Source organism: Phalacrocorax aristotelis, chromosome 1 (assembly GCF_949628215.1).
Source record: "Phalacrocorax aristotelis chromosome 1, bGulAri2.1, whole genome shotgun sequence".
NCBI classification, from domain to species: domain Eukaryota; kingdom Metazoa; phylum Chordata; class Aves; order Suliformes; family Phalacrocoracidae; genus Phalacrocorax; species Phalacrocorax aristotelis.
Window position 1 is genome coordinate 215,126,261 of NC_134276.1, and position 113,762 is coordinate 215,240,022.

At 42.8% G+C, this 113,762-nt stretch overlaps 1 protein-coding gene across 4 annotated transcripts; it reads left to right on the top strand.

The window, feature by feature from the left end:
* The first annotated feature begins 5,445 nt into the window (after positions 1-5,445).
* Positions 5,446-105,037, top strand: MKLN1 (muskelin 1). Of its 4 annotated transcripts, XM_075081675.1 has the most exons (18): positions 5,446-5,582; positions 20,019-20,088; positions 27,876-28,018; positions 29,402-29,490; positions 36,160-36,269; positions 40,462-40,654; positions 48,186-48,263; positions 49,504-49,569; positions 58,103-58,215; positions 73,554-73,766; positions 75,606-75,827; positions 77,843-77,972; positions 86,999-87,146; positions 88,246-88,360; positions 90,954-91,093; positions 93,710-93,812; positions 102,922-102,976; positions 104,723-105,037. In XM_075081675.1, exons 1-18 carry the CDS (start codon positions 5,491-5,493, stop codon positions 104,842-104,844), a joined length of 2,202 nt encoding a protein of 733 aa, XP_074937776.1. In that variant the 5' UTR covers positions 5,446-5,490; the 3' UTR covers positions 104,845-105,037. The 4 variants fall into 4 exon arrangements, with proteins under 4 accessions (XP_074937776.1, XP_074937778.1, XP_074937777.1 ...); XM_075081677.1 differs by lacking the exon at positions 29,402-29,490 and having other exon boundaries at positions 5,455-5,582; XM_075081676.1 differs by lacking the exon at positions 20,019-20,088 and having other exon boundaries at positions 5,461-5,582.
* The last annotated feature ends 8,725 nt before the right edge of the window (positions 105,038-113,762 follow it).

Genomic DNA, 113,762 nt, shown 5'->3' on the forward strand with positions numbered 1-113,762 from the left:
GTCTCTTCCAAACCACAGACAGCAGTGTTTCCAGGATCAACGTTCACGAGCTCCTGGGTCCTGGGAAATATTTTGCTGGCATCATTTAAGCCAACTTTGATGTGCAACTTGGAGCACCGTGACAAAAAGGGGGCTGCGAGCTTCATCCTTCCTCCTATCCATTTGGCGACCAGTGCTCCATTGCAACCACAAACTGGGACTACCTTTGGAGGGAGCAAACGCGGAAATAAACTACCTTTAATGCAGAGAGAAAGCGTTCAGCAGAAAGGTCTTCAAAATAAAGCAACAGAAAGAGTCCAAACCTAATAACAAGAGCTCTAGCCATTGTGACTAAGTTCTCCTAAAATGTGTAATTATGGCACTATAGCAGCTATTGAATTCCAAGGCACAATTTGCAGCTGAAACACAGGACAGAGCATCCTCTTTGGGTGATTCAGAGAAATAATCACAACACCCAAGTGCTCCACGTAGAAAAGGGAGAAGGGCTGAGCTGCGGTGTGCGATGAGCAGCGTGCACCTGGCGTGCGAGCACCATCCCGGTGGGAGCAGTTCTGCAGTCCTGCCCAGGATGAGCGCACCTGCCTGCGGGGAAGAGACGAGCGAATATTTTTAGCCGGCAGCACAGCTGCGAGCATCTCATCTGCTTCCTGCGAGCGCTCGCTGAATCAGGGAGTGGAGCTGAGTGCGGCAGCGCATCACACTGGTGGGCACGGAGAGGATGGCACGGGGGTGACATCAGGAGAGCGCATTTTACCGAAGCACAGAGGGTGCAAGTACCATTTGTGTCACCTTTCTCATCTCACCAGCTTTTCCTGCCCTCGGGTGCCCCATTTCGTTTCAGATGGGGCCAAGCACGCAAGGGTACCAAGGAGATCTTCTTTCCTTGGTGTGGCTCGGAGCCACTTGCATCCCTTAAAAGGCATCTTCTGACTCAGATACACTCTCCTCCGTTGTCTGGGGCATGTTGTTTTGCAGCTGGAGACTGGTGAATGAAGCTGAGTTACTGACCTTGATTTGAAAAAAATGCACGCTTGTGCTTTGTAGAGCAAGCCTTTTAAAGCTGGCTTTTATGCAAAGAATTATGCCAATGTGTCTATGGAGGCACTGGTATTTCAGCCCCTTTCAGTCTTCTGGATTGCCTGTGAGCTCTTTCACTGATTTAAGCCTTTGATCAAAGGACGGATGCTGCAAGAGGTGGTGAAGAGGACTCAAGCAGGTATTTAAGTGCGCAGCCTAGGAGCAGATGCTTGGATCAGGGCCTAGATCAGGAGAGGTATTTTATTACGTTGAAGATGTTGGTTTATTACATTGTAAGGAGGCACAGATGATCCCTCTCCTCAAATCCGGGAAAAATGAAATAACCTGTCTTTGAGGCGGGCTCTCACCCCTTTTCAGTGTGGAAATGCATTGAGGCCCGGCAGAAAACAGGACTCAATCAGCTTTGCCACTTTTTTCCCACTGTGACACCGAAGTGAGAGATGATGATGAGTGAGGCCAGTTTGGGGAGTTTGCCTCTGGTCTCGCTCCAGCCTTGCCCACAGGTTATAGGTAATTTTCTCTGAAGACGCTATGGGAGGGAGCACATTTCTGGCTTGGGAAGATGCTCTCCAGCCCAGGTCCAGCGCAGACAGACAGGTTTATTCCCACTGCACCACGTACTGAGTTAAAATAAAACCCTGGCTTTGCAGAGGGAGCTTGGTTAGGTGAGCGAGCATCGCCAAAATCTGGTATGACAATACCCCGTCAGGCCAGCGCTCCGATTCCGCTCAGAAAACAATAGGAGTTTACACAACTGCAGCCCACTTGAGGTTTTCGCCTTACTTCATGGCTGAGCAACGAGACCCCAAATGTTACAGATCTGCCTAATGTCCTTGGCTCTGTCCTGCTTTGGAAGGAAACATGCTGTGGCCTGCGCTGCCAATGCTATTTCCTCTTGCTTGTCTTTAAAGGGCTCTTTTTTCCAACAGCTGATGGGCTCTGCAGCTCCGGGGAGTACGTGAGATCCGGCTGGCCCATGATCTAGCTGGTATGGCCGTGTGCCATGTTGTTGTTTGTATTGCTTTCATTTTTTTGGCGTTACTTGGCTCCTCCACGCAACTTGTTTTCATCCTGAACTATGTGCTCATTACATATCCAGACACCCACGCAGGTTTTGCATGAGGAAACTCGAAACACACGCACAGTGGAGGAGCAAGTTTGTGACAGGGGAATAAGAGATTTGTCTCAAGGCAGATACAAACAATTGTCAAATCCCCGAGCTGCCTGTGGTTGGACTTCAAGCTTACTGACGAGAAGCATGTGAATGCTGTGTGTGTATCCTCCTGGCAGAGAGATGTGGGGGCCATCTCTTGTGCTCACCTTGGCCTCTCACAGAAACTCCAGCTACTGTCCAAAACACCCGTCCAGGGACCTCCTGGCTCTCTGGCAGGCTGTGCCCCAAACGCTAAAGGGACCCATTTTTGCTGCTAGGAAAGCTCTCGCTTCCCCTCCGCAGCCCCATCCTCACAAAGCCGCCAGCCCCAGGCAGCATGGATCTACCCAGCCAGCTCAGGTCCGGCAGGCACCAAGTCATCCTGGAGGGTTTCAGCAAGCTCCCAAGTGAGGGGATCAGAAACAGGCTGTTTGCTTTATGAGTGCCCTCTCTGGGCTTTTTCCCTGAAGCAGTGGGTCTGAGTCGCTGCTGGAGGCAGCATGGGGCAGCGTCCGTGCTGTCGGGCCCACCAGGTTGCATGGATCCGGCGTTGCACTGGCACAGCAAACGCAGCATGGCCCTGGATTACCAAAACAAGGTTCAAAGACTCATGTTTTCCGAGTCTCTCCCATTTTTATGGCCCCACCGCCACTGCGGTTGAGATCCGGCAGCCGCCCTGATTGAGATGCAGAGAGCTCAGCTGGAGGCTCGCAGGCTGTCCAAATCTGCAGCACGTCGCTCCCATGCACATCGCGCTCCTCCCCGCCGTGCTCGGTCCGCTCAGGGCATGGAAAAACGCTCTCCCAGCAACCGCCAGTAACTGCATAGCGCTGGGCAGGCTGAGCCCGAGAAACCAGGGACTGGGTTTGCAGCTCGGGATTGCTTTGCTTCCTCACAGCCTTCCCTGCTGCCTGTGCTGCAGATGAATAAAGGTTTTCCAGGGCTGCCAGTCCTTCGTGTTTCACCAGCATTCGCTTCACTTTAAGTCCAAAATGTGCTAAAAATAAGCTGGCTCAGCATCCAGATCTTGATTCAAGTGTAACAAGATACTGCGCAGAGAAAATCCTGGGGTGGTTTGCACAGCGCAGCAGCGAGCAGGGGGCTGCTGGCTGTCCCTCCTCCTCCTCCTCCTCCTCCTCCTCCTCCTGGCCGCTGCCGGGCTGGCGCTCGCTGCCCCTAAATTTCATACTTGAAGGTCACAGGTTTGATGTGGCATCGCTCCTCTGGGGCTGGTTGTCAGCGAGGTTCCACATGCTGAGGTAGCGCCTCTTCCTCTCAGGTTGGGTTATTGAGTTATTAGTGAGATCCTCGGTAAACTATTGCTTTTAACATTCCTGCAGTATTTTTGGGAAGGGGGTGTCTGCAGGCAGAAGTTTGGATAAGTGAAGTCTGAAATGCCACGGGAAGGCCATAAACTTCAAAAAGCCTCGCTGGTGCAGCAGCAGAGGGAGGTGTGGATGTTTGTGCCTTGGGCACACTTTGTTGTGCTGTCGCAGAGCTGCGTGGCTTTGATACTAGTGAAAACGCTGCGAACCCCCTTCTTGGGAAGGGGTCTTGAGATGAAGCGCTTGCTGCTCCCCCTTGCTTTTAAAACCCCCAGTTAATGTTCAGCCTTCAAGGCTGCTGAGCGAGTTTTTCATCGCAGGAAGATTTTGCTGCCATATTCTCACTCGCTTTCCTAAAATAAAGGGGGAAAAAAAAATCCTTGTGCTAATTTAATCGAGCCAGGCATCTTGCTGTCCTGCCTGATAATATCTCTCCAATCTGTCATTTCCAACAGACAGCTGTTTATTTGTTTGTTTTGTTTTTTTTCCCCCTAGTCTTGAAATATCTCCTCTGCTTTCTCAAGGAGCCCAGAGCTGCCCCAGGCATGTCTCAAGCCTCCCTCTTGCTTTGGTGGGTGTTCTGGGTGAAAACATCTCCCTTCTCCAGGAAAAACCCTACAACTTCAGGCAGAGAAACATGTCAAAGAATATCCAACTTACATGCTGGTCCAGTAGGTGTTTGGGGTTTCAGAGCCATCCTCCTGGCATGCAGCTGGCCAAAGCACTGAAAAACAAGCTGGTGCAGGACTGGAGATCCCGATGGGAGCTTCCCTCCAAACTAAGCATGGCTCTGCAGGCCCGGAGACGTATGTGGCCCGCCAGTGAATTATTCAGCAGCATCACCAGCAGAAGAGGAAGTGATTAAATACAAGTTATTGCCTAGAATCCACAGGAAAAGGAAAAAAAGAAGGTATTAAATACTACAGCGCACAAGGCATGGGAAACCACTTGGGTTCCTTCCTGCAGCTCAGACCTCCAGGTTGCCTCTCTCTGAAGCATGTAGACAAGCCATTGTATAGTCTGAAAAAATGACCCAAGGAAAAAGATTCCTGATTAATTCTGGCACCCAGCCCTCAATTTGCAATTGCTTTCAGATGGGACTGTCGGTCAAATGCTAAATCTGGGCACCACTCAATCATCCGCATGTTCATTTTAATTGTTATTTACTTTTATTTATCTATTTACTGTTATTTCTGGTGACTTTAATAGCTTTAACTCCTTCTTGAAAAAAAAAAAGCCACCCAGTATTTAAAAATTGGCAGAAGTGTCAAAACAAGCTTCTTGTGAAGTGTAAGAACACACGGTCAAATATTCAGCCGATAAAATGGGGCGAGGGAGGTTAACTGTGAACGTATGACAGGGATCGGTGCGGGAGCTGGCACGGGATCAAATCGGTTTTCCTAGATCCCTTTCCCAAGCACTCACCCATGGCCGGGGCTGCTGTGGGGCTGGGAAAGGAGACATCCCTGTTGGCAATCAACACCCCACGGGACATCCCCCTGAGCCCCACAGCCTCTCCATGGGGTGTCCCCCTGAGCCCCACAGCCCACCTCAGCCCCAAGCATCACCCCCCTGAGACCCACAGCCTCTCCATGGGGTGTCCCCCTGAGCCCCACAGCCCACCTCAGCCCCAAGCATCACCCCCCTGAGACCCACAGCCTCTCCATGGGGTGTCCCCCTGAGCCCCACAGCCCACCTCAGCCCCAAGCATCATCCCCCTGAGACCCACAGCCTCTCCAAGGGGTGACCCTGAGCCCCACGGGACACCTCAGCCCCGTAGCGAGTCTGCCCCCAGCCGCAGGGGATGTAACCCTCTGGGATCCAGCGCCCCACCAGCGCCCCGTCCTCCCACACAACCCCCACCGCCTCCCGCCCGCCCAGCGCGCGCGCGCGCGCGCGCGCGGCCCCTTTAAGAGCGCGGCCCCGCCCCCCGCGGTCGCCGCCGGGGCCGCGGCTGCCGCTGCTGACAACAAGATGGCGGCGGCGGGGCCGGCGGGCCCCGAGAGCCGGGTGCTGGGCTACACCCTGCACCGCTGGAGCAGCTTCTCCTCCACCTACCTGCCCGAGTGAGTCCGGCACCGGCCCCGGGACCGGCCCCGGGCCGCCCCGCGCCTGGGCGGGCTGTCGGGCCTGCGCCGGGCCCCGGCCTGGCCTGCGCGGGGAGGCCGCGGCGGGCGGCGCTGCGGCGGCGCGGGGAGAGCGCGGGGTGCGGGCACGGGTATTGCTGGGGGGGGGGGCCTGGCAGCCCCGGCTGGTGGGGGGGGGCCTGGCCGGGAGGAGGGGGGCTGCGTGCGTGGGGAGGGGCTGCACAGCGGGGTTTGGGGGGCTGTGTGGGGGAGGGGTTGCGTGTGGGGGAGGGGCTGGTCAGCAGGATTTGGAGGGGCTGCGTATGGGGGAGGGGCTGCAGACCAGGATTTGGGGGGCTGGGGGGAGGAGCTGTACAGCAGGATTTGGGGAGAGGGCTGCGTGTGGGGGAGGGGCTGTACAGCAGGATTTGGGGCACTGGGGGGAGGTTAGGAGGGTGTTTGGCGGTTGATGAGCAGGTTTGGGGGGGTGGGCAGGGGCTGGCCAGCAGTTAGGAGTGGATGGGGGAGGACCGCCAGGTGTGAGGATGGGGGTGCACCTGAAGAGGAGGAGCTGCCCCCGTATTTGGGGGGGCCCTGCGTGTGGGAGAGGCTGGCGGCCGGGCGAAGTGGGGAGAAGGGTAAGTAAACCTTCCCCCGCCGAGGTTTGGCTCTGCCAGGTGCCTCGGGGCTCTGTGTTTTTTGGCAGCTGGGCTTCCTCTCCTGCCCCTGACCTCTGAAACGCTGGGCTGGGCTCCCCTTCATCTTGCGTGCGGTTTTGGGGGAAGGGGATCATATGCTGCCCGCGCGTTCTGCTTTTTAATTAAAAAAAAACCCAAACCCTTATCTTATAACTAAAAACAACCCTAACTTTTGCTTTGGCGAAAAGAGGCTGGAGCTGGGTTTTACATCAGTTGGCGCTGCTGTACTAATGTGAACCCATCCTGAAGGGGAGACTTGGCAGTGTGGCAGTCTCGCTACGGCCCCTTAAATTCCTTTAGGTGCTGAAAGTAAAATTTAGAGTGACTCTAGCTATGTGTATGCGCTATTTTCGATAGCTATAGGTGTGCTGTTTTCAATACACCTTTTTGATAAGTTAGCTTCGGTGCTGGCGGTCGGGAGGACCCTCAGGAGCGCAGCGCTCGGACACCTCCGTCCTTGCAGGCTGTAGAGTCTCATCTAAACATCGATCGTGCTGAATTTAATAACCTTTGAATGAAATAGCTTGAAGTCACCCACTATCAACAAGTGACAGGGTTGCCTTATTTGTTAATTATTAATGTCACAAATTATCTCTGCTTTCCAAAATTAAGTGAATCTTTAAAAAATTTTTTTTCTGACTGAACTCATAGTTGTTGTATCTTTCTGTGTATTTGCTTTGTTAGAGATTAAAAAGAACTGAATTATTTTCTAATTGATAAAAATCTTCGGTGATAATTGAGTAATCCCTTTACCTTTCTTGTTAAAAAGACTTGACTTTAAGGCATTTCTTTCAGATCTGTGATCATGCTTGTAATTATTTTTACCAGCATTTCTGGCTTTCAACATAGTATTAAAGTGTTGGTGCCTGGATGGAAGGGTGACCGCCCATTATTGATCTCACTGATGCGATATAAAAAGATAATACCGTCTTTCTCCTTGATATTCCTTCCCAAGGCTCCCGTGAGTCCTTTTTGCTACAGACTCGTGTCAGGAATTAATGTTCACATGGCATCCGCAGTGTTGCCCAAAGTCCTTAATGTTATTGCCTTCCGTGATACGATTCCCTTTCCTGCAGTCATAGGGCTGGTGTTCTAAGAATGCATGACCTTGCATTTGGCTGTTTCTTAAGATGGTGTTTAAATGTGCTTATCATCAGTAAAACCAATTTTAACTGCTTTTAAGCAGCGTTCAATAATCGCAGCAATGGGGTTATTCTCCAGCATGCTGACCTTGGTCTGAGAGATGCTGGTCCTAACACTTGCGGGCTGTCTCCTATGAAAGCTTTGGTTTTACCTTGCTGTCTGATAACTTTTGATTCCCGTGTTCTGGGAGAAGAGATGAAGTGTGATCTGAACTGGAAAGGGGAGGCTTTGACCTGCGATTTAAGGTTAGAACCTCAAAAGGAGAAAATTTATAAGGAAACATTTGGGAGGGTGGGTTCTTGGGGGTGGAATGAAGATGGAAAAACTTGAAAATTGGTGGGACAGGAACATAGCCTGCTGCGGGATGAACCTGCACATAGCCAGAATGATGCTTTTCTGGAAGGATATTGGGAATTCTGGTTATACTGTAAGTAAGTTTGCTGGCATAACTAGGAAGAAGCTACTTTAACCTTAACATAGAAGAGGGATGCTGCCGTCATGTATGTAGGAATAATCTGTCTAATAATGTTGCTTGTTGCTGGGAGCTGCATCATTGCAAGCAAAGTGCTTGTGGAAAAGGAATGGAGTAGATCACCCATGTTCTGTGTTAGCTAAGTATGATTTAAACACACTTCCTAAGTAGATGTGTAGTTTTAAATGTAAAACAAAGCTATGAAATATAAAGCTTTCATCACCGCTGTCCAGGGAAGAAATTAGTTGTCTAGTAACTTAAGTCACATCTGCTTATGTGATGCTGAACTGATACTGAAACTTTTTAGAGCACCAAGATCACCTGATAACTGTTCTTTTTAATTAAGAAAAAAAAAAAACCAAAAGTGCTTTTTAAAGACCTTTCTGGTTTCAAAAACCTTCTAGTTTAGGATTAGTTGTCTAGTGAAAAACACCAGTTTCCTTTCAATGACAGGTTTTCTTCTGGTGAATGCCAGGGTCTTTTCTGTTGTATTTCATGGTGGTACCAGGGGATTAGTTAGCGCTGGGTCTAGTTTCTGGCTGTTTTACCAGTGCTGCAGCTACCTGCACGTTTGCAAAGACCTTTCCAAACATAAAATGAAGACTGTCCTTCTCAAGTCTGCCAAATAATAGTTCTACTGTTTTTCAAACTGCTGGAGTTGGCCTCTATTGGCTTGTAGCTACCAGCAGGGAGACTAACTTGGATATTTATTTTAAAAACTCTGTGGGTAGAAGTGAAGGAGCTGGTCTAGTAGTAGTGTCTAGTTCGGCCTGTGTCGTAGGGGAGGTTGTGCCTTTGGGAAGAAAATTGATCCAAGAGGAAATTTGTTCTTGCAACATCTGGTATTTTCAGAGACACTCTGCCTGTGCAGAGGCAACAGTGCGTTGAGAGGCTTCAGCTTGTCCAACTTGGAAAACGTTAAATGCACATCGCATGAGAGCCTTCCATCGGATCCCTTGCTTGCCTCTCCGTGGTTCCTCCCCAAAGGAGGGGAGCCATGTGGGAGGCTGCTCCGTGGTGTCTCACAGGGGGCGGGCCTCGGGATTTCCCCACCACCAACAGTTGCTTCACATGAGCTACGCAAACGAGTACCTGTGTCTTTTGACATAGGCAGAGAGAGACCTGGACTCTTTTCCCCTCTCTCTGGCCTTCTGCAGAAAGCGATGAGCTCAGTCACTTCTTTTTTTTTTGGTCAAGGAGGGAATAAACAATTTATAGAAGGTAATGTAACTCTTGTTCAAACTTTTTTTTTTTGTAAGGAAGAGAATGAAAAACTATTGCTCTGCATTCTGAGGGAAGCACTTCACAGTCTGATTTTTTTAATAGCCTGTTTTTGTACCTGCTCCAGTTTGAACTGCCCGGAAAGGTGAAGTATTGCGCTCTGTGCGATGGCAGTCATGTACCCTTTTCTGTTGCTAAATGCTAAATTACTGTATCCTAGGATTGTGGCTTCTAGTGGCTGCATCAGACTTGTGACTGATGCTATCTTGTAGCTGGCTAATGCACTCAGGTCCTTCTGTCACTGTTTTATACGGCTGAAATCCCACTTCAGAGACCAACAAGAGCTTTTTACTGTGTTATGCTAGTCATGTACCTTTGTGAGGAAGTTTCTCCCCATTTCTATTGCTCAGATCTTCAGAATCATTCAGGTTTTTCTGTCCGGTGTCTCTGTAGGGGAAGATTTCCTAGATTTCCTGTACTTCCCAGATGTGACTTTAGGATTTTTATTGGTATTTTGTTGAATTATTTCTTGTGCTAAGGTTGTTACTAAGAATCTACAATAAGATTGGTTTCTTAGCTGATAATTAAATGCCATTTGCTACCTAATCGGTAGTCACTTTTTCATTGCAACCTGTTTTTATCTATTTTACTGTGGACTCCAGTTCTTCTGATAATTCCAGTCTTTTCCTGTCTGACGCATTACACGGTACTGCATCAAATGCCGAAGGCTGGATAGCTCTGTTGTCTCTTTCCTAGAAAGCATACTGGAACAGAAAAAGATGCGGATGATTTGTTACAATATACTTGAAATAATGGTGTGTATTTTTGCAGGTTTTCTATATTTCCATCAAACCAGGGGAAGTAAACTCAGTGAAAAATACTTTGATAGTAAAGTATGAGTGATTCAGAGGTTTCCAAAGTGAGAATGCAAATTTTTTTCTTTTTAGTTATGAAGATGTGACAGTAAGTTCCTGCCTAGTCTAACCAAACATCTACTGCTGTATTCTGTTTACTCTGAAACAGAAATGTACTCTCCTGTGTTTTCAGATCTAGGGTATTGCAAAGCATTAGCAAGAAGGCACTGAGAACATGTGTAACAAACCTTCTGAGGTAAAGTCCATAAGGATTTAAAAAAAAAATATCCAGAAAATAACCTGAATTCTAGCAACCCTGTCTTCTGAGATTTCTGTAACAGGAAAAAACATGTGCTTGTGGTTAGTGAAACGTGATTCTCAGTTTCTCCTCCGACCACGTGAAACCGATGATTCAGATCTGTACCTTGCAGGTTCATACATCTCGTTGTAGATGCATCCAGGTCTTGAAGAATCTCACGTTCAAGTTGAGATCAGTCATGACTAACGAAAAGGTTTGTTTCTTCTGTTTTCTGATACTGTGTTCTGTTTTCTTGACGAGGTGAAGATACCTTCTGCAGACATCTCAGCAGTTTAAAGCTATCTAAACCAGACCAAAACAGTGGACTAGCAAGTGTGCTTTAGAGCTTTTCTGGTGGGGTGACCTGTGCTCATTGTCTGTATGCCGGAACCCTTAATGGTGCTGCTTATGTCTCATGGTTTCTTAAATACCTTCAGTTATATAGCAGTGATGATTTCCATTCTAGTTGTAGGACCGCAACTTCGGGGTGTTTTTGCACATATAACATGAATGTTTTTTTTTAACTTAAATTGTCAGCGTTTATAGCTCTACTTAAATATTTTAATGTAGCCAATTCACTTTCCTTGTTCTAATTGCTTTGCTTCTAGATATGGGAAGATGAGCAGCCATACCTATCTGTAATTACGTGCTTGTGATGTCTCTGCAATATTGATTGATACTTTTACCATTTACTAAAACGAGCTGGAAATGCCAACACTGACTAATGAAGTGAGCTGCCCGGCTCTGTTCCCCTCTGGTGAACTCTGTGTATAGAAATGTTTTCGGTTCTGCTTCTCGTCCTTTTCAGTGTCAGTGGAAAGTATTTTTTTTTCCCACTTGTTTGTATGGATTTTCTGGATGTTTCTAGACAACTTCCTTGTCCTGACAGGCATTTTCCCCCCTTGCTTACGTCACTTCTGTAGCCTAGGATTTTTCTCTGAAAGCTGAAATTGAGTACTTCAACACCAAAATATTTTTGTAGAAAATAGTTACCTGCAGATTCAATACATCAGTTTTAAATGCTTCTCTAGTGGTGAGAAAGAAAAAGGTTTGAGGCCGTGAAAAAAAAAAAGAAATTCTGAAGTTGCTCATTCCTTACATTGGCATCAGAAGTCTGATAGTTCTTGCTTCCCAGGTAAAAGCACAAATGCTGTAGTATGAGAAGAAAATTTTTTAAGCTCCAGTTAAAATATAGCCATTATTTAGGAGATCAGACAGAGTTTTATTCACTGGCAGAAGGATGAAGACGAAATGCTAATTGCTGTAGTTCCCTGGTGTGACTAACCTGGCAGAACCTGTACCACTCCGATGTTCAACCTTTTCTGGGGTGGCATTTTTGGGGAACATTAAGAATGTAAAATTTTCATAGGAGGTGTTAACATCATCAGGTAATGGGTCATTTGTTCTGTATGTGGCTTTATATGCTGCAAGCTTAAAGGTTTTCTAGCTCCTGATTACTAATTACTTAAACACTTAAATGCTATTTCAAACAGAGCACGTTTTCCTTGGGATAACTGTTGTTACTGCTGAGACAGCGTGTTGTCTGTTTGGGTTTTTTTTTAAACATGGCAAAGAATATAGTTACTTATTCTGCACTTTGGTCGTCGTCTTAGCAGATCGCTTTTAGAATGCATGGTTAGGTTTATCATCACCATTGACTTTATGATGCGATCAAGATATTTCTGCTGTGGTGAAGTGGGGTGTGCAGCGTTGATTCAGTCGGCTATCTGGAGGTCAGCATGTTCCAAGCTTCCAAAACAAGCCAGTGCTTGACTTACTTTAATTGCATATTAATATAAACCTCTAAACCCAAATGTAGTTTTGCGTTTTTGATTGTGGCCTGTTGAATTTTGTAGCAACAGTGGCCTGTAAGTTCAGCTGGGTCTGAGTTCAATAATATAGTAGTTACTGGAAGGGGAGGAAGGAGCTCTGGAGATGTTGAGTGGTTTGTTACCTTAGGTAGTTGCTATTTTAGTCTTTACTTGAAACTCACTGTGCATAATCTTTGAGAAATTATTTCCTGGATCAATTTAAATCAAGGAACACAACCATATATTTAAGTGGAGGATAGCAGCCTGCGAACCTGAATTTAAAATGCAAAAGCAAACTGGTTAATGGTACTCGTTCCTCCTCTGCTGGCGTGTTCTGCAATTCCTGGAAAATGACATGGACTTGATAATGGAGAAAAATTGCACACTGGTCATTTTGAGTTTGGTGGTGTTTTCCGCAGTCCTCCCTGCCTTTTCTCCCAAGAAGCTCAGCTGGGTTCATAATGTCGTCACCCTCAAGCTCTGGGAAGATGCCTGAAGAACGCTGAAACTCTTAGTTTATTACCTGTATTTTTCTTGAATGCTTTTCTGTAGGTACATACTTTAAGCATCATTTGGCTCTTAAGATAACTATTCAAATACTCATTTCCTAGCCTATTCTACATTTAAAAGGTGCTCTTAACACAGAGTGTTGAAATGGAAGAAGAAAATTTGGGTGAGGTAAATCGACCTCTGAGTAAGGAACTGCTGAATGAGTTCCCACCCTGCTCTTTCACAGCGACGTGCTGTTGCGAACTTACACATTTTGTCTCCTAAAAAACCTGCTTTCTGGTACAGTGTTTGGAAGCTGCCAAATACGAAAGTAATGTTGGCTTGGGAACTGGTGTATCCTTTAGCATGAATGATTTATATTGCCCCAAAATAAGGAATTACCAGGGGTTTCTGACTTTCAAACTTCCAAATGTTTCTGACTAGTAACACAATTCCCCAAATAACCAGAACTTAATGACAGGCTGATATTTCCTTATTTTCCCAGGTCAGTATTTTGTCTTCTGGATTCCCTGAGTAGAGTTACATTGTTAGCGAGGGAACCTTACTTTTAAAGGAACGCCAGTACAGTGAGAGTTGACCCACCATGAGACAGGAGGCATTTTCTGTAGATTTTTGGTGAAGAAACTCCATACCTGATGCTGGTTTGGGTGTGGGGGGGGCTTCTGCCTCTTTTTTTGAACATAGTCTGCTTTAAATTCTTTTGCAGGCATAATTTTTTTGGGTGAACTTTTTACTAAGTGTGAAGTTACAGTGCTGATGAATATTAAGGATGTGTTTATGGCTTACATTAGGTATTTATATCTTTACATGTAATCACGTAGTCTGTTTTTTATGGATTCCTCTGAGTGGAAATATTACTGACATTGTGGCATGTAAGAGCATTGTTGCAGTGCTGTGAAATCATGGAAGACCTAAATCTACTTCCTGACCTTCATAAAATTTTTCCATATGTGTGTTAGTCAAACAAAAATACTCTGCCGGGTTTGTGATGCTTCCAAAATAGAGCATAGGGAGTTTACACAGAGGTGCGCCAGACATTGCTTTCCTCTAATCTTCTTGTCTGTCTCCTTCCAAGAAAATGCTTTTGGAAATGAGAGGAAATGAGAACAATGCAGTACTGAAGTGCGCTGCTCCATCAGTACCCTGGCAGATTTGGGAAGCCTAAGTTCAGTGGCTCTTCTGGTGATTGCTGGCAGCAGAAATCCCTATGCTCACACACTGCCTAAACTATTTTCCCAACAAGGCGTGAGATTTTTTTTAAGTGAAACTGAACTTTTTTATGAAGTGGCCGTGGCTGGTGATGGCTTAAACTCTGGCAAATTTTACTTCAGTATTGTATTTATTGTCTACAAATACAGTGAGCTGAAGAATCCAATATCTTCCTCTTTTTCCTTGAATATTGAAGGGTAGAATTCATGCTATTCTTGGCCTTTAATCAAGCCAGGGATTTGTTTCTACTTGGGGAGCCTCCTGGAACTTCACCTAGGCTACACTGCATGCATGTCGTGCTGCTTGTGTTAGTGCTTTGTGGATCACTTAAAAGGCTGGATTTCAAATATCCTTAGACATGTAGAGATAATCTTATATCCACTAACATCAGTTCGCCAAGATGATTAGGTGAAGCGGTCTTTATAATTGCTGATTTCGTCAGCGTTTAAAGTTATTTTCTTTTCAAAAAGTAGATAGTCTTTAAGTATACGGAAAAGATTTGTTGTTTCAGTGATCTAACAGTTCTTAAATTTGGAACCAAAGCTAGTGCGAGGAGAGAACAAACCTCGATAATTTTTAAGCTTAAAGGTTCAGCATCACCTACCAGTTAAATGGCGTTTAAACTATAATCCCTAAACATCGGGATGGTTAGGCTGGTAGTCATCTGCGATGCATGAAGTTACTGTGTTTACCAACATAGGCGAATAAGCCTTATTTTATTTTTTTCTCCAATTTCTTTTTCTGCTGTGCTAATACTGATACTACCAACCTGGAGCTGGGAGCTCTTGCCGCTAAGGATTTGAATTGCTCGGTGCTGTGATACAGTCAAAAGTTTAATCCGCGATTTAGGGTTGTTGAGTGTCACCGAAATAGAAGTTGTTTACCAGGCCCTGATAACTTGCTGGGAATTCACTCTGCTGCTGCAGTTTTAGTCACTATTGGTAACATTTAATTCCTGGTGTGTCAGGAGGAAGCACTGATGAATCAAAAATACCTTGTTTAAAGAAGTCTTAACTAGATGGGGGGAGTGGAAACGAGGACTTTCTAATTTGGGTTACTGGAAACGTCTGCAACAGTGGCATTTCGTCTTTAAGGAGCAGTTCGTTTTTTAGTAAAGGCTTTGGTGTGTCACTGGCTGTCAGTGATGAGAGGCAGCTTAAAATAATAAAGGTAAACTGTCCATTGACAGAAATAATTGAGAAACTGGGTTTAATGGAACTATTTTTAAGCCAGAGCTAAGTGATACCTGTTTTGTTGTCTGGTATAGTCAGCTGTGATTAGATGTTTCTGTAAGGTGATCTCTAAATTCATCAGTTTATTTTTGTATGCCGACCTTGCTTAGCTATTTTACTTTTGCTAAAAGTAAATTTATAATATACTGGATATTTGTGTGAAATTCTGCTGCTGAGGAGGTGGACCAAATTTGAGCAATAAGTTGGCAAATTTGTGACAGTATGGTACTTAAAATTGAGTTCTTGTGTACCTGTTTAACTCCAGCTTTGTTTTGCTGCGTGAGAGGTCCTCCTGTGCTTCTTAGCATGTGGGCTAAGACATCCTGTGTTTTAAAAAATGCAAAACAAAACCAACACCCAAACTCAAAAACCTTGTTTCCTGAATGCATCTTCATACTGCCTAATAATTGTACGTGTTTTACTGTGTTTCATCTAAGACATTTTCAAGCCTTCATGTTCTTATACCATTTTAAGCAGAGACCTTTTCCAATAGAGGCAAACTCTACAACAAAATCTAAAAAGCTTTTTTTGAACTGCTTTAGGGGAGAACCATAGCTACAAAAAGCTTTTTAACCATCACAGCTGGGTGGTTTGAGATCAGTATTAGTTGCAGTGAGTTTCTGGGAGTTGCGAGAGAAAAATGTCTCTAGTTCTTTCCAGATCAGTGGAACAGGGTTTTTTGGTGGCATTGGGTTTTTTTTTTTGCCCCTGTATTTTTCTTGGTTAAGACTGTGTGTGCATTCCAGTGCCTAGGCTGGGCAGGAGTATCTCCCCTGATGCTTTGTATGGGCTGGTGAGGTGGTTCCACGTGTTTGAAGTAGTTGGTCCACCACATCTGACAGTCCTCTGTAAAGTGGATTTAGTGGAAATTTTAGTCCGTGTATTTTACCTGCTGTATGCTTGCTAGTCTGTGTTGGGCTGGTGTAGGAAAAAAAAAAAATCATGTGGACAACCCCAAAAAAAGTATTTATTCCATTTTCAGTCAGGCTATGTTTTTGTAGCACTCCAAATGCTTTTTGCAGCGTAATGGTGTGGTACCTCAGTGGTTTTCTAGAAGAGCTGTGTCTGAGTTCCAAGTCCTCTTGGAGACGCGTGTGCCCTTTTCTGCACAGCTGCTCTCTGAAGAGCAATTTGAATGTGCCAAGCAAAGCTAATGTTTTGGATTTGTTTATTCTTGAGGACTTTAGGAATAAGTCATGGATTTCTTTAACAGCAGCTTCATGAAGATACTTAGGTTAGATGCAAATTAGAGCAGCCTTAAACCTAATTCTCAGTATATCCGCAAAGTCATCTCATTTTTCCCTTCCTCCCCTCCCTCCCCCGCCCAAGCAAAGAAAAACTCTCCCTTAGTGATTGTAACGCCTGAAGCCACAGAGCTTTTTGCACAGGGAAGTCCTCCAGTAATACCAGGCGTGGGGACATCGCTGCCATGCCAGTGGTTGGTACAACGGATATGACGGTTTCTGGGTTGGTAAAAGGAAAAACTATCTACTTCCAGCAGTTGCAAGACCAGCGTCTGCATCGGTAATAAGAAACTTCCACTGTGTTCTGCCAAGAGGGCTTTCTACATAAACCAGCCAGAACGATCCACTTCTCTGATTTGGCAATGGGAGCGTGTACGATAAAGGCTTACATGCTAATAGCCGTGAAGGAAGCGAGGTTATGAATTTAAGGCACACCAGAACTGCCTCTGGACACGTTATTGTTTGTCGTGCAAATAAAGTAGCTCCTTGTGCTTAGCTTTCTGTGTGGGGTGGGATGCCTGCAAAGTAGCAGAGGTACCATGGCATATTAATTTTTTTTTTTGTAGTTACTTGCCTGTGGGTGAGTGGTATTGAGAGCTCGCTCTTCTTCTATGAACCCCTAGTCCGGATCCAGCTGCTCATCTTTTTTTTTCCTTTTGTGCTGGCACTGGTCATAAGCTGAATTGGAGAACTGATCTGACTAAAGAAGTTAGTTATGCTAATTTTTATTATAGCTGCTGGTCTAGGGAGGGGGAGGATCGGGGTGAGCGGGTAGAATGGGCCCTCTTGGCAGTGTTGTAGATTTATGCTAGACTAGATCTTGTATCTACAGTTTATGATCGTGAATTACCTCAAACCACATTTAATGGGTTGCTTTTTTTCTCAGGAAAAGCTTGCGTAAAACTATTTGGTGCTTGCGGTAGCTCGAGGGCTTAGAAATACCGTTTTTTTTTTTTTTTAATGCCTTGTGGAAATTACATGGAAAGTCATCAGGTGAACGGAATTTTAACTTCTAAAGGTTCTCAGATTTTAACCCAGGTGTTATATCTGAAAAGCCTGCCTCTGGGTACTGTGTTTTGTGATGTCCAGAAAAAGGGCTTTGCATGGAAAAAGGCATCTGTCAGTAGGATATGCATTTCTTTATTTCTTACTGTCTCATGACTGCTGGAATGCTTGAATTCCTCCAAACCCATAAATTTTCCCAAACCATTATGGTAAATTGACTTTGTACATATGGCCTTCTGTCTTCAATGTTTGTTTAGTCTCAATAAATTAATAACCCACGTATTTTTAAACATATTTATAACTCCATTGACACTGAAATCTTTACTTTTTACATGTTTCTAGCTTAATTCTGTGTGAGCCACCTGTCCCTTTTCTTTGTCTCTGCAGAAGGATGTTTATCTTGTTTAGCTGTACTGATTGAGGTCTTCTTTGGTTGTGGCAAACTGATCTTTGACCCGGAGAAGCAAACATCTACGTCTAAAAATACGATCTTTGGGATCTGTCCCAATTATAAAATGCCTCTTTCCAGCAAGGCATTATCTGACCGCGTAACAGTGCCAACTCCTGCAAATGTTGCTCAACGTATGAAGAGCTTATTGTCTAATGTTTAAACAAATGTAATAGCACCATAAATAAAATTTATTCTGTAGAGTAAATTGTTCCATAAAGGAGAAAAGCTATACAGGGTTTTCTGGTTTTATCTGCCTTTGTGTCCCTTAAGTATTTGGTGTAAGATATATATCTCCTTCAAGTTTAGCAGTTTTTTCTCTCTCCACATATTAAAAGGTATTAAGAAATTAATAAATTACCTTTTGCCTTACCTGTGGCAGGGTATCGGAGACTGCAGGTATGATTTGAGGGTGCCAGAGCAGTGGCACAGGCTGCCCAGAGAGGCTGTGGGGTCCCTTCCCTGGAGACATTCACCCCCCGCCTGGACGCGGCCCTGTGCCCCTGCTCTGGGGGTGCCTGCTCCAGCAGGGGGTGGGACGGGGTGAGCTCCAGAGGTCCCTGCCAGCCCCCACCAGTCTGGGATTCCTCTCAAAACAAATGTGTTTAGGTTTCCAGTGGTGACGTAGCTTTCAGACTGGCAACTTGTATTAGAAACCCATGTCTCATCACTTCCCAAATTCTCCCCTTTGGTCTGGTTGGCTCATTTTGTCCCTGCTGTAAATGAGGAAGACGAGAGCGAGGTTCTCTCTTGGAGTTGAGCCTCTTCGCGCGGCAGACTAGCTGTACTTAGTTGGGTGGTGAATTATGCAGACCAATGGCTTGACCTTCCCTGTGTCGATGGGGTTAGAGCAAGGGGGTAGTGCCTGTCCGTATGCTGTTCAAGCCTGTTTTCCAGGGATGTGTGAATAAACCAGCTGCAGGCCTGGGCTGGTGCCGGCTTTGCTGTGTTAATAAAAGCCACACTATGACAGAGACTAAAGGGAGAGGGAATCTGAGTTTTGTTCTCATACCATTTAAAAACCATGGCATGTCTCTTGTAAAGCGCGCAGATGGACAGCTGCTAGTCCGGCTCTCTAAAATGTACGTATTTAAGGGGCGGCCCTGGTCTAGCTCCTTGCTGTCTCCCTTGTTGGGGCGCGGGACTGCTTGGATACCGTTGCTACTGTGGTGATTTTGGTCTGCTCAATGTGGAAAGAGCGAGCTAATTTTTCTGGCTGTTAATGCTCAACCTCTGACTTAACCTTTTTCCTTTCTGAGCTTTTATATGAGCGCTTTTTCCTTCAGTCCTTTGTAGTAATCCAGATGCTAGTGTTCTTTTCCTCCTACACAGCAGATGGAGAAGGCATAAGCATTTTGATGACTGCTTCCTTCTTTTTACATAAGTTTTATGAGCCAGTGAGTTCATTAGTTGGATGTGGTAGAGCTCGTAAGCCCTGTCCAGCAGGTGGTGCATCGTTACCTCACCAATAATTGTATAGATTTTAGTACATATTTTAGGGATTTTTTTGTTTTGTAGTTTTTTAGTTTTTAATTTAATCTGGGAGGTGAGCATTACCACATGGCTATATGAGAGGGGAAAGCAGATCCTTCATATGATTATCATGATGGATCTGCTCCATTTTAGCAAAAAAACCCACCAAACCAAAACTACTCTGAATTTATGTTAATTACCTAACTGCTCTGCTATTCCAAACTGTGAGAAAGCAACGCAGAGGTAATTTTGCTGGTTGAAAAGTTGAACTTCTGCTTTCTTGTGTGTTGTTCTAGGCTTGCAGCTCATATGCAAAATGCTTGTTAATTTGGCATGAGTTAGATGGTAATCTTTCACTCTGAGAAAGCTTAAGTAGGTTTGCAGCTTCCTCTCTCCATTCCAGTATTGCCTGTCTAGTAAAGGACAGTTTGTGGCTTGCTAACTGTTTTACTGCTCATCATTTTTACTTTATTGAAAAGTTCTTACCCATTGAGGTGAAAGAGGCTGTTTTTTTTTCCACTTCATTGTGGACTTGGGCCTACGTAAACTTCTGTTTTACGTTTATTTCACAATTTGGATTTTTTTTTTTCTTTTGCAACTTGGAGCTCCAACCACAAGGCTTGGAGGTGTTTTTTTTTGGTGGCTCCTGTAAAATAGTGATGTAGAAAATTCTTAATAGGAGGGTGAGAACCTTAGTCTCTGCCTAGTGATTCAGGTAGTTGCATGAGAATGTTATTGATGTGCATGTATGACAGATCTTACGGGGGATGTAAAATATGTGGCTGTTTTTAAATTACTTCTGGCTTCTCTTTTTTTAGGAATATCTTGGTGGACAAGCCCAATGATCAGTCCTCAAGATGGTCTTCAGAAAGCAATTATCCTCCCCAGGTAAGCATCTGAATCTCTGCAGCTGTATAGCTGTGTTCTACAACTTAGTATATACTGGAGTTTTTATTTTAAATGTAGGCTGCTGCTATATATATTGACAGCTTTTATAGGCTGCTTTTTCTCAGTAAAATGCAGGCTGTTGTGGGGGTATGTTAAGTATTTACGTTTCCAGCAATTTATTTGTGATCTTTCAAGGAAAGACTTTTTTCAGAGGAAGTTTCGCGTTTCATTGTGTTGACAATTGTGGTCGTACTGGAAATAATCTAACCTTATGGTTAGATTAAGCTGCTAATGAGGCGTGCATGTCCCCCTCGGTCAGCACTACTGGAAACTGTTGTCAATTGCTGGTCTTGAATCCTAGATGTAAGAAGCTTGTATTTGTTTTTCCTAATAATGCATTTAGAAGTGTAGACTGTTTAGAGAGACATGAATGTCACCTCTTCTGCTGGTTAATCACCTTATTTTAATAAGATTTGTATTGATTTTAGCATCTAATTTGCTTTTTTTGCTATTAATTAGATTGCTAGATTATCCAGAAAAAATATGCTTATCGTTTTACTTTCTTTTTCCTCCTCCACTAAGTATGTTATCCTTCTCTTTATGCTAGAACTCTACATTGTTGCTCTGTTATGGTTTGATCACCTTCTATCTCTCTTATGCTGGTTGTTTTAAATTCTTTTGTTTGAAACACTGATGTACAGCAGACGGTGTTGTGCAGTATCTCTCCCGTGCAAAGTTCTTCTGCTTATCTACTTACTTAATCCAAGTATTCCTCGTGAGTCAAGTCTCAGAATTTTTCTCTAGGTAAATCTTGCTACTTTGCTTTGAAAGGTGTGTTAAAAATCTATAGCCTAGACTAGCGGCTCCCAATAGCAGCAGGTCATCCCGTCCAGCTGAAAGGCTTTCATCTTGATTTTCATGACAGTGTGTTGTATACTGGTTTGTCTGTAAAAGTGCTGGCGTGTCGGGGTTTTTTTTTTTAGGAGATGGAAGAGTATTTTGTTTATACCACTGTGTTTCATAAACCTGCTAGTGAAGACTAATAATTTTGATCCCTTTGACCCTTGATGCCTCTGTGTATCTACTGCTCTTTTAACTTGATTTTTAAAAAATATATATATTTTGATAAACAGCATAGGAATTTAATACATAGCCTGAAGCAGTTTTAGTTTATCTAGGAACTATTGATTGCAGGGTAATAGGTATTGAGCATGTACTGTATCCCAGTCTGTGCCATCTGTTACTTCCTTTCCTGCAGGAAGCACGTGTTTTTTGTTGACAAGGCAAGGTTGGCTTGTGGTGTAGCTTTGGACTGGATTTTTCACAAGAGGTGCTCGTAGTTATTGTTAGAAGTTGCTCTTTCATTTTCTGAACCATTCTGAATAGTCTGTCCTTTTAAAACCTGATTCTGGAATGGGGATAGATCTCTTTTAAGTGGATGCTTTAGAATATTCCCAACCTATGCTTAAAGCTGACAGGCAGTGATACAAGTTATGTTCAAGTGTGTAGATTAAGGAGGGAATAATTAGAGTGACTTCTGTGTGAACTGCATAAACTTGTTGAAGAGATGTCTTCCAACAGTTTTATGTGTATTGATCGTGGCCTGGATGAAGATGCTGTTGCAGAACTACTGAATTTAGCCCTGGAGAACTGGGGACTGCCCCACATAAGCAAGTTCTTTAAACCAAACTTTTGATAGGAGAGAGATGAATTAACATTATCATATGCATAGAGCGTGCTCGTGCTCTCATGGCATGTTTGCACTCTCTCAGCTCGCTTGTATGCTCTCTTGTGCATCGCTCATATTGCTCAAAGCCCCGTCCAACCTGGCCTTGAGCACTTCCAGGGATGGGGCACCCACAACTGCTCTGGGCAACCTGCTCCAGTGCCTCACCACCCTCACAGGGAAGAACTGCTTCCTTACTTCTAATCCAAATCCACCCTCTTTCAGTTTAAAGCCATCACCCCTTGTCCTATCGCTACGTGCCCTTGTAAAGAGTCCGTCTCCAGCTTTCTTGTCGGCCCCTTCAGGCACTGGAAGGCTGCTGTAAGGTCTCCCTGCAGCCTTCTCTCCTCCAGGCTGAACAACCCCAACTCTCTCAGCCTGTCCGAATAGGAGAGGTGCTCCAGCCCTCGGGTCATCTTCGTGCCCTCCTCTGGACTCAGTCCAACAGGTCCATGTCCTCCTTATTTTGGGAGCCCCAGAGCTTGACACAGCGCTGCAAGGGGGTCTCGCCAGAGCAGAGTAGAGGGGCAGAATCCCCTCTGATTTGGAGGTCCTTTGATCTGACTTGCAAGAAGTTAATCTTCCTGGTGGCAACTGAGATTGGCAATTTGAGTTTTATTAACTCATATTATATTAAATATAATATCAGATATTAAATTTGAGTTTTATTAATCTAAGTACTTGAGTTTTGTTCTGTGTTACTTAAAGACAAAACCAATAGAAAACCTGGCTGCCTAAGTGGAAAAAGCCATGCTGCTGGATTCCTCTTACTTGATTCTCTGTATCCAATAGTGAGAATGTACAGTGCTGCGGAGCGGTTCGTGTATTCAGCAAGCCCAATCCTGAGCGCTGAGTGAGAGACAATTTATTTGCAGTGCTTCTAATACATACTTTAGCTGATTCTCATGCTTCTAACCTGAATGTTTAATTATTCATGTAAAGCATTTTTTACAGTGTAACTTCCCTGTTGAAAAAGGGAACAGGGAATTAAAATTTGCAGCAGAGGCTTCTGTGTAAAGAATGCAGTTGTTATTTCTATGTATATGGAGATAAACTGTTCCAAATTGTGTTGTCTCATACTTGACAAAAGAAATTCAGATTTGGTTGCATTTTGCTCAAAATAGCTAGTTCTTGCACCCTGCCTATTGAAAGACTGCCACATTTTAATGCAGGTAAAATTTTCACACAGGTTTTCTGCTTCCTTGTTCCTGCAGATGGGTGAAGTTCTTAAGGCAGATTCTGAGCTTGGAGAACTTTGAGTGAAAATAGTGGTTGGCTGAATTTTAAGCGTGGTGGGCAGAGAAGCTGGGGGGAAATCAGTTGCTTTATGTTAGAAGTAGAGGCTGGATAGTTCATATTCCAAAGAATGACGATGTATATATACACACATGATTTTTAATCCCCAAAATAAATATTATGTATACTATGGAAAACGAACTTGCAAAGCCTTTTACGGCTTGTGTGCTGGCATTACTTCATTTTAAAATTGGTCACTTTTGCAGTGACGCACTTGTTAAACTGTGTAGGCGGGCATAATAGTCTGGGACAGGAAGCAAACTAAAACTTGGTGAAATAAAGCTTTCCTTGTTTCAAACTTTGCCAGCTGGAACTAGGGCTAAGATGCAACACAAGGACTAATGTCAGTCATGCTCACTGGAACGTGCCATGAGGTATTTTAATAAGCTCTGCAGCCGTAATCGCCGCTGTTTGTCTCATCGGACTGTCTCACCTATTTAATGTAAGGGTTTAGTAATTCCCTGCTGAGGTGGTGGTGCTGTGCTGGCTTAGAGGTGAAAATAGAGTGAGTCCCAAACATTGAATTATTTCCTTCCCTTGTTGATGGAAACAAACAAACAAAAAAAACTCTCCAGGCAACTTTTCCTTAAGAGTGTTCCTCTTGCTAGGATAAGCATGAAGCAGAACAACACATGAAAAAAAAAAAAACCTGAGAATGTGTTCGGTAGCTCAGCGAAGGTCTGTGCTTTGCAGTAACTGTGCTGAAGTCCGTATTAAACCTTTCTGAAAAGGGAAAGAAAATGAAAGTGGAATTCTACGCACTTGAAATGCTGCCATGTGACTATATATAGTAAAGGGTTTTCCTAGCTTTCTGGGTATGGTAAAGTTAATTCTTGTGGCCATTAAAGTCCCCAGTTGGCTATTAGTGAGTGCCAGTGAAAGGAAATACATAGGACAGCTGTTTTTCTGTTTATTAAACTAGGTATCTTTCTTTAGTCTTGAAATAGAATGACCCAGAAATTATATATTCAATAATAAACCTGTTACGTAGTAACCTGTTCAGGCAGAAAGAGGGCTTATCATTCTATTTTTAAAGTGGTTCTAGGCTTTCGTAGGAAGTGTGAAGCAATAAGGTAGTGCTGAAGACCACGGCCCTGTCACAAATGCTCATCCTGATGGCTGTGGCCATGGTGAGGGTGATGGAAGACTGTGCAGAAGAATATTTAATTTCCCTGAGTGGCTTGATTAACATGTGAACAAAAGGATAGGCTTTTATTTAGCCGCAAGCTTAATTGCAAAAGCAATGGGTAGGTGGACAAGGGCAGTCCTTGTTGAGTATCTTGGTTATATTGTGGTTTTATGTTCACATGCAGCACAAGCTTCGCTACTCCCTAATAAAAAATGCTTGAGCAGAAAAGGTTAAACAGAAAGAAATTAATAAAATATAACGTGACCCTAATTGCACAGGCAGCTTGCGTAGGGCAGTTTGGAGTCAGGTCCAGCATATTTGATGTGGAGATGTACATTTTGAACAGTATAAAGGTAGTGGCACCGTCCAAACAGTTGGTTCCAGTCTTGCATCTGAGAAGACCAGTTTTCCTCTCTTGATTTCCATCCTGCTGCGTAGATTGTATCAGGAACTAATTTAAAGTACATTAATAAAATTCACGCTCTGTGATGCAGAAGCATGCATATGGCTGTCATCAAATGGTAGCACAGACCAGAGCTTCAAAAAAGTTTGGCATTTGCTGCAGCTCCCAGTGTGACGGTCCTGGATTTGCCTTTTTTTGGGTGTACTCAAGCTGTTGAGGTACTGGAGTGCCACTTACTCTACTCTGCTCTTTGTGCATCTTCACTTACAAATGTGTTTATTCATAAACCCAGGAGTTTTGCTCTTCTAATGTTTTACGGCATCTTTTTCTGAAAGTGTTGTAATTTGAGGCTTAACAATTAGGCTGAGGTTTGTGCAGTTACTCCAGTTAGCATCTGTTTGCCATGCCTCTAATGAACAAACAGTTTATAATTTGGATTTTTCGAGTACTTCTTGAATACTTGGGCATTAAATGTACTGATGTCACTTATAGCAATAGGATGGAAAAGTGTCAAATATCTCGGTGTATGTATTTGTCTGAAATCTCATCAACTTGTTCTCTCCAGGTTTAATAAATCACTTGATCTTACGTACACTTTTATCACGTCTTTCAAAGCTATAGAGAATAGTCTGTCACATCTAAAATCCTGGTAGCAGTCCAAAAATATCCATGCAGCCAGCTGTTTGCAGCTCTTGAGGCAATATATTTTCTCGACATCAGTGAGGTTTGTAGCCTCTACCCACAGCGGCAGCAGTGTGTGTTTATACATAAAAACAGAAAGTACCTCTGTATGTGTATATATATGGGTGTGTATTATAGAAATGCATACAAAGGTACAGGTGTTGGGCCACAGGCTTTAAAGCAAACCTGTCTTCTGTTTCAGTCAGCAGATAAATTCTCAAAAAGATGTCTTTAGCTTTTGTGCTTATATTTTTTGTAATGTCTGCCTGACTCAGCAGGCGATGGGATGGGAAGCAGGAAGGAGGGCTGCAGAGCTCTTTCCCTGTCTGTAGGCTGAAGAAATCACTGCTAGCCATGTGGAGTAATTGCCATGCCTTGCTCCCTCCTAGGCATGTATGCCAGGATAAAGGATTTAGCTGCAGTCCTGGATTTTCCGCCTCTTAATTTAGGGTAAGGATTGAATAATACGGGATGAAGTTTGTGCCAAGCTTTTGCAGATCTTGCGTGGTACTTGAGAAAGTCTGTCTTAATAACCCAGGCACTGGCTGTGTGGTTCCAGCGAGATTAAGAATTGCAGTTGCTGATGCTGGTAGCGCTAGCTTCACTTTTTCAGCTTTGGGAGAAATCTGCAGGGAAGATACGATGGTGTAGGAGGAGTTCTTAGACGTTGTTGTGTACTGTCTGTTCTGCATGGGAATTTTGGCAGCGGGCTGTGCCATGTACCGAGTACTGCCTTGCTCATTACAGGACCATACTTTTCTTCATCCCTTCCTTTTCTCTGCTTTAGAAAATCTGTTTTCTGTATAGAATTTTGGGGTTTTTTTTTCTGAAGTTTGAGAAGTCCTTTGAGACAAAAGCTTGGCTTACTTCTAGTTAAACTTACAGTGGGTTCAGCCATTTAGGTGGATGGTGTTCTACACAAAACTTGAGGTTTTTCATTAAAAAAAAAAGAAAATCTGGGAAAGCACCCGAGCATTCTTCTGTCGCACCCTAGCAGTGCTGATACTGGTTTATTTTCTTAATTCTGAAAAAATCTTTGGCAGTAAATGTTTCATATTTTAAACAGGTACCTCTCCCATCTGCGTTATCAACTGTAACCACTACACATATGAGTGCTTCTTTTAAGCTAGGCTTTTTGTAAATGTAGTGAGAACCAGCTGTTGAGATCACACATTTATCCTGACGCTCTCTAGAGCAATGTTAGTACTGCTTCTAGATTTGGAATTAGTTGCTTTATAGGGCCATGACAGAGACTGAGAACTAAACGGAAGGGGAAAATTTGTTCTGCTTCTCACCCAAAAGATGCCCTTCTAGAGTGAGCTTGTCCCATAGAGCTGGGTAGGGCAAGCAAGAGTGATGCCGTGTGCTTTATGGAGAGATACTAGTCCCTGCTCAGGAACCACAGAAAGCAGCCACATGCATGCTAACACTCTACTTGATGTTGATGAAAGACATAAAACATTGCGTCATGTCTGGTTTGGCAGTGCTGCCGCTCAGAGGAAAGGGCCACCAGTGGTGCCTGCAGTGGGAGGTGTCCTACAACGCCTTTCTGATCTGCTTGTGCTGTAGCCTTGATCGCAGGGTTTTGTAACAAAATCCAGATGATGAGTAATTGTGATTCTGCACTTAGTCTTGTTTCTCTGCTGTGTCCTGCTTATTTCTGAGAAGGTGGGGAAGAGAATTAAACACGCTGTTTTCAGGTATAGACTTGACGTATTCTGCAAAACAGGATGTCTCCAGACTCCCTCCAAGACCTGGTTTGTAGGGGAAGGTTAAACTTGGTGCTCGGTGGTCCCTGATGAACAGCGCAAGCACTTCTCTGCATGTGCTTTTCAAGTGGAACAGATCTTTCCCTCCAGCAGTGCTGGGTGAAGCTGGTAGCTAGGGCCTGAATATAAATAATCTGGCTATTCATACGCTGAGGGGGGGACATCTGTGTAAGGGGGGGGGGCACGTGTTCATAGGGAGAACGTTTACATGGTTTTATGTGTAAAACCCCTTTATTATCAGTTAAGTGGTGTGGTTTTATTTGGTATGGCTAATAAGCAGTTGGTTCCTGTGTTAGCCACAGATCCAGCTTAGTCTGCGTTCAGTGGTTAAATAGTGTCAGCCCAGAGAGGAAAAGTAATTTGGTATTCTCTTAGCATGTGGAACATACTGTATTTATCTCATTGTGTATTCAGTTTAGGTTTCATTTCACGCTGTAGTGGGTGTTTGAATCTTCGTTCTCTGTCATTTGATCCTATTTGCCAGATTTCAGGAAGTCTTCCGTCCAACTTGAAGGAATGCATGTAGGCCCTGAATAGAAATGCTAGGAATAGGTAGTTCAACCAAATCTTTTTCCTGGATAAACTGCTTTTAAAGTAATATTCCTAAAAAACCCTTTGCTTTATTCCAGGAACAAAGTAGAAAATATAATAAAGGGGAGGGATCATACTAGCTTTAATTCTCTGGCTTTGTGAACAGAACTTTTGAAGTCTGTAATGCTTCTCCCTTAGTATCTTTTGCAGCCTTGGCTTTAATGTTAAAATTCACTGTTCTTTCTTCCGCAGTATTTGATTCTGAAACTTGAAAGACCTGCCATAGTCCAGAGTATCACGTTTGGCAAATATGAGAAAACGCATGTCTGCAATTTAAAGAAGTTTAAAGTCTTTGGTGGGATGAATGAGGAAAACATGACAGACCTCTTATCCAGGTAAGATGTGATTTCATCAGCTATGGTAATCGTAAAGCCTGGACCAAAATGCTCTTCCCCTTCACTCCCAAGCAGACACGTGGCTAACAGTGTAATAGAGGTTGCGATCCTGCAATTAGCTGCCCACATGTTTACGGTCAGGTCAGGGAGCAGCAATCCCAACACTCGCTCCAGGAAGCCTTCCTTATTCTGCTCTAACTGTAGAGGATTTGTGGAGAGTGAACTCTTGGAGATTTGGAAGAGCTGAGAGCAGGGTACAATGTTGCTGGATTGCAATTCCTTTCTTCTGTGTGCTTGAGGCACAAGAGAAATGATTCCCCGGTTGTGGGTAACTTAAAGTATCTTTTAAAAGCCCAAATAACCTACCTTTGTCAAAAACCTCGTTGCAGCTGTAAAGGTCTGAACTAGTCAGCTGCTCTGCCTTTCTTCACATGGGTAAATAAATCAAATAAGGAAATGGAAACCCCATGTTTTCCTTTGTTCAGTTCGATTTGGTAGTTGTACTGATAGGGACTAAGGAAAGCCTTTTGGCTCTTCAAGCTATCCGGAGCTTCTGAATAGTTACTAATGTAAATTTGCAAGGGCCTTTTAAGGAGTCTTCTGTTTCAGAAAGGGAAATGTTTTAAAAATATCTAGGAGTACAAGAGAAATGAGTAGCGAGAACTAGTCTATTTTTGGGGGCCTACAGAAGGAAAGTCCAGCTCTGGGGAATGCATGGGTGTACATCATCTGTAGTCAAGCAGAAAGCCATGGAGAAACATGGGAAGTTCTTTGTTGCAGGTATCCTTTGAGACTAGGCAGAGCCCTTCCCACCCTTTTGCCCTCTTTAGATAGACCAGTCTTGCAGTTTGACTTCATTGCTGCTGGAATTGCAGGGGTAATTGTTGATATCTAATGGCATTTCACTTGTACTGAAGTTTAATAAAAATCCTTATTTGGGACCTGTACTTGCATCTTCAGTAAAAACGGACTTAAGATTTTTTTACAAACTGTACTAAATATTTGATATTTCTATAAAGTAATGCCCATAAACCCATCACAAAGCACTTTGGCAGTGTGGTAATTCTGAGAGCTGGTCCATCTCCCCCTTAAAAACGGAAGAGTGCGGTGCAGGCAGATGGCTTGCTGAAATTGCAGGGTTACGGGTTCAGACGAGCAGGATTGATCCGATGTCAGTTCCCTCCGGAAACCACTAGCCAGTGCTGCCTCCCAGGGAGATATAAGATGGTGAATAGCAGTCCAGGCATTGGTCCAGCATGCATACTTATGATTCATAGTAATATGAAACAAGCTTCGCATTTCAGGCATGTCCTAGATTGCGTTTATTAGCTAGTCCTAAAATACAAGGTAAGATTTAGTAACCTTATTTATTTTTTCCCACAGTGGCTTAAAGAATGATTATAACAAAGAAACATTCACCTTGAAGCATAAAATTGATGAACAGATGTTCCCCTGTCGATTCATTAAGATAGGTAAATGCATTTTTTCAGCATTCTGAGTAGAAAATAATCTCTTCTTATACTTGTGCCAGTCTTGGCACTTGTGACTTCATTGTACTCAGGCAAAGTATCCACAATAGCTGTTCCATTTCATGATCTTTTAGGCTGGTTAGATTGGAACACAGTGAAGTCCTGTTACTAAGAAATAATAGCTTCATAATTTAAATCCTGGGGAATGAAAGCAAAATACAGTACTTTTCAGAAATACAGTTGTTGAGTCAACTAATTGCTGGAGAAGCTGCTTACTGTCCTGCTATAAATTGCTATGTAGAGCTTTAAAAAAAAATCATTAAGCTAAGTACCGGTAACAGTTTCAGTGTTGACAATCCTAGTGTTTTTGAAAAAGGTTGAAGTCCCTTGTCTCAAACACACTTGCAATGCACAGAGCAACAGCAGAAACCTTCCTTGTTCTCTTCCTGCTACTCTCATCATGTCTCATCTCCAGCTGAAGATGACATCCAGGGGCAAAGAAGAATTATACCCTGTGATGTCTAGTTTTGTTTCTCTGGTGAAGCTTGCTAAAGGGGGGTGCTAGCGAAGGCCGGTTACTGTGACTTGTGATGGGAGCAGGTGAGGATCTCTTCCTTGCTTCGTGCAGGCCAGAGAGAACAAGTGTCTTACAGTGGCTGTCAGTGATACTGGTTGGGTTTAATCGAAGAATTTAGAGGTTTTCAGCTTTTCATAGCTCAGTAAATGTATCTTCCCCTACCTACTGAGATAGTAAAAGAATTACTGGCTTTAAATTTGCTGTTTAAGGTTAAAAATACAGCAAGGAGGTAGTTGCTGAAAAATGAGATAAGATCCTGATGTCTAATTTAGAAGAATTTAGGAATGTTTTGAAGAGTTGGGTAATTCTTTTGCCAAGACTTGGCTGATAGTGGTGGTGTGGGGGCTCCCCTCAGAGCCCTTTGCTCTAGTGTCTTCTACACAGCTTTGTGAATCTCCTCTCATGTTTGCCTGAGGAACTGAAAGCTTCAGGCTGGGAATCAAGTAATCATTTGTGTGCCATAAACGGTGGTGTTTCTGGTTCTCAGAGAAGTAGAGAAATTGCTTGTTCACTGGGTTTCTTTTTTGGCTGCTACTTTTGGAAGCATCTGTAACACTTGGCTTTAGGAAACCTCGAGAGGAGCAGAGGAGTAGTTAGAGTTAAAGGTTGACTACATCGCGAAAATTAAACTGATTTTTTTAACATATTCTGAAGCTTCTGCATTAGGCTTTTGGGAAATGTTATTTTTCAGTGCCTAAAAACCAACAAGTAGTTACTGGAGGGCTAAAGGGGCGAATGGCAAGATTACCAGCTACTTCTCTGGATGTGTACATTGTACTCCAGCCACATGTGTTCTGACGTTATGAGTGTAACAGTTAGTTGAAACTTGCTAGGAAAGTGAAATGCTGATTAATTTCTACTACCAGGATTTTTTCTCTGACATGACATGAGTGTGTTAATAATTACATGGCTTGTTTTCTTGGGATGGGTTCCTCACGTAGTGGTAAGCGTTCTGTGTTAAATACAAATCTAGTATTAATGTATGTAACCATCACTTGCTCACTAGTTATGGTTTGAGGAGAATTTTCCTTTTTAGCTGTATCTATAGCCTTCTGTTTCTGGAAGCTATCTTCTGTGAGGAAATTCCTATACTAGGACAGAAATTAAAATGATCTTTTCACCAAAAGCGATTGAAACCTCTAGTTGATGGCTAGCATCATCTCATTTATGAAGTTGTGGGATTGGTTTTTTTGCTGTGAAACAACTGCAAAAGTGATGTTACGAAATTCTGTTATTTTTTTCAGAGTCACAGCTTGAATATGTTTTCTGTTTGTTAAAATTTCCAAGCTGCTAGCCAAAGTAACTCAAAATTCGAAATACCGTGCTGTTTTCCTTGTAATGCTGCCAGTAAACATGAGGCCAAAATCTGCCCTTTTGGACTCTTAAAGACTGACAGCGCAAAAGTTACTGCTATCAGCGAGGTCTGCGTGTTTGGGGAAGGCGTTAGTTCGGCAGCGACTTGCATCAGGCATTTGCTTTATAATTTTGTAGATAAGCATACCAACCTGTACACCACCGTATCGCAACAGTGAGGTTTATATGGGAGGAACACGACATGGGTAGATCTGAGAGAGGGGAAAATACTTCCCACAGCTTCCATTGCTCACGTTAGAAGCTTCAGACTCATTGCAAGCAGAAGAAATAACTTTCCTCTCCTTTTGTCAAGAAGAGACTTGCACTTCTCGTAGTTTAATTAGTTCAACTTCAGTTCCTTAGCACTGAAATGCCTGGTTTTGCAGGCTTTTGACCTACTTGACAAGTAACTTTTACATTTCATGTAGCCCCTCGTTAAAGAACTTGGGAGGGGGAAGAAGATATTTGTCCAGACAAAATATCAAAGAATAATCTTTTTAATGTCTGTGAGCTTTTGTTTCTGGCTCTGTTTTTGTGGTTACCCCAAGGAGAGAGGTATTTTTTCTGTACTGTGTCCCTGAAAGCAGAAGGTGTTGTGAAGACTGCTGTGAAAGAGCTTGAAGAAATGCTGGATGTAATTCTCATGCCATTTTGTTGCTAGCATGGGAGTTACTAACTAGCCTTCAAGATTTTTAAGCTTTGGTATAATAGAAATGAGCACACTTTCTTTATGGATGTATCCTGTGTTATATGTAGTGACTGCTGTGGTTTAGCCCCGGCCAGCAACCAAGCTCCCCGCAGCTGCTCGCTCACTCCCCCCTGGAGGGACAGGCGAGAGAATCGGAGGGATAAAAGTGAGAAAACTCGTGGGTTGAGATAAAGACAGTTTAACAGGTAAAGCAAAATCCGTGCACACAAGCAAAGCAAACCACAGGTAGGCAGCTGTTCAGCCATCTCCAGGAAAGTAGGGCTCCATCACACGTAACGGTGACTTGGGAAGACAAACGCCATCACTCCAAATGTCCCCCCCACCTTCCTTCTTCCCCAGCTCTATATGCTGAGCATGACGCCATATGGTGCAGGACATCCCTGGGGTCAGTTTGGATCAGCTGTCCTGGCTGTGCCCCCTCCCAGCTTCTTGTGAGATCATGGGAAACTGGAAAAATCCTTGACCAGTGTAAGCGCTACTTAGCAACAACTAAAACATGTCTGCATTATCACCACTGTTTGCAGCACAAACTCAAAACGCGGCCCCATACTACCTGCTACGAAGAAAATTAACTCTGTCCCAGCCAAACCCATGACAACATCTTTATCTGCATTTTTCCCGACATAAGCTGTTTGTGTGTCTACTGCCTGTAGATGAGGGACACAGATTAGCTTGAGAGAGGTATTTGAAATTATCATACTGTGTTTAATACCTCTGCTAGTGTCCTCTCTGGAGGGTTGCAGTCCTTGTCTAGGCATAGCTTCCAATTACTGAGAAATATCCCCATAAATCATCCTTGTGTGGGTAAATAACTGTTTAAGTTACCTTCTGCTTCTATTGAAGGGATATTGATTTTTAATTTTTTTTTCTTGTGCTGGGCACTTCACTGGAGTGACAGTTCCGCTGGTCTGAATGGTTATATGCGTTTCAGGGTGCATCGCTGTAGTGTGTGCAGCAAAAAAGCCACGCTCACGTGGCTTTATGGTAAAAACTGGAGAAATAACGGTAGCTTTAGGCTTCAGATTCAACACTTTTAATGGTAGTGTGTTTCCACCTCCAAGGTATGTGTGTAGGGGGAAAAAAGCAATGTAGCAAATAGCGGATAGCGTAAGGTGAGGCCTCTGCAGAGGTATTGCAGGGTACGATATTTGCTGATTTTTAGAGGATGTTCCTCCGCTCTTGCAGAAGCTGTGGTAGGTTTGTGTCTACCTACACTGCGATGTGAAATCTAAATCCACTCGTTGGGAGATGTGGAAAAAGGGAGTGGGATGCAGGAAGGCTTATCCGCACCCAGCACCCTACACCGCTGTTACCTCCAAGCCTGGTGCAAAAATGAGATTTGTGTGTCACACTGACAAGTAATGCTTATCGCCGTGTGTGGCTATTGCTACTTCCATGCTGTGCTTAGTGTCTTCTTGCTGCAGGTCTAAGTTAGCTTGTGGCTGCTCTAGAAGGAGATTTGTCCAAAGAGCAAAGTGTACCTGTGGAGGCTTCAAAAAAGAGAGGGCAGAGGGAAGGATGAGAGGCCTTCTCTGTGTAGCCTGGGAGCTAGGGAAGAGGCTCAAAAATGGGGCGATGATCCAGCGGAACACTTGGCCTTTGCTAAGGGAACAGAAATCACATTACGGTTTCAACTTTTATGCTTTGTTTCTGTTCCTACTCTTGTGGAGTAGCTTAAAAAGATGAAATTCAGTTTTCTCTGCTTGTGCAGTACTGTGTTCCCTGTACGACTTAATGCCTGTATTTTCCTTAAAGTAGATGACTGCACCATGAAAATCTTGATGTTTAAATCACCATTTCTGGTATTTTTGTTTCCTTCTTGTAAACAAAACTGTTAAAAACTCTGAGTTAACTGAGGGGGGTGGGTAGGGGGGGAAGTGTTAGCCAGTTGATGGCTTTGTATTTTTTTGTGGTGATAGCTACCCAAGATTCTTATGCCCATCCCGACAATGTCTTTTCATGCTGTAGTTGGCTACCGGGATAAGAGGGTGAACTGTTAAATTTTTCTGGGAGAAGCTCATATAAATTCTGAGAAGAACTGCTGAAAAGAAAGAGGTGGATACCTCTGTTTTTTTCTGGAATGAGGTGAGAAGGTAGTAATACTTGGGTTTGGTTTTTTACCCAGTAAACTCAGTGCTATGAAAATGGCCTCAGTTTCACCCTTAGGAAATTTATGGTCTTGGTCCATTTGAGGTGGTCTGTGGTTTGGTTCAGTGTTTCGGTGCAATAAGCTGGTGGGTGGACTTTGATTCTTTATAGCTGAGCAAATACCAAATTTAACTGCAGTTTGGTCTTGGTTTGTGTATTCAGGTCTGAAGACAGATTCAAGGTGTTACCCTTACCTGTGGTATTTTGTCAGTCTGCTGCCTGAATAGGTGGGATATCTGGGATTAAATTTATCTGTGAACTTGGGATTGAATAGTAGTAATGTTTTATGGTATTAAGGTACCATATTGGCAGTGCTTATCTTGTGCAGAGGACAAAACTGGCAAGAAAGAAGTTTCTTGGGCAGAGTGTGTATGCAACGTGGACAGAAGACAGGGGACTCTTGGTTTTTCCTGACCGGTTCACTTCTCTTCTGTCTCCACAAACACGCACCAAACTAGGAACTGCTCTGAAAGCATCTCGCTTTGTATGCTGAACGATCAAGTAGAAAAATACCTCTTTGAACAGGACGATTTGAGAGCTGTGACATACAAAGTACCTACTTTTGGGTATTAAAATCAGTTAAGAGTCACATATTCAAAGTCTCTTTGGATCTTTTCTAAAAACATCTCCTGATGACTGTTCCCAGAAGTTGTCATGAGTCTTTAGCAATAGGTTTGTAGAAATACCCTTTAAAATTTAGAAAATCGTGTGTTTGAACACATGCTTTGTGCCAAAACACATTGCAGAAAATAATAAATCTAGCTTTTTTGAAGTATAAATACTTAAGAACGTTTAAGAGCCTAGGAACAACTTTAAGACAAATCTTTGGTTTTTATTTCCCTCAAGGAGTAGGCCAGAAAACCCTTAGTTCAAAAAGTTAATCTCAGTGGTATTTCATAGTGGTTTGAAAGACAACAAGCGATTTCTGTGTGGCAAATATAGTTTCTATGGAAGGGAGAAAGTAGTGGACTCCGTCCCGTTGCTGGCAACTACTCGTTCGTCTCTGTTCCCATATTCTCCTGTTTATCAGTTACAGTCAAATAAGAAGGAAAAAAAGTGTTTGAAACTAAACCGCTTGATTTCGCTGCAGTTTTAAGGTGTCAGAGTTCCCACAGAAGTTTTCTGGGAGTTGTAGTTGCTTCAAAAAGCAGAACCAAGCCTTAATCTGCAGATTAATCAATAGATCAGTGCAAGACTGTAGATGTTAACAGGGAGTGGCCGCGAAGCCTTAGGTGAGAGGCTGCAGTGTGTTTCACGGGTCATCTAATATTTTAAGTATGTTTGTTCCAACACACAGATAAAACTGTATTAACCAAAAAGCTGCACAGATTAAAGCTTTTTTGAAAAAAAAAAATTAGATACAGTTTTTAAATTGGAAACTGACAGTTTTCTCTCCCCCTCTCCTCCACAACTTGCAGACGTTACTAATTTTGTAAAATTTAAAATACCCAAGCTTCTTGTCTTCACCATTAGGGAAAATAATTGTTGCTGACAAATGTGGAAATAAATGTACTGTGAGGAGCAAATACTGTCGCTAGTACGCTCGTGATTCCCATCCGTGTCAAAGCTTGTTGCCTCTTTGAGCTGTTTTTAAGTGATAGTATTTTTGCTCTTTTGCTTAAAGCAAGCTTCTGCCTTGTAATGATCTGCGGTGTTAATGTCGCTTGGCACAGGTTGCTTTAAATAACAACTTTTAGAGTAATGTATTTGGTAATTTTCCTAAGCTTAGTTAAACTAGAACTTATGTCAAATCAGAAATACTGAATTTTGTGTAACCTTAAAAAGCATTCTGTTGAAATACAGTGCTGTGTATAGCCTGATGAGTCTAATGCAGTGGTTGTTTGATGTTTATGCATCCCTTTTCTCCTTTTCCTTTCTTCTCCAGTTCCACTCTTATCCTGGGGACCTAGCTTCAATTTTAGTATCTGGTATGTTGAACTTAATGGCATTGATGATCCGGATGTGGTCCAACCGTGCCTCAACTGGTACAGCAAGGTAGGCCTGCATTTTAGGTGCCTGTTTGAAGATTTGTAGTCTCAGAATCTTGTGAAACTTCTCTTACTGGAATTATGTGACCTTTTCATTCGTTCAACATCAGCTATTAAAACAACAAATGCACATACTTAAAACGCAAACCACATGGCTGACTTGAAGTGAGACTTTTTGAATTGTATCTCCTTGTTTTCTTTAAAAAAGAACACCCCTCCCAAACAACCCCCCCAAAACCCACAAAAAACCCCAAACAACCAGCCCCAAACAAAAAAAACCCCACAACCCCCCAAAAACCCCAACAAAATGCCCCCAAAAAACCAAAAACACCACCACCAAAAAAGAAAACTTACAAAAAACTCCCCTGCTAGGCAGATGCCACAAGAAAAACGTAAAAGAAAGGAGCACTGAGGCAAAGGGGACAGACAATACTAATAAAATTGCATTTGTATTGGAAGGGAAAGGAATCTTAACAAAACCAGATTCCATTTCTCCCTCTTCTTGCCTTTTACCATACCGGTCCTCTAAAGCTATGTGTAAGGCTAGATCTTTTTGGGTTACGTATGCAGCCTTTGTTACAGGATATAAAAATAAACTTGTTTTAAAGAGAATCCACGTTGGTGTCTTTCCTGTTGCAGCTCCTTGTACTCCTGATGTTTCCCTCTTAACTGTCATTTTGCTGAATACTCTGGAAGAGAGGGGAGCTGATGCCACTGGTCTGTGAGATGAGATGGTTTATACCATTTGTCACTTTCATAGGCAGAAAGTTCAAAGGGTTCTAAACATTATTTGTATAAACTGTATTTAATTGAGGACAACAGATGTCTTTCCTGAGAGAGGGAATTGCACGTTGACAACCAGAATTCATTTTGTTGCTGCTTTTTATGCATAGATCCTCTGGAACAATTTATGAAATTCACATTGTGTTACAGAGAAGACATCCTTCCCAGTTGAATAAGTCTGGGGAGTGGAGCAGCATGTCTCTACTTCCAGAGGAAAAACTTAAAAGGAGATAAAGGTTGTGCATTGTGGTACTAGGCTTCCGCGCCAGTTTATGGTGTTGCCATACGGTGAAGAAGCCTTGTGGCCATGCTTTCTGGTTTGTATGTGTTTATGCCAACATCCCAAGCTTCTTCAGGGAGCATTTAAAAACAGCACTGACAGTCACAGTGGAAGCTGACTGTAGCTGCTTTAGGATTCAAGTGGTATTGTGGTCATTAGTCTGCTGATTACTGGTGTCCAGTTCTGAAAAGTCCAGTTGACAGAGGCTGCTGACGGTTTTCTGTGCTTCCTTCTGCTGCCTGTGGACAACGTGGTGTCTCCGGCATTTCTGACCGGTTGCTGCAATCAGGAAACTCTGATTTTTATTTTTCTTTTTTGTTTTTGGTCAGAAGCCATCTGATGATGATGTCAGCATCTGTTTTGTTCCATCTTATCCCATGGAACTGACACTTTTCATGGTCAGCATGTATGTAGTGACAGCTTCTCCGAGGGGTGCCAGCATTGTTCTTCTAAAGCTTAGAGCCCTAGAGCAGCAAGGCAGAGACTTAGTCATGACTGTTTGGGCTCTACTAGGATCAGTTGCCAAGTGTTTGGTGACGAGTGCGTGTCTCCCTGATGTCTCCTCTCTCACGGTCCTGAGAGGCCAGCGTTGTTGGATCCACGTAGGAGGATATATGTGCTGACCCATATTTGGGGAAAGGCAGAAATGTTGACCTGTTTCTTCCAGTTTTTTGAGATGATGTAAATATTTTCATACATGTTCTTGGAAGTCTCAAAGACTTTGAAATCTAATAATTCTGTACTGCTTGAGACATAGGATGAGAAGAAGGTTCTACATGAAGTTGCCCATGTTTTCTGTTGTGTGTGCTTCAACCAACAAAACCTCCTTTTCCTGAAGGGCGAGAAGTTGAGGGTAACAGATGAGGACTCAAAGCAGCAAGCACGCTCCTCAGTTCCCTCTCTGCTTTCTCCTAGCTGTCCAGCTCAGCCCACTGCCTCCCACAAGCCTTACCACTTTGCTTTTACTGAAGGGTGAGCGTACTTTAGCAACTAATTCAAGCACTGGAACAGGCTGCCCAGGTCGAGTCACCATCCCTGGGGGTATTAAAAAGACATGTAAACGTGGCACTGAAGGATGTGGTTTAGTGGTGGACTTGGCAGTGCTGGGTTTATAGTTGGACTCAATGATCTAAAAGGTCTTTTCCAACCTAAATGATTCTGTGATTCTAACTAAGAAGTAGCAGCTTACTGACGGTTATCGCTTTTGGTTTTGATAATGAGCACTTAAATATTTTTAATGCTACTAGTGCATTTGGCAGTGTTAATATCTTAGTTTCATGCTCTTGTTACCTTTTTAACCATAGGAATTATATACAGCCTCAGATCAAAGCTATTATTTGGGTTGTCATCTCTTTAAACCTGTATGACAATTGTTAAAAGGAGCCTTTTATATACTTTTATACACCTTTTTGTGTAAAAAAAAAAAAAAAGCGTTTTTACACATAACTTCTGAAATACTACTATAGTCTCACTTAAATACAAACTTTTATATCGCATCGAGTGGCCAACCTGCTTCCAGCAGTCATTTCACGTTTTATAAGCCAAGCCTATCAGTCATGAGAGGCTCAACAGAAATACGCCAAGTCTGAATTTTGTCTAATGTCCAAACTAGAGGAGCTGAAAGTGCAGAAGCTGGTCATTACTGGTGTGCAGCTATCCCTTTGCTCGCTATCCCTTTGAGCAACAAAGAATCTACTGTGGTTTTGGCCTTGACTGATGTAAGTGAACATTTGCTTAAAGACAGTGTCTTAGGTATCTCTTAGGGGGGAAAAATAAGCTTTTTTCCAGTTGTGCTCTAAAACTGTTTTAGTTTTAATATTCCTTTGCCACGGTCTTGCATTTTTATTGGTACATGTCCTTGGCCTTTTTCATGTGGGCTGGGAACTGATTTTCTAAAAATGCGTAGTTCTGGCTATTTGCAGCTGTGAAATACTGATGGATTAAGAACTAAAAATATAGCACATGGCCGTGTTTCTTTTTAGCTGCTTCAGTTTGAGATTCTTGCTATAGAGCCATTATTTTGAGAACCCTAATTTTTGTTGAATATTAGGGTTAGTTCCAGGTTTTCAGAAAGATTCTGTTCATTTAAATACCATAAACGTCACTTTTAGCAGTGATGTCCATTTAGGAGTAAAATGTTTTGTCTGTAAATAGATCAGTCTTGTAGATGCTTATGTTACGTTTGCTTTTTACCACAGTAGATGTGTTGAAGATGGAAATGGAGTTTTTTTTTTTTTCCCTTTTGAATGCCTTAGAATTTAGGTTTGAAAAGTCTATTTAAAATAAGTAGTTCTGCTACTTACCAACCTAAAAATCTGTATTACTTACGCATATTGTTAGCAGCTTTGAAAACGCAGTGGGTGATTTGGTAGGTTAACAACACAAGCTGTAGTTCTTATGCAGAGTTTACTATTCCCTCATGTTCCTGAGCCTGGGTGTTCGACCCAGCGTGGGTTTCTCGAGCCTTTCCCACCACTGAGTGGGGGAATGGGCAGCTTTGGCTCATCTGCCATATGAAAGCAGGAGTTCTGCTTCAAGATGCACGGGAATATTTTGAAGATAACACTTTGGTATGCATGTAAACCCTCGCTGCCATTGATCCCAAACCCGCACGAGCCCACAGGATCTGGGGTCAGCCCTGCCTTCTGCCTTTCCGTTGCAGGAGCAGTGGTCACTGCAAGTATTCCTGTTCTGCGTGTCTTTTTTTTTTCTTCTGCTTCTAGAAAAGCTGTGACCTACTTACTCTTCTAAATTATTTTGTTATATAAGAGTCATACAATCAAATTATGTAAGGCTGATAGCGAAGGCTTTTTCCTGCTCTGTACTTCGTGTAGGCCTCGAACAGCAGGGCCAAGCAGATGCGGGGGAAATAATGGTCACTCCAGAGATCTGGGACACAGCGCGCTTTCTTCTTGTATGCTTATTAAATCGGATGATAACAAGTTGTATGATTTCTATACTGTTGGAAAGTAAATGCCTGCATAGCTTGTAACATCTTTCATACAGCGTTCCTTTGTAAGCTTGTATGTGCAGCGTTTGTAAGAGATCCTGCCTCTGGCTCCAGGCAGGTTCACAGGTTTCTTTCCCTGTGAAAGAAAAATCTACATGTCTCATAGGTTTTCTTGTGTTCCAGTAGTACCGTGAACAGGAAGCCATTCGCCTTTGCCTAAAGCATTTTCGTCAGCACAACTACACCGAAGCTTTTGAGTCGCTGCAGAAGAAAACAAAGATTGCTCTGGAGCACCCCATGTTGACAGACCTGCATGACAAACTGGTACTGAAGGGAGACTTCGATGCTTGTGAGGAACTGATAGAAAAAGCTGTGAATGGTAAGAAAATCCGAGGGGTCTGGTATATTAATTACAAAAAAATAAAGGCATTGCAATGTTACTGCTTTGAATGTTAATGTACTTAGTAGAATTGGCTGGTCCATGTGGTATTTCATATCTAGTGTGGTGTGCTGTCAGCTTTTGGACTTGTGAATATGTGTGTGATGAAGGCTAAAAATTGAGTCATGAAATCTACCACTGCTACTTTTGCAGTCTTTTTCCCCCAAAGACGGCAACATGGTGCACTTGTGTGGGTAAATGTAAGTTCTTCATATAAGCAGCTGAATGTGGGCTTAACTAACAGAGAAGTCACTGGAATGGTGAGCGGGGAGGCATAAAGCTTGAGTTCTCGGTAGTGGTCTGTATCATGGTTTCTGGTTAGAGCTTACCCCACCTAGCTGGTGTATCAACAGAGGTTTTCAGCTGTAGTCGAACGAGAGATCTTTGCTTATGTGGAAAATAGTTCTTGGAGAATGGTGTAGAAGTCACAGCGACTGGAGGCAGAGCCTGTTTTCCCTTGGAGAGCAGGATGTTGGCAGCTGATTTCATTGCAACTACTATTAATTTTTCACTTGGAAACTGTGTGTAAACAGCTCTCAGCTCCTAAAATGGGGGAGATGTACTTTCTGTTGATGGAATGGGATACAAAAAGAGTTGGACTGTTTCACTGGAGTGTCTCCCAAGACCTGTGCAGTGGTTTTTGGATCACACTCTGATAAAACAGAGGAGCTCTTGGCTGTAGGTGTAGTGCTTTTTGACTGTGTGCAGTCGCTCTTCATAGGAAACTTGTACTGGCATCAGAAGCGTTCCTTGTGCCTGATGCCAGTAGAGTTAGGGGCTCAGTGGACCAGCTTCATGCATGTCTGGCACCAGAGGTGTTTTTTAGTAATTCTGGGCTAATCAGTCATTTTGCAATACCTTTTGGATAGATGCCAGCATACCTGCTTGACTCCATCAGTACGGCTTATACCACTGAAGTTGGAAGTGGTTCTCAGGGTATGATAGAAATGATAGCTTTAAAATCAAGGTTTGTCTTCCATGAAAATCCATCGTCTTTTTGTGAATAAGCTGTTTAACTAAGCACAACAGTAGGGGGCTTATTGCAACAGGTCATCAAAAAGTGCAGTAAATGGCTTTCTATGGGTTTTGGCTCAAGGGTTTTTGACTATATAGATAGAACAGCTGAGCTCTGCCCTGCACTGAGCTCCCTGAGCAGCTACAAACATTGAGACTGAGAATTACCAGGTTCGTCCTCACCCTCCTGAGTGTTGCCTGCTCTCCTGAGACAGTGTGGTGGTGGTGGCTGCGATGGGAGCATGAACGGCTTCCTGCAATGCAGGGGCATTTTGCAACTGGCAGCTTCCTCTTGACTCTTGAGGGCAAGCGAGGGTTGCAGGATGAGAAAGCAGCAGGGAGCTGTGGCTGGCTGTACTGTCTTTGCAGTGTTTCTCAGAGAGACGAGTGCCTGGAGGGAGCTGATGAGCCCACCAGTATGAGGCAAGATCTGCTGACAGCCGCAGGGGTGCTGTGTGCTGATGGTGATGATTTTGCCAGTGCATTGGTCTGCTGCCTTGGTTGTGGCTCAGTCTCGCCGGTGCCTAGAGGCTGTCCTCGTTCCTCTTCAGTGCAGGCTGTAGTAGAAACTATTCCTTGAATGGAATTTCACCAGAGGTCTAGAATGTGCTGAATAAGTTCTCTCAAAAATGTATGTCTGTTTTCTTGGGCGCTAATGAAATGAATGTTTGTGGCCCCGTTTTTGAGCTGTTATATGTTGATTTCTTTTACTACTTAGCATTTACCATACTGCATTTATTCTATCCAGCAGTTTTCCCCTAGGACTCGAGCTGAGATGGTGCTTCTGTTTCCCCTTGTACTCTGAGAGTGGGGTTGCTCTCTGTACTGCTCAGCTTTTCCAGGTGTGGAAGTACTGGCAAAGGACTTGCCTGGTAGAAAACTGTAGGTCTTGTGTTGTACTGTTTGACAAACGGACGCTTGCTTCTTGTCAGATTTGATGTGAATAATCCTGCTTCCCTGGTTCTTGTAATCTTGTCCCCTTTTGGAGCCTGGGGAGCTCAGCATCACTCAAGCAAACTAGAGAAATAGGCTGTAGCTGGTTTTCTCAGTACTTTTTTGTTCCATCAAGTACAGAAGCAAGTATTTCTAGTAACAGACTATGGATAGCTTAGCAGGAGAGTCTTCAAATAGCATCATTAAGTTTTGCCACTGCTTCTGAGGGACAGAATAACACGCATGAGGATGCTTATATTGCTTCCTTTTAATCTCTTACCTGGCTAGCTGAAGTTAAATGTCAGTGTACGCATCTCCCATTGCTCCATTGCTCGTCCTTAATGATTTTCCTTGTCTTTGAATACATTAACCTTCCTTCCCCCATCCTTTTGCAATTCTTTATGCTGTCTTCAGCTTTTGTACCCATTTAAAGCTCTGTTGCCTCCCAGCACCCTTCGGAGAGAAGTGCTATCTATCTTGAGACACTGAGGCTGCATCCTGTATTTGCTTAAAGCTGACACAACTGCGGGTTTTCCCTAACTGGGTCAATCCTGCCCTTACCCAGGACAGTGTGTCTCCTGGCCCCTCGCTTGCTGGCACTGGTGCTTGTGCTGCCACGTGGCAAACCAGGTCAGGTTGCTGATGGGGCTACGATGGGTGAGGGGGTAGGACAAACCTCTTCTGAGAGCCCCAGAAAACCTGAACCTGCAGCTGGAATAGCTTGTTCGCAGTTGTACAAGATGATAGTCAAGTCACGGTGTTGAATGTAGCTGGTATTTAACAGCTGGATCCTTCTTGGTAGGATGGGAATAGTTGTTTTCAGCCTTCAGCAGGTTCTCCTGTAGTACTGCTACCATCTGCTCCCTGGGGTCCTCCACAGTTACCTGTCCTTACTCAGCTCTGCATCTCCCTCAAGCTCCTCTGTTTGAAAGAGGCTTGTTAGCACCCAGCATTTTACCATTTTACTTCCTTAGCAGCTTTGTTGTGAAGTCTCCAGAGCTCGCTGCTTAGTCTCTAAGGTGTGGGTGTTCTTACGACCGAACTCCGCTCTGATGTGTTGTTTTTCCAAATAAAAGCAGATTAACTTTAGTCCCGTGTATGCTCCGTGTAGAGTTAATTGAGATATACAGATCCTTAAATTATCCCTGAAATCATTCAGAGAGCGAACTGTTCTGTAACAGACTGGACGTGAATATGTGAACTTCTGACCTCTTGCTGATCTGAGAGTCCATTGCCTTAACGGAACAAACAGAAGTGCAGTGAGGTTGACAAAGATACTGCACACTCAGTTCAGCCTGAAATGTCTTCTGTGGCGGCTAATATTTGCAGTGGTAGGTATTTAAATAAGTGAAATGCGATGCATCTCCTGCAGGCTATTTCCATAGGCTTAGTCATGTAGAAAAAGAGTAGGTGGTCAAGAATTAGTGCTAGCAGAGCTAACTCTTGTTCTTTTGCATTGCTAATAATGAACGCTGTCTTCCACCTCACATCACCAGATGATTTCTTTTGAGAGCTCAGTGGCAGGCAGCCACACTTTTCCCGCAGATTCTTTTGACTTGTGCGTTACACTTAGAAAAAGGGCAAATGGAAACTCTGGCAGCTGCCTGACTTCCTCTCAAAAATAAAAGGTTCCCTAAATCTCAGCTGGTTCACAGACTTGGTTCAAATGCTTCACATTTGGATTCATTCCTATAGCTTTCAGATGGCCTATATTATTGAAGAAAAAAATCTGCTTAATATTCCTACAGAGAGTATGCGGAGTGCAAATTACTTAGTTGAACTGTTTGCAGCTACTGTAGACACAGAAAGCTGCTTGCAATGGATCAAAGATCTGCTAGTTTCCTATTAGTATTCTAGGGAGCGAGGTGTTCCTTCTGGCAGTTCTCGTGTCAGTATGTGATATGTGTTTATCTGTTGACAAGCTGGCCCCGTACGCCAAACAAGAAGTTGTAATGCACAGCCTGCGGGCTCAAATGTCTCCCAAAACTCAGGATGCACAGGAACAGTTGGATTCTCCTGGAAGCTCTAGACAGACACGTATACCTTAATTTTACCATCAAATATATTTGGATTCAGTTCTGAGAAAGTATGAACTCTGGCTTGCTGTTCTGTAGTGCTGTAATATACGGAGGGGAGAGGCTTGCTAGGGATCCAAAGCCCGTGGTAAGTAGATGGTAGGGTTTGTGTAGAAGCAGGATATCTTGTAGGAATTTGAAAAGCAAACCTTGTTTCATTTTTGTTAAGAAGACAGTGCAAGAGGATATTACAGCTTTGAGGCTGGAAAAAATTTGTGCGTTTCCTTGTTGCTCCCACGTCTTGAGGAAATCGTTGAGTAATGGCTGGATTTTTTTTTATCTGGTGTCGTCTTCGTTTTCTGCTTCAGCTTTTCGTCAGAAGGATTTTTGTGACTACAGAAACCTCAGTCTGTTTAGGAGTTTCAGGCATTTTTATTTGGTTCAAGAAAAACCTTAAACCAAACCCCACCAGCAAGAAAATATTCAGCTACTCTGAAGTTTTTTCAGCCATTGGCAGTGGACTGAATAGATTGTAGTAATCCTATCTAGAGATGTGTGTTGTCTAAAAAGAAACAACACAGCTTTTACTTGTTCCTCATTGGCTTCAGCAAGTTAAATATTTTTGTCCACAGTGTTTGTCCTAATCCTTTCTAGGTAACCCATAATCGCCTGACAAAATAAAGGCTTTGGTTATCATTTACTAAGCTTTAACCGCTGTGAACTTCATGTTGTTACATCCAAAATGCGTCATAACTTGCTGCGAAGGGCTTGAAAATAGTACAAAATAGAAGTACTGGTTTTGGCCGTAATTTTAGAGAGTAAACATGGACATTGAAACGAGAGGCCTCCGGAGCGAAGGAAGCCACTTCCTTTAAAAACTCGCACTTCACACTTTTTTCTGCAGGAGTCTTGAAATTTATTTTAAACTACTGATTCATTGGAAACAGCTGACAAACCTGAGCAGGCCTAGATCTGCTCTTCAGTACCTTGCGGAAGCTTTGGAGACCTTCTGGTCAGCAGTGCTATCCTGGCAAGGAGCATAAGGAGCGTGCTAGAACAGGTCTGGCATCGGATAGAGAATCCACCTAGAAATCCTCCTTTTCTTCCCTGGTGGTGTCAGACAGGTGGTGATTCAGCTTCCAAAACAAGCTGCTGCTGGTTTGCAGCACAAGTAGAATGAATGTGGAACTGCTCCCAGCAGAAAGAAACATTTCTGGGAAGCAAGCTGGAATATTTCCAAACCAATGTCCCATGGAAGACAAGAAGCATTATTAAAAGAGGCTGAAGGCACAGTAGGGGAGAAGTGCCATATCTTGACAAGTGCAGCCTGTGGGTGTTGAGCATGGAAGAGAGGTTAAATCACCCTTTCAGATCATATGTGGTGTAATTAATCTTCTTGAGCTATTTATGTCCAATTATCTATTGGCTGCCATAGGGATAAATATGGTTTTGCGTTCTGTCTTGAAGACCGAAAGCTCTAATGATATCCAAAAGGCTGGATTTCCGTCTAGGTTTGTGGCTAGAAAAATCTGCCTGAGTCAGTATGGGATTTCGTACAGCGCGTGCATTTGTTCAGTTGGAAGTTGGCTTTTCTGAATCAGAATTCACAAAATCTCAAGCTTAAAGCCTTTCGTGTCTTGTCCCAACTTCATAAATGCTGAAGAAGTGGGAGATAGGAAACCTACTCTTCAAACCAAAATAAACCACTTTTCTACATATGTTGAGCAAACTTTTGGCTTTCCTCAATTACCTAATGCTAGGAAAGAGCTGATGTTTTTGGCTCATAAGATAGGTGGGAGTAAAACCTGCCCCGATTTCACAGAATATTTAATTTGAAAAACTCACAGAGCTGAGTTTATGAAAGTTGAAAGCAATTTTGTATTTTAAGACCAAATTCAGCACCTTTCAGGAGCACTAGTGCCCTTATTTTCCTATTAGATGGTCTCTAGAGTATTCATCTTCTCCCAGGCAGTATGTGCTGGCTTGGGTTTTAATTAAAACCTGGATTTCAGTCACGACAAACCGCAGGATACCAGGAAGTACTTTAAAATATTCTCTGAACATTGTGCTGTGCTTAACAAAGATGTTTACCTTTTTGTAAATAAATAGGGATGTATGCAGTAAGGATTACTCTTTTTTTTTTTTTTTTGTGTCTATGTGCCTACCAAAGGATTTTCTATAAATAAATGGAGGCATTAATCATCTGTTAAATTCTTACCTCAAAGCCACAATTACTGGGGTCGGAGAATTAAAAAGTATTAGGTGAGACTTCGTAATTTCATTTTTCCTTTCTCTGCTGGGGAATGTAAAACTGATTCCTGAGCAAGTTTGCTGGGTACCACTCTACCGAAGAGCACAGCTGCTGGGTGCTACATGATGAGGGCCTTGAATGCATCCTGCACCGGCGTGGTGTTTGTGCAATGTACTGTTTCAATAGAAAACCGTGTAAATCTACCATTTGAGTCCTCAGTCTGCCAGTGGTCGTTATCACCGTATTAGTGATGTAAACTGGGTGTCGGAAGTGCCATTTTTTTCAGGTAACGCATAAATGCGGAACAAACGCTTGTCATGAAGAGCTCGTGTCTTGAGATGGTGGGTCAAGAGGCTGGCCGTTAGTGGTCCAATAGTTTGTTGTGCCTGCAGAAGGTAAGGGAGGTTTTTTAGAGGAAGCTTTTGAAGAACAATAGCAGCAAGTTCCCCAAAAGCTTGTTAAGCCCTTCCCAGACTGAAGAGAGGTCCCAGAGCGCGTGGGTGTTAACAGTCTCCTTTTCAAAAAGTTAATGTTTATGTGATAGACTGATAACGTGCAACCAGGATTAGGAACTGACCTCTCAGCGCTGAAGAGATGAAATGTGGTAGGTGTACAGAGAGAGAGAGGAAGGCACAAGGGGAGCTTGGGTAGGGTTTATGCTTCTTACAGAGTTTATGCTTCTTACAGAAATGCTGCAGTTGGCATATCTGACCAGTGACCTAATGCATCTTCTGTTTCTCCTCTTGCTTAACTCTCTAAAGAGAATGTAAACTATTATTTTGTTTTTTCATCCAGTGCTTGGTTGTTCCATATCATAGCATTTAAACAATCTGCTTTTCTTCTCTTTTCTTAGATGAAGCTCTAGAGATACTGCCTGACCTAGTTTTAACTTAACATGTACTAAAATGGTTGAATTTTACATGCACGGGCAACTTTCCTTTTGCTTAAATAACGGGGCGGGATTCTATTCTTAATTAAATACACCTTACTGGAGATTTACAGACAATTGGCATGACCTGGCAGGAAAACTGGGTAATTCTTGATTGATCTAGTAATGAGTATTCTTTTTATCTTAGTGCTTACACATTTAGTTCATTAACAAGTTTAACACAATAACTGACATATATAGAGAATTTACTCTAATGAAGGCTTTGGAGTAGCATATTGGATTGAGCTGGGCTGAAGTTACCTGTGTTAAAAGTGGTTTTGCTTTAATGGAAGCAGAAATGTTTTATACAGTAAAATTTTTGTTTTGCAGATGGCTTGTTCAATCAGTATATCAGTCAACAAGAATACAAACCTCGCTGGGGGCAGATCATCCCCAAAAGCACCAAAGGTAAGCACATTTCTTAAGATATAACTTATGTACTGCCAGCTCTATCCTGTTCCTTTGAGGATATTGAACAAGAAAACGATGCAAGAAAGCCTCCTCTAGGACAGTTATTCTAGGGAATGGTTTCGTCTATGAAAAATTTGCATTCAGCTGCAAAGTCAGTGAAACGTGCAGCCTGGTTTCTGGTTGAGTAAGGAACGTTACAGGAACATGAGCTGTAATGTCAAGGATAGCTATTCAGTTCAGAAACCAGTCTCAGAATAGAGGTTAAGCATGTGAGCCATTACCTGTATGACTGGATTTAACACACGGAGTCAACTGAAATGGAACAGCAAAGATTGGCAAATAAATACGTTATCTTAACCGAGGATTTTAAATTTGAAATGCATCTTTTGAAGCCTTGGTGTGTTAGAGTACACCTGAACTGCAGAATCTTCTTCAATTGCTTTCTGCTTGCTGCCTCGTAGCAGCAGCCTTGACTACAAAATACAAAAATCACCGTCATACAGCAAACGTAGGATTCAAGGTGACAATCACTAAAGGTGGAGCGCTGAACCCCAACTTCTTGGGAAGGGTTATCTATGAACACAAGCAGATTTCTCTTCCAGCAGAACACGGGTTATCTTTCTGATGTTGCTTCCCATAGATGACATCTGTTCTGAATGCTTAAGGAATCTAAAGTGGTTGGAAAGCTTCTTTAATTGGACAGCTGGAATTCCCTTATATGTGAGAATAAGCAATTGGTGCAAAGCGAACTCTGTTCTAACTATACCATTACCTCTGCTTCCATCTCCTGGGTACGTTGCCCTGTCGTTTGAGTATCTGTTCTCTACGCTCAGCCTTCAGGCAGCTCTCAGGTGAGGAGAGATGGAAGGGGATCAAAAGGTTGTCTGTGTCCTCACTGCTGGAGAGCTGCAAAGATAGCTCAGACCTCATTTGTGCAAACCTGCGTGCTTCAGGAACTCTCAGGCTCCTTTCCAAGGCTCTCAGAATTGCAGTAGAGTACTGTATTCACTTCAGCTATCTGTATTTTCAGTTACCAGATAATTCAATATAAAACTCTGTAGTTTCATAATGCACAGAAGAATACTACCTGGAAAAAGCGTTGAGCTAATGTTTAAAGAATGGTGAGTCACTAAGTTGCTCTGCCTCCATATAGTATTTAGGCCATATATGAGGTTGTATCTTTCTTTGGGTTAAAAATCTTGTAATGGAAAATTATCCCCTCCTCCTTTTTTTAAAGGTGATGGGGAAGACAGCCGACCAGGGATGAGAGGGGGCCATCAGATGGTTATAGATGTCCAGACAGGTGAGTAGTTGCTAAATTTTTAACTTAATTATTTAATCAGATATTTTTCAGATAAATATGCAGATGTCGTTTTCTTCAGAGACTGTCTTGTCTTCAGGTTTTGAAGAAAAAATTGCACTTTCTAATAGTTTGATTAAACACTCTGCTTCCTCTCTAGAGCTATACTCCAACTGCCTTTCCCACCCCCCTTCTTCCCTATCGGTTCTGTTATGCCTTAGTCATCGTCTTGTCTTAACTAAGAAACCAAGAACAACTGTTTTTAATTTTTTGTCCCTCCCACCCTCTTTGAGCAGGAGCTTAAACAAGAGACGTTAGGAATGATAATTTCCCTTATCTGCTACATACTATGCTCTTTGGAATAGTGCTCAAGCAATAAATCTGATGTGTTGAAACGTTCCTCATATTTTGGTTGGAGCAGCTTCTAATTCCCACAGTGTGCAAGAAACTCCTCTTAAATGTAATTTGTTAGATATTTTTTGCAAAATCTTTTCCTATAGCAGCTTAAAGAATGGTTCAGCCTCTGTTTCAAAGAGCCTGCAGAGAAAAGACGGGATGCGTGTGTATAAATAGTAACAGTTCTGGTGATTGTTGTTCTCCATAATTTTCTTTATCCTTGTCTTGCTTCTATTTAATCAGAATTCTGTGGTATGTTGTTCCTTACTGAAAAAAGGAATGCATCTGCCTGCATCTTTATTAGGTAAATGATTAGTATGAGTAAAAGGATTGTTCTTAGGAAAGGGGAAACAAGATCAGAGTGCGAGTAGCAGAGAGCGTAGGGTGGCATTGAGGAGTTGGCAGAAAAAATCACCGCGGCCGTATCTGTTGTGGTCATACGGACGGGGACTGAAGCATGTGACAGGATCGTACCTTCAAGAGTAATTTGCTAAGTCATAGTGAACAAGCAAAAATGCAGCAGTAGCTGCAGTCTTTGGCTTTTACTCGGAGCGTTGTTACTGCTCTAGAGGAAGCACTCGAGTTATTTTGTATGTGAAAGCAAACTTTTTTTTAGAGGTTTTGAGATTCATTAGAATAAAATCCTGCTAGAGGATTGCTGGTGTTTGCCTACAAAAGAAGCTGTGAACGCTCCCTAGTGGCCTCACTGAATAAGTAGGCAACGACTGTTTCACAAGCGCACGGAAGAAACATGAGGCTTGTCAACTTGGAAATGATAGTCCTTTAGGCCTCCTGAAAATAGTATATTCATGGTAATGGGAGTCTTTGTTTCTGTTCCTGTTGGTTTTCTTAAATCCTAGCAAGCTTATGACCCCTCCCTTTGACTTAAGTTTTCACTCTGCTTTAACAAGGCAGTAAAATGCATTGATATCTTTTTTTTTTTTACTCATGCAAAAGTGACTGGGGAGCACCTATGGAGGTAGGGTCCCAATGGAGGAGAGCTGGATCTCCCTGTGTCGTGCTAGTCCTTCCTCGCTGCAGCACCAGCCAGTGGTGGTGGGATACCTTCAGATGGTTTCGGTGTGGGATATTTGGGAAGTTGCCCCTAGTTTTGCTTCCAGGCCCACTGAGGCTTGTGAAAGGCTAAATGTTCTTGAGATTATCAGTTTTATCATTTAATTTGGCCCACGAATGAGCCAGGGGAGGTTCTTGGTGCTGTTATCCTTAAAACCAGCTGTTGCTGATTGCTTGAGTTTTCCTTTTGAGTATAGGTAGAGACGAATGAGACTGTGGGAATTTAGCCAGTTATGGAAGGATGTGTTTTGCAGACTGGAGCTGTAAAGCTCCTTGGCTAACCTTGAGCAAATCTAGCGTTAATGGAAAAAGGAGCAGTGGCGTACTCTTTCCTTCAGAGACATCCTCCCTTCCTTACCCGCACACGTGTTGTTTTTTCAGAAGCCTTTGGCAACTGAAGGAAAATAAACTCACTTTGCGCTCAGTGTTAGAGGGGTGAGGTCCTTTTCAAAAATGAATATTTTCTTCAATTTTAATTTTTTAGAAATGAAGTAAAATACCAAAGTCATGCATACAAGGAGGTTCTGAAGTTCGTATCGCATGGAAAAGGTGTTAGAAGCAAATTTTAATCTCTGTCCAGACCTACTGTACCTGTAACTGAACTGTAAATGGTTCTGCTTTTTGGTTAACCTCAAGGAAATATTAACCAGTTGTTACTGACTATGAAAATACAAGTTTATTTTTAATAAGCTTTGTGATGGTACTGAGTCTGCTGGATGCCCATGTGTTAGTGTTAGAGGATGCAGGTTGGTAAGTACTTGAGCTAGGTATTGAGTTACTAATAGTGGGCTGCATCACTGAGGCTGTTTATGGTCTAAGTTTCAGGTAGAATATAGTTTAACATGGTCTAAACTGCCTTTTAACGTGTTTGATCTTCCAATTAGGGTAGGCTGAAAGCATCTGAAAGAGCAGTTCTGGCACATCTGCTGGCAACCAGTAACTTGTGCTGTAGCTCATTTCCATCTGATGTTCACTCCCTTAATACTCGCCGCAACCGTCTTATCCTAAGTGCAGTGTTCTTTGTGCTTTGAAAAATTCCTAAAGCAGTTTGAAATGAAAGTGTCGGCGTTTTGGGTACAGAACTGAGAAGGCAGCCTGATGTCTTCCTACAAAAAAAAAAAAAAGGGGGGGGGGGAGGAGTTACTTATTTTCACAATGTCTTCCATGCTTTTAATCATACTGACGCTCAGGCTGGAATGACTCTGGGTGGCAGAATTAGGAAGTTGGTTTTGGTACGCATATACAGAAACACTTACTAAGAGGCATTCCTGGTTATAGTTGGAAACCACTGTTGCGTACTTTAAAGCTTTAGACTGTAAATGAAGACAGAAGGCTTATGTTATTTCTGCTTTTTCCTGCGAGGTGCTTGTCTCGGGTTGTGCTCCGTATGGGAGCTGGAGAGTTTTCTGCTCTTTTCTACAAGGAAGGGGAAGCGTTTGGGTAGTCGCAACCCAGGCGCATTGATAAAAACAAGTATCCCCAAAACACCAAGATTGAAAACAACCCCAAAACTACACAAGAACATACTGTGTTAAGTGCGCTGAATGTCGGTTGTGAAAAGGTATGCTGCTATTTATGTAGGCCCTGGTGAAATCCTCAAGCAGTAAAACACAGGCTCGCATATAGTACTGTGTTCCCAGATGCATTTAGCCCTAATGCAGTTTTGGATGAGGTTGTAGGCACCTGGCACTGGTACCTTGATCAACGTAACTTTGATTATGCCCTCTCAGGCCTTGTTATAATTCAGATATGGCATGCGTTTTGAATACTGTTGCTTATTCTGGAAGACAGTGAGAATGACTAAGCGGATTGCCAAATTCAAGGTTTAAGGAGTTACGCCTGTACTTTAGAGGAATGATGTACTGTGTTTTGGAGATTTGGGTTATAATTCCATAGTTAAGGTGGAATTGATCTTCTCTGCTTTTATAGGACAGACACAATTTTATGTGAACAACAGTGTAGTCCATAAAGCCGTACAATTTATTTTGGTGGCAGAATTATAGACTACATAGAAATCATTCTATTAAAAAGAATCTGGTGACATATCCTGTTTGTTTAAACGTTCATCTTTTATTTCACTTAAAGTCTTCTGAAGTTTTCTGACGAGCCCATTTTAGAAATGATAGTTAAGCAACCAGGATGATTTTTTTGTTGGCATTTCTCTTTGGCGAGTGAAACATTTTTTGAAGGAAAATATTAGTCAAATCGTCTTTATTGATGTGTTACCTCTGTTTACCCACTGAAGTGAAACTACTCCGTAATTTTCATTGTACATTATCTTGCTTTTCCTTTAATAGGAAGGAATTCTGCTTACTTCATTCTGGTAGACAGGTGAGACAGATCTGTAGGTTGGGAACAGTGGGAGATTGTTTAACATCTTTGACATGGACGGTGGGATCGAGCGCACCCTCAGCCAGTTTGCCAGCGACACCGAGCTGTGTGGTGTGGTCGACACGCAGGAGGCAAGGGATGCCATCTAGAGGGGCCTGGACAGGCTTGAGAGGTGGGCCCGTGTGAACCTTGTGAAGTTCAACAAGGCCAAGTACGAGGTCCTGCGCATGGGTTGGGGCAATCCCAAATACAAATACAGGCTGGGCAGAGGATGGATTGAGAGCAGCCCTGAGGAGAAGGACTTGGGGATTTTGCGTGTTGAGAAGCTCAACATGACCCAGCAATGTCTGCTCGCAGCTCAGAAAGCCAACTGTATCCTGGGCTGCATCCCCAGCAGCATGGCCAGAAGGGCGAGGGTATATGTGGGCAACACAGTGGAAACTGACACTGGTTCAAAAGCAGCAGGGGAAGATGAAAAAGATGAAGTGAGAGCAGCAGACATGAAAAAGGATGCTGTTTTGCCTGAGGAAAACATTGCTATCCGTAACATACTTGAAGATAGGACTTGTGTACAAGATGAAGAGATCTCTAAAATAAAACACAGATGGCTTCTAAGCTCTGAAACACAAACAGCTGCTGAATCCTGGAGGTTACTCAACTTCACAGTGCTTTCACTTTTGAGAGCAAGACAGTATGCCTACTCAGGCCAGCCCTAGCCTGAAAAAACTTACATCCAGCTACCATCTACACTGAACTGTGATTCAGAAACTACGTGGTGTGATACTTCAACAAAATGTAAGGTCTGGCGTTATAGTTGTGCTCTAAGTGCTCCTTACAAAGTGGACAATGCTGCTTGCAGGTAACTAAACGTATGGTTACTATGTAGGGAAGTGGTGTCCTTTCGTGGAAGGCTTTTGAGATATCTTACACCTAGATTTTGTACTTCTGAGGCGAGTCTGTCTTAGTTCTAGGGGCACTGATTCTCAGATACACCCTCAGCAAGTTTGGGCTGGTAGCAGATTGGGAGGACAGTGGCTGATGAACTAGAGAACAGGGCTGTGAGGCAAAGGGACCCTGATGGGCTGCAGGGAGAGCGTTGTGAGGTTCAGCGGAGACAAATGCAGAGTCCTGAAACCAGGGATGTAACCGCTGTGTGCAATAGCCTAGGCTGGGGACTGGCTGTGCGGAAGGAAGATTTGCAAGGTGGTAGACAGCTGAATATGCATCAGCAGTGTGTCCTTGTGGTGATGAAGGCCAACCCCATGCTCGGCCCTATTAGCAAAGTACGGCCAGCAGGTTAAGGGGAGTGGTGGTATCCCAGTTTGGTACTTACGGGGCTGCATCGGCAGTACTGCGCCCAGCTTGGGCGCCCTGCTACAATAACGATGGTGACAGTCTGGAAGTGAGCCCAGTGAAGGGCCACCAAGGTGGTCAGGGGCTGGAGCATGTGATGTATGAGGAGATGCTTAGGGAGCTAGTTTTGCTCAGCCTGCAGAAGAAAAGGCTCGCAGGAGGATCTTAGAGGTATCTTCAACTAGCTGGTGGGAGAGCATGGAGAAGAAAGAGCCAGACTTACTTTGGGGGGGTGCAGAGGGATAGGGTGAAGGGCAATGGACACATTGCAGCAAGGGAAATTCCAGGTAAATATTATGAGGGAAAAAATTGTAATGAAGGTGATCAGTCATTGGAGCAGGGGTCCAGACAGTCTGAAATATCCATGTTTGGAGATACTCAAAGTGTAACTGAATACTTGCCTGTGCAAACCTTCCCTGTGCAGAAGGTCGCCCTGCTGTGAGGGCTTTGGGAGATGACTGATGCACCGGATGACTTGCAGGGGTGTTTCAGGTCCATAATTCTTTCATATTCCTGGGAGAACCATTCCGGCAGAGACATGGAAATACCATTTGACCAAAGCATTTAGTTAAATATGTCACCACGATTGGAATGTATTCACTGTGCCTATTAGAAGGTAAAACCAGGGATGCTCAGGCGTACCAGGCATCTTCTATCAGCCTGGCTTTAGCAATTTGCCACATAACGTCCTGACCGGATGAGGAAGATGTTCTGTACCAGAATCCCACCATGGATTTCACCACACAGAGAAGATGGAGTTAACAGAAGTTAGAAAAGCTGACTTGGAGAACATACGTGAACCCAGACTGAAACTTCCCCAGGGTTGTTGGGTTTTAACAGTGATTGGAGAGGGCTGCTTTAAATACTTTTCTGAAAAACAGAACTTAAGGAGAGGTTGACAGGAAATATGTTCATTTTTGGGAACGAACATTCTCTAATAATTTGAGGAGTGCTCTGGCACCTTCTAGTCTTCCAGAGAGTAAGGGAAGAAAAGAATTCAGACATTATAGAAACATTTTTGACTGAGCAAGCAGTTTAGAAATATTCACAGAACATATTTAATTCAAAGTGTTGAATTTGTATTCAGAAATAAATGTAGAGGAGATAAGGTTAGGGTGCTGGAGGAGGAATTTGACTTCATAAATGTAGCTGTTAAAAGCTTTGGGTAAATACAGTCGCTTTCATGTTTTTTCTTGTTGCCTTGCAGGTAGGTTTGAAAATTCTTCGGCTCTGTCCCTAAAGCGGAGTAGAGGCTGGCTTTAATAAAGCAGTGTCAATATTGCTGCATTATATATTGCTTGGATAAAAAGGAAGAATCCTTCCCTCTGCCAGAGCAAGATGCTCCGCTTGCATCTTGCGTTCCCCAGTGCTACTAAAGTAGAAACAGTTATATTGATGTGAGGCTGCTGTGCTCCCCTCAAGCTTCCTCACCCCTGCTGCCTGGAAGTTTGTGGTCTCTTCCCTGTGTCTGCCCTCTTCTTTGAGTATTTGCTGATAACGTTTTTTAGGTGGCAATGCCTGGGAGTGCTGGGCATGCGTCCTGGGTCTGTCCTGGTTGGATCTCTGCATGCAGGGTGGGAAAATAACCCTCCCCATAAAATCTGAGTCGGCAAATAGAGGTGTGATGCTGGTTGGGGAACAGAATGAAGTTTGGCTTTTTTAAAAATAAAACCAAAGAACAACTATTTTTTCCTTATACCATAGGAGAACAATCGCGAACTTCAGAAGAACTATTATTTACTTGGCATTACCAGCAACAGATGTGTTTATGCGTTAAGAAATGTTCCTTTAAAAATACAGAAACTTCCTATAAAAATATGTATATGGTTCTGTAATAAGTCACAAGACTAAAAATGACAGTAATTCTGAGTCTAATCGTGATGGATTCTGTCTTTCATCCGAGCTACAGTTTCATGTCAAGATGAAAGCTCAGTCTGGCACACAGTTCATGTACACCCATGTTATCACTGTTGCTCTCGGACTCTGGGGATGCTCACGGTTCGCACTAGCTGTATGATCGTATCCCTCTTTCAGTGCTTACATGCCACTTAATTCTGCCCGCTCAATTTAGGTAACTTTCAAAACCTGAGTTTTCATCGGATTCATTCAGGTTTGCTATTAAATTTCATCGGAAACAACAAAGCCTTTACAGGCAGGCCTGACGTTTTGGCAAGGCCCCAATAGGATACTTAGCTGGTGCCAAATCTTTTATTTTTCTCGGCTATCAATGAAGCTGTTGTGGTAATGTGGGTTTTGTGAGCTGTGAGAATTTATGCGCACAAAGGGACCTGCTCTTTGCAGGGAACACTGGGAGCCCTGAGTCCAGGAGGAAGGGTAATTAAAGTTAATGAACCAGGGTAACCTTTCCATGGTGATGACCACTATCCTGATGGTAGGTAAGGGTCAGGGACTATTCCCATTTTATAATCGCGCTTCTAACTCTGCTCTTTAATTGGTGTTGGATTAAAAATTTGGCCATTACCTCCATTATAGAACTGGTTTGTGGATTTTAAAGGAGTTTTTCAAAGCTCTGCAAGTCTTCGGTGGCTTGTTCTTCTTGGACTTGGCTTTGTGTTGTGTTTTAATGCAGTCTAAAAACGAAGTATTTTTAGCATTTGAGACCAGATAGTGATGTTTCTATAATGGGAGCAGCTTAGTTATCTCTCCATGTCAGAACAAAGACTTCCTTCTTAAATGCTTCCCAAGTTCAGAGGCTTCATCTAGTTTTATCAGCAAGTCTGAGAAAGAAGCCTTTGCTGTGCACAGAGCGGTTGTGGCTTTAAGGTAACAGGCCCTAAAGATGGGCCTGAAACACTTACTTAAATCGGTAACTCTTCTACTGACTTGCTTTTGCAGCATCAGGTAAGTTACTTTATACAAGGCATTTCCCTTGAAGAGGATTTCATCGTTGAAGTAACTTTTCCTATGTAAAGGATGGACTAAACAGCAAAGCTTTGCTGCTGCTATCTCAGGCGTCTTTCTAATCTGTGGATCTTGCACCAAATGGGGTACCGAGCGAGATGTCATTGATAGACTGAAATGCACAGTATCTGAAATGTGAAATATTATTCATTTGTCTGTCTCGAATTTTAATCGGAAGGCTGTGGATTTGATTGCCTCTTCTGTAAATGTAGAAATTGGAAATGACTTTTTGAGAATTGGCTGGCTGTCAATCCTAAAAGCTTCCATTACTAAACCAAACCACGTTTCTTTGTCTTGGTGACTGGTTCCCTTCAAAGAGGAGCGGTGCTTTAAGTAAGAATCGGTTTCAGTTTCTCTTCTGATAACCTATTTGTCACAGGTGTTCTGTAGGTATTAGCCTGTTTACAGGCATTCCCTTTTAAAAGTAAAATTAACATGTCCTTCCCTTTTTTTTAAATAGAAACTGTTTATTTGTTTGGTGGCTGGGATGGAACTCAGGATCTGGCTGACTTCTGGGCATACAGCGTGAAGGAAAACCAGTGGACCTGTATATCCAGGGATACCGAGAAAGAGGTGAGTTCTGCAAACGTCCGTGTTTTTAATAATATATGAACTGTTGCACAGAGAAATGCCGTGCTTCTGAAGTGATTGTATTGATGTATAGTGTGCAGTGAGAGCCACAAAATTCAGACCTTCAAGTTCTGAAAACTTCTGAAATGCTCACATTGGGGAAAATGTGAGATGGATGGGGAATTTGAAGTGTTAAGATGACTGGAGGGGAAAGGTTTCTTTCTCAAGAGCAGCCAAAGATAGTTTAGAGAATAGAACATGAGTTAAATAATTAGATAGGACTAAACAACCGGACTTACTAATGAACGTTTCAGATCTGATGCTGGTGTTGAAGTTCAGAAACAAATTATTTTTTTTTTAGCTTCTGTTAAAAATGACTAGAAATGGGCAACAGATGGAAATCTAGAGGACAGGGGTAACTGCCAGAGGCCACACAGTCCCAAGAGCTTTTGTGGTATTCGTATAAGCCATTTTCCTTGGCCTGTTTTGCTCAGTATTTGAGGTATGAAACCTCTGAAATGAATGTAGCTTGGGGGTTATAGGCGGCAACAAAAAAAGTGCAAAAAGTTTGGCTTGTGTAATTCATTTGACTGTATACTGTGAAACGTTGAAGTTCCATGTGGTTGTTGTGTGTTGAGTTTGTTACTTGTTTGTCAGAGCATAACTACAGGAAACTCATGCAGCCTCTTGAAGAAATGAAAAGTTTGAGATTCCACCACTTTTTGATAAATTTAGGAGTTGATTTCCTCAACTATTTTGGGGAAAGAAATATGCAAGAACATCTTATTTCCAATTTGTATTTTTCCAGTTTCTTGTCATAGCTTATTTTGTGAGCTTCCGTACCAGATTAAATAACACCTTAATATTGCCACTTTTTTCCTGGCAAAGGTGTTCAGAGGTTGTAATCAAGTAGGACAAATAGCCTGAGCTGAAAAAAACCCTCACAGTAAGGCACTTCCCATAACTTTCAAATCTCTGCCTGTCATGCAGTTACTGTTTCTAACATCCTTTACAAAATGTGCAGTAACAAAACTGGCAGTGATACTGAAGTTTCTCTCATAATAGAGCTGTATAAAGTTAAAATTGTCCTTTTATTTTATGTCCTTGTAAGTAGGTTCTTTTATTCTTAGTCCTTTCATTGTCGCTCATGGCTACTTGTATGTTTACTGAGATGATGCTGAAGCTGGATTTAGTCTTCCAGGGTCCAGTCCTGCAGTCTGGGCTTGTGTTGCTTCTGTTTGAACCATGGGTTTCACTGTTTTTCCCATTGTTTAACCAATGGGTAACCTCCTTAAAGATAAGGAGCATGTGAGACAAAACCATGGGGAAATTGGGACTCATCTCTTCTATCGACTATGTGGTAAACGGCTAGACCTTCCTTTCCTTTGTCTCCCTTTATAAGGAGGTTGGGAAGGTGAAGAACATCAATAGCAAAGAAGGCACAACAATTCTAATACTCCTATTTCACTTCTCTTCTTGCTTTGTAGCCACTTAGTGTGTACGTTGGTCTAGTGCAAGATGCAGTGAAATAGGGCCTTGCTGTCATAAAGGAATTGCCGTGCTTCTTCCTGCACAAACCAGTGTGGGTGATTCTGGTGTTTAAGGGATTAGTTTCCTTTCTTGCTGGGATCCTGCCTTATCCAGCTGAGCTTCTGTAGAGCTTGGGAGGCCTGGCTGGGATGCAAGGCATCAGCAGTGCCAGGAGCAACGTATGTTTTCAAGTTCCTTGTGCCTGACGCTAGCAGGGTAACGCTGGGATGGGAGAAAGAAGGGATACACAAAGGATGTAGGAGAGACAATAGAAGAGATGAGTTGATAGAATAAAGTGGCTATAAAGGGATTTTGGAGAGGGAAAAATTTACAGGGTGCAATGGAAGGTCAGGAAATCCAAATGGAAGATGGGAAGAGTTTTGGGCTGAGAGGAAGCGAGATAAGGGAATTTAAATTAAAAAAAAGGAGAATGAGTTGGACATATGGGGAATGTTGAAGAAGAGGTGTACCTAACAGAGAAGAGCGTGAAGAAATGCGTGTGGCATTAGAAGTGGAGTTCTAGAAGGACTCTGTGTGTGGATATAGTCTGCAGTGGAGTTCAGAAGAAGGCCTGCCAAGGCATAGTCCAGGGTTTTGGTGACTTACTGAGGTACAGCGAACTGGTGGCAGCTCTACTGGCAAACCAGTGGTAGTTTCCGCCCCACTCCCACCCCCCAAGAGATCTGGATAAAACCTGATTTAGAAATGAAAAGGTCAATCTCAATGTTGAGAAGTAAATTAAAAAACAAAGGCTCCAGATGTTTCTCTAATAGGGACGTCGGCAGTTCACAAACAATTTGCTAAAAGGAAATGTCTCTTGACATGGAATTTTAAAAAATATTCAGAGTAGATTCCAACAGAACTAAGTCTTGGTTTTGTGCTGTATTATGCTTGTTCTGCTTCTAGCTCTTTTGTTCTAAGTAATCAGTGACAGTGGTTAAATTAGCCACTCAATAATTAAGCTTGGACAAGAGCAGAATATGTGAGAAGCTGCACCTTATCCAGTGTTATCGCAGGGGTAACACGCAGGAATGCTTTTGGAATGGAGGTGCTGGTAGCTTCTGTTGCAATGCGTTATGAAAGGTTGTGTGACCTTTTTAGAAAACTGCTGTTTTTCAAAGCTTGCCAGTGAACTGGAGAAATGTCTCTTTGTCACCTGAAGTTGTGTTTGTGATTTTTAAGTTAAACCACCAAAGCTATTTTCCATGGCTGTTTTTATATTGGGGAAAAAAAATGCTCAGAGCACTGCTGGAGTAGCTGGTCACTTAGAGTCTTAAAAAGTGGGTCTAGAGGACCTGCTTGCAGTGTTGGGCTGCACCTCCAGTGTATGCGTCACAGCTGCTGATGGACAAACAGACCTGAATTAGAACTTCCCCAGCATCCCTTCAGTGTATGGATCCGGCAAGGCTCTGCAGTCCTTGCTGAATCGTCCTCCAAGCCCGCATCCTTCCAAGGAGATGCACCACAGAGCAGCTCATGACCTCTCAACTGTACCCACAACTTCTGTCCTTCTGTCCTTTCTGTGGAACCCTTGAGTACGCAACAGCTCTGTGAGCTTCTAGGGGTTTTTTAGCCTGAACCTAAGTAGATTGTTCTGACAAATGCTGTCATCTGCAGGCTTTATTAGTGGCTGTAGGTCAGTAGACCTTCTCAGAGTTTGGGAATAAATAGTTTGAAAATACAACCCTTGTCATTCCTTGGGCATTTTGATCCTAGGCCAGTGTCAATTAATAGAGAAACTTAACGTGTGTGTTTTGGTGTCTAATACTTCTGGTTTCCAAGCGGCAACTTTTTCCTTTGAAGGCTAATTTGGTGAAATTCAGTACAAGAGGACAGTTCAAGTGAACTGTAGGAAAGTCTTTGCTTGGTGTACATTGATAGTTATGTGGATTTTAAAATAGGCTGAAGATGCTGAAGGATGTTGATGCCTCTGGAGATTCGATAAGTGAGGATAAAGAACTGTGATAGTCGGCATATTTTGTACGTCACTAGTGTTCCTGTACTTTGTTTCAGTATGTTGTGGAGACATGAGAAGAGATACAGGACTTCCCTTTGAACAGAGCGTTACTGCATGAATTGGTAGCTTCTGTAGTGCATATTTGTAAATATGGTACGTTGACTCATCCCCATTCTGGCTTTTTTAGAGGAAAATTCTGCTCACAAATTAGCTCTGTGAAGGATGTGGAAATTGTGTCGATGGGTTAGGTTTAGGTGACACTGTGTTTCTCAAAATTCTTAAGTGTTTCTTGCCAAAGGTATCAGTGAAGGTCTTGTTGTGGCCGAACTGGTTGAGAGGATCAATCATTTCTCACAATGAAGGGAAGTGTGGGCCAACAAGCGCCTACTGTTCAGGAGGCTCAAAATGAACTAGAAAATCGGTGTGTTGTAAGGTGACAGTTTACTGCTAACACCAAGTGCTTTTCCAGGTTACTGAAAGCAAAAGCTGACAAGCGTAGAAAGAGCTCATAATAGCGAGAGCCAGGTTGAATGTCATCTGCTATTGTATTTCCAGTTAAATTTTCTATGGTGTCTGCATGCGTTCCTTTACGTTTGTTGACATGGATGAATTTACCCAAAGCTTCCAATGTCATATTACCACACAGGCATTTTATGTGTTTGTAAGAGCTTGTGACACCTATGACTGCTTTTTTGGGGGCGTGATGCAGAAATATATAAGCTTATCAGTGTAAAGCTTTTACCCTCTGCTGATTTAAGTAGGAACTGAACTACTCTCAAATATTGACTGCTTACGACAGACGGTGATGTAGTTTGGAAGATGCTTGAAGTAACTTGAGGGTTTTTTGTTTCAAATACTGTGTTTATGGACTTGAGATCTAATATACTGAGTCTGCCATGTCCTACTTCTGAGCAGTTCCAGTTGTACAGATGCTCAGTTGTACGAGTTTCCTGGTGCCACAAAAGCACATAGGGAGAAAGCAGCTGTCCCCAAAAGCCTGCAATAGAAACTTGGATACTGCAGATATGCCTCGGAGCCAACTTCCTAAATAGTGTAAATGCCTGCAAAAGTAGGAACAAAGAAGGCAGATGCTGAAGTAAACCAAATGAAAAGTATTCTAGGCTGATCCTAAATATCGCATACTAATGTTTTATTTTCTTCCCTGCTTAGTGGCATGATGGTTTTAAAATGTTCTAGGCACTATTCTTTCTCCAAAATTTTATAGAGAGACTTTCAGATGTGCCTGACTTGACTTCTCTGGTGATTTCTACAGAGGCAGCCTAAAACAAAAGACCCTGCTGAGGGAGGAGTACCTCCGGGTTTTTTTTCTTTGGTTCTTTTTTTTAAATAAACTTTTTAAAAGGTTTTCAGCCTGTCAAGGTAACTTAGTTGCTTCTGCTACCTTGTGTGCCTAAGGAGCTCTGTCTTCTCAACCCTTGTTTATTTGTCTTTAACTTTGACATTTTTAAAAAAAGATCATCCATAGTTTAAAACAGCTCTCAGTCTTAAGTTATTCGGTTCCATCACTAGGTGCCTGTAGTTCTCACTTCCAGCATGCAAAAAGTGCAGAAAACCAGCCAAACTTTGGTTATTCCTAACGTCAGACGTTTCAGTGCGTGGAGGTCCCTTTCCTCCACACACTGATATTAAAGTCAGTCTCACAGGGAAGGGAGTACTTCAGTAAACACGTTACGTACGGTGTTCTGAAACTTTGGCAGTCCTGAGCTTGTGTGTGCCAGTCTTTACATTGTCTGTGGATTTCCAAACCATCGTAAAGCCTTCAGTTGCAAGGGGTGCAGCTTGTAAACTGCTCTTACACCTTGAAGTAATGCATGATGCATACTTGATTTGTGGTGATTGTGTGCTGATAAAAATCACTGACTCTAGGTTATGATGAGTTTACTGCTCTGGTCTCTGATCTGGAATGCAGCTTTATTTTACTTACATGACTTTATTAGGAAGTTACTGCATCATCCAGTTCCCTGTAAACTGCAGATGAGACAGTAGGCAGAGACACGCTAGGGTGGCTGTGAAGGCATCTCAGGGAAGGTGACACATTATTCAACTGCTTAAAGTATTACAGAATTTTCTGGTAAGGATTTAGTGAAGCGATGGGTATTGGTGTAAGGAATGTGGATTTATATCCTTTTGGGTTTTAAAGGCACAGAAATACACATCTGTAAGACAAGAGCTAGCTGGAATCCCTGGAACCCTGCATTTGACACTGAACGGACAGGGGGGAAAAAAGAATTTTAAAGAAACAGAGTATGTGGGGGTAGAAGGTGGGAGGAAGGCCAGCAAGGTGAAAGTAGCTTCATGCACCAGCCAGCTTTGCCTTGGGAGTAGTCTCTCATTTCAGTTAGACTGTGAAAGACTTCCGTTATACTAACACTCCTCAAGCTGTACAAATACAGAAATCCCTAAAGAAATATCAGTTATCCCAATATGGTAACATAGGGGAAGCATTCTCAAGTAGTATCATAGACAAATCCTTAGCTAAATTGTCTGGATAATTATGTGCTTGAAAATGCAGTAAGTTTTTGTGGACCTTGCTGCTAATGTATTTCTGCTACCGGGTTTTGGAGGTAATTAGGACTTAAGCTTTCTGGACCGCCTCGGGGGCATGCACTGGCAGACGGATAGTGCATTGATACGTTGAGTTCTCAGACCTGAAAGAGCGTAGCATGTTTAACAGGACTTAATGCATGATTTTTCCGGTGCATGTATGTGATGGAGATATTATTGATATTGGGGTTCAGGAACCTGGCTGGGTGCTGTTCCTTGCACTGCCCCATGCAACCTTTGTTTTCAGTGCTCTGTCTTTAAAAGCTCCTCCATACGTGCTTGCTGCCATGCGTTATGCTCACTCTTCTTCATATATGGAAGAGAATGGTTTAGCATGTGCTTCACAGACTTCCAGTGAAAATACTTGCACTGTTTCTTGGCTGATTTTCCCTCTGTGTAGGTTAGTGCAAAACTGAAGATGCCTTGTTTCTGAAACTATGACACAGCAGAGACTAGCTGTGTGCTGCGCCTCCCGTGGTAATTGCTGCGGTTCCTGCTGCTGGATGACTAAATTATGTTCTGAGAATAGCTGAAAGGTGATAAAACCAAAAAATTCGGAAGCTACATCTTTCCTCATCTGTCAGTTAGTTCAAAGGAAGGCATGGCAGTCTCCACAGTTCCTTTTTTTTTTCCAATACCAAAAATATCAGAACAGAATATATATATTTTTTTTCTTTTGCCAAGTTGCTATAATAGCTAACAGAGGAAGCCTGCATTAAACAGTACTTAGTATCCATATCCCAGAGATGGCAATCTCATAGCCATGGGTTAGCCTGAGGAGAAAAATTATACAGCCACTTTTATGACTTCTTAGCACCTCCAAACAACTAGGTTTAGCACGTACAAACGATTCCTTTGTCATCTGTTTAAGACTGTCTTGCTTTCCCAGAAAAGTCTGAGAGCCTGTGGCTGTCAAAGTATTTAGACTTACAATTTCATGTTTATCTATCATCAGCTTTTCAAGGACAATTAATTAATAAAACCAAAACACCCAACCAAACCAATCCTCATCTTTGTGGCTAAACAGTTCATAAATGACTAGTTGAATTTTTTTCAGCTTACTAGCCTGTTGGTCTGCAAGTGTGGCTGGTAGCAAAGCCGAATAGTTTGCATCGATGGAAAATATCTCTCTTGGCTGGACCTTCGCTAGCCATTGTTACTGGTAATGAGAGGACAGCATGAACTTACGATGCATGCAAAAAATGACCTCATTCGACATCCTGCAATTGTTAATGGGGTTAGTTAAATTCGGCACACGAGGGATGTTGTCCTCAGGGCCCATCTCGGAGCCGGTGAAAGCTCTGGTTCTGTGGTGGGTTGTCTGTTATATTTCATCAGCGTTACTGAAAGCAAAGCTGAGCAGTTGATGTGCACCAAAGCAACAATTTACTTGAATAAAATTGTAGCTGAAATTTTAATGAGTTTCAGCAGTGCAAATAGCGCTCAGTTTGCAGGTAAATCATGTCTTTTGTTAGAAATAAAGCAGTGCTGATGTCCTTTTGCTTCAAGATTGTCTTGGGTGTATTAGGGTAAATCTAGGGTATTACTTCAGTGCTTCTCTTGTTTGCATTTGTAAGCTGAATCATGTAGGCTGGTTGACTTACTTCTGACTGTAAACTAAAGCCTAGACAAGACGTTCATACTCATTCCTGCAACCTGCTTCACATAAATGGAGGAATTTTTTCACGCTGTTTGCATGCTTGAAGCTTTGAGATTTTTCCCCTTTCCACTATTCCACTTGCTTGCCTAGAAATTCTCTTGATCATAGGGTGCCTTCGTTTACCGCAGCACGAGATCCACAGTGTTACACGTTGCTGGAAGGCCTCGATGATACCTTGGTGTGAGAGCACATAGCTCAGAAATGACCCAGGAATGTGGCTCCCTGCGCTGGCAGTAACACAGGCATCGGCTGCCAAAGTTGTTTCTGCACTAAACTCATGCAACACAGCTGTCAAAAGCAGAATATTGGTGCTTTGGAAAGTTCATGAGTCAATTCTTAGGGCACACTTTATTTCTTTAGAGGTGCGTGAATCAGGGTTCATCACAAGCCAATAGATCATGTGCTGGTTCGTTCCTTCATGAAAATACTCTGTAATTAGCTGTTTCTGCAAGCAGGCCTGCTGGGAGACTAATTTTTAGCAGGTAATCTCATGGGAATAGAACATTTAAGCATCTGTTGGTTTTCATAGCAGTGTTTGTGTGCTGCACCGAGTCCGTGCTCATCTGTGCTGTGATGAACCTGTGCTGATCCCGTAAGGATGGGGCAAACAGTCTGAGTAAAGTCTTATGTAGGACTGGAGGGGATGGACCCTCATGGGTCATCAAATCCAGTCCACTGCTGTCATAAGGATCGTGTCATATCATCTCTGAGCTTAATCATTTGATTTACAAGCTCATTGAACCATCTTTCAAAAATAAAACGCTGGGCCATTTATTTTGTTACTTCTAGTCTAAGTGGGGAAAGTCTCTTTGTGGAAGGCTCAGTTTGAGGCCGTGAATTATCAACAGTGAGAAATTAGGACTATCCCAAACGTGTGCTTGCTTTGAGGAAGAAAGAAAAGCTTAATCTTTTTTTCTTTTTTCCCTCACCTTAAGACGATGAATCAAACCTGTGTGGTAAAAGCTGCCTCTGACTTTAATCTGCTCCATCATGTCTGAGTCAGATGCCCAGAAAGGACTTAACAACTAAATCTATTTAGTTGCATTGCTACAGGAGGGTGCTTGTAAGCAGATTAGGTATAGCTCAAACACCGTGTCAACTGTCTGACCAAAGGACATCTTCCCATCTTAGCTGTGGCTAGACTCATTAATAGTTAATTATTTGCAAATACTTTTTGGAAACATTTTGATACCCCAACCTTATATTTGTCATAAGACATTTAGCGGTTTTGTGTGGAAAAAACTCAGGTTTTTTTCCGCTTTCCAGCTCCGGTCCTGGGGAGTTTTAAGCATCGTGGTTCTTAGCCAGGTTCTGATCTGTTTTATAGGCTTCCCAAAACATTTATTGGCAGAACATATTTAACTTGCATACTCTTAAAGAATATTCTTTATAGCTGGTACAGCAGCTGTAAAAGGAAGCTGGAATATCTGTTGTCTTCTATAAATAGTGGCAAGAATATCTTAGAGTGGAAACGTGTGGCGGCTGACCTGGAGTAACTGTTAGCTTCATATGCTGCTTTAAGCTTTTACTTAAGGCCAACTTGCAGAGGAATTGCATGACTGGAGTGTGCATTTAGCATCCAGAATATGTTTTTTTTGGAGCTAGGCTCCCATCTTGTGCTCCTAGAAACATTTGAGATCCCAGTTCACTCCTTTGCTGTGTCTACCCTGTGTGACATTCAAAGGTTTTTAAGTCCAGTGCTAGATCTGTCAGGTCTTGGACATCAAATGACATGTGTAGCGCTGACTTCTGCCATCACACGGGGTAGGAAAGAGTAGCTGGGGTATGCTATTTATGGGAGGGTCTTGCATGCTTAAGAAACCCTTATAGAGGCAGCACACCCCGAGCCGTGTGCCTGTGCTGGGCTGCTCCAGCCGCCAGCGCTGTCATGATGCTCCTGTTGTGTGACCGAACGTGCAAGACCCCGCTCCCTCTCGTGACTTGGCGCTCCTGGCACGTGGCCGGTGATTGCAGGGGCGTTAGAAGCAATGCATCAGCCTCCACTCAAAATGAGCGTTGGGTTTTGGGCTGACGGGCAGTACCAATGCTCTACGCTACCGTAAAAACCCATGGATTCGATTCCTTTGTTAGGTTTCTGGCACCCCTAGGTTATAAGAAACTTAAAATGCCTTCTGTGAGCAACTTGTACGGGATGAAAGCGTTTTAGTTTGTGCGTGGCTGTAGTTCTTTCTCTTGCTGAATTTAGTACTCATCTAAGCAAATTGTTCTGAGCTACGGTTTAGATTAAACATTTTGGGAGTACGCACTAGCTGAAGACTGGCATTGATAAAGCACTAACTTAAAAAGCGTATAGACTTGAATGAACGCCAAGAATAATATGCATTTCCTTTCATTTTCAAGATCGTGGAGAACTTTTGCTTTTTTGGGGAGGGGCGGGGTGGAGGAGGAAATGAATTATACTCTGAAACTGGGAAATGAGAGCAATTAATCTCTGCAGTTGTGTGTAGGCAGGAGGGACTATTTGTTGCATGACAGCCTGCTCTCAGAACTGGAAACAAAGTAGGTTGTTTGTGTCTTTTTATGTCCTCGTCCTAGTTTGCTTTAGGACAAGAGCATTTACCTCATGACGCTTATTTTTGAACTTTATACTGGAGGCAGTGTTCGCATTCCATTCAGTCTTTTACAGCACCAAGAAGGGAGAATTAGTCAGCTGTTCTTTTGTTTTTATTTCCCTGACTCTTGAACAGGGTCCAGACTTGCTCCTGAGGTTTTTCATCTGGATCAGTCTAAATAAAACAGATTTTCTTGCAACTGAGACCCCTTTATTTGCAAAAGGTTATGATAACCAAAAGAAGCCAGGCTCCCCCAGTTTTTGTTTGGGGGGTGGGTGGGTGGGATGGGGAGTGGAACCAGCTTCCTGCAGTCCTGTTCACATTAAAGTGAGTTCCTAGGACATTTATTTAAAAACAAAACAAAAAACGACAGCTATCATGTTTATGCCTTAGCGGAGCATGCCAGGATGCTGTTGCTAAGATGATGCATGCTGATTCTGGCATAAATAGTCATTTGAGCAGACCCTACCCTAAGGAGTTGAGTCCCAATCCTTTCCCTCCTGTATAGGAACAAATCAATTATTCTAAGGAGGCAGTGTTGTCTCTTGGTGCTGTTGTGTTGCTTTTTGAAAACGTTTTGTAAGTTAGTCCTTAAGTGGGATAATTGCTTTCAGCATTTGCAAGTTAAATGAAGAAAGCTCTAATTAGATTTTATAAAGTGGCTTAGCATGTTGAGAAGGCTTTTCATAAAGTATACTGTGTATTCGCTTGGCATTGCACAAATGAATTTCGTGTAGCACTGACGAAACAAAAAAAATCCTATTTGGCTTTGGTCGCTTCTGGGTGCTTAAAGGACTGAAAGCCTGTCTTAGGTACTCCTGGCTTTACGTACTCTCTTCCTTTCCCTACTGTCCCACCCTCATCAGGGCATTTATCTGCATTTTAGAGACCGGAGGCGTTGCATCGAGACCAACCTGTTTGAGGAAGGATATTAGAGTAGGGCGTAGAAGCTTGATATTTTGTATCACTTTAAAACGAGGCCATGGCACATACCGTTTAATCTGTTTTAGCCATTATTATGCTGTGCTAATTGTACGCTGGTGCTGGGTGGCAGAGAGCCATTTTGTTCAGGTTAGTCTTAGCTCCGTGTGGGCACTTATTGAGTTTCACAGAAACCAAACAGTGCCCATGCTTAGTAATCTTTGGTATTGTTTGGTGTCCCGTAGGTTAGAAATGTGATATGCTAATGCTTTACTATTGCCACCGCAGCCTTGGCATAAGTGGAAGGACTGGCCAAAGCAGCGTAACGCATTGCTTGCCATCTGAATAAGAACTTAACCGCGGTCACAAGCTTCTTTCACGTGTGGTTTCTGCAGCGTGCGTGCCAGGAGCTTCCTGACGAGAATTGGAAAGAGTCCCCAAAGCCAGCATTTGTTCAGATCGTTTGGGTGCTGTTGCTGGATGTGGCTTACTAGAGTCTGGTTTAACTAAGATGTGCTCTATTTAGGAACTAACACCTCTATTAAATCAGTCAATTGGTTCCTGAAGCTTCATCTGCAAAAATGTAGATCCCACATGCTATTGACTCTGAAGACAGCTCGATGAAACTAGATCTAAAGAACAAGTAGTTAATGAAGTGTCTTGCATTGATTTGTTAGGACTTCAGATAACCGCAGGAGAAGATGAATGCAAGCTGGTCAAACCTTATTTGCTCTCTGCTCTGCTCAAGAGGAGTTGGGCTTGTTTATTCTTTTGTGGTGACCAGTGTCCAGGTGAAACCGTCTTTATTAGCTGCAGATATGTTTGGGAACGGCAGTTAGTACGTTTAGAGGAGTAGCAAGTACAATAGATACTTTTTGTGTGTCTGCAGTCTATCTTTGGTGATAAGGCCCGATTTGAGTAAGGGTATAGAGATCTCTAGTGAGATCCACTCACCGTGGGGTGTTGCCTCATGGATCGTCAGCCTCGAACCTGGCAGGAGGGGACAAAAGGTTGTTCTCCTGCTCTCTAACCATACTTGATCTCTTTAACTGTAGAGAGTCATGTCTGTTTTGGTCAATTTTTCTCACTTATTGCTTATAAGAGGTCAAGTTCTTTGAACGTTTCTGGAATCAACAAACTCTTTCCAGTTCGAATTCGGTGGGTCACTTTCTCCATGACAAGTTGTGGCATTGTGTTCTTTGTTTGAACAACAGGCTTGCTATTGTAACCGCATGAAGTACGCGTCTTTGGATGAACATTCACAACCGCCCACGGGCTCTTGATTCACTTGACCACATGTGCCTTGAAGTGTTTTATTCATTTTCAGTGGCTGCCCGTATCTGTCTTTGTAAATGGGCTTTGCATCCCCCTTTGAAGTATATACGTACTACAAGGACTTCCGTAGTCAAACTGAGTATCTCTCAAGTGAACACAAATTTAGGCCTTTCCTCTCTTCTGCCTCAAATGTCAAAGCAGTGTGTTTAATGGAGTGATTTACCCACGCTGGTAAACATGTAGACTAAATTGGAAACTTTTGGCAGGTTCCATGTGACCTTGTAACTATAAGCAGGAATAATTCGAGTTTTCTTTGAGAAAAGCTTATGAATTGAGTGAAGTTTTCTTTATTAAAAGAGAGAGTCTGTGCTATGGCAGGTTCTGCAAACTGGTGAAGTTCAAGTTCTTCAGTGAACCTGAGGTGAAGAAGTTAGTCCTTGTGGTCTGTAGAGAAGAAATGCTCAAAATTTAACACCTTTAGTAGCTCTTTAAAAAGGCAGATATTACTGTGTGAGACATGACCAGTATAATTCAAGAAAGAAGATATTTTCCCTGAATTCTTTTCTCATTTTAACATAGGCTTAGGATTTGAAACTTGTATGCCGTTATACTTAGCCGGTGTAGTATCTATGCTGTTGGTCCCGATGGCTTGAAACTGGTATTGTAGGTGCTGAGTGTCTCAGCCTCGTGTGTGTACTCAGACAAATTTCAGTTGGCAGTGCAGCTCTTCAAGGCAAGTCTGGAAATTGCTAAATTGGAGATTTATTCTTGAAAGTGCCAAAGACATTATTTGAGCAAATTTACTTTAACCCATAGAGCGTATAGAGGTGAGGGAGAGGGGGGGAAGATACTTAAATCTGCAGGTTCAATTAAAAAACTGCAGTGACCTGACAAAGAGGAGAGAGTCAGGAAGCACAGGTAGGTCTTAACGTTTTGTCTAAATGACAGCAGTGCCAAGGCAAGCGTGTGCTCTTTGGCAGGGGAAGAGCGGCATATCCTTAAGGGTCCCAGCTGCATAACTAGAGACCGACTTTTGTCTGCTGGGATTATGTATGAATCGGGGGCAACCTTTGCGAATACTCCTATCGGTACTTTCCATGGAAAGAAACTACCTGTTGTGTTTGGAGCAGGGTCCTTTGGAAGATACTGATTTGTGTTTTCTAGGAACAAGATTATGTTGTCACCTTCTCTGTCAGCTTCTTCCATGTGACCAAAGGCAATGAATGAACTTTTGCTACATTTCAGGATTTTATGCTAATGTTTCGCTTCCATCAGTATTTTTTTTCCAAAAAGAAAATTATCTTAATTACCATGAAGTAACTAATCCTCAAAGCTGTAATCACTGCTGACATAATGCTTCATGTTTACAAAATGTGAACAATTCAGTCTACCTCTTCAGATTGTTGTCTGAGTTACTGTAAACAGTTTCCTGTAACTGTTCTTTAATCAATGAATTGGATTCTATAACGTGAGTAGTAAAGTTTTGACTGCAAAAATGTAATGTTTCCTTCTGTATGTCATCCATCTTAGTGAAATGTATTCCATCGGTGTGTTTTAAGTTTCAGTAATTTCAGTATAATTTTTTTATGTGAAATGGTACAATTACAAAGATTTGATTTTCTGTAAAGCACATGGAGCAAATATTGTGCTGGTTATTTGTTGAAAGAAAAGTACTCATGCCATACCCTTCTAACGGTGATTTATGTTACATCTTTGTCTAATTGCATAATTTTATTTTTCAATAGATTTGAATAGCTTGTTTTAGTCTTTCATATTTCAGTCGTCTGTATGTCTTACTGTTTTTTGTCACTTGAAATCTTACCAGTTTTCATGTTGGCTTCCAGACTCTGAGTTAGCCAGCCTTGTTCTGGCATCCTCATTTATGAAGTGCCAAAATGATACAAATTATGGCCAAATAAACCATGTAATTAATCTACAAGCATGATGCCAGCTTTTTTTCTTTTTCTTTTGTCTGATCTTTTGTAAATAAGGCTTTGCACATCTTAATTTCTAGCATTTTGGAGTACAGGAATATCACTCCCATGTTTCAAGATGAGCAAACTAAGGGTTTCAAAAATCCGACTGGGGAAGCAGAACGGATACTGGCCGGTACTGTGTAGCGTTGTAGTAGCGTAATTGAATAAATTGCTCTGTGGTTTTAGTTGAGCACTCCTGAATGGAGAAGCACGTAATAATTTGACAGGGGCCCTCTGTGTTTCTCTTTAAGACCATAACACGGCAGTTTTGCTTACTGTAGGAAACTCTCTTGTAGGTGGAGGCTGGAATGGCCATATCTGTCTGTGAAGGACAAGGGAGTGCTTTTGTTACCTTCAAAGACCCATTATGGGCTGTGATTGCTGGTGGGAGTGTCTGGTTATGATCTGTTAGAAAACAGCCTATTAATAAAACAGAGGCTCTTGTAATAGAGCACTTCTTAATCTTCTTCCTATGTAGTTATTTATAGGCTGTGACATCTTAATTTGCCTCTCATGTGCATCAACTTCTGTTATTTTAAAAGATCAAGTAGCTTTCACATGCCTCTGAGAATCACTTCTGGAGGAAAGAGTCTGTTTTCTAAGGAATCTTACCAAAAGGCTTCAAGCCATAAGTTTGTTGTTTAAAAAAAAAAAAAAAGTTTTTTGCTGGTTCCTTTTTAAAGGACAAAGAAGTTTTGGAATGTCCTGTTATAGATATTTCTGTATTAATCCTGTATTTGATTGCAAGCCCGTTTTCTCGAATTCTCGAAGGATTTCCAGCTGCTGATAGTACTAACTTGTCTTTAGTGAGCGTGCAAGTGACCTACCTGGAGCAATATTACATGTATTATTCTCTTTGTTTTTGTGGTCATTTTTTTGATCAGAGTGGTCCTAGCGCCAGATCTTGTCACAAGATGTGCATTGACATTCAGCGAAGGCAGATCTACACGCTGGGACGCTATCTGGATTCCTCCGTGAGGAACAGCAAATCTCTGAAAAGTGACTTCTACCGCTATGACATCGACACGAACACATGGATGTTACTAAGCGAAGACACTGCAGCGGATGGAGGTCCAAAGCTGGTGTTCGATCATCAGGTCAGCTACGCTGATACTCTCAGCGCAAGTTCTTGGTGTTTACTAATCAATTCTGATCGTAGCCTCCTGCGACGTGCAAGTGTTTTACCAGGCAGTGCCGCAGCCGTGAGGAGGGCTGTGATCTGCGCTCAGTTAAATTCTAATGCCTTTTTTGTCTAATGCCACCAACTACTGGTATTCTAATCCACTCGAGTCAGAAGAATCATAAAAAAACCTTTGCAAACTAATTCATTTTATTAAGACACATTTTATTAAAGCTCAAAGCACAGTTCATCTGTTTTTAATCAGTCTTGTCGAGCTGGGTTTGTTGATCTGCCTGCTCAGAGAGCGTTGGGGAACAACTTGCAAAGCTGTGTATGGTACCTTCAGAAGAACACTATTAAGCAAGCTGCTGAAATGAGGCCAACAGGATTAGGATTCTTTCAAAACTGGCTATCTTTTTAAAATATGTAGAATGTCCTCGCTGTGTAGAGATGGAAACACCTTAGAGGAGTGGCCCATAATCTTTTAAAAAGCCACACCTCTCCGTGTGTTCAAACGGAATACTTTTTTACTTATGGTGGGGGTTTTTAATGGCTTTGGTGGACTTAAAAAAGGTATTTTGTTCTTAATTGATTCTTACAAAGCGTGGCCAAGAAACAGCACATCAGTACGAATTTTTAAAGCAGCCCAAGAACTGCTTTTATTGGTACTAGCTGTTTTGTAACTGCAGTTGTTGTTTGCCAGCACAATATGTGTTTCTGCTGACACCAAAAATTAAAGATATGTCTTGTCTGCAGAACAAAAGCCAATCAGTCTTTCTGCTCTATTAATAACAAATACCAGTCTCCCAGGTGTTGGGAAAACGGCAAAAGTAAATTCTCAGCTGGCAGGGCTGCTCTGGGTACCTTGTTTGTCTGCTTCTGAAATAGTTTCTTTGTTGGCCCTGCTGTCTCTTAGGAAAGAATGTCCTCCCTGAATTCTTTATCAATCTGCAGCTCTTTCTTTTCTTTCCCATAGTACCTACTGCGAGAGCTGTTGTTGTTTAACCTTCACAAAAACGTGCTGCACTAGAAGTATTTTGTGTAGGTTTTGCCGAGCAGCATCTCTGTCTTACTGTTATCTTGCCTGTTGGGTGTTTTTGGTTCGCCCTCCACCCCCCAGTGTTTTGTAACCCTCTGCGTTGGACTGCGTCTGAAAACATCACCTGGAGTTCAGGGAGTTCTGATTTCTGCTGTGATGCATCTCTTGTGCCATAACCTGAATTCAGGCTTTGGGGGTAAACATACTTCTGCCACAGCCTCGTCAAAAATGCTCGGCCAGGTTATGGCCCTACTTGATGTTGAAGTAATGGGATTAACAGTGCATATAGGCCTGGGATGGAATCTGAGTAACAAATCACAGACTGGTCTTGGATCCGTTGAGTGATGGTCAGTAAATTAGCAGAGACCTTGAATTTTCCCCTTGCATAGCCATTGTGAAAGGCGATATTCTGTTAACTTTGACAGATATGGCTGTGGATCCTGATGAAAAAATTCTAAAATGTTTTTCCCTAAAATCAGCAGCTAGAGGCAAGGTTTTTTTATGTGATGGAGGGTGCATGTAGGCTCTTTTTTTTTTTCCTTATTAAATAAGCAAGTTAAAATTAGACTCGCATTTTAAATAAAGGGCTGTTTTCTGAGATTAATACCTGTTGACCATGAAGACACATGTATTTGTTTCTGTTCATTAGAGAGTAAGGAGATGTGCAGAGTACCGTCTTACTAGGGATTGCTTGCAGGGGAGGGATGTTTAATCTCAAATGTTAGTGTGTTCAAGTCTTAACGTGTTGGCTTAAAACTAGTTCTCCCGTTCATACAGATGTGTATGGATTCTGAAAAACACATGATATATACCTTCGGAGGCAGAATTCTGACCTGCAACGGCAGCGTGGATGACAGCAGAGCCAGTGAACCGCAGTTCAGTGGGTTGTTTGCTTTTGACTGCCAGTGTCAGACATGGAAACTTCTGAGAGAGGATTCCTGTAACGCTGGACCTGAGGATATCCAGTCCCGAATAGGACACTGTATGTTGTTCCATTCTGTAAGTATCTGCACCACACTGATTCATGATGCCTGACTTTAAGGAGAACATCTGGTTTTGATTTTTCTTGCAAGTTTGAAGCTCTTTAATCTCCCAAGCGGCATGTTGTCTCACTGATTTTATGTTCGCTGACATTCTGATGCTTCTTTGGTAAGTGCAGGTGGTATTAATTCAAGTCTTGGAGCTTTCGTGACTTCAGCTGAATAAAATTACAAGTAAAAAGTAAGGTGAATTTTAAATAGTTGATTTTAATTGAATAATGGTAAACAGACTCAGAGCTTTTTCTTTTAGAGTTGGTAGAGCATCTTAAAAGCTTCTGGTCTAGTAAATACGCTATGTGGTTACTGGAATGGTTAAACTTGACTAGTGCGGGGGCTTCCTGGGGGTGTGTTGAGATGTACAGGCCTCCTGTTCCTCTGTGCTGAGCACCCAGCAGCTGCTTGTCTGGAGCAGCTGTTAATGGTTGGGCACAGATGGTGTTTTGGGCACTTCATCCAGAGACTGAGGGATGAGGGCACGGGGATGTGTAGCATTTTATTTAGTACTGGGTATTAAATGAACCACCCTCCGTTGCCTTTGCAGTTGTGCTCATCAACCACATGTTTGCTTAAGTGCAGGACATGGGAACTCCAGGGTGAGGGTGGTAAAGGGAGGGTGTCGTTATGCTCTGGACTAGCTTTCCACATAGGTGTTTTCAGTGGAATACAGGAGAAGAGGGGATTAGCATCAGGTAGGAACTCGTACATTAGTAGGTGTGGTGCAGTGGCAGGTCTGCGCTGAATGTCCACGGCAGCTTCTTAGTGGTGGTAAGTGGAGTTTGTAAAATTTTGCTGACATTAAACTCTGACTTGGGGCTGGCGAGGAAGAGAATTAAAATTAATATTGTGGCGTTCAACTGTGTACTAATACCACCAGTTGATAGCTGAGCAGTTTGAACAATTTACTGAGTTGGTTTCTCTTTCCCTTTCAAATGACAGATCAGAATTTTTTTATAGTGAATACTGTGTTTCTGTACTTTTTGGAGTGCAGTCCAGAGTACCAGTACAGACTGGAAACTTGCAAACTCACTTTTGTTTTGAATGGCTCTCTAAAATCTGGTCAAAAACATATTGCCGCACAGAATTCTGCACAGGTACCAGAGGATTTTTCAAGTATGTGTCTGTGGTAAGTGTAAGAATACAGATTTCTGTAAGCACAGGTCAGAGAAGTTTAGGCCCTCTGCTGTTTTCTCAACCATTTGAAAGAAAAATAACCTGCCTCTTATGGACTTTCCACTTGGCAAACTTGAAAGAAGCAATAAACTTGTTATTCTTGGCTTGTGGCTTGCCATTTGACTGTTCTGAGTTTAGTAATGTGCTGGTACCTGGATGGTTTCTCTTACAGTCTGTCTTCTGTTCCTGTTTGTTTAAAAAAGAAAAAAAAAAAAAAAAGTGAAGTTATGATCTAATGGGTTTTAGATGTGGAGACGGTTGATTCTTTAACACTAAACTTGAAAAATGAGTTGCTGTTTTAATGTTCTGAAGCTATAGCTTGATCAGGCAAGCCTACAGTAGTCAACTACGTAAAATCTGCCTGGTCACACTCAAGCTGAAACTCTGTGTTGGATCCAGGTTTGTGGTCTCATATACATGATGAAAAAGTCTTTAAAATTGCATTTGTAGGAGGCTTCTCAGAGTAGCGAAGCTGTGAGCACTTAATGGTTTGGCTCTTGAAACTGAGAAATCATGAATGCAAGAATCAAGCAGATTAAGAATCCAGTCAGGGATTCTCAAGTTTTTATTGAGTTTAAGAATAATAAGTTGTTCTGCATAATTGTTCCCTGTGAATCTTTGCAGAGATGAAGGTAAGATACTTACCAAATAAAGACTCGTGGACCTGATAGTTAAGGCATGGTTTTAAATTTAGAAGACACATATCTATTATTCTTCGATTCATTCGTGTTTTTGTTACTGGTCACAGTTGGCTAGCATACTTTCTTGAGTTTGATAAAGACGTACTTGTTTTTTCTGTTCTAGAAAAATCGCTGCTTATATGTATTTGGTGGCCAGAGATCGAAGACTTATTTGAATGACTTCTTCAGTTACGATGTAGACAGCGATCATGTGGATATCATATCAGACGGCACTAAGAAAGATTCAGGGATGGGTAAGAGTATAACTACATATTAATTTCTTCCTGTTAGTACAAATGAGAAATACATTAAGTAGGTGACAGGCCAGCTTCAGTGTCCTGTGGTATCAGGTTAGCATCCTTAACTAGCCCTACGTACCCAAGTAAACTCCACAGTATATAGGTTAAACTTATGCCAGCTCTGTTCTTCCTGTCATTCGACGCTCACCATCTTCAGCCCAATACAAATAATTGATGCATGAAACCACACAGGCCTTCAAAAGAAAAAAAAAAAAATATCAGTAAAATAAGACCTAAAAGATGTCTCCTCTGAAAGTCCAGCAAAGAGGAAAAAAAACAAAAGGCCGAAAAAATAATGTACATTAAACCAGGAAAGGAGAATTAGTTTTATTTCCTACTTTTTGTTGGTTTGAGATGCAGAAAGGAGACAGGTAAGATGCTCAGAGACAGAACTGGAGTAGAGGGACAGAGGTTAGTTTGCCTGGCAGGACCTACCCAGAAAATGAGACCTGTTGTCCTGTTATTCTTGTAGTAAATTATCAGGGAAGGGCAGAAAAAAAAGGCAGGAGGAGGGAGCAAGGCCTCGGTCCCGTTTGGCTCAGACCACTGGAGCAATATACTCTGGGCGTAGTGCTGTATACCAGAAACCTTTAAAAGCATCCAAAAGGCATTGTAATGCATCCATAAAGACCTGATTTTATACCTCTTCTCAGATGACATAAGAATGTTCTTTTTTTCCAAAAAGGACTTCTGCATGTATAAGCACATCATTTTCCTGTGTTGCAAATACCCTGCCTGCTCAGAAGTGGAGATGTGTTGCAGCGTGTACTGCTATAGGAGAGAAGCTATGAATATTTCTCATATTGTGTGTATGTAGTCCCAGTCTTGTTTTCTCTTCTTCCAGTCACCAAACTCCCAGTAAGCTAATTTATCTTGAATTTAGGCTGCCCTCCTTATTTTGACCAGGCTTAATTTTTAGCAAGTAATTTTGCTGAACTTTGCAAGTGAGTTATTGACGGTTATGAGTTACTGTTTTCTCATTAATTTAGTTATGCCAGCGAGGGAGAAGGGAACCCAAGCTCTTATTCCCCAGAGTCATTTATTTACTTGAGTGCTTCCAAGAAAGAACCACCTTGTATTGTTGACAGTCTGCTCTATTAAGGTGCCCGCGTTGTTGCCTGATGGTGCTGTAAACACACTCATGCACCAGTGGTTGTCCTGAGAGCTTTTAAAGAATTGATTTTTTTTTTCCCATGAAATTGTTAGCATTCTGCTGTTTTGAGTTTTTAAAAAACTACACTTCTTTGTGGCCAGAAGCTTTAAAATGTGTGGCTTTAGGCTGACACCTGTGTTTACTTCAGATTTAAAGATACCGAGCTTGCATTATGGCTGGAAAAGACATTGAGGTCTGCTTCTCGGGAATACATTAACTGCAAGGTTCAGTTAAGCAAATGAGACTACAATATTTAGTCATCCTCCCCTTTCCCACAGGCCCTGAAGTGGTGAATAGTAGACTTTGTAAGAAAATGACTCATTAGAAATAATTCACGAGTAGATTTTCAGTTTACTGTTCTCCTGTGTGTAGAAAGTAAACAGATTTGAACATTTCCCTCGCTTTTGGAAGAAAAAGCTAGGATTATTTGCATTTTAACAGGAAGAGAGCAAAATGCTTGTTACCTTCAGACAGCAAATGCTGACAGCACTATTTCCACCCAAAAAAGCAAGTCTTTATCATATTCTTGTTAGGTAGCGATGCTCCATTTTGATCTGTATGAACAAAGTGATTCCCTGCCTGGTAGCTGTGAAGTTTTAGGCTGCTCAGTGTGATGAGTCAAGTTGAGGATGCCTGACCTGAATGTTCTTATAAAGTCCCATGATTACATTTTGTTCCTGGCTCGCATGTGGCATTCAGTTCTATTCTTAGTTGAGCTATTTTGATTTTTACCCTTTCTAAAAGAACTTAATTGTGCATTTGTTTAAAATTTCCATTAGAGTAGTGCGAAGATTTTTAAAGAAGTCGTAAAACGGGTAGTTAAGGCTTATCAGTAATACGGAGTTGTTGCAGTGCTAGAAAACTGTGGTAACAATACGTTCGTTTTGCTGCTCTCATCTTCTGGATGAGATATTTATGCTGTTTAGTGTTTCTTTGCTCTTAGTTGTGCTTTTGATTTTGATCCTGGAACCAGTTCCTTGCAGAGGCGATGTGTTCGATAGAATATTGGGTGATAAATATCACTTAAATTTTCTCAATTTGGAGTAAAGGACAATAACTGTAGCAAGTTTAGATGCGCCTTTTTTCACTCCTGGGAAAAGATCAGGCTTGATCAAGGTACAGTTTCTAAAAGATGGGTTTGCACACAGCTTTGCCCACTCTAAGTGTCTCCTGACTTCATCTGCTTTAAACATGGGGAAGCCTTGCGGCTCTTCAGGTCTGGCAAATGCCACTGGCCAGTGAACGTGGCTCCTTTCTCCAGCTCACTGCATCAAAAAGCCTGGTGCTTTCTCTTTGCTGCCAAAGGGGGGCACTACGCTGAAGGTAGGCCATTAGGGATGGATGATGGAAAACAAAGATATTTGTCCAAAGATAACTTCTTGCTCCCCACAGTTAGTTCAGCTGGAGAATGGACAAAATGGGACTGAGGAGAAGAGAATGTGACGGCGATAACAAGTTGGATTGAAGAAAGGCAGCAGTGGTACAAATCTGAGGAAGGGGTAGTACAGTTGAATGGAGCTTGTGGTTGGAGGAGAGGCAGAAATGTGTATGTTGACGGACATACCCTTTTAGAGCAGTTGTATGCTTCGAATTACTTTTTTAAAAAGAACAACAACAACAAAAAAAACACCCCAAACCCAACTTGCATACACCAGACTGTATCTCTGAAGCATACATGTTCTCTAGAGATGCCACCAGTATCAGATGTCTTCAGAAGGCTGTACTGACAGCTTGCCTGGCTTGCTTAGCACACAATCCATGACTAATGGGCAGGCATTTCAGGTCTGAGGGAGCTAATGGGAGCACTTGTGGTCAAGGTTCTTGTGATAATCCTTTTTGACCCTGACTCAGGTGGTGTGTCAGAGGTGTTGCTCAGAGGGAGAATTTCCTTCTGCAAGAGAATCAAGATCATCTTACATCCCTTGGCATCGAGTAACTTCCAAAGTCAAATGAGAGCAAGCTTTAAACGTTCTTGTGGTGACTTTTAATGATGTTGTTCTTATGGGGAAACTGTAAATACTTTTTTAGCTACCGCTGAGGTTCCCGTGTCTGTTGCTGGGCAGGTGCTGGTTCTGGGTGCAGAGCTGTGCACCTGCAGGACGGGAGGTTTCATGGATAAGTACCACGGACAGAGGCGACGCAGCCCAGTCCAGGAAATCCTGCTTTAAACCAAGATGATGTCAGAAAAACAGTAATCAAAATAAAAAGCACAGCTGGCCCAACGTGGCCAGGATCCAGCTCAGACAAGCAGTCTGAATATCCCATTTTGATCATCTGATTGTGACACCTGACATGTTTTGCCCTTGTTCCGTTTAAGGTCGACCTTGCAGGTGGCCATGTCTCTCACCATGGAAGCACTTTGTTTTGTGGGTGACCTTAAGTGCTCTTCATCTTTACTTTCTCCTACTGTGAAGGTGAGGAGGAGAGCAGGCAGTCACCAAATCCTAAGGATGCTTTACAGAGATGTCATAGCAGCAGAATTCCATTCAGATATATTAACTGACCTGTTCTTTCCAAAATCTTGTTTGGAAATCTTGTTGCTTGGGAGAGAACTGAGCATCGGACATAGCGTCGTTGCATTTCCAACGTGACAACCAAACTGGTCAAATGGTCTCCTTCGTTGCTCCTTGGCTGACAGCCAAACACAGTCTCATCATGAAAAATCCAAGAGGATAATCATTATCTTGCTGTGTCAACAGCTGGCCTGCACACTATTGCTATCACTCATCAAGGTTTGCCCCATTAAAGTTCAGGGGGAGGTGCTGCTTCAGTTTTATATGGATTACAAATAGTGTTATGGGGTAACTGGCTGACGTTTTTTAAAATTAATCCATCAGGGAGGAGCCAGGTCATAGTGAACACCAATATCCGTGTGATGGAGCTTTCTCCTGTTTTTTAATCACGAGGCGTCACAAGGAGGGAGGATACTTGCAAGTCACTTGAAGTGGGATTAGTGGTAACGTGTTCTGAGGGTTTCAGAATTTAGGTGGCACTAAAAGGTTGTCAGTGAACTTGCTTCCCTTAATTATCCTTCATGAATCCTTCAGAAGTGCTTTGCAGGCTGCAAGTTTCATCATTGTTTTGCCAGTGCATATTTTGAAGCATGTTTAAACACATGCTATAGTATCCCCTCAAATGAGAGAGATGAGATTTTATTTCTGAACTCCTGTCTAGTACAATGAGAACCACATCTCTGAACTCTTGATTTCCTGCTTTGCAAACTCTGCCTCTGCGTAAAAGCTGTGTTTTCTTGCTTAGATACTGGCAGCTGCCAACATCGCGCTTTGAACAACTGTAGCTGTTTGCGCATACAAGCCAGAAAATATTCGGCTTGCTGAAGCAATCACTACGATCAAATAAAGGCCTGTAAGTAGGTGCTGTGGTAGTGGGAACATACCTGTTTCACGATTAGGTGTCAGTTATGTAGAAAAGCTTTTCCCACGTGTTATATTTAAATGGAAATTATGTTGTTACACAGCATCTTATCAAAGCTTTCTCAGGAATTACTATTTGTTTATGTAACTGGCTGCTAACTCAAGGCCTGTGTGGCTGAATGCTGTTTTCAAATAGGGAGGCCATGAGCTTTTCATTTTTGCTATATAAAAATAAATGAAAATATGAAGCTCTGCAGAGAGGATTCAGGCCTCTTATCTTCAGTTAGTTACTGCCCTTCTACACTAGACTGGTTAATGAGATGATGGGGGGAAAAAACCCAGTGGCACAAGAAACGCATTCACCATCTACCAGCCTTTTGGGGATTGTATTGTGTTCAGTAATGTCTCTGTACCGCTTTTCCTCTTCAATCAGTAATGTATTGTCATAGGAGGTGTTGTGGTTTAACGCGTTGGCAACCAAGCACCACACAGCCCCTTGGCCAGTTGCTCTGCTTACATTGCTGTAACCACTAGATCCACATTGCTTGGATCTAGTACGTCCGTGAGTCAGGACAGAGATAAAGCACTGGCCACTTTTCTCCTTCAGCAATGCCTAAAGCCAGCTGGATGGCCTTCTTTTCTGCAGATTGGCTCCATTCACCTTCTCCTTCAGCAGTTCCTACAACGTGTTGTACAGGACTCCATACAGCAGCCTTCCATCTCTGATGCTTTCCTATGATACGACAGGATCCATCAGAGATCAGGGCATATTGCTTCTCATTTTCTTGTAGTTTATTATACAGTGGGACCTCTTCAGCACGTGTTAGCTCCTCCTCTGGCGATATTTTGAAATCTTTGCCTTCTGGCCAGTTCATGCTCACTTCCAAGGTCCCTGGGTGACTGGGGTTTCCTGTTTGAGCTTGTTCTGTGATCAGCGTGACCTTCTTACTCCGCATAGCATCAGTTGCGTGATGCATAGAGGGGACCCTCCCTTTGCCGAGTCAGTATCGCATAGCCGTAGGCCAGTGCCACGTTCAAAATGACCAGGGCCAAGTCCTCAGGTGCTGCTTTATGTCCTTCGAGCTGGCTGCTCACCGCTGACCGGAACGATTGCCGGGCCTGAGGGGCACTCCGAACGGCGTGAAATCGGTGAGATCTGCTCCAAAGCTGAGTTACGTCTACGTTTATGTGAAGAAGCGGAAGAGCGAGGGAACTTCCACGGAGCCATTCTTACTACTTTATGCACCCCTTGGATCTAGAACGTTGCAAATAATAGTTCTGGTAGTGCACTGGTATTACCGTGTCTGATTCTCACCCCTTGTTGTTTATGACTTTTTTGCTCTGAGTCTTAATATTAAAAAAAATATATCCTAAGCAATCAGTGACTGTCACAGGTTCAGTTTTGTCTCCCATGGAGAACTAAATTTCCTTCCCAACATACGTTTTGTTAGCTAAGTATCACAAGTGCTTTTCGTAAGTTTACAGCCCGTGTCCCTCTAATATGCTGACAGCAATCGTTTGAATTATATCCAGCATTTACTGCAGGTCGGCTGCACTTGCAGACTGTGAAGCTCTCTTACCCCCTAGTGGAAGTGTTTGTCAGTCATGAGGATTTTATGTAGCCCTTTTGCTCTGCCAAGGATCAGACTTCCTTGGTAAACATATTTTTTGACGTTTCTGTGTGTTTAAAATACCGCATCATCTCCCTCTTCTGTGTAGTAGCTTGCCTTTCTACTTATTGTCAGGGGCTTGTTTACCAAATTGGTGTTGTCTTGCGGGGTTTTAAAAATCATATTACATCTAACTTTCTAGTTTGGTCTTCCTCTGGAAAAGACTAGATGTCAAGTTGTCTAGCCTAAGGCACTACTTAAATATGGTTTCTACACAGTTGCTTAGATAAGTCAAAGAAGTTATGTAAGTAGCTCCTCATCTTAGGCCCCTCTTAAATGTAGGGGTATATATTTTTGGATATATTGTTTTTCTAGGCATCCTGCATTTCAGGCAATCTCAAGAAGAGGTTGATGTGCAACTGAGGGAAGCCTGAAATTACTTGAATTTGGTTTTGATTGCATTTGCTGTAGATAAATCCTATTCTTACTATGAAGAGTAAAACACAGAGACATTGAACTTTGGCAGCTTCTCCCTCCCTTGTTATTTAAATAGTAATTTCAGCTTCAGGAAATCGAGCATCATCTAGATACAAAACCCACGTATTTAACAACATTTCAGGAGGAGGGATGGGACTTCCACAGACAAGTTTCATACGTTCTCTGTATCAGTGGTAATATAGCAACCATATTCATCATGATTATAATAATTTTCATTTCAATGAGCCTGAGGTATTAATGCTTTGAAGATTTGCATGCCTTTTTTTTTTTTTTTCTAAAATCCCGGCATGGTCTCGAATGTTCAAAGCAGGAGATAGGGTTGCAGAGACATTTTCCATGTACATTAGCATTGCTGATGAAATTTAGGTGGCTCTCCTGCCAGAAATGTCTGAAACGTACCTTGAATTTAATCCTTTTGGGTCAATGATTCAGTCCCTGACTATGCAAGCAAGCACATTACATGATACTTTTCAAAAATTAATGTTTAGTCTATAATTGTCTTTTTGTTCTCAATTTCCTTATTGGGTGACTTTCACAGTACTCATTAGTCTTATTTAAAAACTTCCTTGTGGTTTGCAGCTAAGACAAGGTATGTAGTTGTTGTTGTGCCAGCATTGTTCTCTGCTTTTTTTTCCCCTCTGCTTTGCCACCCATTTGCTTAAAAACTGGATTAATCTTCATTTGGACCCTTGTGGCAAAATTGGAGGTCAAAATAGGCAGGTTTATGCTGATGAGGACTCCGAAGGCCATGCCTCCTGCTTTTCCATAAACCCATAAGCAAGGATTTTGTTGACAGGGCTCTGAGAATTGAATTATTTGAATATATTTCAGTTTCTACTTAAGTCTATGTAAGAATGAAGCTTTTTTTTTTTTTGAAGGAATATTTGGGTTTTTTGGCTTTGCTGAACCTTTCGGTAAGGGCTTCAACTGTAGAAAACGGAATGCTGCTCAGAATTTTTAAATTGACGTTTATTACTTTCCTGACCTACCAAATGAGAAGACTGAAGTGGGAGACTAAAACCTATTACGGAATGCGCTTGCAAACTACCATTTTGTGTGTTCTTAAACAGCAATATTAAATGGTTTATTAGTGTAGAGCTTGTTTTCTAGGCCGTGTGTGCAGTTCATAGTTAATTGCAGGGAAGAATTTACAAAATACAAGAGTTCTGAGAATTTTTCATGCCAAAATCTTGATTGAAGGCCAGGAACCTTTACCAGCCTTTGTAAACTGACCCAGAAAGAGAAATGAGACAAACAGGATCTGTAAACAAAGATCACGTGCTCTTCACAAATACATTTTGGAAGGTTGGTTGCCTAGGGAAACAGGAAATGGGGAATTATACAACAAACAAAAAGGACTGCCAAACAAATTTGCTGACCTTTTTTCGGGGAATTATGATGAAAACTGCTGGAATCGTCAGTATTTCACCATATTTCTAAATCTGAAGGTGGAACAGAAGAATAGCTTGGTAATTATACCGCAACTATTTAGAAAATACAACAAACTTCCTTGACATCTTTGTCCTAAAGGAAGCAATGCAAGGTTGTGAGCTGTGTAATCTTCAGTTCATCTTGAATTTTTTGGAGTTTCACAGCTTTTGCAATTAAGCTTTCTGGAACCGGTGCTTCCTTTTACGGATGAGATAACAAAATCACTCCATTTGTATATACAAGAATCATCTAGCTCTATCCTGATGCAGTTGAATCCTCATTTCTGACCCGGTAGTCTCCCAGACAGCTCTGCCCGTGCCTTTACCTAGGAAATGGTGGCTCTCGGAATGGTTTTTTGTGCTTTCCAGGAGTCACAAATAGGAAGGGAAGAAGAGAATTTGCATTGGACTTGTCCTTAGCAGGAATGGAGTCGGCCTCTGGGTGATGTTTCTTCTCCCCCTCCATCTCACTCTGCTTTGGAGGGCCTGTGCAAGAAGGAAATTGTTTGCTTGCTGACTTCTGCACGCCTCCTGTTTCGAGATGTGCTGCTTCAGTTTTAGGTCGTGGTAAATAACAAGATCGCTGTGGAGGCCAGCTCATAGAAAATAGCATCTCGGGATCACTCAGTCGCAAGTTTTGGTTTTATATGAAAGACTAAGAAGTGAAAGTAATTAAAAGGAAGAAACCAGGCAAACTAGGTAATGATAAGGATAAAGGTAAGGAACTAGGTAAACTTAAGATGCTTTTAATCCCAGAATGCTGACAAGGTAGCTTTGTGAAACCTCATTCTTGTACCACGGATATTAGAACATCTGTGGAATTGCAGGGGGAGGGAAATGCAGTTGTCTGATGCTTGGATCCCTTCTTGTAGCCTCTGTTGTTTTCAGGGTGTAACAATTTATTTTTTTTTGCCAGTTCCAATGACAGGTTTCACTCAGAGGGCTACCATTGATCCAGAACTGAATGAAATCCACGTCTTGTCAGGGCTCAGTAAAGACAAGGAGAAGCGGGAAGAGAATGTAAGGAATTCCTTCTGGATTTATGACATTGTGAGGAACAGCTGGTAAGTCGATGAAAGGGGTGCTGCTTCTAACATCTAGACTGACTTTCTTTAGGAAGCAATCCTGCACTGATCCTGGCTTCCGGCTTTAACCTTGTACAATTGTGGAATGGTAATGTTGAAGACAACCGAGATCCCTTGAGGCACCTCTTTTTCCCTTAGTCTTTAGAGGCATCATGTCAATAAGCCAAATGAGGGAGAGAAATCATGTGAACTTCTTTATTGGAGGCAGGTGGAGGGAATGAGGGGAAGTAAGGCATTATAAGAAGCTTTTCCTGTAGGAAATGTTCAAGGCCAGGATTCATCATCAGCGCAGCAAATTCAGTCAAATATAAGCTGTCAATAGCCATGTACATGGTACTAGTTATTTAGAAACTAAGGAAACTGGCCTGCTGTATGAACGGGGTGGGAGAAGTCTTCGTGCTAGGTCTATCGGCTCTTTCCAGGCTGCATGCAGTGGTTCTCCGGGTAGTTGCTAGGGCCAGTATTCTGAGAAAACATCTCCTCGTCTATTTGCCGTATGGTATTTGGTAGTTGGTTGCCACTGCCCCTTTCCAGAGCTGGCAGCGTTTTTGTGTTCAAGGCCTCTTCTAATGTGGGGCCAATCGCTGTGAAGGGTGTGAATGTTGGTTTTAAACGGGGTTTCAGGTCAAAAAAACAGCTTAAGTCTGCTTGGAGATCAGTGATTGAAACGCTAGCTTTGCTGAAGTTTCTGGCCTTATAGCTCCACTGTGTCCAAGATGGTATTCTCCATAATTAAAAATCACTTCATGCTGACAATTCTGCTAGGAAATAATGCTGCCTCTAAAGGTACCTCCAAAGCTTTTTGATGTAAAATTTTCTAGAATTTTTTCCTGTTTGGCTTGTGTGTGAGGACTATGTTCAGCCAAGATGACCTTCTCTGATTGTTGGATGGGTTTTTTTTTTTTGGTAGAGCTAGGAAAGGGGATGGAAGAATAGAGGAGAATATATAGAGAAGAAAACCCTTGGTGTTATGTGCCAAGCAGTACAGATTGATATCATTTGTACCTTATAACCTTTCGGTAACTTTTTCTACTTCCTATCAATACCAATAATCATTACTTACTGCCTTGTATTTCAGGTCTTGCGTCTATAAGAATGACCAAGCAGCAAAAGAGAATCCAGGTAAAAGCCTTCAGGAAGAGGAGCCTTGCCCAAGGTTTGCTCATCAACTGGTGTATGATGAGTTGCACAAGGTATGAGGGCCCAGATACACATGTGGCGATTTTTTCAGTCTTGCTGCTCTTCTGGTCTAGTTGCTCCTTCAAAGATGGAACAACAAATACAGCTTTTTGTATAGTTTTAATGTTTGGGTTAATGTGGTGGGTAACTTTCATTTAACTTGTCATGTTTTGAAGTAAGGTGCTAAGCTGCTACTTATGTCAATATGAAGTAGACACGATAGCTCCTAGGTGAAATAAAAATGCACACAATGGGATATACTAAAGCTCTATGAAGTTGTCAAGCGGCCAGCTCCCAGCCCTTCTCATACTTGAGAACACTCGAAGCTTCGTTCATTATCTTCAGGGACTTAATCTCACAGCCTGTTAGTGTCTAAATGGTCATAGAGAGTTACACATTCTCCTAGAAATGTTGGTGTTTGAATGAACTAATCACTGCTAAGAATCTGCTCTAACAGAGGTGCCTTAGTTTGCCCTGCATGCCAGGAGCAACTGTAATTCTTTAGCACTGTCTGACTTTAATGGGCTCATTCATGCTTAAATGTACTTAAAATTGTTTGTGGTGTATGACTGCTCAGTAAACTTAGGGCTTTATGCATGTTAACCAATAAACCACAAACCCATGGATTAGGTTACCATAACTTCATTAACTTATGAATTTTAATTACTGTGACACACTTAACCTTTCACGGATATTTTGCAATTAAAGTAAACTCTTCCGAATTTTTTTTTAGTCTGAAAGAGTCTGAACTGAAAAAGACAAATATACTTTAGTCTTATAATTCCATGGAATGTTTATCAAATTTGAGAAACGTAACTAGTTTGGGGATAAGGGGGATTTTAAGGAGGAATAGATGTCACGTCTGTATGGAGAACTTGTATGGTTTGTCGTCTTCATGGACATTAATGCTGGACAGTAAATACAGTTCTGCCTTTAATGGCTTACATCTAAGTATAAGGTACCACGAGACTGAGGCTAGTATTTTATAAGTTACTCTGAAGGTTGCTAAATCATGGCAGTTGCCCAGCTTTATCTGAAGAGCTGTTTGATGTACTTGTTTTGAAGAGTCGTATTTTTAGAAGCCTCTGTTCAAATGACCTTTCTAAACCCCTCTGATATAAATAAGAAGAGCCTACATCAGTGGGATGCAGAATACATTGTTTTGAGGGATTATTTTTAAAGCTGTGGAGAGAGGTAGCCTGTTGGATTTCTTGAACGTCAGTATTTGAAGACCCTTTGACACATTTAATATCAACAGCAGTCTGAAATGCCAAATGTTGTGAAGGAAAAAAAAGTGAAGAAACAAACAGTCCTTTTTTGAGATTTGCCTCTCTAAGTCTAGCCTTGCATTTCAAAGGTGGTTTATCCTGAAATTATTAGAACGGCTGTTAAAGACCACTTCATTTGAGCTACCTTGAACAAAAAAATACAGAATTTTGCATACAGGTATATTTAGAATTTCCATGATGGGCACCTCAGGATTGCTAGAACCTCTTTTGAAGACAATCACAGTGATGATTGAGACTTCTGATTCTAAATAAGATTGGTGTTTTCTTGCTCAGTTCTTCTTAGGGTTACAGTTTTGCCTTTTTGTTTTACTCACTGTTCAGTTAGCTCTTTCCTTTGTGCCCAGGTAGTGTGTTAGGTGTCTTGCAGCCAGGCTGCTGTATTAAGGTGAGACAAATCTGTTTCCAGAGACTGTGGAAATATTTTTCTCTGCAAGTGAGAATAAGACTCTGTAGGGTTTATGGGCCATGTGGGAACACAGGCCTGTTGGTCATCTCCCAGGCTGGGCAGGGCTTGTTGTCACTTCGGGCACCTTTAAGACTTCCCTCTCACTTTGCCAGCGGCCGTTGTCTTTGGGGAAGGTAATGGTCTTTGCTTGGTCAAGGAAAAGGCTGCTCGTGTGAACCGTGGTGCTTTAGTGGTGCAACTTTGCCAACAGTACTGTGACTGGGGCCAGAGCATTAGGCTACAAAGTCCCTTTTTTCTGAGTCTTCTTTATAAGCATAAATGTTTCCTCTTCAAAGAAAATGTGTGATTGCTGGAGTAATTTCACAATTATATGGGTATAACCTGCTCATCCCCAAATCAGAGAAGGGCTTAATACAGGTGCTTTAATTTCACCTCTCTCATGACAACAAGAATTTGGAGTCTTTGGGGACAAGGTTGGAGAAGAGGCTGGTGATCCATCAGTTTGAGGATTGTTTGCATCAAGTATTTTGAACAGGGCAACAAGAGTTGGCTCAGATCCTGCTTTTCTGCTTATATCTTGCGTACTTAAGGATTTGCCGTGCTCATAGGTTTTTCCTAAGGAAAGAGGTAGCACGTTTTGTGGATGTTTGCTTATAAACACCTCAGGAATCTGCTAGAGGAAGGTTCTAACAGTGCAGCGTTTTTTATGATCTTAAAACGTAAGCTCTTCGAGAGAACTTTCTTCATCTCCTAGGGGACGAAGTAAGGCTAATAAGAAGATGGAGCAGCTTGCTAAAAGGCAGTTTGCTCCCTCCAGAATAAATCTCTCCAAAGATGCTGACATAGTAAATAGTCTTTGTTTAACAGATGTACACAAACAATCGAGTATTTATTTGCCTCTCATTTGTTTAGGTTCATTACTTATTTGGAGGGAATCCTGGGAAGTCCTGCTCTCCAAAGATGAGATTAGATGATTTCTGGTCACTGAAGCTCTGTCGACCTTCAAAGGAATACCTGCTAAGACACTGCAAATACCTCATAAGAAAGCACAGGTATAGAAATGAAAGACGTTTTTGCAATTTTCTTTCCTGAAGAGTCTTTTCCCTTTTTTTACTTTAAGTTGCTTGAATATCTTGTAAACTGTTTTTGGAAATGTCACACTTGGTTATATGATGGTCTGCAGGTTCCTTGATTATTTTTAATTTTTAAGAAATTTAATAACGAAAAGCAGTGGGGCAGGGCTAAACTACAAAATTAACTTCATTCTGGTTTTACTATATTATTCTAAAACTAGAAAAATCCGGCTATCGTGTGGGGAGTCCTGGGGAATTTTTAGATTCCCTTTTCACTCTGCTCCTCATCAACATGTGTTTTGGTGCTGTCACCTCCCAAGGAAATGGAGTATGTTTCTGAAAGAGTATGCTAGGAGATAGTAACAGCTCGCAAGGGTGCTAATGAAGTCTGGGGGCTGGATTCCTTTGCACATCTGAGACTCAACCGTGGTGAGGTCATCAGAGTTTCTCGTTCAGAATCACTGGAAAGATCTCACTTCTGCAGAATTCAGCTACGCTGTGATGCTCTTGCGCTCTGGATGTTTCAGAGCTGCTTTATGTTTGCTATTTAGGGCAACAGCTTTTCAAAATCAAGCTTATGGTGTTGCCTTAGGCAAGAAATTGCAGTGGTGAGACTGTCTTTCAAGACCCAGCAAATTATTTGAAGCCAATGAATAACTCTTTCTGCACTCTTGGTGAGAATACTTTGTTATCAGGTTCTGTCAGGAGTTGGAGGTCATTTTTAACTTGATGCTATTTTACTTCTGAGGCAGCAAGCAAATTGCTATGCTCAACTCACAGTCACTGTGGCTGGATGAGGCCTTTTGCAGATTAGCCATGCAATAGATATGAATACCTCCAAGAACAAATAAAGGTCTCGCCCAGTAATCTGGGAGGCTTATTAAAGCCCCGTGTGGTTGTATGCAAATGCAGCTGTACAGCCTCCAGAGACAGCTCCGAATTACTTGGTTTTGCTTGCTTAAATTGCACTCAAAGGAAATGTTGCTGCATACAGTCTGGCAGAAGTTTGGGGTTTATGCACCATGCCCCCATTTACTGAGGTCCATTCTAAGGAGCTGAACGTGACCAGCCAGGGACTGCTCTGATGGGTGCTTTGCTGGAGTTCATGTGCCTCTCAGGCTGGAGCTGAACCGCTGTGGAGTCACTTGGCTGCCCTTTATCAACTCTGGGTACCAGAACAGGTACTTGCCTTGCATACACAGCAAATCCGCTGCATCAGCTGGAGTCCTGTTTGGCCTGTTAACTTGTTTAGTACCGGTCACCCACATCAGAGCCAAGCTGGCCAAGCATGGAAGAGCAAGGTGTCGATGGTGCCACTTATTTAAGGTACTTCAGCTCTCCAGACTGTGGCAATATCATCTAAGAAAACCTATGTGAATGTTTGGAAAAAATCATGTACGCAGCATCTTGGTAATTAAACATCAGGTAACAGACACAGTCTTTGTGCTCCACGCACTGGCTCAACAACTTGCATTGCTAGACAATATCAAAACTTGGGCTACAGATGTCCACTAGTCCACTACAGTATAAAGAGCCAAGCAGGTGACCCAAATGAAACATTACAATATGGTTATTCAGCGTGACTTCTTTCAGTTGACAAACTATACGCTGTTAAAGGTAACTGGAATATATTATCAATAAAATACCTTGTGTTTCTGTAAGGCAGTTGATACAAGGTAGTTTAAGTAACTGAGAACATGGTTTTTAGGGTCGTCATCTCTGGAATCCAGAGTTATCTGAGCTGTTTTCATGGGGAGGCTTAATACTGCGTATTGGTGATTCAGAGGATGACAGTGTGTGATACTGCCCTCAGTGGATAGGTTATAGGGGGTGAAGCCAGATAATTTTGAACCTCATCCTTTCCAAGCTTATGCACCCAGCTCCGTGCTGCAGGGAAGTAGCTCTGCTCACTGAGGATGCTGAGCCCAGAATAATTTTCTGAGCGCTGTATTAACTTGTTTGGGGAATTCACTGAAGTTAGTTTCTGTTCATTACAAGAAAATAAGAAAAAAAATGGTGGTGGTGCGCAGGGTTTTACATACGTGTGTTCTTTCCAAAGGTGGGATATTAAGGCACGGTATTCATTGAATCCAGGGGTTTATACCCCTATCACCCCTGTTTCTGTTGTCTGGCAGAAGCAGGGAACATTCTCCATCCCTGTACTTCCCGTTACGCTTCTGCCCAGTCAGGAATGTAAATATTCCTGGGACTGGAGTGTTCAAGGCTTGCGTGTATCTGAACTGTGCTCCTCAGGTGAGGTGCTACTCATACCTTACTTGATTTGTGGAAAACAAACCGTACTAAATGCTTTATATTTATGTATTAAGAAATTGCTGTACATCTGCTTTTGAACATTTTAAATAAGAGCATAATACTTTGCCCTCGTAACTCCTGTACACCCCCAAAAAACCTTCCTCTATGTTTCAGTGAAAACGTGTGCTCCAGCAAATATGTGGCCGAGCTGCCATTAACATTGTTTTATTTGGAAATATTTAGCTGGAAGTTCCATTTGAGAGGTTTTGCTCTTTGTAGAAATAGTAGTACTTAGTTCTGAAGGAAATGGTTGCATTTGTGTTGTCTGTCTCTTCTTTGTAGGTTTGAAGAAAAAGCTCAGACTGACCCTCTTAGTGCACTGAAATACCTGCAGAACGATTTGTATGTAACTGTGGATCACTCGGACCCCGAGGAAACAAAAGAGGTAGTGATGAACAGTCTTTGTCTTAAAGAAATGTAACTGTGTTCTCATGCGGAAGCTTTAAGCCTCTTAAACCTTATTTTTATTCAGTCTGAAAAAGCTCTACAGGTGCATGACACACTGCTGTATCATACATTTCTCCGCACTAAAGATCATTCTGCTTTAGAAACAGTCATTTTACAACTGCAGTTCCAGATAAAATCGCTTTTGTACTTGTAACAGTGAAGACCAGGCCTTTGTTTTGTTTTAATTCCAACGTACTGGTGTGTATTTTGGGAGCTTTAATTGAAATGTAAACTCTCTGAAATGTCACGAGTCTGTAGTTGGTTGTGTGGTAGAAAGCGAAGAGAAACTCTTATTCACGCTGCTTTTTGGCGTGTCAATATTAAACCGCTCTCGGGGAGGGAAAGAGGTTTTTCGCTAGATGATAAGTATTTCTGGAAGTAGATTGTATATATGCATCGCTCGCTAACCTTAAACTCTTATTTCCACTGCCTTTTGAATATCATCCAGTTAGGCATGTTCTTCTATTTGTTCCAGGAATTTGTTCCCATTTCCTGTTTTGATTCCAGTGCCGCAGTACGTGTCACTTCACAGAAAGGACTAAAGAAATAGTGAAAAGTGTCAGAGAAGGTGGTTGATTTCGACTCTGCCGTTAATTTCCTTATGGAACTTGGGGCAGCCAGCTGGATGTACAAGCGTTCAGCTCCTGACGGGTAGATGAGGAAGAGGAGACCATGGTTCTCACTCTCTTCTTGCGTTAATGGCTTTGGAAGTGATTTGACAGCTCCTTTTATAAAACTGCAGAGGGAGAATGGGTGCTGTTATTCCATGCTGAGTGTCTGGATTAAATCACTTAATCTGTTGGTTCTTAACTCATTACTTCATCTAAAGGCAAGCTCATTATACAGGCACTAAAAGCTTTATGTGAGGGAATATCCTTCTTGCATATGCACAGTATAGAATTGTAGGGTTAGCAAAATTAAGAAAAAATATTTACTAATACCGGGTTCTTGGAGCTGTCAATATTTGTCATAAATTCTGCATAGCCTTCTTATAAGCATCTGGTCCAGTAAAACATTTAAGTGCTGTGCCTGTAAGTTCTCTATTAGAAGGCTTGTCACTGAAATTGCCCCATATAAAGTACTTTCGCATCTTTTCTAGCAGTTTTTAATATAGGAAAGACAAATAACAGATAATCCTGCTTTTCTTCAGCTGGAAAAGGAGATATCTCCCATGCTTCAAGGGGGCTCAGCCCAGTTACACCCCATCTTACTAGTGTGGGAGCACTTTCCTCCTCCTAACTGAACCTGTAGCATAGAACAACCGTCCTGAGGCTCTCTTCCCCCTTCCGCCTTCCCACCCACCATAAGACTGTTCTCTGATCTCCCTTTTTCTCCACGTCATACCTGTGCGGTGGTAGCCCCATCATGCCTCTGAAGGCCATGTCTGACTCTGGCAAGTTACTCCTAAAGAGATCTTGCATCTCGTGGCTGGATCTGCCTTTTTATTGAACAGAAGACATTTGTGGTGTGATCAGCAAGCTCTTCTAGTTCTTGCTGCCTCCTATCACCAGCAGACCAAAGGGACTGCCGTAAAGGCTGCACGTTGTGCACATCTGGCATAGGAAATCACTTAATATTCCTCACTTGATATTCCCAGTTCAGTGTGTAGCATTTAACTTGTCCACCTTGTAGGAATGAAGAATTTACCTGACTGCATGGACTCTTCTGACTTTTTGGGGAGAAGTAGCAGCTTTACCATACAAGGTAGAAATAGAATAAAATGGTTTTAAAAAACCCAGCCCTTTTCACAGAGCGTACTAATGTTCTGCAGGTTAATGATCTGGTGTATGAGCTTAAGTAGGCTCAGTCCAGCCGAGTGAAAGTATTGCAGGCCTAATGCCTGATTGGAACAAAACTCAGTAGCTTCTGTCCGTCGTGCCGGTCCGTCGGATCAACACATACCGTTCAGCAAGAATTAAAGCTTTGGGTTCCGGTGGTCTCCTAAAATCACTGAACAATTTCTGGGAGGCGTTTTTGTTTGTGGGTTGGGTTTGGGGGGATTTTTGAGATTTTTGTGGGGTTTTTTTTGTTTGTTTGGTTTGGTTTTTTGTTTTCAAATTGTGCTGGTCAAAGAGTTTTAACTTCCAAGCTTTTTACACTGAAACAGATCTGCCGGCTATATGGCACAGAGCCAGCTACTGCGCTGGTACTGACTGGGTGTATTTCCAGTTGACGTCAATTTACCTTCTGGTTATCACATTGAGTTGGCTTTTTGCTCTGGCATTACATCTTCAAATAGCTCTTGTGCTTTCCAAAGGACTGACGCAGGCTTTTTGGATTCCATATCAAATTTCAGCCGCCGGTTTGACTGTGTATTTCAGCCCCGACACCTACATATTCTTTTATTTGCAGTTGAGATCATCTTAATTAATATTAAAGGCTATATATCTGATCAGTTTGCTCTCTGCTGGTTACAGCCATTGAACGTTGTAAGGCTTCTTAGTGTGGCAAATCTTAAAGGAACTGGTTTTCCCTGTTGTTTTCCCTCTCTCCAGGGCAACTGTTAAATTTGGGAAGGACCAAGCTGAACAGGTTTATCACCAACTCTGCTTAGAGACTAGTCTATATGGTTTCATGTTTTATGGATTGAGATATGGGTAGTGTTATAATATTACAAGCAGAATTTCACTTCGAGGTGAGGCTTACTTGCTCTATAATAGAATTACTTCGAACTTTGTTAGGCAAGTCTCTTCAGCTGTTTTGAGTTGGATGCCAAAGAAAATAAACAGGCTGTTCTCGAAACTTACATTGTCGTTAGTAACCAATTTTGTTTAAAGTAGCATGAATGATTGACAGCAGGAACATACCTCCAGATTTTCATTCCTTTGTTGTGAATTTTAGGGATGTTAATAGGATTATAGTTTTATTTCCCTTTTTTATTATTCTAAAGTGAAGTAGATGCCTGCAAACTATCGCACGGGTGCTTGTTTTAGTAGCCACAGGCTATGTGCCAGCTCCATCTCTGCTGTTGACCACAAATGCAGATCCAGTTCTCTTTAACTGTGATTCTGCCTGAAACCACTTAACCCTCTTCAGTCAGTTCAGTATTTTCAGATCAGTGAATTATTTTTTTTACGGTCTGTCGATTAAGAGCTCTGACGCTGTATGTAAAGTAAGGTACACAGATCCCCAGAGCACATGAAAGCTTGTCCGTGTATTCTAGTACATGGAGAGATGAAAGTTGTATAGAAGACTGGCATTTGTGTAAAAATCTCTGGTGACATGGGCGTTACATGTCATATACCCACAGATGGGCATTTGGTGGTAGTTCAGAAGTAGAGGCGGTGTTAACTAGCAGTGTTCCCCAGGGGTCTGTGCTGGGTCCAGTCATAGTCAATATACTCATCAATGACCTGGATGAAGGGACAGAGAGTAACCTGAGCAAGTGCTGATGATACCAAGCTGGGAGGAGCGGCTGATGCACCAGAAGGCTGTGCTGCCATCCAGCGAGGCCTGGCCAGGCTGGAGAGCTGGGCCCAGGGGAACCTCATGGGATTCAACAAGAGCAAGTGCAGGGTCCTTCCCATGGGGAGGAACAACCCCCCACACCAGCACAGGCTGGGGGGGACCTGCTGGAGAGCGGCTCTGCTGAGAGGGTCCTGGGGGTGCTGGGGGGCAGCGAGGTGACCCTGAGCCAGCACCGGGCCCTTGGGGCCAAGGAGGCCAACGGTGTCCTGGGGTGCATGGAAAGGAGTGTGGCCAGCAGGGCGAGGGAGGTTCTCCTCCCCCTCTGCTCTGCCCCAGTGAGGCCACACCTGCAGGGCTACGGCCAGTTCTGGGCCCCCCAGTTCAAGAAGGGCAGGGAACTGCTGGAGCAAGGCCAGCGCAGAGCTGCCAAGGGGATCAGGGGCTGGAGCATCTCCCTTGGGAGGAAAGGCTGAGAGACCTGGGCTTGTTCAGCCTGGAGAAGAGAAGGCTGAGGGGGGATCTCATCAATGCCTGTAAATATCTGAAGGGTGGGTGTCAGGAGGATGGGGCCGGGCTCTTTTCAGTGGTGCCCAACGCCAGGCCAAGGGGCAACGGGCACAAGCTGGAACACGGGAAGTTCCAGCTGAACATGAGGACAAACCCCTTCCCTGTGTGGGTGCCACAGCAGGGGCACAGGCTGCCCAGAGAGGCTGTGGGGTCCCTTCCCTGGAGACATTCACCCCCCGCCTGGACGCGGCCCTGTGCCCCTGCTCTGGGTGTGCCTGCTCCAACAGGGGGTGGGACGGGGTGAGCTCCAGAGGTCTCTTCCAACCCCCACCAGTCTGAGTTTCTGAGGTTTTTAAAGGTAAAAGGGTGGTCAAAATAGAAAATCAAGAACAATTCCAGGTTTTGTCCTTACATTAAGGAAGAAACAGGTGCTATTAAAGCACAAAAGCATCAGAAGATCAGATACAAGGCTAAAGGAGTTGTTCTTTGAACATTGGAGCAATCATACCCAGAACTTTGCAGCTGCTTAGTGGGCTATAGAAGAGATCAAGATGACACAAAAAATGACCAGTGCTGCCCAAGTAAAGGAGAGTAAGATGATTTTATACGTTGAGATTGAGACTCAACTACTGGTGAAGCTCAATCCCATGATTGCTGTAAAAGAGATACAAAATGCAAGTAAAACTTGCAGTATGTTTTTCCTGGAGCGTGATAGGAGAAAGAGCAAGGACCTGGAGGCCAATTTGCGGTCTGACTAGCTTGTAGACTGATACTGGAGGTCCCTGTTCAACGCTGCTTCATACTTTCCATTCTTAAGACCTTGTCTTTAATAAATTTGCCAGATAAAGCTAGCAGGGCCCAAAAGTATTGTTTGAGTCTGCATTAGACTGATGTTTCTGGGAAAATTGAAGCCCAAATGGGAAAAATAGTTCTAGGAAGGAGCTAAGAAAAGCATGCTTCTCTTCTTCATGTCCTGCTGTGATTCTTTGTAAAGCCTCAGAGTCTGACTGCTGCAGGAGCAGGGGCTTTGGAGCCAAGGAGCCTTTAGAAAAACAGTGTTCAGCCTTCCTAACTTCAGCTAGCGACGGCTCCGTCCTCAAAGAATTTGAGCCTCTCATTGCTTCTTTGAGCCTACGCTACGAGGCACCATCCCAAAAGAACAGGTCAAAGCTGAGAAACTGTTTTACGCTGTGCTCAGAGCACTTGCTGTACAGCTATTACGGAGGAGGGATCATGTCTGATTCATACAACCTGCCGGGTACCCCAAACAGGAGTTACTCATTCACCCTCGGCGCTAACCGTTGCGTTTGTGCAAATGGCAGAGGCGTGTGGGAAATACACCAAAACTCGCAAGGGTTGCCACACAGCAGAATTGCTTTTTTGCTTGAAGTAGAAACCCAGATAAAATACACGCAGCTGATAAAAGAACAATTCTTTTGGAAACACGAAGGCCATAAGTTGGAAAATGCCAGAATTAGTATTACCCGTGTAGTCTTCATTTGGCCTCTCTCTGAATGCGGTTGATTATGTTAGTTAACCTTATATTAGTTAGCCAGATATATGCAACTAATGCCAGATCTATATAATTAATGCACCAGATGTATAACTAATATAGCCTTATATTAGTTAACCAGATATATTTATCTCTAAGGATCCCCTGCTGCAGTTCAGAGGGTGGATTGGGTCTCCAAGTGAGAAGTTAATTGTATAATGAAGGGAACTGTTGTCTTTTGAATGGAGGCTTAATTTGGAGTGGATGAAGCCAGTGAGCCAGAGGGATTGTCAGAAGAAAATGGGTGGTGTCGTGATTAAAGCAGCTGGGTGCTTCTGCTGGCTAATTGAATTCTGGTCCTGCCTCTGTAACAGAGTTGCTATGTGATGTTAAGCAAATTGTTTTTCCTAGATGGTCATTAATTGGGTCTTTCATTCTGGTGCCTGATGGGAGAGATCTGAGGTGTGATTTGCTTGAGGGCTTTGCTCTTCTGGCTGCAAGTGAATTTGGAAGAAGCTGCACGATACTAAGTCTCGTGAAAAATCAGATTCTGGTACTTTCAAACAGGGGACCCAAAATTAATCTGAATTTGAAGTGCCATGTGTTATGATAACAAGAAATATGATAGAAAAACTGATGAAGAAAATGAATTCCTCCTTTAGAGCAAAGCTTGAACTTCATGAAGAAAATACCGCATCAGATATATGCTGTGAATGGTGTGTAGGAGACCTGGTCTTCACTAAGCAGTAACCATCCTATTTGTTGCGGGGAAAAAAGTAGGGGTCCTTTGGGAGGACATCACACCCTTGGCTGGCATTGTAATGCAAATGCAGAGCGAACCAGCATAGGCTCAGTGCTGTCCCTAACTGATGTGCTTGACTTTTCTATCAGAAAGTGCTTTTTAAATGTGAGATGATACGTAAAATATAACTTCAAAACAAACAACAAACCTCAAGGTTAACTGAAGTGCAGTGTCATCAGTGAAGGAGGAGACAAGATACGCCTTCCCCACAAAGCTGGAAAGAAACTTGTGGCTGTGAAAATCCATCACACGTAGTGCAGATGAGGCTGGAGTACTTGGCAGAGGGCCTTTTCAGTGCATTTTTGGTCCGAGTTCAGCAAATTCCTAGCTGGATCCTGCTTATATGGTCTCTTAGTTGAGCATCCTGAGACCCAGCCTCAAGCACAGCTCGCCTTTTTGTTTACAGCAGGATGGCTGCCGGCGTTGCTGGGGGAGACAAAGGAACCCCTCGAAGTATGTGGCATCTGCTTTGTCCCGGCATAGCCGGCTTCATGTGCTACCAGGCAGCTGGCAGCCAGCCCGTAAGGCAGTTGTGTGTGAGGGAAAGATGGCCAGGACATGGCATTCACTATCAGAAGCAGCACAGGTTTAGCCACCAGTTTTGCTGGGACTTTTGGAGCTGTTTATGCTGGGCATCTGTTTAAGTAAGTTGCTGATTCGGAGCCAAACAACTCTTACAAGTTACGCTAGTGGTGAAATACATGTGTAGGGATGCAATCCCTTTAGATTTCATATAACCAGACCTCTCGCTCAAGAGGGTACTTAATCAACCTCTTCCCCCTGTTCTGCAGTCTGTCAATCCTGTATCTTTCTAACCTGTTCTTGAGTACCTCCAGCGCTAGCTTCCCGTGACAGCCCCCACCAAAGATGCAAACTTATTCCGGTGCACTAAGGTCCTTATTTTATCCATTTTTTTTTTTTCCCTCGATGTCATGTTGAAATTGATCTTGCTGAAGTACTTTGATTTACCCTGGTGTAGCAGCCTTTACATTTGTGACTTCTTGCAGTTTCAACCTTGGGTGCTCTTCTGTGGAGGCTCTGCACCCCTGACTCCTTTGAACTTTCTTTACAGAGCTTGCTTTTCAGACCACTTGGTTTTTTTTTTTTTTCCCTAGTGCTTTCCTAACATGTTGCTAATTGATATAGGGTACCCAAAAGTGGTTGTCTTATTGTAGATGAGGCTTATGAGCCTTGATAACAGCAGGATTACTTGATTTATTTGAAGATCCTCCTCCTTTTAATGCATTTTCTATGTATTTGTAATCTTTGCAATAGGATGATACTGATCTGTTATAACCTCTAAATATGTTTTCACAGAGCCTGTGTACCCTGACCTGTTTTGTATAGCTGTTTTTCCTGTTTATGTTGATTTGCACTTGGCCCTAGTGAATTGCACCTTGATCCATCGTTATAAGCTGGATGAAATGGCAAAAAGCAGTCTGAAGCCTGTCTGCTAGCGTGCTGGCAGTCTGTCCGAGTAGGGCGTGATAAGGACTGTGGACTCAGTGAACGTGTCCTGTTCTGTCAGGCAGGTTATCACTGAAAACCCAGAATGATGCCGACCCTGGGGCACAGATGAATCATTTCTGATTCATCGCTCCATTTTGATGTCGAACTATTGATGGCTACCCACGCTGAAGTTATTTGACCTCTTTGGTACTCCCTGTTAGCTTAATCTAGGTGATGCCTTGATAATTTGCCTTAAATATCATATAAAAGTATCGGAAGTCCTGTGAAAGTCAAAATGGACAATGCTATTGCCGATTCCCAGCCGTAGGGCCTGCTGCCCTGTTGTGGAAGGAATCAGATTGATGTGATACAACTTGTTGTTGCCGAATACGCATTGGCTGCTACTCGTTACCTTCGCCACTACTAGATGCCTGCAAATTGCCTGTGTTCCCATTTTTTCTTGAAATTGAAATTAAAATGACGGATATGTAATTCCTGGCTGTTCTTCCCATTCCTTCCCTTGTACATATTTGCTTCTCTTCTATTCCCCCTTCTCCCCTTCGAGCTGTGTGCTGTGAAGACACACAGACAGGAGACAGAGGATTACAAGCCTTTGAGGGATCGAGTAGTTCTTTAAGGAAACATGACAAAGCATTAAGCTTTGCTGCAACATGGGTAACTGAAAACAGCAGCCGCAGCAGCCAGGAGCAGAGGAAGATACTGTGTTCACTGTCTATCAGTAAGACACTGAGAGAGGATAAAACTGTGAATGTGTTACTTAAAACGTTTTTACTCAAGATTCTGATGTTCCCAAGCAAAGAAGTTTTGGTTGGTTTTTTTTTTTTTTTGTAGTTAAAAGACATTGCTTTAAACTTGTGATATGAGCTTCTCTGGCAGTTCACAAGCGTTGTTGCCATTTAAAGCTTTCTCTGTGTTCGAGAAGTTGACGCTGCACTGTAGCAGTTACCCTGTTTTCGTGCCATCTAATACTTGCTTGCGGAGGCTGTACCACGTTCATCCCTGGGAATGTTGTGTGGCAGAGGCTCTACCTTACTTCTGCACTGCGATACCGGCCAGAGAGGCAAAAACCATATATACAAAATAAGGTTTTAGGGCTCCCAGTCACATACCTTTCATTGCATTAACATTGCTCTAATTCTAGGAAAAACTGTCCAGCTTGCTCTGCCAAGGTGACAAATCACATTGCTCGTATGAACGTGTCTGCTGCTGCTATACATGTGTACGGCAGAGGAGTTCTAAGGATTGCACGAAGAAAACCCAGCTGCTCTGAAGCCACTTGGACTTCTTTGAATCTGTTGGTTTTTTTCCTGTGCAGTTAATAATTATTTCTTTTTTTCTTTCTTTGTCCCTCCACCTCCATTTCTGCAGTTTCAGCTTCTTGCCTCAGCATTATTTAAGTCCGGCTCGGATTTCACCACTCTTGGTGAGTATTGTGTATCAGAAGAATTATACTAAGTATGTTCCCTCTGATAAAGATCATTATGTTAGTTTCTACCCTTTTTTTAAATATAAAATGTTATATTTCATATGACTATTGTAGGCCCTTTTCTCTTCGAATATGCAAAGTGCCTCTACGTAGATATTTGAGAGATTATTTATAATGACCAGTGTCCAATGCCTCGAGTCCGTATTTAAAACATCTGTCACCAGTGGTTTTAAACCCATGCCTCCCAGGATCATTTTCTGTCTCTTATTACATCTGATGCTTCGCTGTTACCCAAATAAACAGAAGCTTTGGTCAGAAATAGAGCATCTCCTGTCATGTCACTTTGGAATCTCACAGCATGGCTACGGCTCTGTTTGCTGTGATAACTGCAATTCCTGGGGTAGTTTAGTTCACTCTGTTCTTTGCAAAACTAGTTCTTTGGGCAGAATGTCAGGAGCGAAGAAAACAGTGGCATGTAGGGCTGGAAACAGGAGGTCTGAGCCAAAGCCATAATTTGTTCACTATTCTGTCCAGTTAACTCTTCTAAACATTGGAGAGATTAATCCTGGGCAAGCTATAGGAAGGCTATAGGCATAACTTACATTCTTGTAATGAGGTGTTTCTGAGCTCTCGCTAGGAATATGGATTACTTCAGTGTTTGATGAACATGTAATTCCCCATCTAAGGAACTGAGGGGAAGGAAAAAGCCCCCTGCACTGGCTGCCCTGCCGGATGAAGCAGCTCTGCTGAGCTTGTGTGGCTTGGAAGACGTTATCTAGCTGACGCTCTAAGTTGAAGTTTTTAAAGGAAGAAACCCCAAGTTTCAGGAAGTTGTTTTTTTCTTCCCTAGGTTTAAGTGTTCTAAAAGATGAATTAGTTCTTGACACAATACTTTATTCAGAGGTTGGCTTTATAGATAGGAGGATACATACATCAAGTGGTGCCTCTAAAAGAAAACAAATAAAACAAGCCCTCCTTGATTTGATTAACTTGGTTGACTTTGATTAACTGAAGAGTGAATTCACTGAATTAAAAAGCATTCCTTTGAGATACCAGTGATTGAAGTAATGCAAAGCAGAGGAAATTGTTGTATGCCCGCTCTATTGTTCTTGCTGTTGATGGTTTAAGTATGGGGATTTGGATAAACAATGGTTCTGCTGCAGACTAAGCCCTCCCCTGTTGGGAGGTGGCACTTCACAAAACTAGTTTGCAAAGCACCCTTGTGCCAAGATGCAGCATGGGTCCTCGGTAGAGTCCGGAGATTAAATAGCAACTCTGACTTGGGACTCCTACCATCAGCAGAGCTTGTCTCGGAGAAAACCTGCAAGCAATACAAGCACCCGTTCTGGTTAAGACGGTAGTGAAGATAATGAGGAAAGCCTGAGGACAGAAGCAATGAGGCACCAAATAAAAATAGCTACACAGATTTTGTTTTCTGGGACATCAGAACAGTCCCCGGAGGACTCTTGCTTCCCCCACTTCTTCAGGACTGTCAATGAGCTTGACAGCCGTTTGCTTACTACTTTTTATGGCATTTTGATTGCAGTGTTGGCTTAGGGTGGCGTGATCTCTGTGTGCATGCGCAAATAGCAGCGGGACAGAGCACTGGCAGCCTTGTTAGTTGAGGCAGAAGTAGCAAATAGTTAACATCAGTCCAGAATGGACAGCTGGCACGCTGCGCGGCTGAACCGAGCATTTAAAGGAGTGAGCACTGATTGCTTTCCCCTTTTCTTCCTCCCCCAGGTTTTTCAGATGTTGACCACACGTATGCGCAGAGAACTCAGCTGTTTGATACACTAGTCAACTTCTTTCCGGACAACATGACCCCGCCTAAAGGCAACCTGGTAGACCTCATCACGCTGTAACGGAGCAATCACTGGACATGTGGAAGAGGGGAAAAGCATCCATTTTCAGTATTCTAATTTTTTTACTGCATTGATTGACTGCTGGGATGAAGTAATATAGTAACCCCTAGGTGTTTGAAAGGGGTTTTATACTTGTATGGTGAATCCCTGAAGCTTTTCCCTTGGAGTAGGTTAATAAAATGTAACTGATGTACTTCTGACTAAATATATATATTTTTTCTGACTTTGGATTTTGAGTTAGCGAATGTAAGATGCAAAGGTGGGGGGAAAGGAAAAAAAAAATAAAACCCAATCATGCAGTGATTGTTTTTGCCTGTAGGGGAGAATTGAGATTTGTGGGTTGTCTGAAATTAAAGACGATGGGTTTTTTTTGGGTTTCGTGAGAAGTGGGGGGAGGTTGTTCTTTGCTCCTTTGTAGCTAGTCATGATATATTGCTTTATCCTACAACTGCATCCTCAGCAGCTGAATAACTTGGCGGCAGGACACTGGCACGCGTTGAGGTAATAGTAATGTATGTGTCTTGAGTCCTGTAATCGCAGTGTGTCATGTGAAGGGGAGCACGTGTTACAAATTCTCTGTCTCCTCGTCCCAGAACTGGGCTGACAGTAGTGTCTAATTGCATCTGATGTCTGATCTAAACCTAAATACCTAAATGCCTATCTGGAGTTCTCTGGAGCCTTCCCCTTAGACCTGACAGGCAAGTGGGAACCTCAGAGAAACCACTGGAGAACAGGAGTGCAGCCATCGTCTGCACCCGCCCCTTTTCAGGGTTTGTTCTGTTTCGCTGCCGTGCTCTTCCGATGGGAAACCATGCAGGTCCTTGCAGAGCCCAGCAGAAACTGGGTCTTCCACCACACGCACACCCAACCTCTGCAACCTGACTCCTGGTTGGGTGTAGGATTTCTGAAGCAGATTGTCTTCGTTTACATGCACCTATGCTTCTGTGTGTGTTTGCCAATGTGTAAATGTAAAGAGGATTGCTCCGAACAGCTTGTCTCCTGCGTATGTAGTGCAGCTCATTCACTTTTAAATGCATTTCAGCCCTATATCTGAATGTGAGGGAGGCCTTTCTAGCATAAATCTCTCTGAAAGCAAGCTGATGCATATGTATAGAAAACACATGCTTCCTCGCTGAAAGCCTACTTCATAACAAGGTAAGGCTTGGTGCTGCACTATGGAGTGGAATGAAGGGTACGCATACCCAGCGTTAGAAACTTTCCGCGTTCGGTGTCAGTGAGCGTTCAGTACAAACTGGCAGATGTAAATACTTATATGAGACTGCAAAGCTTTATGTCAAGAAATGTTCATCCCAGTAGGGTATCATTGCTGCACCCACTGTGGCTACACGACTCCTGTGGAACTTGGTGGAAGTCTTGTGTGTGCAAAGATGATCTGAACTCTTGAAATAAAGAGTTAGTGAAGTGTCTTTTTCAGAGCTCGAGTGTCTGCTTGCTTTGATTGCATTGTATTGCTTCTTTATCCTGTTCTTTGTGTGACTTTTGTAGTCCTGGTACGTTAGAAATAAATTTAAAAACGCAAAGCAGTGTTTAATCACTTAGAAAGGAACAATACATTGGAGGCTGGGCTTTGCTTTGTCTTCAGGGAGGATTATACAAATACAGTGTTTTTAACCTGTAACTTGAGACTGTTTAGACATTGTATACTTCAGTGGATGACAAATCAGATGTCCGTGGAAGACTCCACTCAGTACATAGTGCAGTAAATGAAATCTGATGAAATTGTTTCTTTGAAACGTTACTTTTTTTTTTTTTCCAGTGACCTAGAAAGTTTTACGTCACTGCGAGGCTTTACGATGCGCTGCCTTTGCTGACGCTTTGTTAACGAGTTGAAGTAGAGCTTATATGGTACAAATGTAGGTACCGACGGTGCTATACCAGGGGAATATTCCACCCGAGGCGTTGTTTCCATTGAGATTGAATTGAGCACTTTTAATGCAACCAGCCAAAATGTTGCAGCCCTCTAGTACATAAAATCCTAGCGCTGTTGTGCTCCCTTATCACTTGATCTCATTGCCTGTGTGTTCTCCAACTTCAGTCAGACCATTAACTGCTTTTTGTGACAGTTTTCTAATCAACCAAGCTCTTTGTAGACTTTTATGCGTACACCGTACACCTTCGGTGACTACGTGTGAGGCCCAACCCAAAAGGTACAACCTGACTGAGGAGCCCCCGCGAGTCCTCAGCGGAAGTTTAGGAATGCGAAAGTGTCGTGGATGGGGGTTGCTGGTGAGCAGTGCATCGTGTCAGGCTCGGTTTGTGTTACAGAAATTCGATCAAAACTCATTGTCCTCTGCGTCGGGGGGTGCATGCAAAACCCGACAGCCTGGCTCAGTTTTTGTAGCGTAGCGTAAATGAATGATCTGTCTGAGCGAGGTGAACGTTGCTTCTGCAGGACTGACGATCCCAGCTAATGAGAGCGCTTCAGGATGGTCAAATATTGACCTACCTTTATCCTGAGCAGATCGATTTCAGCTCGCACAAGTACAGTTTATGGATTACAGCTGGTGATTAACCAGCAGAGAAACTATTTGCTCAGCCTCGGAGTATTTCTTGAGCAGCAGAGGCACCCTGTGGCCAGAGAGGTTAATCCAAAGTGAAGGTTTCTTGTGGCTTTGCCAAAGGTCTTACCTGGTTTTGTGTCCTTTAAGCTAGGAGTCGAAATGATTTCTTCGCATTGGTGCATGCTACACTCCCTGATTTAAAAACCAGTTAAAGATTCTGAGCAGTAAAGTATACATTTCCTCTCAAAACAAGCCAGTTATTGACAAGCAGTTACAAGGAGAGTTTGAATTTAATTACATGCGGATCTTTAAAGATACTGGTGATATTCCAGGAAAGCATTAGCTGTGAGCATTACAGAAACAGTGAGGTACAAACAGAAAAGGGACCCACTTGGTCTGAAAACAGCCACCTGAAAACGTTTCACAGCACAGTGTGTGCGATGTTATAAATATACAAGCTGTACGTGAGGAGTCTTCGAGCCTCAGCCGTACTACTTGCAGGCTGTAGCAGAGGTGGCCTTTCAGCTTAGGCAAGACAAACATGCTATATTTGCTTTTACCTTATATTATAAGGTCACTTTGTGTATGGATTTAACACCACACAATCTTTGCACTACAGTAGTTTATCTCTAAATTATGTGTTAACTTGTAAATAAGGTATTGCAAAAGAAAGCAACGTCAGAGGGACTCGTTTATGACGACTGGGGTCTTTAAAGCCAAAGTTACGAGGTTCTATTATGTTTTTTTTAAAGCTGTAGGAAGTCAGAGTGGACTAAACTTGATACAAACATCAAGATTTCAGTCCTGATTTAGCTTTTCTTTAAAAATCCTTCTGAGATCCATGGGTTTGGTTCTTCACTGACACTGGCCTTCAGCATAGTTGCCCTTACAATATTATTCAGTGGATCGTTTCTTTGGAAGGCATGCAATTATTCTTTATGTAAAGTTGTTCCTATCAAGTGACACATTTTCCTAGAGAAATAACACTCTTGGGAATTGATTTTTTTGGTCAGTTGGATGAGGCAGAATTAAGTGAGTTTCTTAATGTTTGTCTTGCACAACCCCTCATAGTAGTCATGAGGCAGAAGTCCTTGAGGGTTCTTCCGAAATGACTTCTCCAAGCAAGCACGGCTATTGCAGTGTGACCTAACGCATTTCCATGAGGCTGGTGGCGGAGGGACCTACTTAGATGATGTTGTTACAAATGAGAAGACTATAGCCACCTCCTTCTCTTTTTTTTTTTTTTTGTTTCTTGAGGGTCCTATTAATTAATATTTCTCCTGAGGTGACCCGAAAGGCAATGTGAAGTAGTTATTGAAATTAGTTGTAGCTTTTCTCTTCTGGCTCTTTGAAAGATAACATTTGTGACATATTTATCCTTAAACATCTCTTCCGTTTGCTGAGTGCAATGAGGAAGGAGAACTTCGTGTCAGAAGAGTTGAGTTTGCTCCTTTTCTGGACAGCATCCCACGTGTGGTGTTCAGGTAGCGATACCCAGTCGTGTAAATGAGTGTCTGGGGTTGGGTTCTGTTTGCCCGGGATGGCTCTGTGCGTGTACCTGGTACACGTGAGCTCAGGGGTCAAGCTGGAGGTTCCTACCAGAAGACCGATTAGCAAAATTGTGCTCTCGTTTTGGAAAAAATCAATCTGTGAAGACCCAATGGGAAAGGCTTTTCTAAGGTATTTGCCTTGTGCAGTGATAACTAGAGCGAAATCCGGAAACTTCCCCAAAGAACGTACTAAAGCTTGCCCGTATGAAGGTTGTACTTGAGTGAGGATGCAGTGAGAGGCCTGAATTAGGTGGCTGACACTTTTGATCATCAGTTATAATAGCCTAGCCTGAAAATGTAATGACTGAGGAGTCAGTGAGCAAAGGATTGGACTGCTAATTTGGAGGAGAGCGGCCTCTTTGCAGAAGCGTTGGGGCTAGCGGCAAGGGATCGCGATAGCTTTTTCTATGTTTAATCCGCAGCCACAAGTGTCAGGGTCTCCATTAGCTGTTTCTTCTTCTAGAAGAGACTCCTTACAAAGCACAGTAATGACTCTGGAAGAGTGTTTTCCGTTGGGCTTTGTTAAACAGCTGTTTTCTAAATCATTTTCCTGATGCGTGCAAATTTGTAGAAGGGAATTTTCTTTGTCGCAGGATTGTACGCCGCTCTTGCCCTGCTGTGCAAGCTTGCACTTGAGTGCTGCGGGCAACGAGTGGTAAATTCAGAGCAGTGTTCTGAGAAACACTTGAAACTTGTTTTCTGCTCTTACTGTAAGAAAGATTAGCATTAATCCCGCTTGCTTCAAATGCAGGAGGGTGGCAGGTACCTGTAACACTAATACTATTAATACTCTTGCTGCCTCCTGTGTTTCAGAATTGAGAAGGAAATGCTTTCTTAGAGCTTATCGAATGAAAATTCTCGTATGAATTAATGCTGTGCAGCCCTAAACCTGAATGCTCCTACATCTCTGTACATGTGGTAATCCTGTTGATGTAGTGCTGTGCTGCCTCTGGGGAAAATGGCACAAATTATTACGTTTCCATTTGGTACCTTTGTTTTTAGACGTGGAAAAATGTCTTGTAAAACCTTGAGTCCCAGTGTACGGTTTGAATTTTAGCTTATTAGTTGTGGTTGGCTTGGAGTTGAGGAATGTTTGGCTATTGTCAAGTGAAGTCCTGACAGTAAAAGCAATTCCTGTATGTCTCTGGAAGTGCTTGTGTTGTTTTATAGCTGTAGTTATTTCAGGAACAGAGGTGGGCCTAGTTAGAACAGCAATAACTTTTTTTTTTTGTGATTAGGGGAAAAATTGTGGAAACCCTGAATGAGCTTGGCTGATTTCAATAAGCACAGGTGATAATCTGGAGATGGGTCTTATTTTGTGAGAGTTTGCGATCAACTATGACTTGTTCTTGGTATAGACTGATAGTTGTATGTAAGCTGTAAATATTGTTGAAATGTAAATGTACTGTCAGAGGCTTGTTAGTGTATCTAAATGCCTGTGGGTACGGTGGAGCTGATCATATCGGGTCATGGAAAAGGTTATGCTGGAAATTATTCAAGTTGTGGTAATGACTTATAGGCAAAATCCCTGTTTTACTGAAAGTCTCTATTATAATGAAAAGCTGGAGTGGAAAAACTAGGTTTACTGTACTGGAACCATTATAATAATACATGGCTCAGTACTTGGTTAAATTGACTCCAGATGCTTTTTATCTGTAGGCAGTGGATCCAAACGCGGTTTCAGAGTGGAAGCCAGTTAATGACCTGCTTATTGCTGTTTGAGAGCACATGAGAAAACGCCGTGGTTGATGCCAGCAGGTATAATTTTGGCATTCCTGGCAGAGGTCAAAGAACTGGATGGAGTTTTGGATTATCTGAGTATGCTTTGGGATACATAAACCTCTGAAGTAGATAGTGGTTGTATATAACGCCAGCTTGTGCAGTTTAGGTATAGGGGTCTGCAAGCAGCATCTTCCCCAGGCACAGATCCAAAACGGAACATATCGCTGCTGTTTCCTTTGCTTTCATATATTTGAACTTGATTTGTTAGTGTTGAACTCCAGATACTTGCTGTGACCCAAATTCAGCACTCTGCTTCTGAATATCTACAGCCTCAGACTTGCGTGAGCTGCTGTCAGCGTATCACTTCAGTATCCTGAAATCTTAATTTATACTCAGTGCAGACAAAGGTACATGTTGTCTTGGCTTCCAGCTGTTTGCTAGAAGTCAGCACAGCTTTTACTGCCGACCTGGAGACTGTAAGTATTTAAGTGGTGTCAGAAATCAGCTGGCTGTGTTCAACTCTAGCGTGGCATCACAGTTCATTCCTGGGAAAAGTGGGGTGAGTGAATAGCTCAAAACTGGCTCTGCCAGGTTAGATTTTTGGGTTTGCTACTAATGAGAATTGAAAATCTGTCACTAGCATATGTGGTGTCCAGCATGATGGCCAAAGCATGGTCCTTTGGGTATTCCCCGTGTTTATTCTAACCTTTTCTTTCCCTGTGTCACTGTTCACTGCTACTAAAATGCTGTAATGGTTAGCACTCAGGACTCCGAATCCAGTGATGCGAGTTAAGGTTGACAGAGCAGTGGCACAGGCTGCCCAGAGAGGCTGTGGGGTCCCTTCCCTGGAGACATTCACCCCCCCGCCTGGACGCAGCCCTGTCCCCCTGCTCTGGGGGTGCCTGCTCCAGCAGGGGGTGGGACGGGGTGAGCTCCAGAGGTCCCTGCCAGCCCCCGCCAGTCTGGGACTCTGTGATTCTGCTGTGCCTTCAGTCTTCCCCACGTGTAATGGAGAACCTGCTGAAGAATTAAAGGTTAGAGCTGTGTGGTGGTTATGAGGCATCAGTTTCTCCATGTCACGTTACCATACTCCAGTGGCTTCCTTTGCAAAACTCCTTACTGCTGCCTCTGAAACAGCCAGGGAGGACCCTTGTGATTTTCGTCGTTGTCCCCGAGGACTGTTCCTCCCCCGGGGTAAGGCCGGGGAAGCGTGGGAGCTGGTTTCCCGGCAGCAGCGTGGTGTGCTGTCAGTGTAACGCTGCAGCCTACGCCTCTTGTAGCCCTCCGCGGCCCGGCGGTCAGGGCTGCGCTAAGCCTTCCCTCCTGCCTCAGCAGGGTGTGCTTTGCATGGCGGCTCTTCGGCGGGAGTCAAAGATGATTGTACCAGTGCTCAAGTTCATTTAAATAATAGTCCTAGGTTTCTGCCACCTGCTTTTGTAATCCCAAGTCTTTCACCAGTGGAGGCAAATAGCTAGCAGTTGGGGTGTTTGGTTTATTTCTGCAGCGTAGCAGGGCACAAGGAATGGGAAGAGAAACATCTTGGGGACAACATAGCAGTGGCTCACGTGAGGATGTGTTTAAGATGTGGTCTGGCTTTTGTGGAAGGACTTTGTACACTCTGTTAACAAGTAGTTCTGCTATTTAGAGCTGATATTTTCACGTGAGCCACATTCTCTGACTCTTTTTCAAATGGAAGCGATGCAATAGCGGGATCTTCTAGTCCTGGAGCTTCACCCCGAGCTTTGGCCCTCTCCACCCCAAAGACACCAGAGAGACTAACACAAATATTTCTTTCTCCCCAGTCCCTCTGCAGCGATTGCAGGGAAGCCGGCTGGGCTTAACGCTGTTCAAACACACTGGAGGTTGTGCAGCACGATCGGTTATTAGCGCGGGTCTGGCAGTCTTAGGAGGTTGATAAAACCTAAAATCGTTCTGAACTTTCTGATAAGAGCTGCCAGGGAGACTAAGGGAGATTAGCTGGTCTTTAATTCATAGGATGGTGGGAAGGCTAGACCACAACAGTAGCTCCAGCGGTTGCAATCTTCTCCGCTTCCCAAGTACCTATGGATAAGTTTTTCTCCCCAATGAGAAAATACACTTTAAATATCCTGACTTTGTAACTAGCTGCCCACGGGACGGAATCAATCGCTTCGTGTTTCACTAAATAGAAAAGTGCTGCAGTGTGTGAACAGGGTCTGTTCATTGAAGAAGTCACTTGGAGGCTGAAAAGTGATTTTTTTTTTTTTGAATTCTTGGCAAAAACCTCACCTTCTAAAAGGGGAAAATGGCTCTTATCAACCTGTGCTTTCTCAGCCAGTGATTTCACTGCAAATAGTCCAGTCTGAACGTCGGCTGATCCTTCTGCCCCTGCTTGCCCTGCAGTAAGAGGCGCTATTCAGAAAGTCACAGCCTGCTTTCCTTCCCCAAGCAGTGCAGAGAGCTCCTGTACTGGAGAAGACACTTATCCAACCACAGAGGGGATAACTATGGTGCCGCTGACTCGTTCTCCCCTCTCGCCTGCCGCGGTAATTGGGAAGGCAGACTAGCAGTGGCTGAATATTTCCTTTATCTCTTCCTCATCGTTCCTGTCCTTCCTCCCTTCTCGCCCTCCCATTGATGTTTTGATGAAAACACTTTTCACTTCACAAACTGCTGTGCTGGGTAGTGGAAAAGAAAACAAGCCCCTAGTTATTAGTAGCTGTTGCTATTTACCAAAGCTATATTTTCTGCTGTGTCTTCCAGCATCCCCTCCTCCGCAGCAGGAAATGAGGGGCTGCTGGGGAGACCAAAAGCAAGAGAAGGGAGCTTAATTATACGAACAGATGTGTTCATGGGAGTTTTGGAGGCCCTGAACCTTGTAGACCACTTTGCCTAGGGCAGAAACTTAAAGCCCGTTGGCTCATTCTCATTCAGTGGGAGACGATATTCCCACCCCCGTGGGCCGGTGGTCGCGTGCATCTTGTACGTTTAGATGCGGAGATGCACCGTGCCTCGTGTGGGAAGGATCTAGTCTTGGTAAATGTTTTCTCTTTGAACGTTGTGCTTCGAAACTGCTGAAACCACCTTTCTCTTCCAGACGCATTGCTGGCATGGGGTTACACACCGCTAGGCTGGCTGGCGGGAC

Excerpts from the sequence above, each read along its gene's own strand:
- MKLN1 (XM_075081675.1), top strand. The coding sequence starts at position 5,491 with ATGGCGGCGGCGGGGCCGGCGGGCCCCGAGAGCCGGGTGCTGGGCTAC. Across the intron at positions 28,019-29,401 it reads ATGACAGACCTCTTATCCAG|TGGCTTAAAGAATGATTATA; the intron begins GTAAGATGTGAT and ends TTTTTCCCACAG. Across the intron at positions 40,655-48,185 it reads GATAGAAAAAGCTGTGAATG|ATGGCTTGTTCAATCAGTAT; the intron begins GTAAGAAAATCC and ends TTTGTTTTGCAG.